The sequence below is a fragment of the Cibotium barometz genome, chromosome 20 (genome assembly GCF_041138505.1).
Source record: "Cibotium barometz isolate CiBa-2024 chromosome 20, ASM4113850v1, whole genome shotgun sequence".
NCBI lineage: Eukaryota > Viridiplantae > Streptophyta > Polypodiopsida > Cyatheales > Cibotiaceae > Cibotium > Cibotium barometz.
In genome coordinates, this window is record NC_141065.1 from 56,828,157 (window position 1) to 56,972,335 (window position 144,179).

Sequence of the window (144,179 nt, forward strand, 5' to 3'; positions counted from 1 at the left end):
CGGGCTTCTCATCTTCTGGGCAACGATTAATGTACTGCTTCATTCTATTTACACAGTCTCTAACACTCTCATTCTCGCCTTGCTTGAAAGAGTAGATGTGTGCTACCGTGTCATGTTGAATTCCCATCAAGGAAAAAGCAGCAATGAATCTCTCTTCCAAAACTCGTAAAGAAGATTTGTCTGAAGCCTCTAATGACTGAAACCAAGCCAAGGCTTTTCCCTCAAGAGTGAGTCCAAATCCTTCAATTTGAGTATGCTTATCAGCCACTTGCTCAGCTCGAACTGCTTGCCTAAATGCTGCTACATGGTCGTATGGATCTCCCGACCCTTCATACTTCTTTACCAGTTTCTGAAGAGTTGATGGCCTTACTTGTCTTGAATACTCATCATAGGGCCTACGGCCTCTCACTCTCAGTGGGAATTGTTCCTCTCTTTGGAAAGATGGTCCACATGTTTCCAAAATTGGTGTGGGTACCCTATTACCAGCCTCACCAAACCCCTCCAAAGATCTTGTCACCCGCATTTCAGGAGGTGCATTAATGGGAGGCCGAGTTGGCTCCCCTACCCTCCGATTGTTATAGTGAGAAAGATGGTGTGGTGTGACCTGTGGTCGCACATTTGGTGTAGGATGATATCTTGGTGCTAGAGTTGGGCTACTAGCAGTGGTCCACTTGGATGTTGAGGGTCCCTCTCTAATGGACTCTCGTAGGAGAGGAGCAACAGTTTCTCCAAGAAAGACTGTCTCTCCTGGTTTGGCTGTATTTGTTGAGAACACTTCTATGAATAATGGTTGTCCTTTCCACGTGAGTTCCCGAATCTCTTTCCAATCTAAGGTTCGGTATTCATTGGCCCATTTATCAATTATTCTGTTCATGTGTCCTGCAAGCTTCTCAACTACCACCACATGAGCTAGAGGAAGATCCAACTCTGGCAATTTAGTTGTGGCATAATATCCCTCTAACGAGTCCTTATAGACCACTTGAAGTGGGTCATCCTGTAAGACCTTTGTCACTGGAATTTGTCGTACAAACTCCCATTGGCTTTCAGCCCCCTGATCCATTTTACTCTTGCCTTTCCTATCCCTTTCCAAATTTAGATCTACAAGAAGTAAATCATCTATGGATGGCTTTGAGGACTGGGCATTGGATGGTCCAGGCATGTCCGGCTCAATGAGCCAGTCATCTCTAGACTCCCTTGCTCTGGAAAGTTCTGATAAGTCTAAGAACTCGGTTTAGAGAGCTCCCCTAATTTGTCTACCTTTTCTGGATGGTAGGTGACTTCGTAGCGAACACCATCTCCACCCATGTACATGTTACCCTGGTCATTGACTAGAGGTGTTCTATCAAGTTCTGAGAAAATGTCTGCGATCTTAACAAGATACCGTTGTTGTGGGTCCCTAAAGATCTCAGCTCCTTGAGCATTTGTGTAGACATATTGGAGTCTCACATTGAGTGTTAACCCCATGGTGTCGGCTTCAAATGGATTAAAGGATCTTGTGGGTGTTCTATTTGGGGCTACGGACTGACTATTTGATGGCCCAAGATTGTCCATGGACAATGAACTAGTTGTTCTGGAGGAAAGGGTATCGGATTGGGATTCAGAAAGGGTTTCAGCAATATCTGCCAAATTGCCTACCGATTGGGTCCCACTTTCCTGCGTAGGTGCTCTAGAAGGTGCCCTAGGCCCTATGGCAGAATCTACAAGACGTCCCGACCGCAAGTGCATAAGGTCAAATTTTTTTTGATTTTTTATGTGTTTTTGTTTTGTTTTGTTTTTTTTAAAATAAAATATATATATATATATATATGTGTGTATATATATATATATATATATTTTTAACCTACCTAATCACTAAATGCAACTAAAGGAGTATGTGTGGCGTAACTATCTATCCTATTTTTTTATTATTATTTTTTTTTAAATGATTTAATGATTTTATGATTTTTACTCTTTTGTTTTTTTTAAACACAAAAATTATGAATCACACTAAAAAAATACTAATTATGCACAAAGTTACAAAAATTAAAAAATGCAAGAAAATACTAATTATGCAAAAAATTAAAAAAATGAAGAATTACAAAATATGCAAAAAAATAGACTCCTAAAAAACACTTAATTTATCAATTTTTTTTAATTTTCTTTTGTTTTCTTCTCCTTTTGTTGTTTTTTTTTGTTTGTTTGTTTTTGTTTTTTTTTGTTTGTTTTTAAAACTAATAAATTTCGTGCCAAATAATTATGCAATAATTACAAAAATTCTTAAAAAAAAATGCAAGCTACTTTAATTATGCAAAACTTTAAACAATGAACAATGAAAAAAAATAAAAAAAATAAAAATAAAAATTGTTTTTTTTCTCTCTTTTAAAAAAAATAAATTTATTGTTTTATGGTTTTTTTCTCTCTTTCTTTTTCTTTTTTCTTCTTTTTTCTTTTCTTTTTTTAAAAAAAATCTCTTTTTCTCTTTTTTTTTTAAAAAATATTATTATTTTTTTGTTTTTTATATTTATTATTATTATTTTTATTTAAAAATACAAAAAAACATGAAAAATTAAAAAAAATTAAAAAATTAAAATTTGCACCTACCTTATCCTCCACGCTCCACCGCTCGGATTCTGCGCCTCACCGCTCGGATTCTTCAATGCACCAGCTCACCATCGCTTGCGCTCCTTAGTAGCCACCTGGGCTGCCAATCGCCTCACAGCTGGGCTTAGCAGCTGTCAGCCTTCCTTGCCTTTTGGCCTTCTCACTCTCTTCGGCCGCCTTCACCTGCGCTCTTGCCGACAACCAGTGCTGCTACCCTCCTTCTCTTCCTTCGCCTACTGCAGGCGACTCTTGCTGCGCTTCAATTGCAGACGTTCGCTTCAGTTGTGCAGACGTTTGCTTCAGTTGCAGAGATTCCCACTTCCAGCCGCCTACTTCCACGTTAATATCGATGCAGCGCTCGATGCCGACTGCCCCCTCCAAGATGCATTCCACGTTAATCTCGATGCAGTGCCGACTGCCCCCTCCACGATATAGCGCTCGGCGCCACTGTAAAAAATATAAATATAAATATATATATATATATATATAGATTTATATTTCTTTCTTAAGGCCGCCTTCTACGCTTCTTGAGCTGCTGCCTTACAGCTGCAACACCTCCGGCCAACGCTGCTCGCCGCCTACGCCTCTCAGTCTCTACTGTCGTCTGCAGGCTACGCCCACTGCTGCAGGCGTCCCCCAGTGCAGCACACGATGCAGACGTAAAAAATTATATATATATTTATATATATATATAATTTTTTTTAAAAACCGCCTTGGTCATCTACATGCATTAAAGCCACTTTTATTACTATACACACATATATGTATATATTTATAAGAAGCATTACATTCATATATACCTAGCAAGATCATATCAATTACATTATAAGTATGTGTGTGTGTGTGTGTGTGTCTACATACATACATACATACATACATACATATACATACATACATATATATATATATATATCATGAATCTAGTTGTAAACAACCCATCCCACTTACCATACCTAGCACTTTCAAACCATGTATTATTCATGATTCATTCCCTCCCTCTATAATTGTGACATTCAAGAGCTTCCAAAGCTCTAACATCACCTAGCCTCACTTCACCCCCCATTGACCTTCATCATAACCCAATAATGTCACCCAAAGCCACATGATAAGGGCCATCCTTCTCCACCCCTACCCCTTCAAGTTGTATAAATCATTCGGGGAATTGGGTATGTTTTAAAGGGCCCTTTAAGGATTTGGGAAAATAAGCTCTCCACCAATGAGTATGAGGCTACTATTACAGTCAACCTAATAAAAAAGTTCAAAGTTTTATGTGAAAAAAATATAAAATGACTATTAAAAAAATATTTTTGGAGGAAAAATATTTGAGAAATTAAAGAACTAACATTTTGAAAGATACTATGAGATATTTTCAGCTTGAAGAAGGGATGGAATAAAAAGAGAGATTGGGACGTCTGAATAAGACTACATTGAAAGATAAAGAAAAATGACTAAATCTTCTTATTGGTGATCTCTCACCTTTGCTTTCCCTCCAAAGCTATTTTCTTTCCCTCCAAAAACCATATCCATTTGAGCTCTCTCTCTCTCTCTCTCTCTCACACACACACACACACACACACACACACACACACACACACACACACACTAAACCTCTCTACTGATAATGGGCACACTAGAGAGGTCTGGGGAGGGTCTAGGAGACCCTCTTCCTAGATAGAGGCCATTAGAATTTCAAATACACTAGTTGACCATAATCAATGGATCCCATTGATTATAAGCAAGGGTAGTGGGTTCTATTGTAGACTAGATAGAGGAAAAAAACAAGCTTCAATGAGTTTTTGGACCATTGGAAAGCTAGGGTAAAAGATTTTATGTTAATGGGTAGCCAGAGGACCATCAAAGAGGTTCTAGTCCAGTATGTTTACATGCATAAAGAGCTCATAGTGTCTCAAAGGCCTCAAGGCTTACCCCTACATAGGCCAAATTGTGTGCATCATTTTTCTTGGTTTTTTTAACATATTTGTAGAATCTAGCACTTGTCTTTTGTTTTTTCAAACTTTTACCCTTCATCTTATGAAGAGTAGAAACCGGGTTAAGAGTAGTGTGGGAGTCATAAATGTATTTTTGGACTTCATAGGTGAGCAACAATACACTGGTAGGTTACATAGTGAGTTGAGTGAAAAGATGCAGGGGGGAAGAGAGCTTGAGCTCTTGCAAGCACACACACACACTCACAAAACCCTAATAGAGAACACACAAGGTGAGAGGCTGAAATCTTCTTCTTCTCTACTCAACACTCAACACACCATATCTAAGAGTACACACAATATGAAAGGTACTCAACCAAATACATACACGGGTTCTCTATAGTGTGAACCCCCGACTAAATGAGCTGGCGCTATAACTATGCCAGTCTCTAGAGTGGCTGTCACACAGCCTGTCATCCCACTGGCCGCATATCACCCAAGATCTCACCAACCATGCCAGTGGTGTAAGTGCGGGGCCTATCCCCCAGGCGGGTCATCAGTGTCCACCGTCTCACTAGAGCTCGATATCTCAACACTGCCCCTCGAGCTCAACTCCATCTCATGTACACCAAGCGAAGCCCTGAATCTGCGAAGCTTCTCTGTACCCAATGCTTTGGTGAAGATGTCAGCTACCTGATCCTCTGTGCTGACATAAACAAGGTCAAGGTCTCCTGCCAAGACCTTCTCTCTGACGAAGTGGTAGTGGACCTCTATGTGCTTCGTACGAGCATGAAAGACTGGGTTCCTGGCCAACTGTATACTGCTAATGTTGTCACAGAAAATGACAACTTGTCTATCCACTGATAGACCCAAATCTGCAAGTAGCTTTCTCAACCAAGCTACCTCACATGCTGCCATAGCAGCTCCTCTATACTCGGCCTCTGTACTCGATAGAGCAACCGTAGGCTGCTTCTTGCTGCTCCAAGTCACAGCAGCACTCCCCAAAGAAAACATGAATCCACTGGTAGATCTTCTGTCTGAGATACTACCAGCCCAATCAGCATCTGTGTACCCATGTACACATATCTCTGTCCCAGTCTCATAGAATAGTCCACAATGCAAAGTAGACTTCACATACCTCAGTATGCGTCTCACTGCATCCAAATGCGGTTTCCGTGGAACCTGCATAAACTGACTCACCAACCCAACAGCATAGCTCAAATCTGGTCTGGTGATCGTCATGTAGATCAAACTTCCTACTATGCGCCTATACATAGTAGGATCCTCCAAGATCTCTCCTGAATCTGCACTCAACTTGCCATTCTGATCCAATGGCATAGAAATAGGCTTACAGCCTGTCATACCATACTTGGACAACATGTCCAAGCCATACTGTCTCTGCAGTAATCCAATACCATGTGGTGACCTAATCACCTCAATGCCCAAGAAATATCTGAGCTCCCCCAGATCCTTCATCTCAAACTTCTGTCTAAGCAAGATCTTTACATCAAAGATCTCTGCATCATGGTCCCCTGTAATGATCAAGTCATCTACATAGATGACAACGAGCACAACTCCTCTATCACCATGTCTCACATACAATGAGAAATCTGCATTGGCTACATGAAAGCCAATAGTGACAAGATATTCAAAAATCTTGTCAGACCATGCTCTTGGTGCTTGCTTTAAGCCATACAAGGCTTTCTTCAACCTGCAAACATGCTCGGGGTGACCCACATCCTCATATCCAGGTGGCTGTAACATATACACCTCTTCTTGCAAATCCCCATGCAAGAATGCATTCTTTACATCCATCTGATGTAAAGACCATTTCTTTGACGCAGCCACTGCTATCACAACTCTCACCGTTGCCATCTTGGCAACTGGGCTGAAAGTTTCCTCATAATCAATCCCATATGTCTGCGCATATCCTTTGGCTACCAATCTAGCCTTGTACCTGTTTATGCTTCCATCACTGTTATGTTTAACTTTGTACACCCACTTGCATCCAATGGCCACTTGCATCCAATGGCTTTCTTGCCTTCAGGCAATTGCACTAAATCCCAAGTTTCATTTCCATATAGTGCATCCATCTCCTCATCCATAGCTTTCTCCCAACACACATTTCCAATAGCCTCATCAATGCATGTGGGCTCAACAACCTGCACAACCTTTGCCATATATGCATAGTGATGTGCCACATAACCATCATAGGTAAATCTCTGCACAGGATTTCTCACTCTCCCAGATCTTCGCAGCTCCTCATTCATGGCTTCCATAGCCTTCTTTACACCAGGTGTTCTCATAGCTGGGATCCCAAGCTCCTCATCAAGGCTCATGTCTGAGCCACTAGACTCTCCATCAACATGAGAATGCCCTGCAGAAATGTCAGGCATACCAAGGGGCTCAACCACTTTCTCTTTTCCTTTACGTGATGTACTAATCACATTTGCAGGGCTGGTATTATGACGTAGCCTGCCACTCCATGGTCTATCAACAGACCCACTAGATGAGGACTCTCCTGGTCCACTCAAAGACTGTGATTGCTAACCTGCATTCTGTGCAACCACACTTCCACTCACATCAGCCCCAACAGCTTCTTTTTCAGCAGCATACCAGCTGCTCATCTCATCAAAGACAACATCCCTGCTTACCCTCAACTCACGTGTAGTAGGGTTATAACACCTGTATCCCTTTTGCTCATCTCATCAAAGACAACATCCCTGCTTACCCACAACTCACGTGTAGCAGGGTTATAACACCTGTATCCCTTTTGCTCAAGGGAGTATCCAATAAACACACATTTTTCAGCTTTTGGATCCAGCTTAGTTCTCAGCTCATCTGGCACATGCACATATGCAATGCATCCAAAGACTTTCAGATGAGACAAATCTGGTTTCCTGCCAGTAAACCTCTCCTCTGGAGTTACATCATGTATGGCTGCAGTTGGAGTCCTGTTCATGATGTATACTGCTGTAGAAACAGCCTCAGCCCAATAGCAATGCGGCATATTCTTCTCTTCCATCAATGCTCGCGCAATCTCAGCAATGTGCCTGTTTTTCCGCTCAGCAACTCCATTTTGCTGCGGAGTGTATCTGCATGTGAACTGTCTCCGAATACCATTCTTCTTCAAAAATTCAGAGAACTCATTGGAGAAGTATTCTCCCCCTCCATCTGACCTTAGGCACTTAACATATTTCCCTGTTTGCTTTTCAACCAAAACTCTGAAATTCTGAAAGTGAGTGAACACCTCACTCTTCTCCTTCATGAAATATACCCACACTTTCCTTGTGTGGTCATCAATGAAAGTGACATAGTACCTGCAGCCTCCCATAGACACGGTCTTCGTAGGACCCCATACATCTGAATGCACAACATCTAGTGCATTTCTGCTCACATATCTGTTACGTGGAAACACATGCTTTGTTTGCTTCCCAAATTGGCATGCTTCACATATTTTCTGCATACCTTCCACTTTAAATTTTGGCAGCCCGGTCACAATTCCTTTTATCTGCATAGACTTCAATCTCTGCACATTTACATGTCCAATTCTTTTATGCCATATGTTTGTGTCTGCAACAACTCCTGAACCATTTGCAAACATTGCAGCACTCATTTCAGGAATGTCTACATTCAACGTAAACATTCTGCCCACTCTGTTGCCTTTTGCAACCAACCTGCACTTGTCTTTAAAATCTTCAACATAACACCCATCAGGGTTAAACCGAACCTGCAAACCCTGCTCAATCATCTGGCCAACTGAAACCAGATTCTTTGTTATGTTCGGTACATGAAGTACATCTGCAAGGTACTTCACTTTGCCATCCTGCATAGATAATGGCACATCTCCAACGTAGGCAATTGGATGAGCAGTGTCATCCCCTGTTTCCACAAAACCTGGTCTTTCCGGGTTCTTCATCTCCTTGAACCACTCCCCATGACTCGTCATGTGGTTCGAAGCGCCTGAATCCACATACCATACATTATCTTTTTGTGCTGCATCAACATTTTCAGACATGGCATTCACAACATGCTGCATAACAAACAACCTTTCATTGTCCTCATTATTTCTGCTTGAGGATGCATAGTTGTTTTGCTGCACTTTCCCATTTTGCATGTTAGCCTGCTTCTTATAACATTCTGACTGCACATGTCCTGGCTTACCACAATAGTAGCATTCACGTGCATCATTATATTGCCTTTGCCAATTTCCACGGCCTCTTTGACTCCCCCTGCCTCTGAATTTGCCTCTTCCACTTGCGTGTTGTTGTTGTTGTTGATTCTGGGACTGTTGTTGTTGCTGCTGCTGCTGGCCATAATTCTGATTACCTGTTCGGCCACCTCCTTGACCGCGTCCACGGCCTCCTCTACCTCGTCCTCTTCCTGAACTCGTGTAGAAGGCCTGTTGCTCTGAACTGTTTTTGCTTTGTGAAGACTGTTGGTCTTCACCCAAGTTCTTCTCTTCGATAATCAGCATAGACACCAAATCTGTAAAGTTGGGAATGTTTTCTCGAGTCTGAATAGACGTCTTAAACGCCTTGTATTGTGGCCCGAGACCACGTAGACAGACTTCCACCTTGTCATCATCATCTACTGACACACCAATAGATGCAAGGGATTCCACAATACCCTTTATCTTCAACGCATAGTCATTCACAGACATGCTCTTTTTTTCTACAGTATGAAGTTCATTCTTCAACTGTATCTTACGTGCCTTGGTATTTGTTTCATAAAGCTTTACCAAGGTGTCCCACGCCTCCTTGGGGGACTTGGCATCCTGAATGTGCCCAATCATGGTGTCCTATATACTAATGGAAAGCCAATACATAACCTTCCTGGCTCCTTGGTTCCAGTCTTTAAACTCTTTCACATCTGCAGCAGTCGGATTTATATCCGGTATCTCCGATGCCTCTTCATGCTCACCTTCTATGTAGTCCCAATAGCCTTTTCCCATCAGGAAATTCGTCAACCTGAACCTCCAAGCATGGAAGTTATTCTTATCCAACTTCTCAGCCACAATCTGTGTTATGCCATCATTAGACATCTTGCTAAACACACAATTTTACCAGAAACTGCACTCTGGTTTTTCCTGCACAAATGCTGTATTTTCTGCACAGCGGTACTGTAGTACTCTCAAATGTCACAACCAGTGACTTCAATGCACATACATACACCCAATGGCAACTGTAGACCTCTTTGCAGCACCCACAGTGTCTGCACAATCAATCTGTCTTCCTGCAGTTCTTAAAACAGAGTTCTGCAGAGAACTGATGACTTACCTGCAGTGCTCGAAATCGCCTGCTTTCTGAAAAACGGAGGTCCAGACGCGCCCGAAACGCGTTTTCAGCTCGAAAATTATAGTCCGTAGGACTGTATAGTTGCCCTGTAGCTTCACTCCCGCGAAGAAAGCTCCTCAATCGGAGATCGTTTGCCGGTGCCTCCCGTAGAGCTCCCGACAAGGGTGTAGTCACCAACACAAATAAGGAAGAGTAGTTGAAGCTCTTACCCTCGTACCGCTTCCTGTGGTTCTCTTGCTTGCAGCTCAGCCCTTAGCACGAACCAGGCTCTGATACCATGAAAAGATGCAGGGGGGAAGAGAGCTTGAGCTCTTGCAAGCACACACACACACTCACAAAACCCTAATAGAGAACACACAAGGTGAGAGGCTGAAATCTTCTTCTTCTCTACTCAACACTCAACACACCATATCTAAGAGTACACACAATATGAAAGGTACTCAACCAAATACATACACGGGTTCTCTATAGTGTGAACCCCCGACTAAATGAGCTGGCGCTATAACTATGCCAGTCTCTAGAGTGGCTGTCACACAGCCTGTCATCCCACTGGCCGCATATCACCCAAGATCTCACCAACCATGCCAGTGGTGTAAGTGCGGGGCCTATCCCCCAGGCGGGTCATCAGTGTCCACCGCCTCACTAGAGCTCGATATCTCAACATTGAGTAGGTCGAGGAAAAATATTGTCTTATTATAAATGATCACATTTTGTTGATGAAAAAATAGTTTCATTAGATAGTGATGGAGGTGACATATAGAACAACCCAATAGTAAAGATAGATATTTTGGTAGATGATCAAGTGCAAATAGTTATCTCCCTAGGTAGAGAGTGTACACTTCATCAGCTTTCACAAGATCTCATCAATGAAGATGAAGTGGAACTACCCTAAGAATTTGCTTTCAGAATAGACATAATGAAGGTGAGAATCGCATTAATTCTATCAAGTACAAAAAATAATAATCATGATGACAATATGTTTTTTTGGTTAAATTGCAGGTGTGCAAAAGAAGAGAGCATATGCTTCTGTGCAAAGAACTACAAAACAAAGTAGTTTCTATTGCACCATAGTAAGGGACTTTAGGATGTAATATTCTAAGTTCTAGGGCTTGAAGTTCTCCCACACATTGACTTTCATAGATCTTTGTAGGTTTCCATCTCCTTTGGCATGCTTGATGGGTGAGTGGTGTCGCCTTCTTTGTAGAATCATTATCATTATTAGGCTTCAGAGGTTGAGAGTTGGGGTCATCAAACTATCTCTTTGGCTTCCTTTGACCTAGTATCCCCAATTTCTAGTGAAGATTACAAGAAGAAAAAGGCATGTTAAATAACCCTCCAATCACATGTACTTCTATCATTTTGAATCTATACCTTTAATAATAAAAAAATTCATGTTAGGCACAAGGAATATTTCTATGTACAATAGATATTTTATTGGTCCTTCAACGATCACCTTAAAATAAAAAATGCTACAAGAGAGGAGATCTTCAAAATGTTCTCAATAACCACTAACAACCATTTTAAATGGTTATAATTATACATAAGAACCATTACTTCCCTCCTTAAACCAAACATCTAGAGAACCATATTACTTACACTCTTATGCTAGATGAGTGGATGGTAAAGAGTTTGCCATGAAAACTATCTTTTTCAAAATGTTGATGACAACAAAACTCCAATGGAAGATGTGAGCAAAAGACAATGTGTTAGGATAAGAAATGAGGGTGGGTGAATAATAAATATGTAACATTTAAAACAAAGAAAAACTCTTACAATGAAAAATATGGGAGAATTATGAGCTTCACATGACAATCACAATATGTAAACCATGTCTCAAGGTTCTTTGTTCGAGGGAGACACAAACATGACTTTTAAGTATAAGAACCTCATTTTGTTGTGGTTTGGGTACTATTCATTCTTTCATCACACTTTTGCAAAAAGTAAAAAAATGCAATCCATTAACAAGGAATGTTAATATCTATATTCCAAACATGTTAATAGCTATAGTTTTTACCTTAGAGCACCAAACATAATTGGGTCTATTACCTTGTATGCTGGACTCTTGAACACTTTGATCTCATTAGGCCTTAGATACATTGAATGCAAGGTTTTTTCATCAAAGATTATTAACCTTACCTCCTCTCAAAGATTATTAACCTTACCTCCTCTCAAAGAAGAGATATTTGCTTCCTCATGTATTCTTGCTTTGATCTATTTCTTGAAGCGCTTCTCTTGAAAAGACTCTCTTAACTTTTTCCAACCCCTTGTTGTGATGTTATAGGAGGTTCTTTAGTCTACACTTGGACTCTACTTTGCTACTCCATCATGGAGCCTCTCCTTTATCTCCTCATTTTCCCTTGTTACCCTACCATGGATGTCATCCTCTCTTATCTCTTCAATTATGATATCTTTAGGTTGCCTTTTTGAAGGAACAAGAAGAATATCCCTCATCCGTTGGTCAACAAAATCAACATGGTGGACCATTTTATCAAACCAAAGCCTTAAAATGACATTCATATCTCTTGAGAGGATGGTAACATGACATACATGAGCCGCCAACATGAATGCATCTATAAACCACTCAATGAGATAGTCCTCTACAATCCAAAGCATTGTTGTACCATCTAAGATTTGATGAGTATGAGTCGCTTACAACATGCCCACATTTTCTAAATGGAGCCTTAGGTATGCATGTCTTAGCTACCTTTTGTGCCCTGAGAATCTCTCTAAGATCAAGAATCTTCTTCTCTTTTCTATGTGTATAGGCATCCCTTTCCTTGGGAGCTTTGGAAGGTTTTGAAGTTGCCTTTGTTACAAGCCCTATCCCTTGCCCTAATTTCCTTAATTTATTTAGAACCTTTTGATCCCCCTAGGTTTTGAAGTTGCCTTTGTTACAAGCCCTATCCCTTGCCTTTGTGTACTTTGAGGAAGAAAGTATATGTATAAACCCCCCTTCCCCTCCCTTTTTTTATGTTACCCCTTTTCCCTTATGGGGCAATTCATTTACTCTATCTCTTTGAAAAAAGAAAATTTCATCTTGAACTTACATATAGGGATATTATTCTTGTCGAGATTTTTATTGACAATCTTTTTGAATTTGTCAAACATCTTTGCTTGTGTAGTAACCACAAACATGCAACTAGACAATTTTTAACTACATGTAACACACACAAAAATTTGTATATCTCTTCGCGATACTCGCTTATACTCAAACACTCCCAAGTTATGATCACAAGTTATAATCACAATTGTAAGATTCCTCCCTCCAACTTTTGAGGAGTAAAGGTATCATAACCTCCCCTTCTGTTCTTATAATTATTCCCCCCTCTGAAATAGGAGAAAGATCTTGTTTTAACATGTTTTTAGCCTAGAGAGAGAAAATATCTAGAGAGAGATAATCTAAAATTTAGATATCTTTGGATATAAAAATGGATTCCCCTGAAACAAAAGTTCAAACTGAACTTTCCAATGTGCATTAGGAATTAATTGAAAATGTGTATAAGGGACCTTAGCCTAAGGGTCTACATTTTCAGAAATTTTTTTATTATGGTCCAATTAAGGTTCCAATGGGCCAATTGGATTAATCCAAGTGTTGGGATGATATAAATCCAAAAGAATAAAATAAAATACCCAAAAATGAGTAAATTCTCACATAAGATGAAGAGTTGACTGAGTACAAGGTTTATTAGTTAAAAATTATGAGATATTACTAAATAAATGAGATATTTTGGAATAATGATGCATTTTTGACACTTTGGTAAGGAGAGGGGGACTCTTGAGGTAGGCAAATTTTTCACATGTGTGGAAGGGTTTTCAATTCAAAAAAAATTGTGATATTTTTATCTCTCCTCTCTCTTGGATCAAACCAAATAAAAAAGGGAGCCAAACTGGTCCAAATCTTGTCCAAATTGAGTCAAACTGTACCTGGAAAATTCTAGAACCCAATTGGACTTGGTTAGTGGCCTCCCTCACCTATAAATAGACCCTTAGTCTTTTGTAAAAAAATATTGGAGCTATACCATGCCAGTATTATATTAAAATAATCATATTTTTTATTATCCCTTAAATTTTTCTCTCTCTAGGGAGCTTGGAGCTCTCTCTCTCTACAAAAACTCTTGGAGTTGCTCTTCTCCTCTTGGTGGACCAATTGATTGGTCAAGGGGATTTACTGCTAATAGAGAATCAAGCTAAACGTGGAGGTAAAATTAATTTTTATGGTTTTTTTCAATTTATCTCAATGACTTTCTTCTTCTCAATCCCTCTCAAGCTTGAGAAGCTTTCTAAATAATTGTTTTAATTCAAATCAAGCTTTTTCTTAAAGACTTAATGTTTAATTAAGAGAAAGTTAATCTTTATGCTTATTTGTAATGCTTTCTGTAAGTAAATCTCTCTCTCTAAAAGAATAGCCATCTTTATGGCTAAATCCTTTAAAAAAGGATGCTTCTCAATTATAGTCTCTTAATTCAAAGCTAAACTCTAGGCTTGATAAGTTAGAGATTAAGAAAATGGTATTTTTATGATTTTGTGTTAACAAAATAATGGTTATTTCTTTTAGATTATTTATAAGTAGTTAAAAACTACTTGATTGATTCTAAATGAGAAATAGATTATCCTATCAATTTGGAAAAAGAGAAATAATGGAATTAGCTTAATCTAGTGAGATAATCATAATTAAGTTTATGATTATGGTTAAAATTATGATTTAAATTCATAATTTGATTTTCAGGAACTACTATCATATTTCCATTACAAGTTTTTATTCTTTAAAAAAAATTATTAATTATGAGTAATAACAGTGAAGCTATGGTTAAATTTTTATATCTTAATTTTATGCATAATGCTAAAAGAGGACTTCCCACCATATTCTAAGATTCGACGTGCTATGCAAAAAGAATGATTTTCATCATATTCATAAGAAATATTTTTTTATAATTATGCATAATTAATTGATTGAGAAAAGAGTAAATTTTGGTAAATTTATTTTTATGCAAAAAGAGGAATTCCCATGATATTTGAGATCCAAGTAATTAAATGGTAAAAGAGAAATTCTTGGTAAATTTATGCAAAAAGAGAAATTTCCATGATATTTGAGATCCAAGTAATTAAATGGTAAAAGAGGAATTTTTGGTAAATTTATTTTTATGCAAAAAGAGGAATTACCATGATATTTGATATCCAAGTAATTAAATGGTAAAAGAATAATTTTTGGCATAATTCAAACTATGAGTATTTATCAAAAGTAGAATTTTGAGCATTATTAATTTTATTGGAAAATATGGGTAGAATTGATTTTTGTAAATCCCATGAATCTTTTACTCAAAAGAAGAATAGTGAATATATTTCACTAGAGAAATTTGAGAAAGAATATGAAAATATCCATTGAGGCCAAGCGATTGATAGAATCTTAGAAAAGTCCCATCGGTATCGAAAGTAAAAAACAGTACTAAAAATGGATGTGAGTGTGATGAGATGTGATGATATGTGAATGGGTGTGATGTGAGTGTGATGAGATGTGATGATATGTGAATGGGTGTGATGTGATGTAAATGGATGAGAATGAGATGTGAAGTGATAAATGTGCATATGTGAATGAATGGATGGATGTGGATAGATGTGAATGTGAATGAATGGATGGATGTGGATAGATGTGCATGTGAATGGATGGATGGATGTGGATAGATGTGCATGTGAATGGATGAATGAATGGGGATAGATATGCATGGATAGATGTGAATGTGAAGGAATGGATGGATGTGGATGAATGTGATGAGATGTGAATGGATGTGATGAGATATGTATAGATGTGGATGTGATGTAATGGGGATGGAATAAATGAGATGTGATGTGGATAGCTGTGGACGTGATGTAATGTGGATGGAATGAATGAGATGTGTTGTGGATAGATGTGGACGTAATGTAATGTGTGGATGGAATGAATGTGATGTGGATAGATGTGGACGTAATGTAATGTGGATGGAATGAATGTGATGTGATATGGATGGAATGAATGTGATGTGATAAGGATAGATGTGGATGAAATGTATGTGATGTGATGTGATGCAATGAATGTGATGGATGTGAATGGGTGTGATGGGATGGATGTGAATGGGTGTGATGAGATGTGAATGGGTGTGATGAGATATAAATGGATGTGATGAGATGTGAATGGGTGTGATGAGATATAAATGGGTGTGATGAGATGTGAATGGATGTGAATGGGTGTGATGAGATATAAATGGATGTGATGAGATGTGAGTGGATGTGATGAGATATGGATGGATGCGATGAGATGTGAATGTGATATGATAATATCTGAATGGATGTGATGTGATGTGGATCGGGGTAGATGTGAATGGATGAGATGTGATGTGAACGGATGTGATGAGATGTGATGTGAATGGATGTGATGTGGATCGGGGTAGATGTGAAGGGATGAGATGTGATGTGAATGGATGTCATGTGATGTGGATATGGGTAGATATGAATGGATGAGATGTGATGAGGATGGATGTGATGTGATGTGATGAGGATTTGAAAAGATGTAATTGGATGTGATGAGATGTGATGTGGATGAATGTGATGTGATGTGGATAGATGTGATGAGATGTAATATGATATGATTGGATGAGAATGGATGAAGACGATGGGAATACATATGACTGGATGTGGAATAAGTAATGTGAATTGATATAGAAGAATGTGGAATAACGAGAAATAATGTGGAACAATGTGGAAAGATGAGAGTTCGTTAGAAACTGTATTTATGACCTGTTTTTAAATGACCGTTTTATGTCAAGAATGCTGGGAAAGTATTTTGACCATCTTGTGAATGAGGCCGTGGAGACCTAAGTAATGAAGTTGTAATAGCTGACAGAGAGTCAACGGAGGATGTCTCGCGTAGCAAGGTCGGCCGAGGTCTTGACCAGCCTCGGTTCGATTTAAATGGTGAGCTTCTGGTACGCTGGATAAGGGACCAAGGAAGCGGCCTATGAGTGAAGTGCTAAGTGACCTGCGAAGGAACCTAGAGGGTACTGACTATACGGTGCTCGAGCTCTGGGTCGCCGAAGATACCCATGTGTGCGTCCCGAGGAAGAAAATGGAAAAGGAGTTAGAGTTGTTTTCTGAATTTGGGCATGGATCTAGTTGATTGGCTTTGCTGGTCCTTAACGGATGAGTCCATGGCTCTTTTATATGGATCTGTTGGTTGATCTTGCTGATCTTCAAAGGAGAGTCCATATGGATTTTCTTAAGTGAATATATTTTCGAGTATTATAAGCTAGGAACTATTGAAAAGGCCCCTGAGTGGACAGGTGGTGAGCATTCTGGTTACCAATGATGCCATAGGTACACCGATGAAGGAACGATTGCAAATTGGAACTCAAGCTAGATATTTTGGAGGATTATGATCAATGATACTATGGTTTCATTAAAGGATTGTTTTAAAGATAGTTGAATATGTGAAACATGCAATTTCATATTGGGTGTGTAAGTGGTGTGACTATCTTGAAGTTTGCTTGAAGCGTTGGCTAGGGGGCCTGGGAACTCTTTTCCCTGGTACCCGGGGCAAAACATAACAAAATTTCTAAATGGATCCTATCACTACAGTGGTTGAATCTGTGAAACATGCAATTTCATATTGGGTGTGTAAGTGGTGTGACTATCTTGAAGTTTGCTTGAAGCGCTGGCTAGGGGGCTTGGGAACTCTTTTCCCTGGTACTCGGGGCAAAACATAACAAAATTTCTAAATGGATCCTATCACTACAGTGGTTGGGCAGTTGGCTAACCCATGGGATTGGATGGGGTTAGGCTGGACTGATGGATCCCTAAAATGAGACTCAATTCTGTTATGTTACGATAAATGAAGTAAATCCTGGATAGTCTTTGTTCTATGGAAAAGAATCAACGGATGCGCCTCTTGATGAGGAAAAAAGCGTTGGTCTCTATGATCCAAGTGCAAGTCTATTCCTTGATCTGACCATGTGACTTACGGGTTCGGTTGGATCAGTTTGGTTAGTTAAGGCTCTTGACTACTTTAGAATAAAAATATCCTAGAGGAATCGCCTGTGTCTGCTGGGCAAGGGAAGTAATTTCGGGTTCTGTTTTGGAAGAACCGAGGGATTAGTCTCTTGTCCGGATTACGTGGAGGGGGCAGGGATCTTTCAACAATGCATATACTTATAGTCACAAGCAAGTTTATAAGTGCCAACACTACCTGCACACTAAAATGTGTATGCTGCATTTCCAAACCTAAACATCTTGACTACCTATAGCCTTGTGAAGATGGCTTCTCAATCAAAGCTCTTTGTTCAATGCAAATACTTATAGTCACAAGCATGTGTATATGTGCCAACACTTCTTGCATACCAAAACGTGTATTCTGTATTTCCAAACCTAAACATCTCAACTACCTATAACCTTGTGAAGATGGCTTCTCAATCAAATCTTGTTGTTCTAAGTATCGCTATCAAAGCTCTCAACCCTAGTGTTACACACCAAGAGAAGGGGAAGGAGATGGCGATTCTCTTACCAATGTACCACTTTTTGTGGCCCCATATATTATTTTCTAGCCTTTGAGCTTGCATTAAGCACTATAACCATGAAAATTTTAAGGAATGGAGGAAGCTAGAGTGTGCATAAGTGTGTGTGTGTGTGTGTGCGCACACACACACACACACAAATGGAGAAGATACACATAGCTTAATGAAAGGCTAAAATCTTCTTCTTCTCCAAAAAAGGTATATAAGATAAACTCAAAACAAAGTGTACAATACTTTGTACATAGTGTAAGTGGCCCATAATGTAAGCATGCTAACAAGGCAAGCAGGCAAGATAAGTATGCCATAACTCGAGGAGGACTAAAGTAGGTGTATTCAAGTTGTGATAGTGTGACATGAAAAATTGATATCTTTCATTTTCAATTTTGTACATATTTTGATGGTTTTTCAATGGTAATAAGATGGAAGCTTGTCCAAGAAGATTGCGACGCCCACAATGGAATAACGGCGTGGTGATGCGACAGCTTGGCGGCTACCCTGATAACAGCATTCTATCTTCAAATATAATGGTTTTACTTGATTTAGGGTGCACACATTGTAAATGCCACAAGTATGCTTGATAAATACGTTGGTATGGTAGATAGACTAGTGATGTGGAAAATAAAAGTGGGCCTTCATGCTCACATGGATTTTAATTGTATTATTAATATAGTATTCACCATAAGGCTACAAGTTGGGGAGTGTGGAAGGGATGTGGAGGAGTGTGTATAGGTACATAATTGGGAAAGATTCTTCTAGAATGCCTACATGGAAGAAGAGAATTCTGCCATATGTGTAAGTGGGATCTCCATCTACATGCCACTTAAACTTGGCTATTATCTCATCACACTTTTAAAGTCAAAAAGTCTTCAATTTAATAATCAATAGAAGACTTAGCCTAAGAGAACAATTGATGTGACATCTACCCTTATGTCACTGAAGGGTTGAAGATTTTTATGTTGTAATTTGTAACAATGGAAGAGAGGGTGATTCTCCACTTATAAAAGGAGCCCTCCTCTCCCTTTCAAATCAATGAATGAAGCCTCCTCAATTGAGCATTTTGTGTCATCTCTTATCTTCAAACCCTTATTCAAACACTCTCTTTACATGTAAATGTCACATTTAGCATTAGCTCCTCATGTTTAACCCAATTTTGGACCTCTTTGATGATTCATGAGTGATAAGTGGGATAAGGAGTTATTATCTTGGTGGGCCTATGACTTCTCAAGGTGGCCCTTGCCTTATTGCCACCCTCCTTTGGAGGTACCAATGGTTTTAGCGGTAATGAGCATGTGGAAAGACTTTGGGGACCATAGGTAAATCTTTACGATTGTTCGCTCAGCAATGTTAACCCTTACCCTCTAGCTTGAATCATGAAGGAGATGAAAGGTAAGAGGCTATGTGAAAATTGAGGTTTCATGAAAAGAGAGGGAAGTGCAGTTTTTGTGGTCTAATACCCAAGTTTCAATCGGTAATTACTCATCACTCGGGTATTAGTTTCTAAAATTGATCATATTTCTAGGAAGCTCTTTATATGCTCTTTCCCCTCATGTAACTAATTTCTTAATCGTTTACTTCATTGATGATCAGAATTTCTCCCAAAGTTGCTAACTTTTAAGCAAATTTTGGCAGTTTTATAGTCTTGTAAGTGCTCATAACTTTTCACTTGGTTGCCCTTTTCGAAAGTTTTTATATAGACGCAAAGCTCTCTTCAAGCTCTACGTACCTATGTAATCCTCCTTTATACAATCTATATGGATTTAAAACTGTAATTCTCTGTGTATCTCTATTTTTATAGACTTTTGACCATTATTTTTATAGACTTTTGACCATTATTTCTTCTTAATAATGATTAATTCCTCTTAATCTCTTATCAAAAAGAAAATCCCATGTATCTTATCCTCTTGTAAGTGATTTCTATATTCTTTTACTTTAAGATATTCTGTCCAAATTGCCCAATTCGAACGGATGAACCTTACCAACATGCCCTGTATGTTTCCGTTCACAATCCTGAGTCGGAAGATTTTCTTCCAACAAAGAATTGCCCTCTTGTTTGGAGCTGCAAGACTGGTAGAAATTCTTGCTTCTCTCCTGAGCCTTTCATCTTTCCTTCTATGAATTATGATCTCACCTTTGATGTGTTTATCTTTATATTAACCTAGGGAGAAAAAGGGAGGTGAGGAGGCTGTGAGGTTTCATACAAGTGTGTTCTGATTCTGAGAAGTGACCGAAGTCAAAACCCCAAGTTTGTGTCACATCTTTTTGGTGGAGTTGACAGGCAGGTTTTACTTAGAATTATTCTATTTTAACCTCAAGGTCCCGCATGATTAAAGAAAAGTTATTTTGAAATAAGTAAATTTTTCTTGTTGCTACTCATCTTTTGGTGCAAGATGTTCAACATTCCGGTGTTCCAAGGATCGAAAAGAGAAGCCCCGTGGAGTTATCTCCGAGAGTTTAACTGAGCATATCGCTTGACGAGTTGGTCTATGAAGGAGAGGGCAAAAATACTTCCAGACTTCTTGGAGGGTGTGGCCTTAACTTGGCATGAGGCTTTGCCACAGGAGTCCAAGAATGATTGGAAAAGGTTGACCAAAGCAATGAAGGAGAGATTTGGGATAGTGGAGTCACCAAATGCTTTACTATTGCAATTGGATCAGATTTTCCAAAAGGAAGGAGAGTCAGTTTCTGTCTTTTCAGTGAGGTATGAAGCCTTGTAATATCAATAAGATGCTTTACATGTTGTTGCTTCTTCTTTTTCACCTTCTATGGGAGATTCAAAGAGTTCTTTAGCAATGGAGCACCTTAAGATGAGCAAGTTTATCATGGTTTTGGATCCCTGCTTGCATGAAAAAGTTCTTAGCAAAGATCTCACTAATTTTAAAGAGGCTCTTCGTATTGCTTTGAAGAAGGAGGCCACTCTTCATATTGAGTCCACATTCCAATCTTCTCCGAGTGTGCCGACCCCACCACGAGTAGAGATAGCCTCAACATCTCAGGTACAAGCTCCATCCTTGGATCATAACATTGCCCAACTTATGGCAGAATTTGCTGATTTGAAGCTGCACTCAGTCAATGCAAGGCCACCTAGGGTTCCACGAGTTGAGGATAAACCTAGGGATAGAAGTAGTGTCGCATGCTGTGAATGTCAAGAGAAGGGGCACTATCGCACTGAGTGTCCAAAATTGAGGAAAAGAGAGGATAAAAGTTTATCACTTTTAGAGGAAACATGCTCAGAAGAAGAAGAGGAAACATTGATGCCATTAATGGGGGGTCGTAAAACAAGGAGCCAAGAAGAAGAAGAATAAGAAGATAAATCTGAAGAAGAGGAGAAAAATAAGAAGAAGAAGAAGTCGTCTAGGAGAAAAATTGGACAATCTGACTTTCCTCTTGGACAAGGATCTCTTAATACCTCTTAATAGATCTCAGGGAGAAAACAACACAAATCACATTTAGGAAGCTTTTGGCACTCTCTCCAAAGCTTAGAAAAGGAATGGGGTAAGCTGACTAGCACAAGGGAATCTAAGAGAAAGAAGAAGAGGGATAATGGGACTCCTATGGCTCAAAAGGTGGATATTGATGTAGGAGATGATGTGCTTGTGATTGATGTCATCATTGAGGGGCAAACCATTCTAATGCATACATTGATGGAGGTGCGTCAATCAATGTCATGAGTGAAAAAACAATGAAAGATGCCAATTTAAAGTTGTCTTCTACTAACTCTCCCTATCGCATCAAACTTGCTGATAATACTAGGGTGAAAACCTTAGGAAATATCGCATCAAACTTGCTGATAATACTAGGGTGAAAACCTTAGGAATTGTCAGGAATTTGGGAGTGGATGTATGTGGTATTTTTGTGCCTACAACTTTCCAGGTCATTCCTACAAAGCCTGATGCTAGGGCTTACCCATTGATATTGGGTAGGCCATGGCTTTGCCAAGTGAAGGAAATTCAAAAGTGGGAGATAGGTGATCTTATTCTACAAGGTGAGAATAAGAAGGTCCACTACAACATCAAGAGTCATCTCACAAGAAAGTGGTAAGAGGTGAATCTTCAACTTCCGAGTCAGAGTCATCCGATGAAGAGGAGACAAGTGGTAGCTCCAAGGATTCCATCTCAGAAGGGGAAGTGGAGGGAGTTGCATTTGGTTTTTCCCTAGGAAGGGATCGAGGGGATGCTGAAGATAATGGAGCCTTGGAAGGGGCAGCTTCTTCAACCATGTTCAAGAAAGGAGATGTGGACCTCACTAGTTCTCACCAAAAGATTGAACTTCTTCTTGATGAGTCCATAGCAGGTATTGAAAGGGAGAATTACTTAAAAATGTTGGATGGATTTCCTAACCTTTTTGCAAATAGCTACTCACAAGTACGCCAAGTGACCCTAGTAGAGCACAAGATTGATCTCAAGTCCCAAAGTAAGCTAGTGGTACAGTGGCTATGACGTTTGGGAGTAGTGCAAGCGGAGCTGCTTAAGAATGAGGTAACTAATTTTCTTGAAGCTGGATTTATTTTTCCAGTAGAAAATTCAGAGTGGATTTTCCCAGTTGTAGTCACTCCCAAAAAGGGTGGAAAATGGCGTGTGTGTGTGGACTTTCACCCTCTAAATGCATGCACAAAGAGTGATTATTATCCTCTACCCTTTCAGGATGAGATTTTGGATCAAGTTGCAGGTCATGAGTTGTATTCAGTGTGTGAACTCTGGATACTTTCAAATATGGATTTGTGAAGAAGATCAAAGGAAAACCTCATTTATCACCCCTTGGGGAGTGTATGCCTATAGGGTGATGCCATTTGGCTTGACCAATGCACCAGCAACTTTTCAACACTTCATGAGTTAGGTATTTGCACCTTACTTGGGAAAGTTTATAAGGGTCTTTTTGGATTATTTTTGCATTTATTCAAGCCACATGGATCATTTGGAAAAGTTGAGGTTGGCCTTGCAAAGTGTTGATGATGCAAAAGGGTGTCTTGATCTTGGAAAATGCCGCTTGGCATGAAGGAAGGTGGTTCTCTTGGGACATGTTATCTCAGAAGAAGGCATAGAGATGGATCCTGAGAAGGTGCAGGCAATTGTGGCCCTCCCACCACCTACCAATGTAAGGGGACCTTTTTTCTTCCTCACATCTCAACCTTCTTTACAATTCTTGGTCCGCAAACCCGATCCTGCAGGAAGGAAGTTTGCAAAGTGGATTTCTGAGCTTTAAGAATTCTTTTTCACTTTTATTATAGAAAACACCACTAGGGCCTCTCTTGTAGAAGAAGGAAGAGGAAGAAGGAACATGAACAAAGGAAGAAGTATATGAAGATTTGGAGACACCACCAACTGCTTTCACTATGCATTTTGATGGAGCCTTTAGCCCTTCCAGGCAATGTGGGGCTAGGGGGATAGTTTTATTTGATCCAGAAGGAAAAGAGGTATGGGCCAAGGGTAGGGAATTTCCAAAGGCTATATCAAATAATGTGGCTGAGTATAATGCATTAATTTGGGGATTAGAAGATTGCATAAAAGATGGATTTAAAGAGGTAGAGGTTAAAGGGGATTCGCAATTAATTTGGGGATTAGAAGATTGCATAAAATATGGATTTAAAGAGGTAGAGGTTAAAGGGGATTCGCAATTGGTCATCCGACAAATGAAAGGAGAATATAAGACAAGAAGTCCTAATCTCCAAGAATTGTATAAAAGGGCAATGGAGTTAAAATAAGCTTTTGAGTTTTGTAAATTTGTGCATGTTAACAGGAAGGATATTCAAAAGGCTGATGAATTGGCTACTAAAACTTTGGCTTCTTTCAAAGTAGCTATTCTTGCATTAATGGATACAGGTTGGCCTGAGCTCCAAGATGTTCAACACTATTTAGATACAGGATACTTCCCTCCTAGATTGAATCCTCATCAACAGAAGCAAAGGCTTACAAGGAAAGCTCATCCTTACACAATTCTAGGGGATGTTCTTTACAAGCAAGGTCGCTTTGTCTCAGCCAGCACAACTCGGAGGATCCTTAACATAGGTTATTATCAGCCTCGACTCATCAAAGATGTCTATGAGTGGTGCAGAAACTATGAAGTATACTTGGGATATGGGCATAAGCAATTGGTTCTCGGACCCTTAAACCCTATCCCAGTATATGGTCCATTTGAAAGGTGGGGATTAGATTTTTTGGGCCCACTTCCTCGTTCCTCACATGGGAAGTATTACATATTGGTGGCCACAGATTATGCAACAAGGTGGGAGAAGCAAAGACCATGGTCAATAATAAAGCAGTAGGCTGTGGCATCCTTTCTCAGGGAATACATATGTGGCCGATTTGGGTGTCCATTAGAAATCCTTATTACGGATGGGGAGAGGTCTTTTAGGAATGACTTGATTGAAGCTTTGGTGCAAAAATTAAAAATAAATCATCCCCAATGTAATGGTTTAGTAGAAAAAACTAATGGACTGCTTTGTGGATCTTTGTCTAAGCTAGTAGATACAATGAAGAGAAAGTGGGATGTGCATTTTCCAGAGGTCCTATGGGCCTATAGGACAACTCATAAACTCTCTCTTGGTTTCACACCTTTTTAGTTAGTTTATGGAATGGAGGCTATTTTGCCAATAGAATTGAAAATCACAAGCCTTTGCACATCTTTTGCACGCTTGAATAATGAAGAAGAAACACATGTCCAACCAACGCCTAGTACAACTGGAGACCTTGGATGAGAGGCGACTTCAGGCACTTCAAAATCTGGAGGCTACACAACAACGGCGCAAGGCAAGGCATGACACTCTCAGAAAGAAGAAGAAGAAGCATGAACTCAAGCAAGGAAGCTTAGTCATCATCATGAGGTGTGATGGCCATGTGGAGAAACGGCTAGATAAGTAGCTTCTTCGATGCTGGGAAGGCCCCTTCAGGATAAAGCAAAAGTTCAACAATAACACCTATCTTCTAGAGGATGCAAGTGGCTAGGAGGTTCTCGGATATGCCAATGAGTACCGGGCTAAAGATATTTTACTCTCGAGCACCATGGCCAGTAGACCCCCAAGACAAGCATGGAGGATCTGCTGGGGGGGAGGGGGGGAAAAAGATGTGACATGAAAAATTGATATCTTTCATTTTTAATTTTGTACATATTTTGATGGTTTCTCAATGGTAATAAGGTAGAAGCTTGTCCAAGAAGATTGCGACGCCCACAATGGAATAATGGCATGGTGATGCGATGGCTTAGCGGTTACCCTGATAACAGCATTCTATCTTCAAATATAATGGTTTTACTTGATTTAGGATGCACACATTGTAAATGCCACAAGTATGCTTGATATATGCTTGATAAATAATTTGGTATGGTAGATAGGCTAGTGATATGGAAGATAAAAGTGGGCCTTCATGCTCACATAGATTTTAATTGTATTATTAATATAGTATTCACCATAAGGCTACAAGTTGGGGAGTGTGGAAGGCATATGGAGGAGTGTGTGTAGGTGCATAATTGGGAAAGATTCTTCCAGAATGCCTACATGGAAGAAGAGAATTTTGCCATGCGTAAGTGGGATCTCCGCCTACATGCCACTTAGACTTGGCTATTATCTCATCAAACTTTCAAAGTCAAAAAGTCTTCAATTTAATAATCAATAGAAGACTTAGCCTAAGAGAACAATTGATGTGAAATCTACCCTTATGTCACTGAAGGGTTGAAGATTTTTATGTTGTAATTTGTAACAATGGAAGAGAGGGTGATTCTCCACCTATAAAAGGAGCCCTTCTCTCCCTTTCAAATCAATGAATGAAGCCTCCTCAATTGAGCATTTTGTGTCATTGCCATTCTCTTATCTTCAAACACTCTCTTTACATGTAAATATCTCATTTAGCATTAGCTCCTCATGCTTAACCTAGTTTTGGACCTCTTTGATGATTCATGATAAGTGGGATAAGGAGTTATTATCTTGGTGGGCCTGTGACTTCTCAAGGTAGCCCTTGCCTTATTGCCGCCCTCCTTTGGAGGTACCAATGGTTTTAGCGGTAACGAGCATGTGGAAAGACTTTGGGGACCATAGGTAAATCTTTACCATTGTCCACTCAGCAATGTTAACCCTTACCCTCTAGCTTGAATCATGAAGGAGATGAAAGGTAAGAGGCTATGTGAAAATTGAGGTTTCATGCAAAGAAAGGGAAGTGCAGTTTTTGTGGTCTAATACCCAAGTTTCAAGTTTCAACCGCATCACTCGGGTATTGGTTTCTAAAATTGATCATATGGCTAGGAAGCTATTTATATGATCTTTCGACTCATGTAACTAATTTCTTAATCCTTTACTTCATTGATGATCATAATTTCTCCCAAAGTTGCTAACTTTTAGGTGAATTTTGGCAGTTTTATAGTCTTGTAGTAAAATGCTCATAACTTTTCGCTCGGTTACCCATTTTGTAAAGTTTTTATATAGACACAAAGCTCTCTTCAAGCTCTACGTACCTATTTAATCCTCTTTCATATAATCTATATGGATTTAAAACTGCAATTCTCGGTGTATCTTTGTTTTTATAGACTTTTGGCCATTATTTCTTCTTAATAATGATTAATTCCTCTTAATCTCTTATCAAAAAGCAAATCCCATGTATCTTATCCTCTTTTAAGTGATTGCTATATTCTTTTACTTTAATATGTTCCGTCCAAATCACCCAATTCAAAAACGGATGAACCTTACTAACATTCCCCATATGTTTATGTTCATATAATCTTGAGTCGGAAGATTTTCTTCCAACAAAAAATAGCCCTCTTGTTTGGAGCTACAAGACTGGCAGAAATTCTTGCTTCTCCCGAGCCTTTCATCTTTCCTTGCATGAATTATGATCTCACCTTTGATGTGTTTATCTTAATCTTAACCTAGGGAGAGAAAGGGAGGTGAGGAGGCTGTGAGGTTTCATACAAGTGTGTTTTGATTCTAAGAAGTGACCGAAGTCAAAACCCCAACTTTGTGTCACAGTAGCACTTACAAGGATCTACCATGTCATCTACCAAATGTGCAAATGTAGTAAATTCTCAATGTTTAGTGTTAGCTCATAATGAGCTTGATATTTCAGCACTAATCTGTAAAGTATGTTTAAGCATTATGGTGCTAGAATTGGTTTAGGTGTATATTGGGGTGTTGGTTTTATCTTCACTGCATAGTCAAAGTACTCAATAGGATTTTCATAGCCTATTTGATTGAGTAATGTAACTCTAGGAGGAGGTGGTTGTGGCCCCAAGGCTAGTGAAGATTTTGGTTAGTTTTGTGCCTTGTAACTGCCTATAGGCACAAGCAAATGTGAAGATTACTCCAATATGGGTAGTGTTTGGGTGGCAAGTTTGAGAACTTAAGAATATGGTGTAGCTAGCAAAGTAGTCTCTAATATAACTCGTTGGCACACAACAAGATAAAATCTAGTCTCATGTTGCAAAAGCTATAATTCCCATCGAATTTAACTATACAAGTAGGACATTCGCTAACTACTATGTTAAAAATATTTTTAGCACCATTTTTATCTCATTATGGGTTATTAAAAAGTCTTAAAAATGTAAAGGATATTTCATAAATCTATAGAGCTCATTAAGAGATCGATTTTGGTTCCGCTATTTGTCATGTAACGGCCAAGTATATCATGTCATGTCATGTATACTCATAGAGTCTCTTGTAACTTATGCTCTTGTCTTTCTTGGATTCTACCACCATCTTGGTGAACATTTTTTGTTGAGGTTTTGTTAGTACTATGTGCTTGCTCCATTAGTCTAAGCATGGTAAGGGGATGACTTCTGATATGTAACCATAAGCTCTACCAATTTGGTTATGACATTCTCATAAATAAACTTGGTGTTTGTTCTAGTTTAGCTTCTCCCTATTCTATGCCATAATCCATGCACACTAATCGATCCCATATGGCATATAATCAAGCTTCCATTTTCTAACGGCTTCCTAGCAGTACCAGTGAACACACACACACATTTACCTCGCTTTTGCTAAAGTTTTTTTTAAAATCCATCATTGTTTCATTTTAATATATTTACGTATATGTTTATGTTTATATTTAAAGGAAAGCATCTTTAAAAATGATAGCTTAGAGATTTCAAAAATAAGCATCACAGTTTTCTCTATCTCGATATAGTCTCTCTCTCTCTCTCTCTCTGTCTCTCTCTCTCTCTGTGGATAAATTTATGAAATGATAGATAATTACTCAAGCTTTTGTTGATATTGCATCATTATTAATTATCTCAAACTCACAATATAATATTCATGTAACTCCTTTTGTCATTATACCTAGGGAGGCCTTAGCTCATTATATCTAAGCTTTACACGCCATGACTAGATTTTGCAAAAAAACATGAATGAGGGTATAAGGTTGTCCATGACCATGGCCACAGGGTGAAATCAAGCGTGAATCACATTTATTGAGTATTGATCCCTAGTGCTCACGGCCCCACTGCAACGTCTTACCACTAAGCCAATCATGTGCTTATGAAAGGGCCCATTCAAAATTTATATATAATATGGTTGGGCAAGCACCAATGTAACAATTGACTGCTAGGGTAGGTCTCTTTCGTTGAATAGTCAGGTAGCCTGTGTGACACCAACCTAGGAAAGAAAATAGTTTGTGAAAGGTTGAAAAAAATAAAGTATAAGGAAGACAAGGTCACCAGGGGGTTCACTATATGTAAACCCTCTATATCAGGTGCCTATTTAAAAACCCCTTATCTATTATTTTTGTGTGAATAAATCACATCCTTTCTCCATTCAACCTATGAATATCCCCTTTAAATGGTACCCTTTTATATGTAAAAAATGTGTAAAAAAGGATTTAAAAAACCCTTCTATTGAACCCACATGCTACGCTACATGTTTATGGGTGACCCCCAAGGACAAGGTTAACTTAAAATTAAAGATGGTTCGTAGAAGAGAGAGAGAGAGAGAGAGAGAGATTCAGATTATCATCCTTGGAAGCCAAAGTGTATAAAGTGTCTGCTTCTCGTCGTTAGAAGGAAATGGTTATACAAAATTTAATATGGTTTAAAGGTCCAATGAAAGTAGTGCATGGATCGCGCCTAGTAACAACACCTTAGAAATATTGGGGGGTTTTAGTAGAATGGATATCACTTTCAAAGTTTGAAACTCTTGATTGATTGCTCAATAGACAGTACACTTAAATGTGCTTCGTGTCAGTTCTTCGCCCTTGTGCTTGAGTCGCCTCTTAATAAGCAATCCAAGAAGATGTGACTATTACATAAGCTTGACGCACTCCTCCTTAGACTTGAAGGCAAGGGCAAAGTGGCCACAGGAGACATGCTTGTCCTTGCCATGTTCGATGTGGTAACTCTTTGACTCCACAGCCTCGTATAGAAATGTATTGGTGAGAGTGCCTAATTCAAGGAGGCGATGGTCTAATCAAAATTGGCATGGTCGGTCCACATCAATGTGTGCCCACCAATGTGGACTTTGAGAGAAATCTTTAGGCTTGAAGTTGTGTTTGTGCATTGCCAAGTCCACTTTGGTGTTAACTTTCTTTGAGATGTTGGTGGCCGTGACCTTAACTTACATAACCACCATGCTAGTGAGGGTGTTTTCTAGTTCTTTTTCTTTGACAAAAATATATGCATTGTCATTGTTGAGGTGCTCCTCAAGCTTGGAGAGGCGGGTGTGTAGTTCAAGTATCTCCCCGCGGGAGTTTGTCTACACCGATTGGAGAAGGGCTAACCTATCTCGCTTTGGGGTAGCAAGGGCAATGCCAACAAGGCAATGGAGGGCAATGACACACACACACAGAGGAGCCACGAAATTCAGCTATTAAAATTATCCATTCAAACAATTGCTTGACTTAGCCTCTCTCATGGTTTCATGTCTTCTTGATTAAAACCCCAATTTAAAGTGATTGAACTCCTAAAGAAAACCTATCAATTGAAAGAAAATTTCAAAGTAACAAGGGGGTAGCCTAATGGAGAGTTCATGATGGTTTGATCATTGAGGATGTCCACATGTACATCCCCTTTCTATTTTCAACAGCCTGTTGCATTTTCCTTTTCCTTTTTTTCCTCTCTCTCTCCTCTTTCCTTTTTCCTTTCTCTGTTATTGTCCATTGTTTTCCTCTCCTACCTGCCTACTTGTTGTAAAAAAATATGATAGAAGCACATTATTCTAACTCCCTTAGCATAAAAAATCCATCCATCACTAGTGTAAATGGCCCAAAAAAAGAACAATGTCATCATAAAGAAGCACAATAAAGTACTTGCAAAATAGCAATTTTGTTTTTGCACTGTGTGGCAAGCTTATTTTTTATATCACCTTCATCTAGCATGTGGAGCTACCTATTCACAATGAGTCAATGGTACTTCAAACATGCTCTCAAATTTTGTGGTCCTATGGAAAGAGACACATCCTCATTTTCTTTTGAAAACATAATTGGAGCACTTTTGAAATTGGATTGAGGTAGATGTAGCCTTTTCCTAAGTTCTTGCCTATGGAGGCCAAAAATAGAGGTCATGAAAGGTGAGGAAAGGAAAAGAAAGGCCTTAATGGGTGAGAGATTGCACATAAGATCAAGGAAAATGCATCATGAGATACTTTCATAGCTCACTATAAACCTAATGATGTTTCAATTTTAACAAAGCAAAAGATGATCTTCCAATGGGCATGCAAAAAATTTGTGAAGGAAGCAATTTGGAAGGGCCTTCATAATTCAAGTCATGCTGTTAAAAATATTTCTTCATGAAACTAAAATGTGCACCTCCTACATCACAAGAAGTTTTGGTCATTTTTCCTTGTGTGAAAGGGACCCATTTCCCTTTGTTTTTCCTTATAGTATTCAACATCATGAGCTTCTGCAAGGGAGGGACCTTGTACCTAGCTAGGTGCGGTTGGGGGGATAGGGATTATCGGTGCCCTGCAACTGCACCTATCTAGGTATAGGGTCCCTCCCCTACAGAAGCTCATGATGTTTTCGTAATCCGCAAAGGGGGAACTATAGTGGGAATTTGTCAAAAACTTATTGTGGAATCTCACACACCTAGGCGTATCTTCACACTTTCCTCTATGTCCTCCATTGTAGCTCCTCACCTCCTTGAGCATCACAGAGTAGGGAACGGTTATCTTGAAGCTGGGTCTTGGAGACGATGACCAACGGACCAGCACTAGCTGAAGGCCCTTTCAAGAAAACCAAGCGAGAGGCAACTATATGTGAATTCATATGTGCCACCTAGATTTTACATTATTTTCCCAGTCTTCTAAGTGAGCAACAAGGGCATCTGCAACCATCATGGCCAATGATAGTGGGGAAGCAAAACCAAACCCTTGAATGGGGTAACCTTGATATTAAGAATGTGATCCTTTCACTCTGTGTGAGTGTAGGTGATATGGTGGGCTTGTTCCCTTCTCCCAATACACATATATTTTTTCTAGAACTCTTCTCCTCCTTTGCTTGAGAGGACTTCCCCTTGTCCTTGTTACTGTTGTGGTTATGGTTACACCTTGATCGTTGACACATTGAGACACCATTGAAAACATGCAACATCAATAGCTGAAATTTTAAATTATAACAGCTAGTCCACTCCCTTGGCCAATGATGGCCAAGAATGGTCATGATGAGTATTCCTCTCAAAAAATGAAGAATCACTAGTGGTCATGGGTTTTCTTGCCATTCCTTCTTGTGGGTGGTAACATGTGCGAATCATTTCATCATGGACATCCTCCGCATCAAACATGACCCAAGAAATGATGCATGTGTATGAAAGGAAGCATATTAGAACGGTTCACCATGTGTTTTGATGACTGCACTACAAAATATGATATACCCTCAAGCATAGAATAAACAAATTGAAATTAGAAACCTCTCTTGAGCGCAATGGGGATTCCAAGATGTAAATCTTTATCAAGAAGGTCCCCTAAAATGGTATGCTAATTTTCTATATTTGTGTACTCTAAAACACAAACAAGAAAGTCTAAGTTACCATCAACCAAAATGTGTTGGCAGGTAAGAGTCAAGAGTTGGGCATCCATGTGTTGGCAGGTAAGAGTCAAGAGTTGTGCTCAGTTATTAGACCTAGTGCTTCATGTCCATATTAACTTTTTGATTGTGAGTCATAGCTACTAGGCTATTACTAGAGATTTGAGCTAATAAGTGTGTCACTCATGCTGGATGAGATGAGTATAAGAGTCAAAGTGTAAGTTACTTAAGTGTCAGTGGAGTGGCCCCGGGGGATTAACCATGGGTAGCGTATAGAATCATGTAAGTGCAGAGGAGGGGGTTTTTTCCTAGGAGGTACATGAGTGTATACATTAGGGGGTAGGCCCCCATTAAATTACCTCCCCATGTTAAAAATAAGGGAGGGGTAGGGTAAAAAGGGCGGAAGGAGGGCGAAAGGGGGAGGGGAGGGAGAGTGAGCACCTACTATAATACTTACTTCTATACATGCCTCCATTGTATACCTTTGGAGCAAGAATTTAATTTTTTTTTTCTCCCTCTTGCTATCTCAATGCTTTATCATCACAATGCTACTAAAATAAGATAGCTGATAACAAAATTCCTAAGGCCTTAGAAAAATGTTAAATCTGGATAATCTAATGATTGACTACAATCTCACTCTTCCTAGTCACATCGGGAAGCTTTAAGCTACAAATTTATTGAACCTTACAGATTCTACATACCAACCATAACTAACTATCATTCATTTTCTTCTATAATCCCTATGTCACTTCATAACAATCTTAAGCAACCAAATTGTGAACGGAATCTTCTATGACTACCATTTCATACTAGTGTCATGCTATACAAAAAACCAAGAAGCTTATTGCCAACAAAAAGCAAGAACACTATATTCCCTCAACCCAACAACAACCACCACAAGTGTAACCAATTCTCTTCACCACAATGCACCTGAGGAAAATTGCCAAATTAGGAAGGGAAGAGTGTTAACCAGAGAGTTAACGACAAAGTCACCAAATGGCGGTCATGGCAAGTCAGGTCAAGCGTCATATTATTTTTTCAACTAGACCTCGTAATATAAATCTTTCCCACGTGTAATTTCGTGCTATTGTAAGTGGTAATTGGCTCTGTGAGAGTTCTAAGCTATAAGGCATAGTGCCACAATGACTAGTAATCTCTTAGTTTATGCCTAGGTGTGTATTTTAGAGCAATGAGAACCCTAGTTATGAAATGGACAATGCCATTAAACCCTAGATATACAAGACAACTTGTCAAGAGTGAATCTCATTCTTTGAATGCATTCTTTGGAGTGCCTAGTGAAGAGGATAGTGGAGTCCCTTGATCTTTTCATAGCTTGAGATCTTTTGTTCTAATATAAGGGTATACTTCTCTTCTATATTTGCTCTCCTATTCCATGATTACTATTACCTATGTGTTGCTTGTGTTGATGAATGCTTGTTTCTTTCCTATGCATGTGTATGCCATTACAATTTTGAGTATGCATGATTGTTGATAGGATTAGAGGTATGTGTGCTTAGATTACCTATGACTTGATTAGTGTCTACTAATCTCATCTAATCCAAAAGTGTGTGCTCATTGATGGGAGTGTGTGTGTGGTTGAGAGAAGCTTGTGGATGTCTGCATTGCTCTCATGTATGAGTGGTTGAGAGTAGTAGATTGAGGAGTAGGAGGGATTGCTGATCAATGGCATTTACACTCTATTAGCTTCTTTGCTTACATAATAGAGTTCTCTCTTCTATTCTTCTATCATTGAGCTCTCTCACACTTGTGAGATGTTGCCATGCCTGATAGCCGGGTTATGCAATTCTTGGATGATATGTTGTTTGAGGTGTAGCATCTTCCCTATGTTGCAAGATGCCCCAAAGAAATCCATTGGCCATGATGATAGGGCTCAAGACAAAGAAAAGAAAGATAAACCAGCTAAAAAGTTAAAAGAAAAAGAAGACAAAGCAAGGTTGGATCCAATGGATGTGGACGTAAAGGAAAGAGACCCTATGATGGCCACAATGAAGATCACCCACCCACCAAGGGCTTCAAAGAAGAAATTAATTTAAGCAATGAGATGACAAAGAAGACAATTCACCTAAGAAAGTCCTCAATATGATCACATTTGCAAAAACCAAGGCCGCCAAGTGTGAGACTAGTATGATCAACGCTTGACATTGATCTAAGCCTTGAAGAATGAGAAGAAATTAACAAGAGATGCAAGAAGATGGAGACAATAATCCAAGATGTGGCCATGTAAGAAGTAACCATAGAGATTTTAGAAGAACAAATAAAAGCTAGCAAGGTAACAAAGAAAGTCATTCACACAATGGCCATTGCTGTCGATAAACAAGTAGTAGACACCAAAGAAAATACTTTACACAAGATGATTTTGCAAGACTTAGTCCAAATCCAATAGATGCCAAAGAAAATACTTCACACAAGATGTTATGCACAACCACTATAAGAAGATTTTGCAAGGTCTAGTCCAACTTCAACAGATGAAAATAGTGCATGAGGAGGCTCAAATTAATTTGTTCTTTCTCACAAGGGAACGTTGTGAAGCAGCCTTCACCTCCAACAAAGAATTGGCACAAGAGATTGATGACTTGAGGTGAGCAAAAAAGACCATGATGCTAAAAGAATTTGAGCATAAAGACAAGGTTGAAAAGCTTAGGGATGAATTGAAGACATCCATCAACAACCAGGTGGCTTCCTTTGAAGGTGCCACATCATAATATAAGAGAGGGATTTCATTTCTCTAGATTTTAAGATTGCCAAGAAGGATCTTGAGTCAATACATGAAGGTTTGGAGACATCCACAAAGACATGCAAGGAAGTTCTTGGAAGGAACAAAGAGCTCCACAATGAGAATGATGAGCTAATAAGCATTGTTTGTAGAAGAGCTTACTAAAGCCTAGGAAGCACAAAAAAAAACCAATCAAAGAACAAGATTCAAGGCTAGATAGAAGGTTTCCAAGGGACTATCTAATCCCACAAACATTTCTTCTTGAGTGTCATCATTTTCTAATGAAGACCATCAAAAGTAAAAGTACCAAGTATACCACTTGAGAAGTTCCAACCAAAGGCTAAAGAACGATGCTGAGGATCATTTCGTACTCATAGAGAGCCAAACTGACAAAATTGGAGCTCTTGAGACGAATAGATAAAATGGACTAAAGGTCATCTCATAACCTCAACTTCTACCAACCCCAACTCCTACATCCACAACCATCAGCATCCCACCTAAACCAAGCCCTAGGCCACTTGACATCCCATCATCATCCAACAACCCTCTCCCATCACCAAACCATTCACCCAAGGTGCTGGAGGAAGAGATTTTGTTTCCTTATATCAAAGATGAGCAGTTAAGGAACTCCATGATTGAGTAAGTCAAAGCTCATAAAGAGCCAACTCAAAAGCTTACAAGATGAATTGCACATTCTTTAGTACAAGGCAGTATGTCCCTCTCTTGTCAACACAATGTTTAATGCTTGAAGTATTTAGGAATTTAAAAAACTAGGCAATGCGCAACTCAACACTCAAAGGAAACACGAGGAGGCTACATTAATGTAGATCTAACTAACCATAGGTAGAGAGAAATTTTGGAAGTGCATCCAAAATGGAGGATAAATTTCTTCAAAGCTTGCCCAAACACTCTCATGGATATATGCTCAAGTGCCAAGGGAATTGTGTGTAAATCCAAATTATCTCCCACTACCGCAAAGATATCCACCATGAGGTTTCTATGAAAAAAACGATCACAAAATAAATTAGCACTCAAGTATTCGTTTCTACTAGGTCTTACAACAAGAAAAGTATTATCCAAAGAATTGTCTGTCTTGACATGCCAACAACAAGTAGAAATACTAAAGAAGAAGTTCCAATCTTAAATTTATACTAGGTTATTAAGCTTCTTCTTTTCCTCTGTTGATTCACATAATCTTCGCACTCCATGTGGTGAAATCAAATTAATTGACTTTTTGTGCTGGGTCATGTGTTATATAGAGATTATAACGTTGTTTGTACAATACTTTATACACATCTCATGTGGTGAACATTGTCTTGAGTTGTGCATGACAAAAAGCGTCTAATCCATTGCTTTGTACTGCCAAGCTCTTTCTTTAGGTATTGTAGATTTAAATCAGAATTAATAATTGGCTTTCTTCTCATTCCTTTGTAAACGTTCGTTGTGCCCTGCGCTATCCTTATTTCTTTTTTGAAACCTCTTACACATCAACTGCTTTCCTTGGGGAGTCCACCCCTCATATGTAAACATACCACATGCGTTCATCTGGAGGTGGCTTTTATTACTAGAAATTTACATTATTTTTTTTATAGGAGGGATGTGTATCTTCTCTTTTTCTCTGATCCTACCACAGGAAATTAAGATGCAAGCATAGGTTGCAACATAGATTCATGTATCATGCATCTTCATGGTATATATCGGGCTCACTGCCAAGACTGAGCATGGATATTGCACCGTGGCACTCCAATTTTACACATATTCATCTTGGTTGCAAATCTAAATGAGTAGACGGACTCAGTTACAGATTTAGCGCTTTTGATATATGCTGACAAACATAAAGGTATTTGAGTCCCCACTAAGGCATTGTTTAAGTCCTTCTTAATAATTTAGAAGGATTAATTATGTTGCTTGCAATTGAGAATGGAGAAAGTGGTTTTGCCAAGCTAAACTACACAAAAGATGACAAATCACAAAAAGGTGGGTTTTCTTGCAATGGAGGGTCAATTGAATAGAGGCGCCCATCAACCCAAAGATCTACATTCTTCTTCCTATCTATTCTAAGAGCATGGACAGTTTGTGCATCAGGAGGTTGGGTTTTTCTAGAGCTGCCATACTCCTCAGGAACACGAATGTGTAGATCAAACTTGCATTTTCTAGCCTCAGAAGGGCCTATAGGCCTAGCTTTTGTAAGGGTTCAGTAGCTTGCTATATAGAGGAGCTAAATAGTAAGAGAGAGAGAGATAGACAGAGATAGAGTGAGAAAGATTGAAATACATCTAAGAGTGTTAAAACTTAGTTGTTGTTGCAAACCTAGGATTTTTCTTTGTGCTTCCTTTGTTTTTTGGAGAGAAATAGAGTAAAAATGAGTTTTTTTATATACAAATGCATTAAAATGGAGTTTTTCATTAAGAGAATGTATTTTTGAGAAAAATTTAAAAAACTCATTTTTTTGGGTCCTGAAAATTTCGGGATCTTATGGATGTGGTGGATGTTAATAGTTAGTTATGGTTATGGGGATGTGGGGACAATCTTTAGATGTGACCCTTGAATTGCAAGCTTTTTGGAGGGAAATAAGGGGTTAAAAATGTGTTTTTAACATATATATTATTTGGATAGTGTTTTTTAAAGCTCAAAGTATAAAAAAATGAAAACCAAAAATTTTCATTTTTTGGGGCCCACCTTTACACGAGAATGTTTTGTTGATGTGAAAGAGAGAATGGGTAGGAGTTAATGAGGAAGAAGATTTTATACTGACAAGAAAGATAGCAATCTTTAGAGAGTGAAGATAAAAAATTCAAAAAGTAAGAGAGAGAGTATGAGAAAAGTAATGAAGAGAGGGATGGAAGAGAGTAGTTGTCCTGAAAAGTAGAGCCCCATTTTATTGAAACTAGGGAGGTATGGGTGATGTGGCAATGTAAAAAATAGGTGTCATCATAGCCTTTGTCTCCCTTAAGCCCAACTTTTAAAGCTCTAATCCCTTAAAATTATGAATTCTTGGGAGGCCCCTTTTGGGTCCAAAAAAATCCTCATAAGAGATGAGAGGAGCTTGAGAGAGAGAGAGAGAGAGAGAGAGAGAGAGAGAGAGAGAGAGAGGAGAAATCTTTGCACAGAGAATTGAGAGAGGGGGAGAGAGAGAGAGACATGAACTACTACATAGTTGTTGGAGATTCTTTGCACTCATGCTCGCACACACACAACACACACACACACACAACAATCACTCTTGAGAGTTGTGGAGTTGTGAGCCATTTTTTTATTTTTTAAAAGATATATGCTACTTTAGAATACGTGACTTTGAAATTTTAGCTATCATGCTAGCAATAGCGTATTACTTGGTGTCCATCACTACAACAGAATAAGGGTCTAGCAGAAAATAGTAGGGTTTTTATAACATTGCTATTTTTATAACTTTTTATAAAATAGGTAGATGTTGGCGCCTGCTAGAAACATTGCTATTCTCACTGCAACTGCTCAGCAACAAAAATAGCAGCGAAATGTCATTGAAGTAGTAATATTTCGCTGCTATTTTGCGGCTTCTATTTTCGCTTGCTAATGAAGCTGTGAATGCTCTGCACAGTAAAAAAAGAGCTGGGGCAGACTGGGGAGTCTGCCCAGGACTCCCTAGTCCCAGCCCTTTTTTTAAATTAAAACAGAGTCACAGTTTCAGATTTATAACACAAACACAAATATAAGAAACACATACATTGTGGTGGAGAAAGCCCAAATATTATTATATTTCACAGAAATTGTTGGGCCTTTGGCCATATATACATAAAATATTTATAATGAAGAGGTATGAAAAGGTGTCTAACTAGAATCCTCGTTGGATTTTGAGTGATCTTTATCATCCGATTTCTCATCCTCTTCACTTGCTTCACGTTGATAATCTAGATTCTCCTCTTCTTCTTTCCCTTCATCCTACATACATGTCATCAAGCGTAAGGTAATCAAGAGCATTAAAATACAATTAGACATAGAAAAGAGAATGGTTTAGGCTCACTTACCTCATCTTCTTGAGTCCCCAAAATGGACTCATCCAAGTGTACACCTTGCATACGCATCCATGCCTACAATTACGGATGGGGGGCTCTATACCCATAGTCATACTCCTCCTTTGTTGGGTCATGCCGACAACCTCCCTCTACAAAAAACAATTAAGAAACTATACAATTATTTCAAGAAAATAATATAGTATAAAATGAAATGAAAGAAGAGAAGAAATGATTACTTATACGAAATGAGTAAGAAAGGAGGATTTCCCACCGGAGCCGAAGTGCAAAGCCCCTTGCTTCTGTAGTCAGGAAGCACTCGCTGCCGCTTGTTGAAAAGCACGTGGGTGCTTTCTCATGAATCTGCGTGCGTGCCTCCACTACTCGACCGTACATACGCTAGGCTTCTCCAAATTATTCTTTGCTGCTCTTTTGATATTTCCTTTCCTATTCGAGAGCAAAAGCCTGATCCGCCTCTTCATCCACTCCTCGGAGAAGCAAAGACCCGCATGTGGCACGGGGAACTCTCACTCAAGCACATCGATAACATATTGCTTAGAAATTTCTTCTTGTGCTTTTCAATTTTTGAAGGAGTTCACGAACTCTAGGTTCGCAAGGACATGCATCTGGTTCATGACTTGCTTTCCTCTTGCATCCATCACACGAGGGCACCATCCACATCCATGTTGTATGGTAGGAAGCGTGGATCGAATGATGGTGGAATGGGTCTCGTCATGAGGGCTGGCTCATAATGTGTAGATGAAGAGCCCCCCTATTGGGGAGACGCATCGGGAGACCTAGTGCTGCTTTTGCCAAAGCAAAAGCAGCCTGCACCCCCCCCTCTAGCATGTCTAGTAACCCCCCTAGAGTCCCTACTATGTCGTCGTCATGTGGTGAAGACGGATGTGAGGGAGAGGGGGTGGGTCTAGTAGAGGAAGGTGGTGTAGGCTCATCATAACCATATCATGATGGGCCTGCACCACTCAGCCCCACACCTATCAAAGGCATCGTCTACCCCCGAACGACTGAGCAAGTGGGGTAGATTGCCCCCACCACAGTGTTGGCTGGCTAAGTGGGGTAGTCTGCCCCCATTGCGTCGACTAGCCCTGACTATAAGCCTGCCTGCATATAAGATTAAAATACAATACTTATAAAATGCATAAATATTAACTTTGTGTATGTGAAAAGGTTTTGATGGAACCATACTTGTGTCTGTGTAAACTGAGACCAAGCTTGCTGCCCATATCGTTCATTTTTAATGGATAGTAGATTGGCCACATCGGGGTCTTGTGAACGGGTCGATCGACATTGCTGTTGCTACATACATGCATAGGCAATAAAACATGATTGCTCTAACCCAAGCCATACTTAAATCTTAGAAAAAGAATACAACATGTGATATTAGAACATTGTTAAGACCTCCTACAATACTGCTTAGACAAGCAAGGTGGACAGTGCCCCTTTTAGATGATAACTTCTGAGGACTTTCCACACGCTCCCTTAAGGCCAAAAGGAAACTCCTCTTTTACAAGAGAAGGATAGTTAGAAGATCGAGGGCTCCCCCTCCACTGTAACCACCTACTCGCGGAAAACCACTCCTAGCTTGACATAAGAAGCATTTTAGATGGCATATAACAATGCCCCATATCTCTATGCATAAGTCCATTTCCTAAACCCGGCACCCAAGGGTGCAATAAACATGAGGTTGAATAAATAAGGCCACTTACCTTGATAATGTCAAGCCTGAATATTAGACAAAAAAATACAAGTTGTGATATTAGGACATTGTTTTCCGACCTCCTATAATACTGCATAAACAAGCAGGGAGGGCAGTGCCCCTTTTGGATGATAGCTTCTTCGGACTTTCCACATGCTCCCCATTATTAAAGCCAAAGGCACCTCCTCTTTTACAAGAGAAGTATAGTGAGAAGATCGAGGGCTCCCCCTCCACTATAACCACCTACTCTCACGGATAACCACTCCTAACCTGACATAAGCAGCAAATGTTCTAGATGGCATATAACAATACCCTATACCTCTTGGCCTAAACCATAGCGTATGCATAGTCTAAACCATACACCATACATAGCCTATGCACAAAGTATGCATAGCCTATGCATAGGGCCTATGTATATGGCCTATGCATACGGCCCATGCATACGGCCTATGCATACGGCCTATGCATAAGCCTATGCATACGGCCTATGCATAAGGCCTATGCATACGGTATGCGCATAAGGCCTATAGGATCTTGACCTAAACCTAATCCTCGGCACCCAAGGGTGCAAAAACACAAAGAGAAGAAGCATAAACAAAGAGGGCTTACCTCTACTAGCCGAATCCGTATGAACCGCTACGTGGCCTATGCCCTTGGTGGTTGTTCGCTTGAATAGACCTACAAAACATTATTATAATAAATCAACACATTAGTTAATTAGTTCATAAGCACTATTCATAAGCCGTATGCATGCACTATGCATAAGCCCTATGCATACATCCTATGCATAAGCCCTATGCATAAGTCTATGCATACGGTTTATGCATAGCCCTATTACTACATAAGAGGGCTATGCATAGGGCCTATGCATACCCTATACATAATCCCTATGCATAAGGGTATGCATAAGCCCTATTGCATAAGGCCTATGCATAGCTCTATTGCATAAGAGGGCTATGCATAGGGCTTATGCATACCCTATGCATAAGGCTATGCATAACCCTATTGCACAAGAGGGCTATGCATAGAGCCTATTCATAAGGCCCTATTGCATAAGAGGGCTATGCATAAAGGCCCTATTGCATAAGAGGGCTATGCATAAAGCCTATTTCCTATTAACCTAATCCTAATCCCCGGCACCCAAGGGTGCAAAAACACAAAGACAAGAAGCATAAAACAAAATGAAGAAAGAGAGCTTACCGGAGAGGCTATGCCCAAAACCTTGCTCACTTGAATAATCCTACAAAAAAGAAAAATAATAAATAAAAAACTTAGTCCTCATTAACACATTATTAAGCAAGAATAGCAAGAGAAAAAAGAGGTGAGTACCCTAAACCCTACTCTTAATGAGTGAATGGAAAAACTAGTTTATGTTAAGCCTAAACCCTAGCTCTATGCATAGAATGCTTAATAGAAATCTTTGATGAAGAGCTCTCCATCAAAGCTCTCTATTAGAGCTCTATGCATTAGGCTAGGGTTAGGGAAAGGGAGAGGAAAGAGAGGGGAAGGGAGAAAAGCTCACATAAAGCTATGTCCAAGAAAGCTTGGAAGAAGACATGAAACCATGAAACCATGAAGAAAGCAAGAAAGTGCTTACCTTGGAGAGGGAGACTTGATTGATGCAAAACCCTTGAAGGATGAGTTGTGATGGGAGGAATACTCGGGCTGCAAGCATAGGCTATGCATGTGCAGGATAGGGGAAGTAGGTAGGTATTGACATCCATTCGGTGGCGTTCTAGGTGGGAGTCACAGTTCGCAGGTATTGACATCCATTCGGAGGCGTTCTAGGTAGGTATTGACATCCATTCGGCGGCGTTCTAGGTAGGTATTGACATCCATTCGGCGGCGTTCTAGGTGGGAGTCACAGTTTGCAGGTCAATGTTGAGCAACGAAATTTTGTTGCTAGCTTCGTTGCCGAGCAGCGAATTTTTGCTATTGTGCAACAAAAAAACGCTGCTATGGTCACTGTTTAGCAGCAGAGCAAAAAATTGGGTAATTTTTTGTTTGTAGTACTAGATTTTGTTGTGTGTTTTGTATGAACCCTAAATCAATTTTGGCTAGGTTAAAGATGTCTGACAGCGATCATCAAGGACCGAAAGTTGGATCCAAGACATGGTTGAGAGAAAAAATTTGATGTGTGTGTGATTGATGCAAGGGCCAGTATATACAACAACGTCGTATAACAATTGAGCATGTTCGGACATATGGTCTTCATGAGGCAGTGGCACAACCAAGTGCGGATGATAACATGGAGGAGAACCATAGGAGAGTTCTAGGTAACATGCCACACTATTTGGTGACATCGGGTAGAGTGCGGAAGCTGGCAAGGCTCCATATGGAAAGCATGGCTGAGACTCATCTTCCCCAACCAATGAATAAGGTTTCTCCACCATTGCCACATGAGGAAGGAAGAGAATCTCATCATGGACGACATGGTGAATGACTTCTTTGGAACAAGAGGTCATAGATGATAGTGAGCAAGCTCCAATGTCACAAGAGGAGGAAACCTTGCATGGAGAGGCAAGCACCCCTTTGTATGAGGGACTTTTGTACTCTACATTGCGAGCAAACTTGGAGCTATTGAACTTGCCAAACAACTTATGGATGGAGTGATGCAAGTGTCACAAGTCTCATTCTATTCTCTCAAATAGAAAATACTTCATGTTCTATATAATCTCCTTGCTAATATTTTGACATATGATTTCTTACCCTATGTTGTAGGCTTCTCAAGAAGATTCTTCTCCCTCAAAATCTATTACTGAACTCACGAGATGGGTTCCATAAAATACTCTCTATGCTATTACAAAAAAATACATGCATGTCCCAATGATTGCATGCTATTTAGAGGGGTTAATAAAGATGCAACACAATGTCTACAATGTGGGGAAAGCCACTATAGGGATGATTTGCAAGGAGATAAAGTTCCCCGAAAGGTTTTGAGACACTTCCCTATCATTCCTTGCATCCAACACATGTTTAAATGTAAGTGGATTGCAAAAATCATGATGTGGCTCGACTGATGGCATCATGATGAGGATCTTTAGCTAATTCATTGGCATGGCAACATGTAGAGCATCAATGGTGGCCAGAGTTTAGAAAGGAGCCTCGTTACTTATGTCTTGTCTCTCTTGGGCATGGATGGTGTTAACCAATTTGGCTTCAAGTCCACATCATGGTCTACTTGGCCTATTGTATTGGTGAATTACAACCTCCCTTAATGGGTGGCAATCAAGAAAGGTCATATCATGCTTACTCTCCTTGTACTAGGCAAGTATAAGGTGGAAAACATGGATGTGTACCTCGAGCCTTTGATTGAGAAGCTTGAGACACTATCGCGAGGTATCAAAGTACATGACGTTTCAAGGCCAATAAATAGGCGTGAGGCGGAGCTGAAAGGAGTTTTGCTTTGAACGATGCATGACTATCACGGGTTCTTGAAGTGCTCAGGTACCTACTTGAAATTTATACGCATAAGGCTTTATCCTTTAAACTTTAAGTTTATATCTCTATCTCAATTTTAAAATAGGTTTGGCAACCTCCGGACATCATGCATGTCCGATTTGTGGACCATCACTTGTTTTGGAAAGACCCTCTACACTTAATAAGGTGGTGTATGACAAACATCATCGACTTATCCCTCCTTCACATCCCAAGTATGTGCCACATGATGTCTCACCACTTGTGATGAGAGGTAGAGGGGGTCAGGACTACAACTCACTCATGGAAAGGTACCTTAACCATAAACAAGGAATCCCTGGAAGAAGAAGCAAGGCATGACACTCCAAATAGTACACACACACCAAACTATTGGTGACTTTCCATACAAGGAGGAGCCTCAACCAAGACATCACTAGCCAAAAGCTCAATCACATGTCTCTCTCACACACAAGAGAACTCTAACTAGCATGCCTTCTAGAAAGAAATAAAAGAAGAAGGCCCAACTATGTACACACCCAAGACACTAAAAGAGTACACATGCTAACTTCCATTTTTTTCTATGCATAGTTTATTCTTTCAATTGCTATAGTTGGTTGTGGAGACAAGAAGGTGAGAGGGGCTATTTACAAAATGGGAAGCTTGGTGAGGTATGAATCTTCTCATCAATTCACTAATTTATATTACTTATTTGAAATTCTTATGCGCTCACACAAGTTTTGTAAATTTGGTAAATAGTACACATAATTGCTATGTATGTAGGTACATATCCTTAAAGGAGATAGATCCTACATCCATTGAGATGGCTCGTCTCAATGCTATTAAGGCAGTGTGTATGATTGAGGACAACTTTCCTAGAACAATTCTCACTAGCCAATTGCATCTTGTGGTGCATTTGGTTGATGAAGTGGCATTGTGTGGTGTTGTTCATGCTCAATGGATGTTTTTTCTTAAAAGGTTCATGAAAATATTAAAGAACTTTGTGAAACAAAGAGCAATGCCAGAAGTAAGCATGGCAGAGGGATGGTTGATGCAAGAGTCTCTTGTGTATATCTCAAAACATCTATCTCGCATAGATCCTTACATGCCACGATTGTGGAGCAATGAGAAGGATGACCGACTAATCACTAATGTGCCTCAGGGAAAGGGAAGGCAACAAAGACTGGATGAAGCATTACGCCACAAGGTGAATACATTCTGCATTATAAATAGTCCCATCATGGACAAGTGGACTGTGAGATACAAGGATGCAATCTATAGATGAAAGGATGAGAGAAGGGCTTTCAGAAGAGCAAATAAACGCTTGCCATTCCAGCCTAGCTTGGAACCTCTACCAAATGTGATCAATATAGAATGGTTTCGTATGGCAATATCGATGGCATCGTAAAATGGAGAGATGATCACAAGAGAAGAGCATGAGTATGCAAGAGGATGTGACCCTCAAGTATTCTTCATCTCTATCTCACGTATATACCTTACTTAATGCACTATACTAAATGTCATGCTTTTGTTTAATGTTAGTACAACCTATATAATGCAATATGGTCAGAGGGAGGGCAATTTCACATGGAGCATTCAGATTCTAAAAGAAACACATTTCATTGTGGTGTGATGGTAACTTTTGAGCAAGAAAGTTGAACCAGTCACATTAGGCAAAATATGGACTTTCATTTTTGCCCCTTAAGGATTTCCACACCTCCTCTCTCTAGAGAAATGGGCTCATAGTGAAATTTTTGCAAATCAACTCAAAAGTGAGCGGAGTTCGCACAATTGGAATCTACTCTTGAGACCTTTCCAATGATATATAGCATGATAAGCAGTTTGGAATATTTAAGAAGTCCCCAAATTGGTGATGATGAGGCATGTCCAAACACTGCCCACTTTTGAGTTGATTTACAAAAATTTCACCATGAGCCCATTTCTCTAGAGAGAGGAGGTGTGGAAATCCTTAAGGGTTGTGTTTCATGCCAATCGAATTGATCCAAAGTGGTGGTATGTCAATAATGCAGAACACATTGCCCTTATCAATTGATTGCTCCAAGAGCATATCATAGGAAGCTTTGAATTGCTATAAGGACACGTGAATCCGATGAAGAGGAGTCACAAAGTGTGTACTCAACCTTTCGTTTTCCTCTTTCTTCCCCTTTTCAACATTTTTAAGGCTTGTAGTAGTAGTGAAGGACTCTCTTCTTGATGATTCTCCTTGTCCATGTCACTATCTATAGGACTTTCTACACCCAAGTCCACAAGTTCTCTCTCAGTGTCATCCTTTTGATCAGGTTCCTTGTTTTTTCCAAGGAAATCTGCCACGGTCTCAAGTTCCGTGTCCAACTGTAAATTTTCTACATTACAACCTGGTGTTGAAAAAACTTCATCCATTGGCTGAATGTTTTTGGCATCCTCATTATCTGCAATAAATTCAATCATTAGAAAATATTTTCCCACCTTAGTAGACAATAAACCATACCAAATTGAAAGTAAGCCCTCACAACTTAACACAAGCTCTACCGGTTCCAGCTACAAAAGTTACATACTAGAAGCTATCATACTTACCTTCAAACCTCCCAGCTTGACTTGGAGTACTTGGTAGCTTTCAGCATGCCTTAACATCTTGGTATCCCTTGGTAGCTTTTAGCATGGAAGACTCAAGCATATCTTGGTAGCTTTTAGGCATCCCTTGGTAGCTACCAGGCTTCCAAGGGTAGCTTTTAGGCATCCCTTGGTAGCTGTTAGGCTTCCAAAGGTAGCTAGCAGGCTTCAAAGGTAGCTATCAAGCTTTTAAGGATAGTTGAGAGGCTTCAAGGATAGTTACCAGGTACCTACCAAGCTTCCATGGGGAAGCTCTCAGGCTTTTAAGGGTAGCTGAAAAGATGGAAGGTAGCTACCAGGTAACTACCACAATTCCAAATGTAACTTTTAGGCTATTAAGGGTAGCTGACAGGAAGGTAGCTACCAAGCGTTAACACCAGTCTTCAAAGAGTAGTCAAAGAGTAGCTATCAGGCTTCAAAGGGTGGCTATCAGGCTATTAAGGGTAGCTGATAGCCTTTCCAGGTAGCTACCAGGTAGCTACCAGGAATCTAAGGTTAATATCAGTCTTCAAAGGGTACTTACCTATCAGGCATCAAAGGGTACCTACCTATCAGGCATCAAAGTGTAAATTCCTAACTAACTACACTACTAGCTACCAGGACTATAGTGGTGGCTACCATGACTCTATTAGCAGCTACTAGATTCCCTTGGTAGCTTCCATGCTATCCTTGAAAGCTTTCAGGCTTGCCTTGTTACTTTCAGGCTTGCCTTGGTAGCTTACAGGCCTTACTTGGTCATTTCCATGCTTTCATTCAATGCTTTCAAGCTCATCTTGGTAGTCAATATCTTGGTAGTTACAAGGTTCATAGGCAGCTACTAGGTTTCCAAGGGTAGCTATCAGGCTTTTAAGGGTTGATACCAGGTAGCCACCAGGCTTCAATGGAGTAGCTCTCAAGATTTTATAGGTAGCTACCAAGTAACTACCAGGATTTCAAGCTTATAAGGGTAGCTGATAGGCTTACCAGATAGCCACCAGGCTTCCAAGGGTTAGTAGCAATCTTTAAAGTGTAGCTACTAGGCATCAAAGGGTAATTTCCATGACTACACTGGGAGCTACCATGACCAGGACTCTATTGGTGGCTACCATGACTCTATTGTTGGCAGCTACCAAGATTCCCTTGGTAGCTTCCATGCTGTACTTGAAAGCTTTCAGGCTTGCCTTGGTAGCTTCTAGGCTCTACTTGGTAGTTTCCATGCTTTCATTCAAAGCTTGTAGCCTTGCCTTAGTAGCTGGCAGCAAAGTCTTGGTAGCTACCAGGATTTTAAGGGTAGATACCAGGTACCTACCAGGCTTCAATGGGGTAGCTCTCAGGCTATTAAGGATAGCTGACAAGCTTCAAGGGTAGGTAGCAAGAAAATACCAAGCTTCCCAGGGTAGCTATTAGGCTCTTAAAGGTGGCTGACAGGCTTCAAAACTAGCTATCAGGTTTCCAAGGGTTAATACCAGTCTTCAAAGTAAAAGCGCTACCAGCCACACTGGTATCTACCAGTCTAGGTGGGCACTCACAACTACCAAATAAGCAGTTACAGTCACTAAGGAATAGACCTATACATGTACTCTTATTTGTGGTAGCTTCTAGGCTCACAATCTAGCTACCAGCCCATCAATGTAGCTCCCAAGCAGCATAAGATAGCTACCTTGCTACCAGAATCAGCTGCCATGCTACAGATGACAACTCTAGGTGGTACCATTTATCCACATGCATCTTACTCCCCCATTATCCCTTAATTTTCCTTTTCTCTTGGGAGCTTGGAGCTTATCGCTCTCTACAACAACTCTTGAAGTTTATTCTTCTCCTCTTGTTGGATCAATTGATTGGTTGGGGGCTTCACTGCTGTGATAAAGAATTAAGCCAAACTTGGAGGTAAATTTGATTTATATGGTTTTTTCAAATTACCTCAATGACTTTCTTCTTCTCAACCCCTCTCAAGCTTGAGAAGCTTTCAAAATGCTAGTTTTTATTCAAATCAAGCTTTCCCTAAGTTTCTTAATGTTGATTAGCATTAAGTAAATTTATATGCTTATTTGTAATGCTTTCTTTAGTAAATCTGTCTCTCTAAAAGAGTAGCCATCTTTATGGCTAAATCTCTTGGAAAAGGATGCTTCTCAATGGTAGTCTCTTAATTCAAATCTAAACTCTAGGCTTGATGAGCTAGAGGATAAGAATTGATATTTTCATGATTTTGGATTAAGTGAAAATAATGGGTATTTCTTTTTAGAATGTTTATGAGTAGATAAGAATCACTTTATCTCATTCTAAATGAGAAAAGGATTATCCTAGTAAATTGGGAAAAGAGGAATGTCTAAATTAGCTTAATCTAGTGGAATAATCATAATTATGGTTAAAATTATGATTTGAATAATTATGGTTAAAATTATGATTTGAATACATAGTTTGATTTTAAGCACAAAAGAAGAACTTCTATCATATTTTCATTACAAGCTTTTATTCTTTTAGGAAAATTTGAGAATTCTCAATAATAACAGCGAAGCTATGTGGCAAATTTTTTAGAAAGAAAATACATATCTTATTTTTTTGCATAATGCTAAAAGAGGACTTCCTACCATATTCTAGGATTAGACATCTTATGCAAAAATAATGATTTTCATCATATTCATGGAAAATAATTTTTTAGTATTTATGCATACATATTTAATTAAGAGAAAAGAGTAATTTGTTATAAATTCATTTTTATGCAAAAGAGAAATTCCTATGGTATTCGAGATCCCAATAATTAAATGTTAAAATAGAAATTTTTGGCATAATTCAAAATATGAGTATTTATCAAAAGTGAAATTTTGAGTATTATCATTTTTTATTAAGAAATATGCGTAGAATTGATTTTTGTAAATCCCATGAATCTTTATTCAAAAGAAGAATATTGAATAAATCGTATTTGAGAAAATTGAGAACGAATGGGAAAATATCCATCGAGAAAACTTGGATAATGCTTAATTCAGAAAAGAGAATCTAGAATCCTTGGGAGGATCAAGGATCCAATGAGTAAACGAAAGTTTAGAATTAGTTCTCATTAATGAAGCTTAAAAAAATAAAATACAATACATAAATGCTCTTTCTGAGTTTTAACTATTCAAATTTGATAAGTTTTAACTATTCAAATCTGATAAGTTTTATTTTCTTTTTTAACAACACTCTGATACTTAGATTTAATGGGATCGAGTAAAAGTATCTTTAAACTAGACCAAGCAATTGGCAAAAACTTAGAAAAGTCCTATCAATATCGAAAGTAGAGAAACTGTACTAAAAGTGAATGTGAATGAATGGATGGATGTGGAAAGATGTGAATGTGAATGAATGGATGGATGTGGATAGATGTGAATGTGAATGAATGGATGGATGGATCTAGATAGATGTGAATGTGAATGAATGGATGGATCTGGATAGATGTGAAAGTGAATGAATGGATGGATGTGGATAGATGTGAAAGTGAATGAATGAATGGATGGATGTGGATAGATGTGAATGTGAATGAATGGATGGACGTGGATAGATGTGAATGCGAATGAATGGACGGATGTGAAAGTGAATGAATGGATGGCATTAGAAATTTTTTGGACCCAAAGAGGGCCTCTTGGATTAACTTTTGATTAGGAATGGACCAATAGGAAGAGGGCTGGGTGCACATTTTTGACTTCTTTGACCCTAGGGGACCTAGGCTTTGGTTTGCTAATGGGGCCTAATTACTACGCTTGTCCCCCTACCTCTTGGGCCCAAACTTAGAGGTCCCCCCACCTAGAATAGCGCAGATGAAAAACCCTAAAAATTAAAAATTTTTAATTTTTTCCCCAAAAGTGTGTTTTCCCTCTCAAACTTCCCCCCAACATACTCTAGGTTTGGAAAGCTCATTTTGAACTCTTTCTTCCTCTTCTAAGCTCTCCATTGCTGCAGAAACTCCATACCTCTCAAGATCTCCCTCCTTGTCAAGCTCCCTCTCAGTCTCAAGCTCCCTCTCCCTCTTTCTTCCTTTTCTAAGCTCTCCATTGCTGCAGAAACTCCATCCCTCTCAAGCTCTCCCTCCTTCTCAAGCTCCTTCCCTCTCAAGCTCTCCCTCCTTCTCAAGCTCCTTCCCTCTCAATCTCCCTCCCTCTCTCTCTCTCTCTCAAGCTTCCTCCCTCTCCATTGCTATAGAAACTCTATCCCTCTTTAGTCTACTCTAGGTTGAGGAAGCCTATTCTCAAACTCTAACCCTCTTTTAAGCTTTCCATTGCTGCACTGAAAACCCTGAACTTTCTCTCCTCTCCACTCTTCTATTGTAAAACAAGCTTTTCTTTTCCCTTCTTCTCTTTTCTTACCACCATGGCCTCTTCCAATAATGTGAGAGGGAGAAGGTGTAAGAGCTTGTGCTGCATAACACAAGAGATGAGAATGGAGTTTGGGCTCCAACAAGATTCAGGGTTGGGGCTTGGGTCTACATGCAGCCAAGCTCTAAGGGACCATATCGAGTGCGTCAACTGGGGAATATGCTACATCATTGGAAGGGGCGGCTATACAAGGCTTCAAGCATACTAAGAAGGAAGGACTGGTTGCCATAGTGCAACATGTGTATACCGTTGGAGACCTGTACATTCAAGGCCAACGACGACCAAGGTTTCCTTCAAATTGTCAATGTAACATAAACACAGCTTCAACAACATGCTAATATTGGATTTTTTGTTTCAAATTTTCTTATGATTCTCCATTTTCTTATGTCTCTCTGTAGATATTTCCCCCTCTAATTATGTTGAGGAACAACCACTCCAAAGCCTCATTGGAGTTTTCTATGCATGCATCCATTGGAGAGGCAATGTTTGTATCTCAAAGCCTAAGTGATCTTGTACAGAACAATATCTTTTGCTTTTCTCACTCATATTTTGTAGATAAAAAACCAAGTTTATTTGGCAAGCTAGAAGAGATCCCCAACCCCCCTCTTAACAACCCCGAATGGCCCAAACCTGATGCTTGGACCATCTTATGCTTAAAGTTTAAGATGGTAAGTGATATCAAGACATCACTCAAGTTTTCAAAGGCATCTAGGTCAGTAGGGTTAAATTGGTTTTGTCCTTTACATGTTTTTGTGCACATGTTCAATTCCATGCCAATGCACCAAACAAAAATAATGTATATTTGTAAGGAGGTACGGTTTGACCTCATTCAAGGATTACTAGGAGAGGGTTGGGAGGTTAATGAGGGGTCACATCAAGGTGATGTGTACAAGTGCAATGTAGTAGATTCTATAGTGTCTTTCAGGTTCTTGAAGGCACGCCCTATTTTGTACATGCGTCTGCACTACCAAAGATGGATGCAAAAGCACGGGACATGGATCCCACTTCAAGCCTCAGAAGAAGAAATTATGCCTACTGAGGTAGCTGTGATGATGCAAAATGGATGGATTGAGCGAGTGGCAGCAAGCAAGCATTGGAGCCTAACCAGACCTACGTCAACACTTTAGCATCATGGGCTTTGACAATGTGGAAGAGTCAAGTTTCAAGTTGATGAGAAGAAAGGTATACCTAAAAGGTTTTCCTGATTCCACTGCATGTCTAGAGTTAACCCTTACACTTTTTGGTTATTGTGCCACTTTCTATATTTTTACAGATTGGGAAGCGTAAGGAGGGGACAACCATGGTCTCAGAATCATGGCAAATGGGAGACCTTGAATTTTCAGCACAGCAAGGTGCATAGCCCTACCAACACATAGTAGGCATGTGGAAGAGCTTGAAGATGAACTGAGTATATGGTAAAATAGCCTCTCATTTTGATGCACGTGAGGGGCAAGAGTTTCAGGATCGAGGTGAAGGCAATGACAAGATTTCAAATCAATAAGAAGATGGAGATCAACATGAAGTAAATGTCACAAGAGAGGCAAAAAATGAAGACATTATAACAATTTTAGATTAGATGACATGCTTGTAATTTTGTAGCAAGATCCTTTTTAACCAATCTTTATTTAATTAGAATCTTAATATTTTTGCAAACAGTAATTTTTTAGTCTAGCGGTCTAGTGTGAAAAGGCCAAACTTTAAATTTTAACTATAAATAGCCAAAGGTGCCTTCTTTCTCATTTTCACGCGATAGAAACCAAGCACGACCTCACACTATCTCTTTGCATTCACATGGCTACCCACTTTGACAACTTCTGTGAGTTCCTCTCCACCACTCCGTGGGCGGGCAAGAGCGAGCTTTTTGTCATGTTCTCTTGTGAAGTCGACTTTGAAAAGTCGCTTGCCCTTGCATCCCAACATTATGAGACGCAGATTGCATACATGGAGCAATACTTGGCTCCCCACTCCATCTCCTTTCCCCATTGCCCCAATGATCGATGGGTGCCTGTTGAGCTGCTTAAGTACATTCAACAATATGCCCGCCCCTACATCCAGTGCCTTGAACGCTTCATCGACATCTACATCCTCGCAGGAGCTTACTGTACCTTCAATAAGCAGGAGGTGAAGAGGTTGGGGAAGGGTAATTTAGGAACTAGGTTCCTCTTGTGGCTCGCCACTTTTGCGTTCCTCATTAGCAAGTGAGGATTCGGATGAGGAGGTAGAGATGCCTGCATTGCAATTGGCAGGGTATTTGAGGGATGACAAGGAAGTGAAGGCAGTAGGAACGACTGCTGGTGTAGAAGAGCAGCTTTCATTCGAGCACTTTCCAGAGGGTGCACAATCTGCAGAGCTGAACAGCCCACTGTAGTAGAAGATGCGGGGCCATCTTCCCCACACGAGGAGAGCAAGGTGCTGCCAGAGGTGCTGCCAGAGCTTGAGATCAATCTCTTGAGCACCATTGTGGTGGAACGTGAAGAATACTTATTTCTTCATGACCTTGAAAAGACAGGTGGCTTGAGAATGGATGAATGCTTGGGCATTATATGCACGCGATGTGAGGTGGACCTTGATACGTCCAACCTGAGTCCTCACCTAGATAGTGCTATATTACCCCTTGGAGAATCTATCGCAGAGACAATTGCTTTGGTCAAGGAAACTGTGGTTGAGACCGCGGAGCAAGCCCTAGTTCCAGAGGAGGAATTCACAACCTTACAAGATAAGCTAGAAGATATGGTAATCCTCTTTGCATGTATTGCAAGGAGGTTGGTGTCTTCAAAAAGCCCAACAATGTAAGCCTCGGAGGCTTCTTGCAATGCTTCAAGGGCAATCCCCTGCACACGGAACTTTGTTCTATATCGTTGGAGAATCTCCTTCACTGTGTAAGCAAAAGGGGCTCTTCTTATCAGCAACTCGGTGTTTCTCTGATAAAACTTGATTTCTTGTAGAGCCCTATGCCCTTGGCGTATCCTTCTCCTTGGAGCTCTCTGTGTTGTGTTAGTGCGTTGGCGAGGTTGGGACTTCCTTGGCTTGAAGAGCTTGACCTTTCTACGCTTGTGCGCACTTGCAGGAACCTCCTCTTGGTCTCTCTCATAGTCTGAATCCTCCTCCTCCTGTTGCTGTGGTACCTGTGTATCAAGTTCCTCCCGGGTAGGTAGGGCACCCTGTCCTGGTAGTAGGGTCTTGCCACCTATGGTGCTGCACAATGTAAGAATGTTTTCACCAACCCAGTCGAACTGCTCATCATTGGCCTCTCTCTCTTGATATCTGGGGTGGCTGCATTGTGGGGTCTTCTTCACACGCTTGCTCCCACTAGAAGGGCCTACATGTGTGTACGTTTGTGTTGCTATGGGAGGAGTGTTGGACTCTGGTGATCCCATTGGGCCTATCCTAGAATCCAAGGGGTCACTCTCTTCCATGGTGTCGCTAGTATGTGGTCGTTGGGTGCCTTGCACTGTGTTTTGTGAAGTTCTGGTAACACGTGCAGTGTTCTTGGTGCGTGCCATATCCATGTACGACTATGCTAACGTGGTGATGTGCTGGTGTCCTTACGTGGGTGTCTACGTAGATCTTGAGCTCAAGCTCTCTAAAAAAGCGAAATAAAAATGAACTGAGAGAAGGAACTATTAATAGTTTTTTTTAGGGAAAAAAACCTAACTAAACTTATTTTCTTGGCCTTATTACATCTAGATTTATACTGGTGCGTGCACAACCCAACGCCTCCCTTGTCTCCTCATTCGTGCACGCCAAGCACCATGCCTATGGGGAGCATTGGTCTGCAACCATTCAAGCCGAGCATGACTTTTTGCAGGCTTGCATGCCTCTTGTGCAAGCTTAGATTGTTGGGCCCGCTCCCTAACCAATACCCTTCCAAAGGTTGTGTGATAAAACCAATTGAACATCTCTTGTAGATAGTTTGTACGTGTTCCTCCTACAGAAGCTCCACCTCCATGTCTTGTATTTTTGAAATAAACCCCTCTTGCTTTATAATGTGATTTCTCCATCCCTTGGGTACTCCACATGTCGAGCGATCCATACTTGTTCATGAAATACGCACCATGCGCATAAACTATGTGCTGTATACATGACAATAGAATTTAATTAGAAAAAGTCAAGGTTAAAACACAAGTTTATTTTTTCACTATACAACTTACCATACAGTGTGTTATTTTATTCTCTCCCCAAGCACCTAGCACACTTTTGGTGAATTCTATGATATGTTGTTGGAATGATGCTCGTTCTTGGGCAGTTGTGTTACTTTGATTCATAATGCGAACCATGTTATTGAAGCTGTTTGCGCATATTTACAAGAGCTGGCATTGGACAATCTACATTTGTGGTGATTGCACACAGGTCTCTCCAGAGTCCCCAAGTCTTCTTTGAATTCTCTATGTTTGCTGTCTTCTCCAAAAATCTCCTTGCCTTTGATCCAGTCATGGAGACCTTTTGAGCAACCTCATATGACATACCAGAGGCCTGCTTATTCACTTCAATTTTCACGTTTCTGCCATGGCAGCCCAGAGAATTCAAAAGATGCTCTAATTTACCAAGGGCTGCAACTTTCCTCTCTTGTGTAGGCATTGTGAATGCATAATCGATATGGCACTTAAGCAATCGATCAAAGATTCTCATGAATGCATGAAGTGTGCAAAAGTGAATATTCTTTTAGTGGAAAATTAATGATGGGGCTCCAATTTGAATTCCTGTTTGGTTCTCCTAGCATATCACGAGACATGACACCTTCCACCCATCTTGCATTTGGTTGTTCCTCATCTTCATCCATCAGTTGACTCGGTTGGATCTACTGCATCTTCTTGTTGCTTCTTTCCTTTCTTGGGACCTTTCGAGGCAGCCTTCCCAACAGAACCAACCTTCTGTATACCTTTTCCATTTGTCTTTTTCTGCCTAGGAATATCAATCTGAGCATTGAAGTATGGACAAGGCCATCTTGATGTTGCACCTTGAGCACAACCCATCATGCATTTAATTGTCTTCAAATCTTCCTCAAGATGCCAATCCACCTTGAACTTTCCTATGTTTTCTACATCTAAAAGTTGACCATCAATTTACTTTTTGATTACATCTGTTATCCAGGGAGTCCTTTCAAACATCCATGTCAATACCTCATGTGTCTCCTTCGGTACCTCGAATGCACCAAGCCACCAGACCTCTTTCTCAGATTGCACACTAAAACTTGGTTTGGTAGTCTTTTCCCATGCACAAATCATAGCCTCATTCATGAGCGTAATGCTCATACGTTCTAGCTTCCGACCTTTCACAATTTGGCACTCATCTAGCTTGAGCACAAATGAAAGTGTGCTCGCCAAAACTGCAAATAAATGGTAATTTACAATATTCAAAACAAAATAATCGTCTTCATTTTCTACTGAAAAACATGAATAGTCGTAGCAATTGCAAGTTCTCACCTTCTGGTGGTGAAAGACCATAGAACTTCACCATAGCTTGTTGTAGTCTCTCAATATGAACAAAGATGTTATTGTAAACATTATAGTGAAATTATATACTTGTTGTCTTGATTTTCTTTCTGCTTGACCCTGTGTCTAATGTTAGTGTGCCCTCAACGTGATAAAACTATCCTATAGGTCGCTGCACATCATCATTATTGATACGCTTGACATTGTGAATCACCTTAAGTGTAGGAAATAAAGTGCCAGTGATTCCTTGTCTTAGAAATGCATCTTTTACAACCTGACAGATTTCTTGGTACCCTTTCATGCACAAGCATGTTGAATTAATGAAGAATCGATGGAGGTGGTAATCTCGCTCTCACTACATTGCTGACAACAGCTTGGCGTATTTTAGGATGATGAGGGTCAGTAATAATTGAGAGAATATCCTTGGTATTCAGAATGGCTTTGACCAAATCCTTCCATCCCTCTTCATTAGAAACACACACCTCTTGCAGAAAATTCCTGGTAGAACACAAATCATGACTATTTTGTTTAAATCACTGAGTGCATATAATAAAAGTTTATGTTACTTACTTTGTTGTACGAATCCTTTTCTTCCATGCTCCACCTTTAAATGCAAGAGATTCTATTCCAGCCAATGTCTTTTTGCATGCTCCACCTTTAAACGCAAGAGATTCTATTCCAGCCAATGTCTTTTTGCATTCACGACTGAGTACCATTTGGCGTTTCTTATTGTGCATCAGTAAGGATGGGTTTTTTTAGAGCTGCATACTCTTTAGGAATACGAATGTGTAAATCAACCTTCCGTTTTCTAGCTTCACAAGGGGCTATACACACAGCTTGCAAAGGCTCCATAGCTAAGCAGAGGAAGAAGCTAAAGCAGAGAGAGGGAGGGAGAGAGAAAGAGAGAGAGAGAGAGAGAGAGAGAGAGAGAGAGAGAGAGAGGGAGTGAGTGAGAGAGACTGTTAAAACTTTGCTGTTGTGCAGGTTTAACACAAATCCGTTTTTCTAAGTAGAAAATGATATTTTGGATATACAAATATACTAACATGGAGTTTTTCATCAATAAATTATATTTATAAGAAAAATTAAAAAATAATAATTTTTAGGGTCCCCACAATTTCGGGATCTGAGAGTTAGTTATGTTTATGGGGTTGTGGGGACCTGACATTTAGTTATGGATGTATTGGCTCCTGACAGGCTTCTGACGTGATCCTTGAATTACAAGCTTTTTGGAGGAAAAAAATTATTTTCATCATACATATTGGTTGGGTGGTGTTTTTTCCACCTCAAAATGTAAAAAAATAAAAAATAAAAAATTTTCACTTTTTGGGGCCCACCTAAATACGAGAATGTTTTGTGCTGATGTGTGGAAGGGAGATATGGTGGGAGTTAATGAGAAAGGAGATTTCAAACTGACAAGAAAGATTCAATTTATAGAGAGTGAAGATAAAAAATTCAAAAAGTAAGAGAGAAAGTATGAGAAAAGTCAAAAAGTAAGAGAGAGAGTATGAGAATATTCCCTTTAAAAAGTGAAACTAGGGGGGTATGGCTGATGTGGCAAGGCAAAAAATAGGGGTCATCATAGCCTTTGTCTCCCTTAAGCCCAGCTTTTTAAGCTCTAATCCCTTAAAATTAGGAATCCTTAGGAGGCCCTTTTTGGGTCCAAAAAATTCCTAATGGATGTGGATAGATGTGAATGTGAATGAAAGGATGGATGTGGATAGATGTGAATGTGGATGAATGTGATGAGATGTGAATGGATGAGATGTGATGTGGATGAGATGTAATGTGGATGGAATTAATGTGATGTGATGTGAATGGATGAGATGTGATGTGATGTGAATGGATGAGATGTGATGTGATGTGATGTTATGTGAATGGATGAGATGTGATATGGATAGATGTGGATGAGATGTAATGTGGATGGAATGAATGTGATGTGATGTGGATAGATGTGGATGTGATGTAATGTGAATGTGATATGATGATATCTGAATGGATGTGAATGTGATGTGATGAGATGTGAATGGATGTGATGTGATGTGGATAGATGTGGATGTGATGTAATGTGAATGTGATATGATGATATCTGAATGGATGTGATGATATCTGAATGGATGTGAATGTGATGTGATGAGATGTGAATGGATGTGATGTGATATGGATTTGGTTAGATATGAATGGATGAGACATGATGTGGATGGATGGATGGATGGATGTGATGTGATGTGGATAGATGAGATGTGATGCCATTATGTAGTATTGAAGAGTTGAGACCTGATAACATAAATCAATAGAGTAAGTGTTCTAGAACAAGGATGAAATCTTCTAGAATTAATCCATGCAATATTCATATATTCTCTCTGTTCGTTGTTCTACTCAGCATAACATACACTAATCTTGGTGCGAGAACTTTCCTGATGAGATCAGTAATATTTTTCCAGTTATAGTAGCGCCTTGGGATTTGTGGCCTATCATTGCATATGCTAGTTGCAATGGGAATGTTGACCTATAATAAGTGACACCTTTGTGCATAAGGCGATTATATTTAGAGAGTATTTAAAATGTTTGACACATAGATGTTGTCCAATAAGAGTTATTTAAATATGATTTTTTGCTATTTTGTTTGATTTGGATTTAGTCTCATACGAGAGAATTGTGCCTATTGCATGCTCCATCTATGTTTTCAGCCAAATAGTACTTGTGCTCCTATAGTGAATTTTTGCAAAGTATGGAACTCTATCCTATGCATCCAATCATGTAGTTCTGGCATGGATAATGTCAACTGTCTATGTTCGATCTATTTTACTCTATCCTATGCATCCAATCATGTAGTTCTGGCATGGATAATGTCAACTGTCTATGTTTGATCTATTTTACTTCATAATTAGGAAAATTATTGATGAGAATCCATGTATTGTACGTATTGATGATAATGTGCTATTTTTGTAAATCTGCTTATGCGTGCTCTGCTGCTACAGCACCGGTTAAGACAATGGAATTTTCATTGTGAGTAGTTCATTGTAACTATATATTCAATCAAAAATGTTTTCGCTGCTCTCCAGGTGCACCTGTAACAACATGAAGTCCTACAAGGCTTGTTTGTAATTTGTCATACATAGTTTTTGTTCTGGGGTCAATGTACTGTGTGTTGAATCTCTTGAAACTCTTATACAATTTGTAGCATTGCATGGAGCTCATTTTAACACACTGTGTTATGATAAGAATGTATCATCTTCAAATAAATCCATAGTTTCCAATCACACGTTGAGCTGGATTTTGTTGAAGTATCATGTTTTTTAGTTGATGCTTTGTTTCATCAACCAAAAAGTGTCCTCTATTACAGTAGTCACTGACTAACTCTTCTATATCTTGTTTGGTGTTTATTATCTCTCATGCGCAACATTCAACGAAGTATGATTTGTGCATGTTATTAGAAGATATCAATTCACTTTCATTTCTAAAAGGATTGTTTTATAACAAAATGTTGTAAAAGAAATCCTCAAAGTGTGCATGGTGGAACTCAGTGAATCTAACAAGTTTATTTGATAACTGTACAAAATTCCCGAATAAGTCTGTATAAAATAGTTTGTTTTAAATAAAACCAGTTAAAGAGTATAGATTGATACCTTTCTTTTCAAGCATGGCATGACCAAGTGGCTTCCTTACCCCACGATTTGTTTTGCTTCTTTGGGTATGGCCTAACTACAACCAACTGCAATGCACTTGCACTTGGTTATGGGTATGGCCTAACTACAACCAACTGCAATGCACTTGCCTTGACACATACATAAGAGTAGCAAAACTCATGGTATGCATGCTTGCAAGGTAATATAGACAAACCAACAACAGTCTGGCTCGCTCAAAACCCGAGGCCACACCCTGGGCAACTTTCTGTCATAATCAGCATACTATCCTCATGCCGAAGAATCTTTGGCGGTTGTGGAATGATCATCGTGCTAGATTTCTCTAACTTCACACCCATCATGAAAGCTCTACTAGCACCTACTTTCTCCACAGCCTCATTCTTGTGGTCTAAATTAGCCTATAAACATACACAAGAGGAAATGAACATGGCATGGAATTTCTTCATATGTAGAAAACACATATACATACCTTTGCTTTTTCTAGAACTTCTCTAGTGATGCAAAGTTTATCTTGAAGCTGTCACTCTTCTTGTTCTTGTGCATCAGGGGGCATGTTATTTGATGGACACATCATGGTGTGGTATTCAATTACACCTTCAATGCAATGCAAGCTGCACTTTGCCTCCTCTACCTTCATTGTTGTTGTACGAACAGCCAGCAATGAAGTTTCTTTGTTGCACTCGGTATTCAATAGAATGTCATCCACCAATGTCTGCACCTGACCTAAGACCTGCACCTTTTCCTCATATATGCTACCGTGTGCCACCTTTTCCTCATATATGCTACCGTGTGCCAACAGTACATGCGTCCTAAGATAGTGGTACACCACGACTCATAGATGTTAAAAGATAGGTAGAGGGAGAGGAGACACACACACAGGAGCAAACCCTAATGTATATTGCAAACCCTAACCATAGAGGGAAGCCATCTCCCTTCACACACAATGCACAAAGCCATAATCCATAATACACACAACACACTATGAGTTGTGTCCACACACATCTAACCCTAGCTAATGTCCACACACTATAACCAGCTGGACACGCGGTCATTTATGTCTCACACATGTTCCTACCTAACATGCCAGCACATAGCATAGCTGGCTCACATTGACATCAAGCTTGAATCTCAACAGCCCCTCTCAAGCTCATGATGTACTGCCGATGAAGATGTAGATGAGCTTGGGATATCAAAGCTCTCAACACTCCCCCTCAAGCTCATCCCATGTACTCCCAACATAGTACGGAAGTACTCAAACTTCTCCCTACTAAGTGGCTTTGTAAAGATGTCTGCCACCTGCTAAGTGGCTTTGTAAAGATGTCTCATCAGTCTTCACATACTGTAGATCAACTGTACCATCCAGCACCTTCTCTCTGACAAAGTGATAATGGACCTCTATGTGTTTGGTCCTCGCATGAAATACTGGATTCTTGGCCAACTATATACTTCTCATGTTGTCACAATGAATGACAACTTTGCCATCAATAGGGTCACCCAAATCTGCCAAGAGATTCTTTAACCATACTGCCTCACAAGTAGCAATGGCTGCACCCCTGTATTCAGCCTCTGTACTGGATAAAGCAACTGTAGGTTGCTTCTTGCTACTCCAACTCACCACGGCACTTCCAAGTGTAAAGGAATAACCACTAGTAGACCTCCTGTCATATGAACTACCTGCCCAATCAGCATCTGTGTAGCCATGTATATCCAAGCCTTTACCACTCTCATAAAGTAGACCATAATGTGCAGTGGTCTTAACATATCGCATGATGCGTCTCACTACATCCAAATGAGGTTTCCTGGGGCTCTGCATAAACTGGCTGACTAGCCCCATAGCATAACTCAAATCCGGGCGTGTGATAGTCATGTAAATGAGACTACCAACCATCTTTCTGTACATAGATGAATCATCCAACTCCTCACCATAATCAGCCCACAACTTCACATTCTTCTCCAAAGGTGTACTCATAGGTTTACACCCTGTCATGCCATATTTTGCCAACATATCGAATGCATATTGGCGTTGCACTAACCATGTACCAGCATGATCTTTGATCACTTCAATTCCAAGAAAGTATCTCAACTCACCAAGGTCTTGAAAAGATGCAGGGGGGAAGAGAGCTTGAGCTCTTGCAAGCACACACACACACTCACAAAACCCTAATAGAGAACACACAAGGTGAGAGGCTGAAAATCTTCTTCTTCTCTACTCAACACTCAACACACCATATACAAGAATAAGAGTACACAATAATATGGAAGGTACTCAACCAATACATACACGGGTTCTCTATAGTGTGAACCCGACTAAATGAGCTGGCGCTATAACTATGCCAGTCTCTAGAATGGCTGTCACACAGCCTGTCATCCCACTGGCCGCATATCTCCCAGGATCTCACCAACCATGCCAGTGGTGTAAATATGGGGCCTATCCCCCAGGCGGGTCATCAGTGGCCACCGCCTCACTAGACGAGCTCGATATCTCAACACTCCCCCTCGAGCTCAACTCCATCTCATGTACACCAAGCGAAGCCCTGAATCTGCGGAGCTTCTCTGTACCCAATGCTTTGGTGAAGATGTCAGCTACCTGATCCTCTGTGCTGACATAAACAAGGTCAAGGTCTCCTGCCAAGACCTTCTCTCTGACGAAATGGTAGTGAACCTCTATGTGCTTCATACGAGCATGAAAGACTGGGTTCCTGGCCAACTGTATACTGCTAATGTTGTCACAGAAAATGACAACTTGTCTATCCAGTGATAGACCCAAATCTGCAAGTAGCTTTCTCAACCAAGCTACCTCACATGCTGCCATAGCAGCTCCTCTATACTCGGCCTCTGTACTCGATAGAGCAACCGTAGGCTGCTTCTTGCTGCTCCAAGTCACAGCAGCACTCCCCAAAGAAAACATGAATCCACTGGTAGATCTTCTGTCTGAGATACTACCAGCCCAATCAGCATCTGTGTACCCATGTACACATATCTCTGTCCCAGTCTCATAGAATAGTCCATAATGCAAAGTAGACTTCACATACCTCAGTATGCGTCTCACAGCATCCAAATGCGGTTTCCGTGGAACCTGCATAAACTGACTCACCAACCCAATAGCATAGCTCAAATCTGGTCTGGTGATCGTCATGTAGATCAAACTTCCTACTATGCGTCTGTACATAGTAGGATCCTCCAAGATCTCTCCTGAGTCTGCACTCAACTTGCCATTCTGATCCAATGGCACAGAAATAGGCTTACAGCCTGTCATACCATACTTGGACAACATGTCCAAGCCATACTGTCTCTGCAGTAATCCAATACCATGTGGTGACCTAATCACCTCAATGCCCAAGAAATATCTGAGCTCCCCCAGATCCTTCATCTCAAACTTCTGTCTTAGCAAGATCTTTACATCAAAGATCTCTGCATCATGGTCCCCTGTAATGATTAAGTCATCTACATAGATGACAACAAGCACAACTCCTCTATCACCATGTCTCACATACAATGAGAAATCTGCATTGGCTACATGAAAGCCAATAGTGACAAGATATTTAGAAATCTTGTCAGACCATGCTCTTGGTGCTTGCTTTAAGCCATACAAGGCTTTCTTCAACCTGCAAACATGCTCGGGGTGACCCACATCCTCATAACCAGGTGGCTGCAACATATACACCTCTTCTTGCAAATCCCCATGCAAGAATGCATTCTTTACATCCATCTGCTGTAAAGACCATTGCTTTGACGCAGCCACTGCTATCACAACTCTCACCGTTGCCATCTTGGCAACTGGGCTAAAAGTTTCCTCATAATCAATCCCATATGTCTGCGCATATCCTTTGGCTACCAATCTAGCCTTGTACCTGTTTATGCTTCCATCACTGTTATGTTTAACTTTGTACACCCACTTGCATCCAATGGCTTTCTTGCCTTCTGGCAATTGCACTAAATCCCAAGTTTCATTTCCATATAGTGCATCCATCTCCTCATCCATGGCTTTCTCCCAACACACATTTCCAACAGCCTCATCAATGCATGTGGGCTCAACAACCTGCACAACCTTTGCCATATATGCATAGTGATGTGCCACATAACCATCATATGTAAATCTCTGCACAGGGTTCTTCACTCTCCCTGATCTTCGCAGCTTTTCATTCATGGCTTCCATAGCCTTCTTTACACCAGGTGTTCTCATAGCTGGGATCCCAAGCTCCTCATCAAGGCTCATATCTGAGCCACTAGACTCTCCATCAACATGAGAATGCCCTGCAGAAATGTCAGGCATACCAAGGGGCTCAACCACTTTCTCTTTTCCTTTACGTGATGTACTAATCACATTTGCAGGGCTGGTATTATGACGCAGCCTGCCACTCCATGGTCTATCAACAGACCCACTAGATGAGGACTCTCCTGGTCCACTCAAAGACTGTGATTGCTGACCTGCATTCTGTGCAACCACACTTCCACTCACATCAGCCCCAACAGCTTCTTTTTCAGCAGCATACCAGCTGCTCATCTCATCAAAGACAACATCCCTGCTTACCCTCAACTCACGTGTAGCAGGGTTATAACACCTGTATCCCTTTTGCTCAAGGGAATATCCAATAAACACACATTTTTCAGCTTTCGGATCCAGCTTAGTTCTCAGCTCATCTGGCACATGCACATATGCAATGCATCCAAAGACTTTCAGATGAGACAAATCTGGTTTTCTGCCAGTAAACCTCTCCTCTAGAGTTACATCATGTATGGCTGCAGTTGGAGTCCTGTTCATGATGTATACTGCTGTAGAAACAGCCTCAGCCCAATAGCAATGCGGCATATTCTTCTCTTCCATCAATGCTCGCGCAATCTCAGCAATGTGCCTGTTTTTCCGCTCAGCAACTCCATTTTGCTGCGGAGTGTATCTGCATGTGAACTGTCTCCGAATACCATTCTTCTTCAAAAATTCAGAGAACTCATTGGAGAAGTATTCTCCCCCTCCATCTGACCTTAGGCACTTAACATATTTCCCTGTTTGCTTTTCAACCAAAACTCTGAAATTCTGAAAGTGAGTGAACACCTCACTCTTCTCCTTCATGAAATATACCCACACTTTTCTTGTGTGGTCATCAATGAAAGTGACATAGTACCTGCAGCCTCCCATAGACACGGTCTTCGTAGGACCCCATACATCTGAATGCACAACATCTAGTGCATTTCTGCTCACATATCTGTTACGTGGAAACACATGCTTTGTTTGCTTCCCAAATTGGCATGCTTCACATATTTTCTGCATACCTTCCACTTTAAATTTTGGCAGCCCTGTCACAATTCCTTTTGTCTGCATAGACTTCAATCTCTGCACATTTACATGTCCAATTCTTTTATGCCATATGTCTGTGTCTGCAACAACTCCTGAACCATTTGCAAACATCGCAGCACTCATTTCAGGCATGTCTACATCCAACGTAAACATTCTGCCCACTCTGTTGCCTTTTGCAACCAACCTGCACTTGTCTTTGAAATCTTCAACATAACACCCATCAGGGTTAAACCGAACCTGCAACCCCTGCTCAATCATCTGGCCAACTGAAACCAGATTCTTTGTTATGTTCGGTACATGAAGTACATCTGCAAGGTACTTCACTTTGCCATCCTGCATAGACAATGGCACATCTCCAATGTGGGCAATTGGATGAGCAGTGTCATCCCCTGTTTCCACAAAACCTGGTCTTTCCGGGTTTTTCATCTCCTTGAACCACTCCCCATGACTCGTCATGTGGTTCGAAGCGCCTGAATCCACATACCATACATTATCTTTTTGTGCTGCATCAACATTTTCAGACATGGCATTTACAACATGCTGCATAACAAACAACCTTTCATTGTCCTCATTATTTCTGCTTGAGGATGCATAGTTGTTTTGCTGCACTTTCCCATTTTGCATGTCAGCCTGCTTCTTATAACATTCTGACTGCACATGTCCTGGCTTACCACAATAGTAGCATTCACGTGCATCATTATATTGCCTTTGCCAATTTCCACGGCCTCTTTGACTCCCCCTGCCTCTGAATTTGCCTCTTCCACCTGCGTGTTGTTGTTGTTGATTCTGGGACTGTTGTTGCTGCTGCTGCTGCTGTCCAAAATTCTGATTACCTGTTCGGCCACCTCCTTGACCACGTCCACGGCCTCCTCTACCTCGTCCTCTTCCTGAACTCGTGTAGAAGGCCTGTTGCTCTGAACTGTTTTTGCTTTGTGAAGACTGTTGGTCTTCACCCAAGCTCTTCTCTTCAATAATCAGCATAGACACCAAATCTGTAAAGTTGGGAATGTTTTACCGAGTCTGAATAGACGTCTTAAACGCCTTGTATTGTGGCCCGAGACCACGTAGACAGACTTCCACCTTGTCATCATCATCTACTGACACACCAATAGATGCAAGGGATTCCACAATACCCTTTATCTTCAACGCATAGTCATTCACAGACATGCTCTTTTTCTCCACAGTATGAAGTTCATTCTTCAACTGTATCTTACGTGCCTTGGTATTTGTTTCATACAGCTTTACCAAGGTGTCCCACGCCTCCTTGGGGGACTTGGCATCCTGAATGTGCCCAATCATGGTGTCCTGTATACTAATGGAAAGCCAATACATAACCTTCCTGGCTCCTTGGTTCCAGTCTTTGAACTCTTTCACATCTGCAGCAGTCGGATTTATATCCGGTATCTCCGGTGCCTCTTCATGCTCGCTTTCTATGTAGTCCCAATAGCCTTTTCCCATCAGGAAATTAGTCAACCTGAACCTCCAAGCATGGAAGTTATTCTTATCCAGCTTCTCAGCCACAATCTGTGTTATGCCATCATTAGACATCTTACCAAACACACAATTTTACCAGAAACTGCACTCTGGTTTTTCTGCACAACCTGCAGTATTTTCTGCACAACGGTACTGTAGTACTCAAATGTCACAACCAGTGACTTCAATGTGCATACATACACCCAATGGCAACTGTAGACCTCTTTGCAGCACCCACAGTGTCTGCACAGTCAATCTGTCTTCCTGCAGTTCTTAAAACAGAGTTCTGTAGAGAATCGATGACTTACCCGCAGTGCTCGAAATCGCCTGCTTTCTGAAAAACGGAGGTCCAGACGCGCCCGAAACGCGTTTTCGGCCCGAAAAATGTAGTCCGTAGGACTGTATAGTTGCCCTGTAGCTTCACTCCCGCGAAGAAAGCTCCTCAATCGGAGATCGTTTGCCGGTGCCTCCCGTAGAGCTCCCGACAAGGGTGTAGTCACCAACACAATAGGGAAGAGTAGTTGAAGCTCTTACCCTTGTACCGCTTCCTGTGGTTCTCTTGCTTGCAGCTCAGCCCTTAGCATGAACCAGGCTCTGATACTATGAAAAGATGCAGGGGGGAAGAGAGCTTGAGCTCTTGCAAGCACACACACACACTCACAAAACCCTAATAGAGAACACACAAGGTGAGAGGCTGAAAATCTTCTTCTTCTCTACTCAACACTCAACACACCATATACAAGAATAAGAGTACACAATAATATGGAAGGTACTCAACCAATACATACACGGGTTCTCTATAGTGTGAACCCGACTAAACGAGCTGGCGCTATAACTATGCCAGTCTCTAGAATGGCTGTCACACAGCCTGTCATCCCACTGGCCGCATATCTCCCAGGATCTCACCAACCATGCCAGTGGTGTAAATGTGGGGCCTATCCCCCAGGCGGGTCATCAGTGGCCACCGCCTCACTAGACGAGCTCGATATCTCAACAGGTCTTTCATGTCAAATTGCCCACTCAAAGCTTTCTTGACATGCATCACATCTATACCATGATCACCTGTGATAATCAAGTCATCCACATAGATGACAAGTAAAACAATCCCATGTTCGGTTTTCTTCACATAGAGTGAAGAATCTGCTGCAGAAACCTGAAAACCAAGAGAGATAAAATATCTGCTCATCTTATCACTCCAAGCACGAGGTGCTTGCTTCAAACCATATAATGCCTTTTTCAATCTGCATACATGAGTGGGATATCTTGGGTGTACATAACCTTCTGGCTGTGCCATATATACTTCTTCTTGTAGATCACCATTTAGAAATGCATTTTTGACATCCATTTGATGCATTTCCCAACCATTAGCTGCAGCCATAGCAATGACTGCTCTCACTGTGCCCATCTTTGCCACTGGACTAAATGTTTCATCATAGTCCAAACCTTGGGTTTGTGCATAACCCTTTGCTACCAATCTTGCTTTATGTCTTTCAATGGAACCATCAGACTTGCACTTCACTTTGTAAACCCATTTACAACCAATGACATTTTTGTCCTGTGGTAGTGCAACCAAGTCCCATGTATCATTATGAACCAATGCGTCCATCTCAACATCCATTGCTTTCTCCCATACATGCTTTCCAACAGCTTCTGTATAGCATGTAGGCTCCACATGCTTCACCATAGATGTCATATATGCATAGTGCATAGCAAAATCTCAATATGTCAACCTGTCAATAGGATATCTGACCCTCTGGGATGTCCGCAATGCATGCGGATCACTCTGAACACCTGTCACTCTAGCATGTGGTGGCACATATCTATCCTGTCTAGCACCAGGTGTGCATAAAACAGGTATGCCAAGCTCCTCATCCAAACTCTCTGAACTCGATGACTCATAACCTGTAATTCCATTGCCTTCAACCTTCTTCTTTCCTTTATCCACAGCACTACTCCCAGTGCTCACACTCTCATGCCTCAAACGTCCTGACCATGGACGTACAGTGCTACTCTCAGCCTCTGCTGCTGCTGGCCCAGACATAGTAGTAGAACTAGAACTTGCTTGTGGCAAGTTCACAGGCACATCTACTTCAAGTGACTCAATGACACCCTCATCCTTTGCTTTGTACCAACTAGCAAGCTCATCAAACACCACATCTCGTGAGATGACCACTTGTCTAGTTTGTGGATTATAACACTTGTATGCCTTTCGATCCTGTGCATATCCAACAAATACACATTTTTTTGCCTTAGGATCCAGCTTCCTTCTTCTTTCATCAGGCACATGTACATAAGCTATGCATCCAAAAACTTTGAGGTGTCCAATGTGTGGCCTATAACCTGTAAGCCGCATCTCTGGCGTACTTCCATGAATGGCTATTGTAGGTGTTTTATTTAGTATATACACTGCAGTAGCACATGCTTCTGCCCAATAGTAATTTGGAATGCTCTTTTCATTGAGCATCGCCCTAGCCACTTCACATATGACTCTATTCTTTCTCTCAGCCACACCATTTTGCTGAGGTGTATACCTGCAAGTCAATTGTCTTCTTATTCCATGCTTTCTCAAGAAATGCTCAAAAGCTTTTGAGGTGTATTCACCAACTCCATCTGTCCTCAAACATTTAATCCAACAGCCATATTGCTTTTCAGCAAAAGCTTTGAAGTCCATAAACTTTTCCAACACTTCACTCTTCTCTCTGAGGAAGTATATCCATGTTATCCTGCTGAAATCATCTATGAATGTCACATTGTATAAACTACCTTTGATAGATGGGTTTTGTGCAGGACCCCATACATCACTGTGTACTATCTCAAGTGGCCTGCTACTCATATTTCCTTCTCTAGGAAACCGCAACCTTGCCTGCTTTCCAAACTGACAGGCTTCACAAACATGCATATGCCCATCATACTTGAATCTAGGCAGCCCACTGACAATGCCTCTTGTCTGCATGTTCTTTAACCTTTGTATATTGACATGTCCAATCCTCTTATGCCACATATCAATGTCCTGTACCACATTCCTGCTTTTAGAGAACATGGTTGATTTTAACTCAGGAATTCCAGCATCCAGCTTAAACAATCTACCTTCTTTCTTGCCTTTAGCAATGACTCTACATCCATGTTTGAAATCCTCAACGAAGCAACCATGCTCGTTGAAACGAACCTGTAATCCCTGTTCCACCATTTGACCAACTGAGGCCAAGCTTTTTGTGATCGAAGGCACATACAACACATCTGACATAGACTTTGTTTGTTGACCATTGTGCAGCATGACCAATGGTACACTTCCAACATGTATAATGGCATGCTGAGTATCATCTCCTGTTTCCACATAGCCTTTCCCATCCATAGGCTTCATATGCTCAAACCATTCACCATGACAAGTCATATGGTTTGATGCTCCAGAATCCATATACCATGTGTCATCATTCTCAGCATTTGTCATCATTGAACCAACAACATGTTTCATGGTGGCGAACAAATGATTTGCAGTTTCATCATTACAGCTTGATGCATAATTTCCACCACCATGTGCATAATTTCCACCATAATGACCACCACGTTGTGCTCTACCCCCTCTCAAATCATTCTGTTTGCGGAAACAATCTCTTGCCATATGACCATATTTCCCACAGTAATGGCATTCCACATCTTGCATAGATGCTTGTTGGCCTTGCCAACTACCACGAGGATTACCTCTGCCTCTCTGAGGTGTATATCCACGACCACCTCTAGCACCATATGAAGGCTGAAAATTCTATTGTGGAGACCTGTCCTACCATCCACGACCATTACCACCACGTCCACGTGAGGCGAATCTCCCCCTGCCTCTAAAACCTCTCTGCGAATAGAAAGCCTGATTTTTGCCATTATCATCATGGCTAGTAGATGCATCCAGAAAGGAATCACTGAGTTTGATTTCCTCAACAAGCAAGAGTGAAACCAACTCATCAAAGTCTGGTAAACCTGTACTCCGAACCGAGGTGGATGTATCAAAAGATTTATATTCCTTGCCAAGACCACGCAAGGTAATATCTACCAAATCATCATCAGGCATGGGGGAATTAATTGTTGCCAATGCATCTGCAAACTTCTTTATTTCTTGCACATAATCATGTATGCTCCTTTTATTCCGCTTCACATTATGTATCTGTTGTCGCAATTGAGACTTGCGAGCACTCATGTCTGTATCAATTATCTTTACCAAAGTATCCCATGCATCTTTGGGATTCTCAGCATCCTGTATGTGTATAAGCATAGCATCAGAAATACATATAGACAGATAGTGCAACACTTTGAATGCTCTTTCTGACCATGCTTAATTGAGCTGGGAATGAGCTGATTAAAAAGCTTGTCCACTGGTTGCAGAGAAACAGAGTGATTTTAATTGAGCAATTAATCCTTGGTCTTAAACAATTGGACAAATTCCTCTTACATGGAGTTAGTGGACATCATTGCTAAGCTAATGAATGCCTGGTTGCTCAATTTGGACAAATATTGAAGAAATTAGAGCAAATTTGCTACTGGTTTTTCTGGTTTTTCCCAAAACAGAGAAAGGGGTTTTCAAAAATTGATATGTACACATGTCAGATGGTGTTGATACTCTACATTGAGGTTGTTTAGGTGTCAATGCAAGTTGTCCATACTTGATTGAACCACTACATTGTGATTTGGAGCCTTGGAAAGCGTATCAAAGCAGGGTATCTCGGACTGCGTGAGCCAGTTCATTTTGGATGCATACAGGTTGATTTTCTACATCAAATTTGAAGATTGTTGGCTACTTTGGAGTATCTAGAACATTCATTGGAGTGTGGTTGAGCTGAGAAAGGCTCGGTTTTACAGATTTCGAGTGCGGAAGGTGCACATTAAGCAAACATGTCGGATAATCCAGTACAGATTGTTGGTGAAAAGCTGGATAGGAAGAACTTCCAGGCATGGAAGTACAGGATCAAAAGTTTCTTGAAGGGAAAAGGCAATTGTGGAAGTAATCAAGCAACCAAGTGGAAATCGATCTCCTCACTTCAAAATGATCTCCTCGCTTCAAAATGATCAAAATTCTGCTCTGTTTTTCTGTCCAGAATGCGCCGCCTGCATTTGAGGGATTTGGGAGTAATTTAAGTGTTAATTGGTGAGGTATACAAGTGCCCAACACACTTGGGTATGTGTGCAACCAATCAATGGTTTGATTTTAGCCAAAAACATGCTCCAAATGCATCAAATCTTGAGTTGCTTTTCTCTGTTTTGTGAGAGCTCAAAAACCAGAATTTTTCACACATTCAAATGCTTCCAACTTGCTCCAAAATCACAATAGGGCTTGCATATGCGTTTCCAATACATTTCTCCTTGTCAGATACATGTGTCTTTTGCCAGATTTACATGTATTTCCACCATACATCAGTGCTTCCAAGCTTTAATGGAAAGCTTCCAAAAAACCAGAATTTTTCTTTGCTTTGATTTGCTCTAATTTGCTTTGCTTTTGCCTGAATCACCTGCAATCCACTCAAAGATGTTTAGAAGACCTTACCCGGTAGGCCAAGCTCTCACATCTGATAAGAATTGGTGTACTCCAAGCTTCACAGGTCCAATGGCTAGCTTCACAGCTTCTTCTCCCTCTTTTCTCACTCACTCATAAACCCTAATAGACAGCACAAGGCTCTGATACCATGTTAAAAGATAGGTAGAGGGAGAGGAGACACACACACAGGAGCAAACCCTAATGTATATTACAAACCCTAACCATAGAGAGAAGCCATCTCCCTTCACACACAATGCACAAAGCCATAATCCATAATACACACAACACACTATGAGTTGTGTCCACACACATCTAACCCTAGCTAATGTCCACACACTATGACCAGCTGGACACGCGGTCATTTATGTCTCACACATGTTCCTACCTAACATGCCAGCACATAGCATAGCTGGCTCACACTGACATCGAGCTTGAATCTCAACAATAGATGACATTGACTATACACCTGCCTCGCACATCCCGGGCTGAGTTCTTTTTTTTGTGTAATTACCATCGACACTTGTCTTCTTAACAACCTGCTCAGCAAATACGACCCACTTCACAGGACCGGTGTAGACCTGGTAAATGTAGCCTCAGGCAAATTGAAGTCCCATAGAATAGTTTGAGGGTGTAGTTTGGTAAATCTGTTTATATAATGTATACAAGGGTAGTAGGTAGTTCTCTTGCTTTGCCATTGGCAACATCACCTTCTTGTCTTTCTAGGGGAGCTTTGAAAACACTTTTAGCCAATGCTTTGGTGGCACCATATTGGGAGTCAAACACCTTGCATGTTATATGCACATTATGTGTGCATATACTAGGAGGCTAACCCACATTAGGCTTGTTAGCATGGGAGCATGGGAACAAGCTCTAGTGGAGCATGGGTTAGGGGACTAACCTTAAGGATTAAGGTTAGGGTCAGGCACCCAACGGTCACACATGGGAAATGGAGAGTCAAGAGTCACTTGAGGGCCCTCCTATATAATAATAGGGGCATGGGAAATGGAGAGTCAAGAGTCACTTGAGGGCCCTCCTATATAATAATAGGGGCATGGGGCACCCTCAATTGGGGCTTGTGAGGCCAAGGCTATGTTATTCTCTCTTGTGTAGAGGATCATATCTACTCACCTACCATTTCACACTATAGCTACATGCTATTGGATTGGAGTTATACCTCTTGATAGTATGGGACATCAAGGTAGAGGTATGATGTATTTCATTGTATTTCATGTGTGCATCCCTTGGGCTCAGGGATGGTTGGGTGGATGAGTTTATGCCTGATTTATGCATGTTTATGCATAACAATTACCTAGAGAGATCTTAGGGTTTTAACAGTGGTATCAGAGCAATCTCTAGTTAATTGTTGTTGATTTTTCTTTCTTATTGTAATTTTTGGAAGGTAAATTTTAATATTTACTAATAAAAATATGATTTTTTAATTTATGTTGATGATTTGCATATGGATCATCAATATGGCGATTGGAATGCGTGTTACTACTATTCAATGGACGAATCAACATTGTGGGGGAATTTCGTTAGTTTAATGCTATTTTTTTCTATTTTTTGTGGTTTGAAATGAGCATTAATGGAAATTTTTACAAAAATACCACATATTTTACTGTGGATATTTTTTGTAGAATGGATTCCCTAAATTTTTAGAATTTTAAAGAATTTTTACCTAATTTTTTAGAATTTTTTTGATCATTTTTATGGTTAAAAATATATTTTTATACATTTTTACGGGTTTTTTCGTGGGTATGCAAACAAATTTCCACCAATTTTCTACTGAAATGCAGTAGGGGGAAGCATGTTGATGCATGAAATGCTCTCCCGTGTGTGTGGGACCCTCTCCGCCTCTCAAATCTGATTTTTCTCCTCTATTTTCCTCCCGCCCGTGTAAATTTCTCTTAAAAGGGATTTTTTTAATTAAATATCAATCATAAATTAATATTTAATCATGATTAGGCTTAGTTTAATTAAAAAGATTAATTAGAGCTTAATCAGCCTCCTCTCTAACAGAGAAGGAGAGGGTGGAGAGAGAAGGGAGTGGAGAAGATGGAGAGGAGAGAAGAGTGAGGAGAGATAATCTCTCCCTCTCATTTTTCTACGCACCGGGGGTGGGGGGGCTGTGATGCAGCCCGCTGGCAGAAAAACGATCCCCCCCCCAAAAAAATTCATAAGCTTTGAATAAAGCTTATTAAAGTTGGTTTTTTTATGAGTTTTTTTTATTTACAAAAAAGCTTTTGAATTTTTTTCAAAAAAAAGCTTGGAAAAAAGCCTTAAAAATAGAGAAAATTTAACATTTAAGAAAACAATCTCTGCAAATTTCTGAAATTCTTTCTCTTAAAACCTTTTGGCTTTTCATGTTCTAGGAAACCTTTTGGCTTTTCATCTTCCGAGAAACCTTTTGGCTTTCCGCTTTCCTGAAACCTTTTGGCTTTTCGAATTCCGAAAAATCTTTTGACCGTTCGGATTCCGGAAACTTTTGCCCTTTCACATTCTGATTTTTTTTTGTCTTTTCATTTTCCCGAAACTTTTGGCTTTCCGTATTCCAGGAAAACCATTGGGATTCCGAAATTTTTTGACGGTTCGTATTCTAAATGCGTTCGAGGTAAATTAAAAAATTTTAAAAATTCTTCAAAATTAGTGAAAAATTAGACAAAGGTTATTTTAAATTTCTAGAAAATGTGGGGTTGGTGTTTGGCATATGGTGTGTCCGTTCGAGTGCCCGTGACCATTCAAATTCCTTTAAAATATATTTTTTGACCCAAAAATTTTAAAAATCCATTAAAATTGTAAATTTTCATTGGATTTGAGAATTGTCGGGCGAAATTGAAAATTTCGTGAACGATGGGATTCTCATGAAAAATTAGGAATATTTTAGAAATTATTTTTAAAAATCCTAGAAATTTATATTTTTAAAATATCAATGGTATTTTGGTAAATTTAATTGCTAAAAAATTTCTTGAAAAATATAAGTTTGGAATGCCATAAGATATGTTTGGTGGAATTCAAAATTATCGTATTTTGAGGCCCTAAAAAATTAGAAAAAATTAGAAAAAAATCATGATAATTTTTTTTCTCAAGAATTTAATATTTTTGAGAGTTATTTAATGTTGAAGTATGTTTTCTCGTGCTGACATTAGATATATGCGGGTTATTCGCATATTATTAATACGATTATACCTCATATTAGTAGATATTTCTGTTTGGATTAATTCAAAATGACGTTTTCATGATTTTTTTTCATTATTTAGGCATTCTTTTTGGACATGTTCCTTAATTTCTTTTAATGGCTATAATTTGCATTCAAAGTGTGTTTCACCTTTGACATTTTTCCATGATAATTTATTTTGCACTTGTTTAAGTGTGGTCTATGCTTAATTTTCTAAGCCTAAGATAAATTCTATCATGGGTGAGTTGATCGGTTTGTTTTGGTGGATTTTATTGGATGTTTTCCAAGTTTTATATGGACTCATCAAGTTCTGCCTAGATCACTTGTGTCTAGGGGTTTTTTATTGAGTGTTACACACATGTGTTTCACTTGCTTACTTTGGAGTTTTGCTTGAACAATACCACGTTCATATACTCCGGATTGATGAGTTGGCCACCAATTTTAATGCTTCTTTTGGGATGATTAATGTCCATTAGATGGTATGCATTGATTTTTATGAATCGACTATGGTTTTCATGGATTCAAGAAGCTTCTATGCTTTTATCCATGGTTTTACAAGGATCTTTTGATCTTTTGGATAATTTCATGTGCTTTGAAGGTAGCATTTGCCTTCGTTTTTTGCACGTAATTTTGGACTATGTTCCTTGTACTCTTGTACATATTCCAACTCGTATACCTAGTTGCTTATGTATCTAGGTGAGTTATTTTTCTACCCTAGCTTTATCGTGTTATTGGGTAGTTATCATTAGAAAGGTGCCAATAATTCAATTTCTTTTCTAATGATGCACTCGGAAAGAGTTATTCCTTGATATAGTCTCAGATATATAGAGACAGGTTTTAGTATGTGAAAGTTTGGGATAAGGCCATTTTATTCCTTTTATACAGGATTTTATTCATATTTCCTAGATGGCATACTAGGGAGTTTTAAATTAATAAGGTATGTATGGGTGGTATCATGGTGGTATGGGACGCTAGTGATCCCTCACATATATTATCTTATGGGATAATTTGGGCTCAAGATTGTTGCTTTGCTTACATCACTTAGTATGTTGACCTCAACATTCAAAGACAATCTCATTTTCTAAATTCACTAGAAGTTATAGTGTGGGAATTCTCTAGATAAACTTCTTTTATCTATAGCTTGCATGTATAGATGAGTGTAATCTCGTCGACATTTTCACTTGTTAAAATCTCTTTCTTTAGAGTTCAACAAGTTTATCTTGTTGTGTTCGGATTAAGGAAATTTGGATTTTTCCTTTGTTGGCATTTCTTTCTCTAGTTCCGTACTTTAGGTGATTTATACTGTCAACCTGATGGTTTTACGGATGGACATATGTGACTCATTGAGATGCTGATGACTCTCTATGTTGATACGGGTAACTCGGGACGTCAATTATTTCATGTGCAGATGTGGGTATGTCGAGGCGCCGATGAATCCCTGGTTCGTGTTGTTATAATGCCATGTTTTCCTACTTTATTCCGAATGGTTTACAACGAGGAAATTACTTTGAGTATGAATTCCTCTGATTATCCGCACTCTGATGGTGGGCAAACATAGTGTATGAATCAGATTGTAGAGGATATGTTTCGTGCATATGTCTCTGGAAAAGCATCAAATTGGAAAAAATATCTTCCAATGATGGAATTCGCCTATAACAGTTTTAAACATACGGCTATTAGTTTTAGTCTGTTCATGCTTATGTATGGGTATCAACCCAGGAGGGCACCTATTGATGTCGGGCAGTCTTAAGGACATCGAGCTTGATGCATCGAGGCATTTCTTGCATGATATGCAAGAAATGCTGATCGAAGCTCGGGATTCTATCAGGAGTGCTCAGGATAGGGCACAGTTCTATGGTGATAGAGGACGCTCAATTTGGTATTTTGAACCTGGAGTGTTGGTTTATTTTAATGTTCCTTAAGATTCTCAGACTTTGTCAATAGAAAAATGCTCGAATTTATCTCCTAGATATTGTGGTCTATTTCAATTTATACATCGGATTAGCACAGTTGCATATCCAATTGTTAGAGTTCATCTAGTCTTTCATATCAATAGATTGAAAGGGAAACTGGGAGGTGAGGATAACATAGTTACTTCTCAAGAACTCGTTGAAGTCAAAGAATTATCCTATGTTCCACATGAACCTGATAAGGTACTTGAATTCAGGGAAAGGAAACTTTGTAGTTGACTAATCCCTGGGGTTAAAATTAGGTGGAAAGATAGGAAAATAGAGGATTCGACTTGGGAGTCAGTTGAGATTGTTCAGCGCAGTTCTCCTTCTTTTCATTTTGCAAGAGTGCAATGTTTTGAGAGAGGGGAAGTATGCTATATGCAAATTATGTGTGCATATACTAGGAGGCTAACCCACATTAGGCTTGTGAGCATGGGAGCATGGGAACAAGCTCTAGTGGAGCATAGGTTAGGACTAACCTTAAGGGTTAAGGTTAGGGTCAAGCATCCAAGGGTCACACAATAGGGGCATGGGGTACACTCAAGGGAGGCTTGGGGCTTGGGAGGCCAAGGCTATGTTATGCTCTGTTGTGTAGAGGATCATATCTACTCACCTACCATTTCACACTATAGCTACATGCTCCAAGGCTATGTTATGCTCTGTTGTGTAGAGGATCATATCTACTCACCTACCATTTCACACTATAGCTACATGCTATTGGATTGGAGTTATACCTCTTGATGGTATGGGACATCAAGGTAGATGTATGATGTATTTCATTATATTTCATGTGTGCATCCCTTGGGCTTGGGGGTGGTTGGGTGGATGAGTTTATGCCTGATTTATGCATAACAATTATCTAGAGAGATCTTAGGGTTTTAACATTGTATCCTCCCCCTCAAGATTGAGACCATACACTCTCGAAAAATCCTCTAAAGTCCTACAAAATTCTTTCAATAGCTCTGTCTCTAACTTCAGGTGGTAAAAATTGGTGGGTGCCCACTTCTGGCACATGCAGAAAACATTGGTTAGACAAGCAAACACACTCTTCTTGTCTCTCATATATTGAACTCAAGACCACCAGCATCTGTGGAGCTCAATTTAGCAGGTTAATGAGCAATGAGAGAGAGAGAGAGAGAGAGAGAAGGGCCACCTTTGTGTCTTTGCCCCACTGCCATTCTAGTTAGCCATCGCCAAAGATGTAGACATGTTCTCAAGTAGCTATTAGTGGGGGGGAGAGGAAGTGGGGGAGAGGAAGAGAGAAGAGATCTGCTGACTCTGAGTTTTCTGAAATGAGATAGTGCACATAGAGAATGCATACAAAAATAATTACCCTGCCACTTTCAGTTATCCTCCTCCCCACTATCTTTTTAGTTATGTACATTTTCTTTTCTTAGTTTTCAAAATATTTTTATTTTTTTTGAATTTAAAGTTCATTTCCAAGCTGCAAACCACAACCCAAAAACCACTATTTCTATTGGTCCAAAGTGTACCACCTTACCATGCATCCACCCCCCATGATGTTTGATGTAAAGCTCCCCATTCTATGATGAAAGCAGTCTAGGTTGCCGATCTTCCGGGGCCATTTGAACTTGATTATATCTAGGAATGAGTACATATCATGGCTTGCTCAGCATCAAGCAAAGAATCCATGAATGGCAAGGGAAAAGGATCTGAGATGGGAGCAGCATTTAGCTTCTGGTAATCTACATAGACTTGTAACTTTTGGTTTTATTGGGCACAATCACAATTGGGGACCACCTTGTCGCTCGATAAATTGGGTATATGAACCCAACTTGGAGAAGCTTGTCTATTTCTTCCTTCACCCTTTTGGCATAGTTTGGGTTCTTCCGGTATCTTTGTCGCCGCATAGGGATGGCATCTTCTTTTAGGTTGATCCAATGTTGGTAGAAGCTGGGATCAATCCCTTTCATGTCGATGTAGCTCCATGCAAAGACATCCTTAAAGGAAGTGAGCAACACCCGGACTTTTTCGCGGAACTCAGTGTCGCACTGACCTTGACCATCTTGGGGTCATCATCATTAGTGTCGAGGTTTATCTCTGTCAATTCATTTTCTTTGACTCTTTTTGGAGTGCTTGAGATATTTGTGAAAAGCTTTTTCTACTGCAATTAGCTCCTGGAGGATCAGAGTACTGCCTTCTTCGGCCATAGCCTCATAAAATTCTTTTGGTTTCTCTGAAATGTCTCCTTCCGTTCTTGAAGCGGACTTATCTTTGAGATCCTCATTTGTGTGCAGACTATTGGGTCGATACCTGTCCATTATCTGGACTACATCCACATTAAAAATACTGATCAAATTAGCATTCTACCAAAGATACTCCTCCTCCTCATTGAGGTCTAGGACTTCTTGCATGTTGACCCCTTCAGCTATGTTCGGTCGGGCTGGTTTTTCCACCTTTCGCCTACTGGTGTGACAGAGATCTTTATCTTCTTTTTTCCACCATGGATAGTGATTACATCCACGTCCCAATCTTGCTTCATCCATGCTTAGTGGAGCCAAGGTCTGTGCCGAGCAACATTGGATAAGCACCTTTGATATCTTCCATCCGAAGCACTACGACTGCTATCTAGAAACTATATCTGAATACCTCCAGTGTGAGCTCATGGATTAATCCATGGCTGCACTCACCATTGATGTGCCATTTTGATAAGAAAATGGTGTGAGCTCCCATCTCCTTAACCACCCGAGCATGTGGCATGTTGTATCTGATAGGATATTCACTCCGGAACTTCCATCCAGAACTTCTGCTATATCCATTCCGACCAACTTGACTTGGATCATTGGAATGGCTTCATCCTATATAAGGGGTTTTGTTGTAGTTTGTGCTCTCTTCCAGATTCAAAGCTTCTGGTGGCTGCAAGGTTGGTATCTCCTCTTCTTAATGTTTTAAGCTACCGATTAGTTGTTCCCTAAAACTTGGCACCAGTGTGAGTAATTGTTCCATAGACATGTGTATTGGCTGCCGCTTCAAATCTTCCCATAGATCATACGGCTTCTGGTTGACTTTTGTGAGCCTACTCGGGCAATTTACCTGCTTTTGTGCTTTTGCACCTTCTTCCGGCCATGGTGTCTCTGCACGCGACATTGGCCATTGCATCTTCACTGCCAAGGACACTTTGCCCTCTACTTTTGAGTTCATTTCTGAAACATTGTACTGGGATTCCGATTGACAGATTGGCCTAAGCTTTTCCAGGTCCTTTCTCTGCAGTGCCTCTTTGGCCTGCTACTCCTCCACCCAAGCAGACACTTCTGTCCAAACTTTGTGTTGTTCCTGCCAGGTGACCTCTTTCTACTTTCCCCTCTTATCCATGGTCGGTTTTTGTGCCGCCTCCAGAGTCTTGGGCTACATGGATCTGGTCACTGCCATGGCTGATGATTCGGCCGCTTCTATGGTCATCTGGTTTTCTACTGGCTCATGTAGAGCTTGGATTTCCACCGCATTTACTGTGAGTGGACCAAATGCAGAAGCCTAGGCTCCCTCTAGTTATGCTTTATGCTTTTTCCATAGTTCACATTCTAACCTCCGGTGGCCTTGGCCATGGCAATAAAATCATGTACAAATAGATCTTGGGGAACCAATCACATCTCTGGGCAAAAAATTTCCACATTGGCGGAACTGAGGTCTGTGGAATAGGTCTGGCATAGCCCCATTGGCTGGGCTGGTTGGACTATAGCTACTACTTGAGGTTGGATCATCGGTTGCGGAGGGGCTCTCTTGCCATTGTAGTGGTAGGCTTTAGCTGCATGTGTGGAAGTTCTACAAATGGCACACCAGAGGTCATTTAAGCTGCAATCTTTGGCTCCATGTCCTGGATTATGACACTTCGTACACTAGATATCTGACCGAATGGTAGGAGTGGGACTCGCGCTTCACTGGCCAACTGAGCCATGGCTATAGCCAATTCTTTGGCTATCTTCCCTACCTTCTTGCTCTTGGACCTGGTCTTGTGAGAATCCTCCTCCTCCTCTAATTCTTCACAGTGGAATCATCGGAATCATTCTCCTCGTCCGAAGATCTGAATGAGGACTTCTTGGACTTCCTTTTACTCTTGGATTTCTCCTTGCTTTTGACCAAACCTACCAACACCCGCTCTCTGCTCTGAGAGCTGAGTCTACCAGCTGTTCCATGGTAATTGTAATCAGGTCCACTTTGGCCATGGAGCGTTTGAGTTGATTGTTGAGGCCCTTCACAAAATAGGAATTAAGAATTTCCTCCACGGGCCGATTAGCTGCATCTAATCTGCGAAGAAGTTTGCAGAACCTTGCAACATAATCGTTCACTGTTATTTTGTTTTGGTTCATTCTGGACAGATGTCTTATCCAGGACATGCACAGATGTCTTATCCAGGACATGCACAGATGTCTTATCCTCTCTGAAGTGTTGAAGGAATGCATCTCGGATGGCATCATAGGTGGGGAAGTGGGCATACTCATATTGAGGAATCCAGAGAGCGGCACTTTTGTGAAGTGTGAGAATGAAAGCAGCCTTTTTGAGATTTTGGTCCGGGGTGGTCAGGAACATTGACACGCCAAGCTATGTCAAACATTAGGATGTGGGCATCTACATCATCTGAGAATTTGTCAGAGAATTTGGATGCTTTATATTGATAGTTGGTTTCTACACATGATGTTGTGGTAGGTGAAGGACTGAGGCTGTGGGGGTGGTAGTGAGGTTTGGGTGGGAGAGGTGGGTGGTTCTATCTATAAGTGAGATGCAGATTGTTCTAGGTCAGATTCTTGGGGATAAGGGGTGAGTGGTTCTTCCTCTAAGTGGGAGGTAGGTTCTTCTCGTTCTGATTCGGCGGGCTCGTTGTTGTCAGGGTTGGCACGAAGAAGATTTGCCGAGCTTGGTTGCGCTCCAAGTAGCATCGTTCACATACGAACTCACATACGAACATGAGGGATAGGATTAAAAACAAGGGGGAGAGCTTCAAACACAACAACAATCAGACAACAAGCAAAATGGCAGCAATAGGAAGCAGCAAAAAGCGTCATGGTCCCTTGCCAAAGTGTTAGCGAGGGAAAAAATAACTGCTTATTCTCCCGGCAACCTACTGTGAGGATCACTGGTTATGCCCACAACATACACCAGAATAATGTAGCATCAAATGCAAACAAACACAGCTTATGGATCACTGAAATGACTACTAGATTGCCTGATCCACAACGGAAGAACACGATATGTAACGGATAACTCTACTGATAATAATAGCCAACAATAGACATAAAGACTCAAAAATATAACAGGACAAGGCATGTACAACGAAGTTAAACAGAAGAACAATCATGCCTATATTAAAGGGGAACTATGATACAAAATTGGCAATAGAATATAGTGATGACAAGGAAGCCGACTGCCTCCACAAGAGGATCAATGGATGTTTCAAAGCCATAGTGCCAAGGATAAAAGTGTGCCCAAGTTGTGCTCCATGGTAGCATCCATCTCTAAAGTCTTGAAATCGATCTGATAATACCCCTTCCCTAAGGTGTGCGCATCCACAATCCATGTTGTGTTAGCTAAAAGGTGACCCTGCAAAAGGTTATGGATATCTCCTTTACTAGGATGGCTCCCTGTGACCTTGCAGACCAAAGAAGCTTTCTGCAAGCAGGCCATCTTTACTTTGAAGCACACTCTCTCCTCAATTGATAAGGAGAGGCATATGGTTTTGTCAGTGAGGCCAGGCAAGGATGTTGCCATGGAGAACCTTGGTAAATAGGCTGACAATCACCCTCGCTCTGCTGCTCTTGAGGCAGGGAAGAAGAAGAGTGAACACTCAGGGGGTTCTGTATATTAAAACCTTGTATATCATGTGTATTCAAGAGGTACTTTAGAAATCCCTTAATTGTGAATATTGCATGATTAAAATATACCTTTTTTATTCAATTTGTAAATTTTTCCAAATTTTGTTTAATGGTACCCTTCTGTTAATATTTTTTCTATTAGAGAAAAATATCCCTTCTATTGAACCCACGTGCTACATTTACATCTTGAGGGGGGGAGGTGCATTCAAGAGAATATTTAAAATACTCCTAATTTTAAATTTTCACTTTTGTTCCAAACTTTATTAGCCCCCTCCATATGTGTACTTTTTCAATATTTCGACTTGTGTCACCCCTCTCTCAATCCATGTGTATCAATTGAACTAGGTTGCTAATCTTAAAAACCCCTCCCACTTGTATACAACATGTGACTAGCCCTATTAAATAAATATCCCTCCATGCACACACCTGACCCCCTCAATATTCACATATTTATGAGTGAACCCCCCGAGTATGAATGGGGGGAGGGGACAAGGAGAAAGAAGCCACCTACACAACCATACATGGAAGCTCAAGTACTCACACACACACATCGGAGGTCAAGTACTCACACACATGTGCATGCTTGAGAATGGATGGATGCACGCACATACATGCACCTGGGACCACCCTTATTGTTTGTTGTTTTGCTGGAAAAACACAAGGCTACCTTAAGCACAAGAATGTAGGGGGAGGGAGGGCTGCAGTGGTGGTGGGCAACTCACAATGAGTGCACCACCACTTGACGCCCACAAAGGAAGGGCAGAGGAAGTAAGGGGAAGTGGCACAATGGGGGGAGCAAGGTTAGAGGAAGCGGGGGGGGAGAAACACGAGGAAGCGACATGATGGAGGGAGAAGGGGGAGGCGGCATGGCACGATAGAAGGGGGAGAAAAGGATGGGGGGTAGGCATGATGAAGCAACAACAAGCAGAGAGCATAATGTTTTTATATAAAAAAACTTTTGCTTTAATAAAAAATAGGAGCAAATAATTTGACCAAGTATCAAGTATCAAGCAAAAGTGTTTAAGAAAGATCTTAAATGTCAAGCCTATATCAAATCAAGAAGGGAGGGAGCCTGAATTCTCAAACATGATATTAGGTGGGGTGAAGTCTTATTCATTTAGAGAACATCTGCTACAATCTAGACAAAGGGTGAGTGACTTTGAAGGGATGCCTTGTTGTGAAAATAGATTGTTTCATTTATACAACCTTTTTCTTACAAGAGAAATTGAATTTGAAACACATCAAGAAGCACAACTAGCCAATCAAATTAAGATGCCTTTGTATATGTCTCAACAAGTAAAATATTTATATGGTGAAAGTGAAAAATAAAATTTCCTTGATGGAAGAATAAGAAGACCAAGAAAAACCTTTCTTTAATCCTTGATTGCATGGAGATGGAGAATTTTCTTTTGCGTGTGCCTTTTTTAGAATATCAGCTTTACTACTATTGACAAATCAAACCAATACACGTATATATTACGTGCAATATCATGGTGAATACATAAGTCAAAAGCTCCAAATTTTGGTGGAATTTCTAATTTTTTGAGGGGATTTATGGTAGGCTTTACCAAGGAATAAAAAATTACATTATAAATGCCACTCATGTTCAAGGATTTAAGATTTTTTCAAAGGTTTAAAATTAATTAAAAAATGAGAGTTCATCAAATAAATATCAATAAAGGAGATCAAGAAGACATTTAATGTATTCTAAACATTAAAACGAACACAATATGAAATCGAACATATATTATGTAGCTATACTGCCCAATGTCCTTCTACAACATACTGCCCTTGAAGCAATGCATGGAGAAATAAACAAGTACCAAGAAAGTTTTTGAGGAAAGAATCATAATTGACATGACTTTAATTCTTTAAATATTTCATCTCAGATGAAGCAATTTGTTTTTAATACAATTGGGAGTTTCTATCTTTTTAGCAATTGCACATAGTCATGGGATCATTTAAACATGTTGAATTGTGCATCACTTTAGTCTTGATATTTTGTTAAAGCACTATGTGTTACATAATGAAAAGAACTAATATAGTCCCATAACAACCACCACCACTTGGGCCGTAAAGAGTAAAGATAGTTACAATGTGTAATCACCACTTGTTTATGTTGCAAACTGACACTCCAAGAGAATCAACCTTTACCTGCATCTATTCGTTCCGGTGCAAAATGAATTAACAAAGAAATTGCTAAAGTGCCAATAACACCATTGGAAAGAGCACCAAAATTTATGCCAGAAAACGCCCTGTAAATAGGCCAAATTTGTTTTTTAAAGAGGGGGGTGAAAGGGGGCCAAACATAATGTTTATCCCACACCCCCACCCCCCAAAACTTACCTTTAACAGCAGAGCAGGTAGTTTTGTGACCTTTAGCAAGTAGTTTTGTGCTTGCATTTGCACGTTCATACAAGTGTGAGAGAAATAATCCTAAAAACATGACATTACGCAATTGAAATTAAAATAACATCAACACAGGTAAAAATGGAACATTTATATCGAAACTAAAAAAGTGATACAAGAATTTTCAATCTATGTCTGAGATCTTTGAATCTCGAAGCGAGGAAGGTGGTTTGTCCTGTTCATTAATAAAAACAAAAATTAGCATAGTATTAAAGAACAATTTTTCAAAGAGCACACTAACCTATACATACTTATAGAGTTTTCAATATGTGTCATTATCGAGCTTTACCTCCATCTTTGCTATCAAGTTCATGAACCCTTCGCTCAATGCGTAACTATTTTCCTTACGCGTGGGGTTGCGATGTGTTGAGATGTCAAGCTCAACATGAGCTAACAGCCCCACAAGGCGCTAGCATGACGATACAACATTTACATCACTAGCAGGTTTGGTAGTTGGCACCAACATATCTTCGCTAGAGATTCTACAGCTAGACTACATGACTAGTCCACATCTACCCACTCCACTTAGTGTGTTCACACTATGGACCACTTGTATATACTCTATTATGCGTGTTAGTCATTTTATCATCTTTGTAGACCTCTTTTGTTATGTGAAGAAGAAGAAGAAAAATTTTCAATCTCTCACCGTGTGTGTTCTCTTCTAGGGTTTGTGTGAGTGTGTGTGTGCTTGCAAGAGCTCAAGCTCTCTTCTCCCCATAGCATCTTTTCATGGTATCAAATCTTGGTTCATGCTAAAGGCTGAGCAGCAAGCAAGAGAAGCACAAGAAGTGGTACGAGGGTAAGAGCTTCATCTACTCTTTCCCCTTTGTGTTAGCTACTACACCTTTGTCGGGAGCTCTTTCGGAGGCACTAGCAACAAACGAACTCAGATTGAGGAGCTTTCTTTGTGGGAGCAAAACTATAGGAAAATTATACTGTTTGTTGTCCATTGGACAAAATTTTATAAGCCAAAATTGTGTTTTCGACGCATCTGGACCTCTGTTTTTCAATTTGCAGGTGTTCACCGGGCACTACGGGTAAGTTTCGATTCTTTGTAGAACTTTGTTTTTGGAACTTCAAGAAGGGCGATTGGTTGTGCAAACACTGTGTGTGCTACAAAGAGGTCTTAAATTTTCCATTGGGTGTATGTATGCAAATTGAGGTCATGGTTGTGATGACAGTTTGGGTGCAGTATAGTACCACTGTAGAGAATATAGCAGTTTGTGCAGGTCAAACAAGAGTACTATTTTTGGTTAATTTGTGTTGCAGACAAGATGTCGAATGATGGAATAAACCAGATTGTTGCAGAGAAGCTTACAAGAACAACTTCCATGCTTGATTAACCAATTCCCTGATGGAAAAAGTTTACTGGGACTATATTGAAGGTGAACGTGAGGAGGCACCAGAGATACCAGAGATTAATCCAACTGTTGCAGATGTAAAAGAATTCAAGGATTGGAATCAAGGATCAAGGAAAGTCATGTATTGGCTTTCTATCAGCATACATGGCACTATGATTGGGCATATACAGGATGCCAAGTCACCTAAGGAGGCATGTGATACCTTGGTGAAGCTGTATGAAACTAACACCAAGGCACGAAAGATTCAGTGTTGAAGAATGAGCTTCATACTGTGGAGAAGAAAAATATATCTATGAATGATTAGGCCTTGAAGATCAAGGGCATTGTGGAATCCCTTGCATCAATTGGTGTTTCTGTTGATGATGAGAGGAAGTGTGTCTACGTGATCTCGGGCCACAATACAAGGTGTTCAAGAGGTCAATTTCAGACTCGGGAGAACATTCCCAAATTCATAGATTTGGTGTCTATTGTTGAAGAGAAGAATTTGGGTGAAGATCATAAGTCTTCACAAAACAAAAACAGTTCAGAGCAACAGGCCTTCTATACAAGTGCAGATAGAGGATGAGATAGAGGTCGTGGATGTGGCCAAGGTGGTGGCCAAACAGGTAATCAGAATTATGGTCAGCAATAGCAATAGTCCCAGGATTCGCACACAGGTGGAAGAGGCCAGTTTAGAGGTAGGGGGAGCAAATGAGGTTGTGGTGAATTGCAAAGGCAACATAATGATACACGAGGTTGTTTTTATTGTGGTAAGCCTAAACATGTACAATAAGATTTCTATAAGAAACAAAGTGACATGCGAAATGGAAAAGTGGCAAAACAACTATGCATCCTCTAGCAAAAATAATGAGGACAATGAGACGTTGTTTGTTATGAAACATGTGGTTAATGTTGTGTCTAGAAATGATGTAACAGAATATAAGGATGATGTATGGTATGGTTATCTAGGTGCTTCGAATCACATGACAAGTCATGGGTTGGTGAGTGGTTCAAGGAAATGAAGAGTCTTGAAAGACCAGGTTTTGTTGAAATAGGGGTGACACTGCTCATCCAATTGCCCATGTTGGAGATGTGCAATTGTCTATGCAGGATGGTAAGGTGAAGTACCTTGCAGATGTACTTCATGTTCCGAACATAACAAAGAATCTAGTTTCTGTTGGCTAGATGATTGAGCACGGTTTGCAGGTCCGGTTTAACCCTAATGGGCTGTTATGTAGAAGACTTTAAAGATAAGTGCAGGTTGGTTGCAAAAGGAAATAGAGTGGGCAGAATGTTTACATTAAATGTAAATATGCCTGAAGTTAGTGCTACAATGTTTACAAATGGTTCAGGAGTTGTTGCAGATACATACATTTGGCATAAGAGAATTGGGCATGTAAATGTGCAAAGAATGAAGTCTATGCAGACTAAAGAAATTGTGACAAGGCTGCCTACGTTTAAGGTTGAAGGTATGCAGAAAGTATGTGAAGCATGTCAATTTGGAAAGTAAACAAAGCATGTATTTCCACATGACAAAAATGTGAGCAGGAATGTACTAGATGTTGTGCATTCAGATGTATGATATCCTATGAATACTATGTCTATGGGTGGCTGCGGCGGGTACTACGTAACATTCGTTGATGACCACACGAGGAAAGTGTGGGTGTATTTCATGAAGGAGAAGAGTGAAGTGTTCACTCATTTTCAGAATATCAGAGTGATGGGGCTGAAAAACAGATAGGAAAGCATGTGAAGTGCCTAAGGTCTACTAGAGAGGGGGAGAATACTTCTCCAATGAGTTCTCTGAATTCTTGTGAAAGAATGGCATTTAGAGACAATTTACATGTAGATACACTCTGTAGCAAAATGGAGTTGCTGAGCAGAAAAATAGGTACATTATAGAGATAGCATAGGCATTGATGGCAGAGAAGAATATGCCGCATAGTTATTCGGCTAAGGCTGTATCTACAACAGTTTATATCATGAACAGGACTCCTACTGCAGCCATACATGATGTAATGTCGGCAGAGGAGAAGTTTACTACTAGTAGGAAACCTGATTTGTCTCACTTGAAAGTTTTTGTATGTATTGCATATGTGCATGTGACAGATGAGTTGCATACCAAGCTAGATCCAAAGGTAGAAAAATGTGTGTTTATTGGGTATTCCCTTGAGCAAAAGGGATATAGATGCTATAATCTTGCTACACATAAATTGAGGGGGTAATTAGGGATGTTGTATTTGATGAGAAGAGTAGCTGGTATGCTTATGAAAAAGATGTTGTAGGGGCTGATGTAAGTGGAAACGTGGTTGCATAGAATGCAAGTCAGCAATCACAGTCATTGAGTGGACCAGGAGAGTCCTCATCCAGTGGTTTTGTTGATAGACCATGGAGTGGCAAGCTGCATCATAATACCAGTCTTGGAAATGTTGTTGGTACATCACATAAAGGCAAAGAGAAAGTGGTTTAGTCCCTTGGTATGCTTGATATTTTTGTAGGGCATTCTCTTGTTGATGGACAGTCTAGTGGCTCGGAGATGAGCCTTGATGAGGAGCTTGGGATTCCAGCAATGAGGACACCTGGTGTGAAGAAGGCTATGGAAGCCATGAATGCAAAATTACAAAGATCTTGAAGAAAGGTATTGCCTATAAGTGGGTGTATAAGGTGAAACATAATAGTGATGGTAGCATAAGCAAGTACAAGGCGAGATCGGTCGCCAAAGGATATGCGCAATGCGCAGACACATGGGATTGATTATGAGGAGACATTTGTCCCAATTGCAAACATGGCAACTATGAGAGTTGTGATTGCGGTGGCTACAGCTAAAGGCTGGTTTTTACATTAGATGGATGTAAAAAATGTGTTCTTGCATGGTGACTTGCAAGAAGAGGTGTATATGGATCAACCACCAGGTTTTGAGGATACAGGTCACCCAGAGTATATATGTAAGCTTCTTAAGGCCTTGTATGGACTTAAGTAAGCTCCACGAGCATGGCATGACAAGATTGATGAGTATATTGTCACTATTGGTTTTCATATGGCATATGCAGATCACTCTTTGTATGTACGCAAGAGTGATAAGGATATTGTGATCATCACCATTTGGTTTTCATATGGCATATGGCATATGTAGATCACTCTTTGTATGTACGCAAGAGTGATAAGGGTATTGTGATCATCACCATTTATGTAGATGATCTTATTGTTGAGATATCGAGCCGCCTGGGGGATAGGCCCTACACTTACACCCCCCACTGGCATGGTTGGTGAGATCATGGGTGATATACCGCCAGTGGGATGACAGGCTGTGTGACAGCCATTCTAGAGACAGGCATAGTTATAGCGCCAACTCATTTAGTTGGGTTCACACTATAGAGAACCCAGCTCATTTAGTTGGGTTCACACTATAGAGAACCCTAGTATGTATTTGGTTGAGTACCTTTTCATATTGTGTGTACTCTTATCTTTATATATGGTGTGTTGATGAGTGTTGTGTGAAGAAGAAGAAGATTTTCAACCTTTTCATATTGTGTGTACTCTTATCTTTATATATGGTGTGTTGATGAGTGTTGTGTGAAGAAGAAGAAGATTTTCAACCTTTCACCTTGTGTGTTTTCTTTTAGGGTTTTGTGAGTGTGTGTGTGCTTGCAAGAGCTCAAGCTCTCTTCTCCCATGCATCTTTTCATGGTATCAGATCAGCCTGGTTCATGCTAAGGGCTGAGCTACAAGAAAGAGAAGCACAGGAAGCGGTATGAGGGTAAGAGCTTTATCTACTCTTCCCTATTTATGTTGGTGACTACACCCTTATCGGGAGCTCTACGGGAGGCACCGGCAACGATCTCTGATTGAGGAGCTTTCTTTGCGGGAGTAAAGCTATAGGGCAACTATATTGTCCTATTGGACAAATCAGATAGAATTTTTCAGGCCAAAAACACGTTTCGGGCGCGTTAGGACCTCCGTTTTCTAGAAAGCAGGCAACTTCGAGCATTGCGGGTAAGTCATCGATTCTCTGCAGAACTCTGTTTTAAGAACTGCAGGAAGACAGATTTGTTGTGTAGATATTGTGTGTGTTGCAAGGAGGTCAACAGTTGCCATTGGGTGTATGTATGCACATTGAGGTCACTGGTTGTGACATTTGAGTGTAGTACAGTACTGCTGTACAAAAAATACAGCAGTTTGTGCAAGACAAACCAGAGTGCTGTTTCTAGTAAATTTGTGTGTCTAGCAAGATGTCAAATGATGGCATAAACCAGATTGTTTGCTGAGAAGCTTGATAAGAACAACTTCCATGCTTGGAGGTTCAGGTTGACAAATATCCTGATCGGAAGAAAGGGTTATTGGGACTACATAGAAGGTGAGCATGAGACACCGGAGATACCGGAGATCAATCTGACTGCTGTTAACAAGACTTCAAGGATTGGAACCAAGGAGCCAGAAAAGCTATGTATTGACTCTCTATCAGTATACAGGACACCATGATTGGGCACATACAGGATGCCAAGTCCCCCAAGGAGGCATGGGACACCTTGGTAAAACTCTATGAAACGAATACCAAGGCACGAAAGATACAGTTGAAGAATGAACTTCATACTGTGGAACCAAGGAGCCAGAAAAGTTATGTATTGGCTCTCTATCAGTATACAGGACACCATGATTGGGCACATACAGGATGCCAAGTCCCCCAAGGAGGCATGGGACACCTTGGTAAAACTCTATGAAACGAATACCAAGGCATGAAAGATACAGTTGACGAATGAACTTCATACTGTGGAAAAAAAGAGTATGTCTGTGAATGAATATGCATTGAAGATCAAGGGTATTGTGGAATCCCTTGCATCTATTGGTGTTTCAGTAGATGATGATAATAAGGTGGAAGTCTATCTACGTGGTCTCAGGCCACAATACAAGGCGTTCAAGACGTCTATTCAAACTCGAGAAAACATTTCCAATTTCACAGATTTGGTCTATGTTGATTATAGAAGAGAAGAGCTTGGGTGAAGAGACCAACAGCCTTCACAAAACAAAAACAGTTCAGAGCAACACGCCTTCTACACAAGTTCAGGAAGAGGACGAGGTAGAGGAGGCCGTGGACGCGACGGCCAAGGAGGTGGCCGAACAAGTAATCAGAATTATGGCCACTAGAATCTGGTTTCAGTTAGCCAGATGACTGAGCAGGGTTTGTAGGTTCGGTTTAACCCTGATGGTTGTTATGTTGAAGACTTTAAAGACAAGTGCAGGTTCGGTTTAACCCTGATGGTTGTTATGTTGAAAACTTTAAAGACAAGTGCAGGTTGGTTTCAAAAGGCAACAGAGTGGGCAGATTGTTCACATTGAATGTAAACATGCCTGAAGTGAGTACTGCGATGTTTGCAAATGGTTCAGCCAAAGGAGAGGTTTACTGGCAGAAAACCTGATTTGTCTCATCTGAAAGTCTTTGGATGCATTGCATATGTGCATGTGCCAGATGAGCTGAGAACTAAGCTGGATCCAAAAGCTAAAAAATGTGTGTTTATTGGGTATTCCCTTGAGCAAAAGGGATACAGGTGTTATAACCCTGCTACATGTGAGTTGAGGGTAAGCAAGGATGTTGTTTTTTATGAGATGAGCAGCTGGTATGCTGCTAAAAAAGAAGCTATTTTGGGGCTGATGTGAGTGGAAATGTGGTTGCACAGAATATAAGTCAGCAACAACAATCACAGTCTTTGAGTGGACCAGGAGAGTCCTCATCTAGTGGTTCAGTTAATAGACCATGGAGTGGCAGGCTGCATCATAATACCAGTCCTACAAATGTGATTAGTACATCACATAAAGGCAAAGAGAAAGTGGTTGAGCCCCTTAGTATGCCTGACATTTCTACGGGGCATTCTCATGTTGATGGAGAGTCTAGTGGCTCAGAGATGAACCTTGATGAGGAGCTTGGGATACCAGCTATGTGAGAACACCTGGTGTAAAGAAGGCTATGGAAGCCATGAATGCAAAGCTGCGAAGATCTAGGAGAGTGAAGAATCCTGTGCAGATGTTTACCTATGATGGTTATGTGGCACATCACTACGCATACATGGAAAAAGTTGTACATGTTGTAGAGCCCACATGCATTGATGAGGCTATTGGAAATGTGTGTTGGGAGAAAGCTATGGATGAGGAGATGGATGCACTATATGGAAATGAGACTTGGGATTTATTGCAATTGCCTGAAGGCAAGAAAGCCATTGGATGCAAGTGGGTGTACAAAGTAAAATATAATAGTGATGGAAGCATAAGTAGGTACAAGGCTAGATTGGTAGCCAAAGGATATGCACAGACATGTGGCATTGATTATGAGGAAACTTTCAGCCCAGTTGCCAAGATGGCAATAGTGAGAGTTGTGATAGCAGTTGGCTGTGTCAAAGAAATGGTCTTTACATCAGATGGATGTAAAGAATGCATTCTTGGATGGGGATTTACAGGAAGAGGTGTATATGTTGCAGCCACCTGGTTATGAGGATGTGAGTCACCGAGCATGTTTGCAGGTTGAAGAAAGCCTTGTATGGCTTAAAACAAGCACCAAGAGCATGGTCTGACAAGATTTCTGAATATCTTGTCACTATTAGCTTTCATGTAGCCAATGCAGATTTCTCACTGTATGTGAGACACACTGATAGAGGGGGTTGTGCTTGTTGTCATCTATGTAGATGACCTGATCATTACGGGGGACCATGATGCAGAGATCTTTGATGTAAAGATCTTGCTTAGACAAAAGTTTGAGATGAAGGATCTGGGGGAGCTCGGATCTGGGGGAGCTCAGATATTTCTTGGGCATTGAGGTGATTAGGTCACCACATGGTATTGGATTACTGCAGAGACAGTATGGCTTGGACATGTTGTCCAAGTATGGTATGACAGGCTGTAAGCCTATCTCAGTGCCATTGGATCAGAATGGCAAGTTGAGTGCAGATTCAGGAGGATCCTACTATGTATAGGCACATAGTAGGAAGCTTGATCTACATGACGATCACCAGGCCAGATTTGAGCTATGCTATTGGGTTGGTGAGTCAGTTTATGCAAGTTCCTCGAAAGCCACATTTGGATACATTGAGACGCATACTGAGGTATGTGAGGTCTACTTTTTGCATTGTGGACTATTTTATGAAACTGGGACAGAGATATGTGTACATGGATACACAGATGTTGATTGGGCTGATAGTATCTCAGCAGATAGAAGATCTACTAGTGGCTTCATGTTTTCTTTAGGGAGTGTTGTTGTGACTTGGAGCAGCAAGAAGTAGCCTACGGTTGCTCTATCCACCAGTACTACAGAGGTGCTGCTATGGCAGCATGTGAGGTAGCTTGGTTGAGAAAGCTACTTGCAGATTTGGGTCTATCAGTGGGATAGACAAGTTGTCATTTTCTGTGACAACATTAGCAGTATACAGTTGGCTAGGAACCTAGTTTTTCATGCTCGCACACGAAGCATATAGAGGTCCACTACCATTTTGTCAGAGAGAAGGTTTTGGCAGGAGATGTTGACCTTGTTTATGTCAGCACACAGGATCAGGTCACTGACATCTTCACTAAAGCATTGGGTACAGAGAAGCTCCGTAGATTCAGGGCTTCGCTTGGTGTACATGAGATGGAGTTGAGCTCGAGGGGGAGTGTTGAGATATCAAGCTCATCTAGTGAGGCAGTGGACACTGATGACCCGCCTGGGGGATAGGCCCCACACTTACACCACTGGCATGGCTGGTGAGATCATGGGTGATATGTGGCCAGTGGGATGACAGGCTGTGTGACAGCCATACATAGTTATAGCGCCAGCTCATTTAGTTGGGTTCATACTATAGAGAACCCTAGTATGTATTTGGTTAAGTACCTTTTCATATTGTGTGTACTCTTATCTTTATATATGGTGTGTTGAGTGTTGTGTGAAGAAGAAGAACATTTTCAGCCTCTCACCTTGTGTGTTCTCTTTTAGGGTGTTGTGAGTGTGTGTGTGCTTGCAAGATCTCAAGCTCTCTTCTCCCCTGCATCTTTTCACTTATTGTTAGGGGTGACAACTTGGATAAGATTGAGCATGTGTGAAAAGTCTTCTTAAAAGGAAATTTTAGATGAAGGATTTGGGAGATCTGCGCTACCTTTTGGGACTTGAGGTCATTCGCACACCTGAGGGTATTTGGCTGTCACACAGAGACGGTATGTATTGCACATGTTGCCCAAGTATGGGATGGCTAATTATAAGTCAATCTCGGTGCCATTAGATCAAAATGGCAAGCTTAGTGTGGATGCAGGTCATGTGTTGAGGATCCCACTATGTACAGGAAGATTGTGGGGAGTTTGATCTATGTCACGATTAGCAGGCTAGATTTGAGTTACACTGTTGGCTTAGAGAGCCAATTTATGCACGTTCCGCATAAACCTTATCTTGACAATGTGTGACGCACACTTCGGTATTTGAGGGCCATTATTGATTATGCATTGTTTTATGCAGCAGGTGTACCATTGGAGCTATATGGGTACACAGCTGCAAATTGGGCACGTAGCATCTCAAACAGAAGATCTACCAGTGGATTTATGTTTTCATTGGAGAGTGCTGCTGTGACATGGAGCAGCAAGAAGTAGCCCACATTTTCCTTATTAAGTATAGAGGCAGAGTACAGAGGAGTTGCGGTGGCAGCATATGAGGTAGCTTGGTTACGCAAGCTACCTGATTTGGGGTTGCATGTGGAGAGAAAGGTTGTCATATATTGTGACAATCTTAGTAGTATATAGTTGGCTAGGAACCCAGTTTTCCATGCGTGGATGAAACACATTGAGGTACATTACCACTTCATCGGGGAGAGAGTCTTGGTAGGCTACATCGACTTGGCCTACATCAGTACACATGATCAAGTTGTTGACATCTTCATGAAGGCCTTGGAATTTGAGAAGCTCTGCAGATTTTGAGATATGCTTGGAGTTCATGAGCTGGAGTGTTGAGATGTCAAGCTCAACATGAGCTTCAACATGAGCTGATACTCATGAGGCGCTTGCATGACCGTTCGACATTTACATCATTGGCACGTTTGGTATAGCTGGCACCGACATATCTTCACCAAAGATTCTTTAGCTAGACTACACCCACTAGTCCACATCTACCCACTTCACTTAGCATGTTCACACTATGGAGGACTTCTTATATATACTCTATTATGTGTATTAGTAACTTTATCTTCTTTGTAGACCTCTTTTGTTGTGTGAAGAAGAAGAAGAAGAATATTCAGCCTCTCACCTTGTGTGTTCTCTTCTAGGGTTTGTGTGAGTATGTGTGTGCTTGCAAGAGCTCAAGATCTCTTCTCAACTACTGTATCTTTTCACGATAAGGTACCTCGCTACATCATCAGGCCAAATATGAGTAAGTGGTTGGGGTGGTTCTTAGATCCATCATTGAACGACAAACTCGGCCAATCGTGGAGATCCTTGATCTTTGGTATATAGGTGAGCCCATTGGGCACTCTCTTGGAACACATTGGGGAGATGCATTTGTGGACCCCCTCCCACAACAACAACCACCAGCACCACCAGCACTACTACTTCCTCCTTGTTGCTATGATCGCTATGCATTTTGCATTATGGCTATGAGTTCTATGCCTATACCCATGCGGTATGTATTATGCATTATGTGTATTCATTTTTTGTTATGGCAATGTGTCCTATGCATATGCCTATGTAGTCTAGCATCTAAGTTATGGTGCTATGCCTAATACACAATGCCTACTATGCTATGCCTAATCCATTATGCGCTATGGCTGTGCGTTATGCACTTTGCAAAAAGCAATATGGATTATGCACTTTGTGTATGCCTAATGCGTAAGGAAATATGGCTTCTGTGTTAAATGTTATGTGCTATGCCTAATATGCTATGCACAATGCGTTATGCGCTATGCTTTATACGCTATGAATAATGTGTTATGTTCTATGACTTTGTGTTTACCTAATGCCTAATGTGTTAAACGATATGGATAATGTGTTAAACAATATGGCTAATGTGTTATGTCTTTGCATTTTCCATGGCCTGCTAGTCGAAATATAAACGTTTTAGGGCACTATGGTCATTTGGTTGTCACTATTGAGTGCATCACATAGACCAAATTAGTGTTGAAAAAAGAAAAGAAGAAGAGAAACGTGAATACACAAGAGACCAAATTAGTGTTGAAAAAAGAAAAGAAGAAGAGAAACGTGAATACACAAGAGACTCTTAAAATAGTAACTGTATCAACTCTCTAAAAGTGATTATACAGCTTGATATATATAGACCTCTATGCATATCATGCAACTTTTCTAATGAGACATGGGATGACTGAGCTTAGGGCTTCTATAATGCCGGTCATACAGAATTGATGTACATAGAGCTAGATAAACTAGGAAGACTAGTTTTGGGCCCCCAGGGTGGCTGGACATTGTAAATATGAGCTCATGTATATAAGACATTTTTTGAAATATAAAAAGGGACAATCCCATTCGTCTCAATTGAGTTTTGCCTTCTCTCTCTCTCTCTCTCTCTCTCTCTCTCTCTCTCTCTCTCTCTCTCTCTCTCACTTATGGTGGCTTGCTTGCTTGTGATGCTTGCTGGCTTGTGATTATTGGTGTGTGTGAATAGGAATGGTGTTGCTCTCCCTTCTCTCCTTCACTCTCTTCTCATTTATCTCCACCTTGTCTTGTTTGCATACGATTGGAATGAGGTAGAGGTTGAGCTCTCCATAGCTCCTTCCCTCTTGCTCCTACCTAGCTTTCTTGGATCTCTCTTTGGGTGACACAAGAGAGTGTAGAGTAAGCCCCTAGCAGCCTCACATCAAGGAGTTAACCCTTATGGGTTGGCCAAGTTCAAATCACCATATTCTACCCTTGCATGCACTCTCTTCTTCTTCTTTCTTGTGCTTGTGAGGTAGCATGTTAAACCATTAACATCTTTGGCACCATTGCCAGGGAGTGGCATTTGTCTTAGCGTCCTCTACTTGATTCATTAGCTAGAGCTTGATTTTGCCCGATGGGGATACAAATCCACCGGTTGGTTGATTAATATTGTTTATTTTGTGTTTTGTTGGAGATTACCTCAAGGTTGGATCATTGATTGAGAATCGGAGCATTTGAGTCTTCACCCGAGAGAGCAGGGGGAAGAAGCAAGTGAGTGTCCCTATTTGCCCTTAACATTCAAGAAATTTTTAATTTATGTGTTTTCTTCATGTTTGCATTTTTATTTAATCATTTAATTAATCTCAATCCATTATCTTAAACCATGCATTGTAGAGTTATCAAAATAAGTAGCTAGAGAGTAGCTCTAGCTTGTTGGTAAAAACAAAAACATCAAAAGACCTTGGGAAGGTGCTTGAATCAGTTGTGCTGATTGGAGAGGTTCCCAAGAGAAATTGCATTCTTCCAAGCTTCTTTGAGAGTCGAACATTTGTGGCAAGTTCAGGGAATGCCTGTTCCAACTCTGCCATGTTCCTTCTGCCTACAACCCAAATCTGGTAGATTTGCTGCCTAAATTTCATAGGAGCATTCTCAGCAGAGCCTTGCATCAAGGCTCTGCAATTTTATCTTGGGAAACACGCAGTCCATGGAACCGCAACCCAGAGTGAGAGATATGGATCAACCTCAAGAAAGTGGGCCCCTCTCCTTCTCTGGACCCTAGAGTGGAAGTCGGCCAAAGGCAAGAGCCATAAATCGAGACCTAGCTACCAGACTGGAGAGTCATACCCATTTCAAGGGCAGTATACTCATTTAGAGCTCTGAAAACCTTGTTAAACCAAGAACCATGTCCATCTTCCCAAAGGCCTAAGACATCATACCAAAGAGAATGGGTCTACCCACGTCCATCACCACAACATGGCCCGCCGGTCTCAGTACACCCACCTCAAGGAGCACACCCAGGGTACCAAATGGGACCATGTGGGCCACAACAACCTGGTCCTCCCACAGGGCTAAGACCCCCGCTGGTCTACTATCTGCCCGGTTTCGCTCCTCAACCTATTTCTCAACCTACACCACCTGCTCCTGCCACCATGACATGTTAACATCTGAAATGTTTAGGATTGCCATGAAAATAGGGAGGGGGTAGCCGCCACCACTGGTATAACTCCCCTTGTACCAGTTCAACCTAGGCAGGAATGAACCAAACCAGCAAACATCTCGAAGCTGATCACAAAGTTCGATGGAACAGGTGACCCCATTACTCACCTGGAGATGTTTAATTAGATCTGCGAAGCCTTTGGCCATATAGATGATTAGACTAAGATAAGTGCCTTTGGCCTTACCCTTGGATAACAAAGCTGGTCAACGCTTCGGATCTCTGAAAGTGGAAGATAAAGCTTCCTTCGAGGCTCTAAAAGAAGCTTTCAAAGTGGGGTATTCTCATCAAGGTACCTGATGGATCCCTATTGAACAACTCAACAATGTCGAACAAAATGAGGGTGAAACCATCAGAGAGATTACATAAACAAAATCAGATATCTCCACTCATGCTGTGGTATTGCAGACAAGTTCTCTAATGAGAGACTAATTGAAGGGAGAATTCTGGAGGGACTTGAAGACATTCCCCTGCACAACTCCTTGGGACACACCTCTTTTGAACAGTGCTGCTGCAGGAGTGCTCTAAAATTTGAACAGTGCTGCAGGAGTGCTCTAAAATTTGAGGATAACTTCAAGGGAGCACATTCCTGACATCTCCACGAAAGCCTCCTTCAAGACCACTAGCACAAAGCGTAATGAAAAGGGTAAGGAGTCCATGTCTCGACAAAGTGTGGAGCAACTGGTCGCCATCCTAATGCAACAAATGACCTAGCAATGGAGAATTAACCAAGGCCAAGATCGAGGGGGCCATCCACATCTTTATCCTAGAAGGGAACTTGTATGGTGCCTGATTTGTCGAGAAAACCATACTGGCACCAAATGTCCTCATCTAATACCCCTCCCAAGTCTCTATTATACCTAATGTGTGAAGTGGAGCAACCACGAGATCTCTAACTGCTACCATCACAAGGATGCCTTAGCTTGAGCTATGCCTCAAACACTGCTTACCAACCCCAGGCAACCGCTAGCTTTGCTGGCTCCTACACATCACAACGCTCCTCAACCTGGCTAAGAAGTGGCCCAAAGAGGAATCCTTAGGGTACCAGAAATACCCTTACCACCCCCAGTTCTCCCACCACAGCCCTCGTCACCCAGAGTCGCACACCAGTTTGACAAATAACCCTAACAGAACTCTTCATCAAGGATGGGAATGAGGGAGAAATCTTGGAGACTCCTACTTATGAAACTCAAGAGCCCATGAGCCCACCCTCACAAATTCTCAGTCACTATGTCATGGAGGGTGATCAAATGTACCATGTGTACTTAGTAGCCCCGATATTGCGAGCAACAAGAAGACCACCCATACAATGTTATGATTGTGGTGGACCTCACACGAGTGGCTGAGTGTCCCTTCAGGTGCTCCTACATGACTCCACTGTGCATTGGATGTGGTATCGATCATATGTATAAAGACTGCCCTCTAAGACCAGGAACAACTGGAAAGGGTCACGAAGCTAATCCGAGCACCAGCCTTAACCTGCTTAGTGTTAGAAATGGTTTCGTTCGAGTAGTTCCCCTCAATGCAGTAACCAGGCTACAGAATCGCATATGCTGTTGTAGAGGCATCAACCTCTCAAAACCAGGACCAAGCAAGAGCCCCTAAACACGCCCGAGTAACTCACCACTCATGAAAGAAATCCACCAAGGTTGGAAAGGGTGAAAGCCGAGTGATTATCAGAAGCAATTATGACTCTAGCACAACAACTCATCCTTCGACTTCTTCATTTAAAGAAGAAGATATGCTACGTGCTATAGCCCATGCCGAAGAACCCATTGACTCCCGTTAGCTACCCAAAAAGCTTATGAAGTATCTGAATCCTATTGAGAAAAAAGAAAGGCTGCAAGCCGCCCCCAAGAGTTAGTTCATGAGTGCCAAGCTCACTTGGAAGCTGATCCTCCTACTGTCTACCTTGAACCATGCCTGTCTATCTTAAACCAAAGACCTGTGCATGATGCTCATGTTTATCCTTGCAAATTTCCAGACCAACCACTCCCACAAGAGTTGACAGAAGAAGAAGCTACTCCCCAATAGGAAGATAGGATGGCGGAATATCTTAAAGACCTAGGAGATGAACATCAGCAGGGGAACCAATGTAGAAATCCATGTTCCCATCCCATACACTTAAAAAATCTTAAGACAAAGTAGACCTGACCTTCCTCAAGGGACAGCCTCCGTTCCAAGAGACATTGCAGGTCTCTCTTCTTTCCTCTCTTATCAGGTCCAAATTCCTATCGGCACCTTGGTCCAAGGTAGCCCAAGCCAATAGAACGATCTGAAAGACTGGATGGAGGGACGTCTCATAGGCATGCACAAAACCATGGAGCCTGACAGCTCTGATGATTCTAAGGAAGAATAATTCCACATACCTCTTAAGGTAAAAGGGACTCCTACTGTTCAAGTGAACAAGCTCGGACAATACTTTGAAGGCGATGAACTTAATACAACCTCGGCGATAACTTTCGAGACGATGGCCACCAATTTTCTACAATCTTGGATGGAGGAGCGAGAGGGAGCATTGTGACCTAACAATGCTGAGAAAAATGGAGAGCACTTGCCCTGGATAACACTCAATTGTTAGTGAAACTCGTTGATGGAGCCACCACTAGACCCATTGGTCTACTAAGGGATCTTAAAATTAAGATTCTAGGAACCACCTACCGCCACACTTTTGTGGTAATGAACTTTGGATGTTAGCCAGTTTCATATGACTGCATCCTTGGTAGACCCTTTATGTGAGAGTCCAAGATGATCCATGATTGGGATACTGACTACATCTACATTCGGAGAAAAGATCTTACCTTCAAGATTAATCTACACACGTGGAAAGTACACCCCATGAGGCAAACCATTTGCAAAGGACTCAGTTGGGTTGACCAATGCCCCCAAAACCTTGCAACACTTAATGTGTATGGCTTACAAGGAATATCTCTAGAAATTCCCGGAAGTCTTCATGGATGACCTATGTGTCAATTCTTCCTGGAGTGAGCACCTCGGATGTTTGCGTAAGGTGCTAGATCGATGCAGACTATACCGCATCGCGTTGAACCCTCTTAAATGCAAATTCTGGGTTTGACATAGAGTGAGCCTAGGACACATTGTCTCTAGATAAGAAATATCAATGACAGCAAGGTGCGGCTCATTCTCGAGCTACCCGCACCTATCAACTTCAAGGGTTTCTAGTGCTTCATGGGACACGTCGGCTATTATCAACGATTCATTTTTATGTATGCTGATATTTCTAGATCCCTTTACGTACTCCTTGGGATTTCATCTTCCATGTCCATATTGATGCCTCAGCATTTTCCATAGGATGCGTGCTGGCCCAACCAAGTGAACACAATATGGACTTCCCCATCAGTTTTTCCAGCCACCAACTCAATGAAGCTGAGAGAAATTACACCACAACTGAGAGAGAAGGATTAGCAATGGTTTACACAATTAAGAAATTTTACCATTATCTTTGGTGACCAAGTTTGTCTTCTTTGTAGACCATCAAGCCCTCTCGTACCTAGTCAATAAGCCATGTATGACAGGAAGAATCACCAGCAGGTGGTTGCTTATCTTACTCAAGTTCGATTTCACCATTTTACGGTGAGGAAAGGCTCACAGCATGTTCTTGTAGACCACATGTCAAGGATCCCCAATGGTGAACAACTAATAAGAGTAGATGATGATTTACCAAATGCCGCCATGTTTCAACTTTGCTTAATTCCTGAATGGGGCAAAGAAGTGGCTCACTTCTTAGCTAATGGCTTACCAGTTAATCCTCTCCTCAACAAGGATCGTGCCCATCGTTTAATAACAAAAGACGCCCCTTACCAGCTTATTGTGGATCAACTTTACAAGCAAGGTAAGGAAAAAATCCTAAGACATTATGTTAGAGAAGACGAGTATGGCTTCCTTCTTGAACAGGCTCACTTTGCCTTTGCTGGTGGACACTTTGCAGCAGACATCACTGCTTGTAAGGTTCTCACAGTTGGGTTATGGTGGCCCACCTTAATGGCTGAGACTGCTGAGTATGTCAAACGACAATGTGATGAATGCCAGCACATAAGCAATCCCTCGTCGTTTCAAGGATCATATGCCCCTGAACCCCATTGTGTCCTTACAACCAGTTGAAAAATGGGGCATAGACTTTATAGGACCCATCAGTTCGGCAGCCAAATACACTCAAGCCAGATATATAATTGATGCCATGGACTATTGCACCAAGTTGGTAGAAGCTCATGTAACCCATAAGGTTGATGCTCCATCAATGGCCGAATTTCTCTATGAGTCAGTAATCACACGCTTCGGTTGTCCTCTCAAGCTTGTCAGTGATAATGGAATGCATTTCATCACCGAGGTAATCAAATTCTTCTTGCAACAAGAGTTCCTTATCACCCACAGGAGTTCCTCACCTTACTATCCTCAACTGAATGGCCAAGCAGAAAGTATAAACAAAATCCTGTGTGCCATTTTGACCAAAACAACGGAAGCCATCCGCCAACAATTGGGAACAAAAATTTTTGGGTGCACTTTGGACTTATAGAACTTCATATAAGGCAGCAACTAACGCTACCCCCTCCAGTTTAACATATGGCACTGAAGCAGTCATGCCTATGGAGTTCTTAGTCCCAAGTCTATGTGTTGCAGTGCACAAAAAACTTACCGAAAATGCCTTAAGATGTCACCTATTCTAACTTGAAAAGCTTGATGAAACCCACCTCTTTGCAGTCTACAGCATGATTATAGAGAAGCTCAGTCTCGTAAACAATGGTTTGATGATCAAATCAAGGAAAAATAGATGAATGAGGGTGACATGGTCCTCTTATTCAACACCCAAATGCACAAGAAAAAGCTCAAGCTGAGGGGCTTAGGACCTTTCCTAGTCTCTAAGATCACACCACAAGGAGTTGTGATCATTGAAACACTCGATGGTGTTGAGATGGCTGGTTACTTCAATGGTAGCAAACTTAAACCACGCTATCCCTACTCCTATCTCCCCCTCCTCCTCCTCGATCCAGGCATTTCAGTACCTCCACACTACTAGGCTGGCATGTCGTCCTTGACTCCTACCTCTCCCTCCTCAATGATCCTCTACCACCACCCTAATCGACACCCAGCCTCCTTATTCTCTACCACCGTTGCTTCACCCAGATCAAGGTCATGGAGGCCACTAGCATATGCCAATTTGATGACACCCACATTGCCTTTACATGGGAGTTCAGCGAAGTCGAGGCTGCCACTGGTCAATTTCTTCTACGCCCACGGTCATCAGGCTCGGTCCTCAGGCTGCAGTTGCTCCAGCGGCCCTGCTCCAGATGACAACAATGATTGCACAGATGGGTAGGGCAGTTTGCCACCTCCAAACCCACAAGCTTCTTCGCCGGCACTCCCTCCTCCACCATCAGGCCCCTCGTCTACATCTTCTCACACACAACCTCCACCCGCACCACTCCCCTCAAAAACCTCCACTCTTCCACTTTTGGGTGTCCCAACTTCTTCTCCCCCCCTTCACTTTCCCACTCCACCCCCATCACCCACACCCCCCCTGCCACCTTCACTATCCCTCAACTTAGGAATGGACACAGCATTCAAGGATATCCCCTCCACCTCTGTGAGACCCCCACCTTTTCTCGATGCAAGCCTCGCCACCCGACCTTCATCATTGACACCCTCCACCCTCGTCTCATCAGCTCCACCACCCACCAATCCACCCCTTGAAGAAGGGTAGATCCTGCCACCACCACCACCATCTGAGCGGCGCAAGGAAGTCGAACCTCCACCATAAACCCTTTTAATTGGTGCGTGTTAATTGTTTAACATGCTACCTCACAAACATAAGAGAGAAGAAGAAGAGAGTGCTTGGAAGGGTTGAATCTGGTGATTTGCACTTGGCCACCCCTATGAGTGCCAACTCCCCGATGTGAGGCTACTAGGGGCTCACTCTACACTCTCCTTGTGTCATCCAAAGAGAGATCCAAGTAAGCTAGGTAGGAGCAAGAGGGAAGGAGCTATGGAGAGCTCAACCTCTACCTCATGCCAATTGTACGCAAACAAGACAAGGTGGAGAGCAATGAGAAGGGAGAGCAACACCATTCCTATTCACATACACCAACAATCATATGCATACAAGCATCACAAGCAAGCAAACTACCATAAGATCAAGAGAGTGAGAGAGAGAGAAGAAAAAACTCAATTGGGACAAATGGGATTGTCCCTTTTCATATTCTATAAAATGTCTTATATACATAAGCTCACTTTTTACAATGGCCGACCGTTTACAAATGGGGCCTCAAAACTAGTCTTCCTAGTTTAACTAGCTCTATGTACATCAATTCCTTATGAGACCGGCATTAGAGAAGTTCGGTCATAACTTGTCTCATTTACAATTGGTGCATAGCGCAGTTACAAAAAATATGGATTACAAAGCTAGAGTGGTAGCCACGCAAAAGGTCATGTTAACCAGAGTGGTTAGCATACCTCCCTCCTCCCAATTGCAGGTCTGTTCTTGGAACTAGTCAAAAAAAGCTATCTATAGTAGATAGAGTATACGCAGACAAAGTCCCGTCTCGAGGTAGGTGCACGAGGGGCATGATGGAAGACACAAAAACTCATCCAAAACATCATCTCCATCATGTCTTCGTCGAAATTATCGAGCCGCCAAGCAGGCATCCACATGATACGTTTCTTTTGTTGTTCGGCGTGGAAGGTTTTCCAAGCCCACCATCTAAGGATCAAGAGGTAATCCAATCCAATCCTCAATGCGCAGGGTGCGTTGCAATAAACCTCCCAAATAAAGGGCCTACTGAGGAAGGGTTGTTGCCAGGCTGGTTTCTCTCCCATGAGATCAAAGGTGATGGGACGAGCAACGGCGGGTGGCCGGTGGTAGCTGCCGTGGGTTTCGGGTGGGGGTGATCCGACTCCATGTTGTGTGCTTGGTGTCAGGCTAAAATCTGAGAGGGTTTTTTGGTCAGTGTACATATGGTGCGTGTGGCGTGTAAATAAATTTTGCCCTGAATGCCCTGGCAAGTGTACAGGCCGAGTGGTTTGCAGTGAGCTGGAATATGCACGTGTTTTTTTCGGAGCAGATGCTGGTGATCTAGGAGTTTTATGGCAACGGTGTGATGTGCGGGTGGTTGCTAAATATAGGGCACCGACTGGAAATTAATGGCTTGGTAAGTTAATGATGTTGATCATGAGGCCGTGCGCAGCTCTTGTCCATTTTGGAAGGTAGTGGTGCTGCACATGAATTTGAAAAGCAAGGTAATAGTAGTAGTGGGTGGCCATTACTTTGTGGCTTGGAGACTTTTAAAAAAAATAAAATAAAATATAATCCACATGGCCAATTTGTAAATGGCCACATGGAAGCTTGTGGAGCCACCAGCGCAACATCTCGAATGCTTTGGAAGCTGGCGAAGGTGGCTCACGTAGGATTGCAGAAAAAAGGCCGTTGGTGTGTTGTTCAAAAGGGGGCTTCTTGAGGTCGCTGCTGGAGGGCCGACGTGAGAAAAGACCTCCCATGTGGAGAAGTGTTGGTGCAGCCGCTCTGAAGGCAGTGGCTGGCGACGTGGGAAGTAAGAGTAGTCAGCGCAGAGTTGTGTTGGTGAGCTGCTACAGTGGCAGACAGGCTGACAGTGTAGGAGAGTCGCCTGGGCTCCCTCTGGCGCAATGGTTTCGAAAGCAGAGGGTAGGCTGGTGGGCTGATGTGTGTGAAGTGCCGGCGTCAAAGTGCAAGGGCTGGAGCAGCCACAGGTCTTTAAAAAGGGAGCCGGGTGGGGAACGAAGATGCAGCTGCTGGCCTTGGCGACAAGAAGAGAGGCGATGGCTGGACATGTGGCGGGTGAGTCTGAGAAGCAGCTGCGGAAGGTGTAAAGAAAGCCGCTTTGGGCAGAGCCGGCTGTTGCTGGGAATTGTGAGGGATTGGAGGTGATCGAAGAGAAGGAAATGGCCGCCTGGTAACTGAAAGCTGGGGGCGCTTGTGTGTTGGTTATAGAAGGCTGGAGTACAGCCGAGTGAATAAGAGAAAGAGGCTGCAAGTCTCTTGGGTGATGGTCTAGTATGGGCTGGTGATTGGAGCAGCAGAGAGGGCTGCTGTTTGGAAGGGATTGAGTGATGTGGCTTGGGCTAGATATCTGAGGATGCTGCGATGAGCAGTGGTTCGTGGTGCTGAGGATTGTGCGAGGCTCTGGTGGTTGGTGAAGCTGCTGGTCACGCCATACAGAGAGTGGGAGCTGCTGAGTGAAGGTTAGCTGGTGTGGGCGCCTTCTGGAGAGAGTAGCTGGTCTTGTGTGGGCGATGATTGCAGGCAGTGCGTGGATGCTGACCAGAGAGGGAGCCTTGGGTTTTTGTGTGTGTTGAATGCAGAAGAAGTGCTGATGTGTGGGCTGGAGACAGTGGGGCTCGCCTATGACAATCAGGTAGCAGCTGGAGACAGAGAGTAGCCAGGCTACAGAGGAAGTGAAGAAGGGTTGCTGGTGTGGGCGCCCTCTGGAGATTACAGGTACCGGGAGACAGAGGCTTGGTCGTCAGACGCAAGGGTGTATTCCCTTGGCAGTAAATCCTAGCCAGAGTCCTGGTCTTTGGTGTATTTGCTGAGTTTGTACATGGTTGATGCTGTATATGTTTTTTGCTGAATGATTATCTGTTCATTGTGGTTCTGAGCTGTCTTATGGTGTGGGTGGGTGGCGAATGTTGAGAGAGTGTTCCAGCCGGCGGCTGGTGGTGCCCCGTTCATGGTAGTTTTTCCAAGTTTGGGAGGTGGAAGAGCTATAGAGGCAGGTATTTCTTTCTTTTTTTCACCTCACATCCTTCTGGTGCCCCCACTGAGGAGTGGCTCTTTCTGGTATTGTTTGACTGAGGATAGCTCAGGGATTTCTCTTACGAGGGTGTATGCCCCAGAGTGAGAGATTGAAGGAAGGTGTTTTTGGGTTTTTGCTTGGGATTGGAAGTGAAGTTTTGGGATCAAGATGATGTCTTATCCAGAGTTTTATGGTGGTCCGAATGAGGATGTGGCAGACTTCTTGGAAAGGATGGAGGTTGCATGTATAAGCAACCATATCAGTGAGCAGGTACAGGTATTGCGGCTTCTGAGCATCTGTTTGAAGGGAGATGCAAGGACCTGGTACAGGGCTTATGAGGAGTCATTGAGGGATGCTGTTCCACGCATTGAGATGACTGAGGATGGATTGAAGACAGCACTCAGCAACAGGTTCAAGAAAGTGGAAGACCCCGACAAGGTTTGGCATGAGGTGCAAGCTCTGACACAAGGTGAGTTTGAATCAATAGATGATTATATGAAGAAATTTTCTTTGCTATGGGAAACTCTATGCAGGGCTTTAGGGGAAGACCAGGTGCCGCCTGACATGATGAAGAAGAACAAGTTTGTAGCCAGGCTTAAGAGGAGTATTCGCTGGAAAGTGGAATTGAAGAAGCCTAGGTCTTTTGAGGATGCGGTAGAAATTGCTAAGTCAAAAGATTGGAAACTGCAGCGGATGAATCAGCTGGGGATGATTCCAGTTGTAGCACAGCCGGAGATTCGTAGAGTGGAAGCTACACCCATGAGTGCAGTGATTGAGAGGATGAAGCCCACTGAAGCCCAAGCTATGCAGATGATGCCTCAAGCTAGTCAGGGAGTACCTATGGTTCCTGCAGGTTCTGATGAGGGATTGCGGCAGGATATGAAGTAGATGGTTGATCTTATGAAGAATTTGAGCTTAAATTTAATGGGAAGTACAGGTGCTGGACGTGGTAGAGGCCATGGCAATAATCATGAGGGGGGAGATGGACAAGTAGGATATGGACGTGGTCGCGGTAGGGGTCGTCATTTCATTCCTACATGCTGGAACTGTGGTGAGCTTGGTCATCTGAGTACAGATTGTGATAAGCCTCAACGAATGGGTGGTGATATGTACCCACTACCTTCACAGTTACCGGATAGGTCAAATGATTATGGTATTGATATCAGGGATCAAGCAGGTCCGAGTGGAATTACAGCTGAGGAGAAGGGAAAAACTAAGGTGATAGATGTGGTCACCCTTGAGAAGACGAAGGAAGCAGAAGCTGATGTGATGCCTTTGGGGAAACGGATGCCACAGGAAAGAGAAAGCAAGGATGCTGCAGGGCCCAGCAAGAAGAAAGGAAAAGTGAAGGAAGGAGAGGATGTGAAGGTCAAGCAGAAGCGAAGGTCTCGTAGGAAGTTTCAGGTAACTGATTTTCCACTAGGGGGTGGGCAGGATAGCTACAGTTTGCAGGAGGACATGGCTGGAAGGAAGGCTAACATTACCTTTGGGCAATTGATAGAGTTAGCTCCCAATTTGAAGCGTCAGTGGAAAAGGCTTGTGAACCCGAGAGAGAAGGAGCCTGTTAGGGGGATAGTGACTGTTCTATCTGTTCAGGAGTTACCTGATATATGTCCTGTGGTGAATGTGTGGTATAAAGGGAAGAATCTGGGAGAGGCATACATAGATGGTGGAGCACAGATTTGTGTGATCACATTGGCAGCTGTGGAGAGGCTAGGTCTTGATTTTACTGAAGCGTCTGGATTTCGTATTCGGCTAGCAAATCATCAGAAAGTGAAATGCTTAGGTATGATTAAGGAATTAGAATTGGAAGCTTTTGATGTGAAGGTGCTTGTGGATTGTCATGTTATGCCTGCAGGAATGGGTGCATTCCCCATCATTTTGGGAAGACCATGGCTGAGAGCAGTGAAGGCTGTTCAGGATTGGAGGAAAGGGGTCATTACTCTGTATGACAGGAGAGGGGATAAGAAGCAGTTTAATATGGATAACCAGAAGCCTGTTCGTAATGAAGATGAAAGTGAAGCTGATTCTAGTGATGACACGACCAGTAGTACCACTACTAGTGAAGAAACAGATGATACTTCATCGAGTGAGGAGGATGCAGAGATGGATGCCGTGGTTATTGATGAGGAAGTGCTTGGTGATGAGGTTGCTGAACAAGAAGAAGCCATACATGAAGAATGCGAGAAGGTACAAGTGGATCATGAGCAAAGGTATGCATGTGATGTGAAAGAGCTTGCTTTTAAGCCTTTGGATGATGAACCTGTGTGGGATGAGTGGGAAATAGACAGTCTACAGGATGAAGAGCCGGAGTTGGAGCTGGATGACCAGATGTGCATAAATGTTAAAAAAGCCATGACCAGAATTGAGGCTATGAAGGAAGAGAAACACCAGAAGACTTTGAATGATGTTGATGCTACGGATGAGAGGGATGCTGTAATGGATGAATTTCTTGGTGGCCTTGATGAAGATGAGGATACAGGAACTGAGGTGGATGCTTTGGCAATAGTGTCGGTTGAAGAGGAGTTTGTTTTGCCTGTGGTGGCTGGTTTTGATGGTGAGGCTTCTTATGTGGATGAACAGGAAAATGTTATGGCACAGCAGGTTTTTCTTGATGAAGCTTTCATCAATTTTTACCCTCAGCAGGAGTTGCTACACTGGTTCTCCGATATTGGTGTTGATCGTATCAGGGATTTTGGGTTTGAGATGAGACGGGATGGTGTGTATGTCAGAAGCTTTGTCTCCAGAGGTTCTGGTGATATGTTGTGGGAAGTGGGATGGCAAGATATGCCTTGGGAGGATGACAGAGTTTCTTGGATCATTTGGAATAGAGATGTGTTGGTTACACTGTATGATGCTCAGAGGATAGACAGAGGGAAACGTGGTCATATGCTTTCTGCTGATCATAAATGATTCAGCAGGCTAGGGGTTGGGCAAAGTATGTCAGGCTAAAATCTGAGAGGGTTTTTTGGTCAGTGTACATATGGTGCGTGTGGCGTGTAAATAAATTTTGCCCTGAATGCCCTGGCAAGTGTACAGGCCGAGTGGTTTGCAGTGAGCTGGAATATGCACGTGTTTTTTTCGGAGCAGATGCTGGTGAGCTGGGAGTTTTATGGCAACGGTGTGATGTGCGGGTGGTTGCTAAATATAGGGCACCGACTGGAAATTAATGGCTTGGTAAGTTAATGATGTTGATCATGAGGCCGTGCGCAGCTCTTGTCCGTTTTGGAAGGTAGTGGTGCTGCACATGAATTTGAAAAGCAAGGTAATAGTAGTAGTGGGTGGCCATTACTTTGTGGCTTGGAGACTTTAAAAAAAAATATAATATAATATAATCCACATGGCCAATTTGTAAATGGCCACATGGAAGCTTGTGGAGCCACCAGCGCAACATCTTGAATGCTTTGGAAGCTGGCGAAGGTGGCTCACGTAGGATTGCAGAAAAAAGGCCGTCGGTGTGTTGTTCAAAAGGGAGCTTCTTGAGGTCGCTGCTGGAGGGCCGACGTGAGAAAATACCTCCCGTGTGGAGAAGTGTTGGTGCAGCCGCTCTGAAGGCAGTGGTGGCTAGCGACGTGGGAAGTAAGAATAGTCAGCGCAGAGTTGTGTTGGTGAGCTGCTACAGTGGCAGACAGGCTGACAGTGTAGGAGAGTCGCCTGGGCTCCCTCTGGCGCAATGGTTTCAAAAGCAGAGGGTAGGCTGGTGGTGGGCTGATGTGTGTGAAGTGCCGGCGTCAAAGTGCAAGGGCTGGAGTAGCCGCAGGTCTTTAAAAAGGGAGCCGGGTGGGGAACGAAGATGCAGCTGCTGGCCTTGGCGACAAGAAGAGAGGCGATGGCTGGTGTGGCGGGTGAGTCTGAGAAGCAGCTGCGGAAGGTGTAAAGAAAGCCGCTTTGGGCAGAGCCGGCTGTTGCTGGGAATTGTGAGGGATTGGAGGTGATCGAAGAGAAGGAAATGGCCGCCTGGTAACTGAAAGCTGGGGGCGCTTGTGTGTTGGTTATAGAAGGCTGGAGTACAGCCGAGTGAACAAGAGAAAGAGGCTACAGGTCTCTTGGGTGATGGTCTAGTATGGGCTGGTGATTGGAGCAGCAGAGAGGGCTGCTGTTTGGAAGGGATTGAGTGATGTGGCTTGGGCTAGATATCTGAGGATGCTGCGGTGAGCAGTGGTTCGTGGTGCTGAGGATTGTGCGAGGCTCTGGTGGTTGGTGAAGCTGCTGGTCACAACATACAGAGAGTGGGAGCTGCTGAGTGAAGGTTAGCTGGTGTGGGCGCCTTCTGGAGAGAGTAGCTGGTCTTGTGTGGGCGATGATTGCAGGCAGTGCGTGGATGCTGACCAGAGAGGGAGCCTTGGGTTTTTGTGTGTGTTGAATGCAGAAGAAGTGCTGATGTGTGGGCTGGAGACAGTGGGGCTCGCCTACGACAATCAGGTAGCAGCTGGAGACAGAGAGTAGCCAGGCTACAGAGGAAGTGAAGAAGGGTTGCTGGTGTGGGCGCCCTCTGGAGATTACAGGTACCGGGAGACAGAGGCTTGGTCGTCAGACGCAAGGGTGTATTCCCTTGGCAGTAAATCCTGGCCAGAGTCCTGAGTTTGTACATGGTTGATGCTGTATATGTTTTTTGCTGAATGATTATCTGTTCATTGTGGTTCTGAGCTGTCTTATGGTGTGGGTGGGTGGCGAATGTTGAGAGAGTGTTCCAGCCGGCGGCTAGTGGTGCCCCGTTTGTGGTAGTTTTTCCAAGTTTGGGAGGTGGAAGAGCTATAGAGGCAGGTATTTCTTTCTTTTTTTCACCTCACACTTGGCATCAAGGTACGGGTGGAGGACATGGAGGTCAAGGCAGTCGGTGATGCAGGTGATGAGGGTGGAGTGGTAAAGTGAAGGGAGGGAGAAGAAGTTGAGGCACCAAAAAGTGAAAGTGTGGAGGTGCTTGAGGGGGGTGGTGGGAGTGGAGGTTGTGTGTGAGGAGATGCAGATGAGGGTCCTGACAGTGGAGGAGGGATTGGTGATGAAGAGGCTTGTGGGTTCAGAGGTGGCAAGCTACCCTGCTGCCATCTGTGCCATCATCGTTGTCATCGAACTGAGCGGCATCCTGAGGATCATGGGCATAGAAGAAAGTGATTGTAAGGGCAGCCTTGGCTTCGTTGAAATCCCATGGAAAATCAATGTGCGTGTCATTAAACTAGCATATGCCAATGACCTCCATGACTTCAATTTGGGTGAAGCAACGGTGGTAGAGAATGAGGAGGTCGGGGGTGGTGCTGAGTAGGGTGGTAGAGTACCGTTGAGGACAGAGATGTAGGAGTCATGGATGAGATGCCAGCCACAGCGGTGCGGAGGTACTTTAGCACCTAGATCGAGAGGAGGGGGAGATAAGGGTAGGGGCAGACACCGTCTGGTAAGGATAACTCAATGAGGTCAGATGGGGCTAAGGGAGGGAAACCATATCGAAGTAATAGGCTCCAGGCTGTTAGGTTTGCTTGAAGGGGGTAGAAGGGGAGTTCAAAGAAGTCATGAGGGTGTTGGAAAGTGATCAGCCCTTGGAAGAAAAAATGGGGAACAAGGCTTAGGCTATCAAGGGGGAGCTTGGAGAGAGCATAAGTGAACTATTGGCGGGAGAGGGACTCCTCTATATAAATATCGTGTTGGAGGAGGTTGACGTGGATGGCTCGATACTGCAAGTCAAGTAGCTGACCAGAGGTTTGAGGGGGGAATGCCAAAATAGGGAGCTCAGTTGCAGTCTCCATAAGTGCATCCACCTTATGATCGACTGAGCTACATGAAGGGGCTAATGGGGTGGTTGGCGGTTGAGTGGCTCGAGCCTCTGCCTCTCCAAGCTACTCGTGTAAGTAATGGAGGGTGGTCTCTGTTAAGTTTTGGTACCTTGGAAAATCCACGATAGTGTGGGTGAGAGCTTCCTCTATAGCTCATGGCCTCCTGATACAGTCCTTTGATGACTGTAAGCTCTTTGTGGTCTGTCGCCCACTCCATGGCTTGGTTAGCTTGTTGTTGCTGGAGCTCCATAATCCTAGAAATGGTCATGCCCAGCTACTCTGTCTGTTGATTGAATTTTTTTGCAGCTCCATGAACTGGACGTTTGTCTAGTATAACTCCTCAGACACTGCTCTCTCCTCAGCTTTGGCTAATAATATTTCTCTTTGTGAAATTTGTGCCACTTCCCGCTGGTCGAGAGATGCAGTCTGTCATCTGTTGGATGAGCTCTTGGGCCATATTAGAAAAACCTTAGGCAAAATTGGGCATGTCTCTGAAAAGATGCAGGGGAGAAAAGAGCTTGAGCTATTGCAAGCACACACACACTCACAAAACCCTAAAAGAGAACACACAAGGTGAGAGGCTGAAAATCTTCTTCTTCACTTAACACTCAACACACCATATACAAAGATAAGAGTACACACTATATGAAAACGTACTCAACCAAATACATACTAGGGTTCTCTATAGTGTGAACCCAACTAAATGAGCTGGCGCTATAACTATGCCAGTCTCTAGAATGGCTGTCACACAGCCTGTCATCCCACTGGCCGCATATCACCCATGATCTCACCAACCATACCATACCGTGCCAGAGGTGTAAGTGTGGGGCCTATCCCCCAGGCGGGTCATCTCAGTGTCCACCGCCTCACTAGATGAGCTCGATATCTCAACACTCCCCCTCAAGCTCAACTCCATCTCATGTACACCAAGCGAAGCCCTGAATCTGCGGAGCTTCGCTGTACCCAATGCTTTGGTGAAGATGTCAGTGACCTGATCTTGTGTGCTGACATAAACAAGGTCAACGTCTCCTGCCAAAACCTTCTCTTTGACAAAATAATAGTGGACCTCTATATGCTTCGTGCAAGCATGAAAAATTGGGTTCCTGGCCAACTGTATACTGCTAATGTTGTCACAGAAAATCATAACTTGTCTATTCACTGATAGACCCAAATCTGCAAGTAGCTTTCTCAACCAAGCTACCTCACATGCTGCCATAGCAACACCTCTGTACTCGGCCTCTGTACTCGTGGATAGAGCAACCGTAGGCTGCTTCTTACTGCTCCAAGTCACAGCAGCACTCCCCAAAGAAAACATGAAGCCACTAGTAGATCTTCTATCTGAGATACTACCAGCCTAATCAGCATCTGTGTACCCATGTACACATATCTCTGTCCCAGTTTCATAAAATAGTCCACAATGCAAAGTAGACCTCACATACCTCAGTATGTCTCAATGAATCCGAATGCGGCTTCCGAGGAACCTGCATAAATTGACTCACCAACCCAACAGCATAGCTCAAATCTAGCCTGGTGATCATCATGTAGATCAAGCTTCCTACTATACGTCTATACATAGTAGGATCCTCCAAAATCTCTGCTGAATCTGCACTCAACTTGCCATTCTCATCCAATGGCACTAAGATTGGCTTACAGCCTGTCATACCATACTTGGACAACATGTCCAAGCCATACTGTCTCTGCAATAATCCAATACCATGTGGTGACCTAATCACCTCAATGCCCAAGAAATATCTGAGCTCCCCCATATCCTTCATCTCAAACTTCTATCTAAGCAAGATCTTTACATTAAAAAGATCTCTACATCATGGTCCCCCGTAATGATCAAGGTCATCTACATAGATGACAACAAGCACAACCCCTCTATCACTGTGTCTCACATACAGCGAGAAATCTGCATTGGCTACATGAAAGCCAATAGTGACAAGATATTCAAAAATCTTGTCAGACCATGCTCTTGGTGCTTGTTTTAAGCCATACAAGGTTTTCTTCAACCTGCAAACATGCTCGGGGTGACTCACATCCTCATAACCAGGTGGCTGCAACATATACACCTCTTCCTACAAATCCCCATGCAAGAATGCATTCTTTACATCCATCTGATGTAAAGACCATTGCTTTGATGCAGCCATTGCTATCACAACTCTCACTATTACCATCTTGGCAACTGGGCTGACAGTTTCCTCATAATCAATGCCATATGTCTGCGCATATCCTTTGGCTACCAATCTAGCCTTGTACCTACTTATGCTTCCATCACTGTTATGTTTTACTTTGTACACCCACTTGCATCCAATGGCTTTCTTGCCTTCAGGCAATTGCAATAAATCCCAAGTCTCATTTCCATATAGTGCATCCATCTCCTCATCCATAGCTTTCTCCCAACACACATTTCCAACAGCCTCATCAATGCATGTGGGCTCTACAACCTGTACAACTTTTGCCATGTATGCATAGTGATGTGCCACATAACCATCATAGGTAAACCTCTGCACATGATTCTTCACTCTCCCAGATCTTCACAGCTTTGCATTCATGGCTTCCATAGCCTTCTTTACACCAGGTGTTCTCATAAGCTAGTATCCCAAGATCCTCATCAAGGCTCATCTCTGAGCCACTAGACCATTAGAAATTTTTTGGACCCAAAAAGGGCCTCCTAAGGATTCCTAATTTTAAGGGATTAGAGCTTAAAAAGCTAGGCTTAAGGGAGACAAAGGCTATGATGACCCCTATTTTTTTCCTTGCCACATCAGCCATAACCCCCTAGTTTCACTTTTTAAAGGGAATATTCTCATACTCTCTCTCTTACTTTTTGACTTTTCTCATACTTTCTCTCTTACTTTTCTCATACTTTCTCTCTTACTTTTTGAATTTTTTATCTTCACTCTCTACAAATTGAATCTTTCTTGTCAGTTTGAAATCTCCTTTCTCATTAACTCCCACCATATCTCCCTTCCACATCAGCAAAACATTCTCGTATTTAGGTGGGTCCCAAAAAGTAAAAAATTTTTATTTTTTATTTTTTTACATTTTGAGGTGGAAAAAACACCACCCAACCAATATGTATGATGAAAATAATTTTTCCCTCCAAAAAGCTTGTAATTCAAGGGTCACGTCAGAAGCCTGTCAGGAGCCAGTACATCTATAACTAACAGTCCCCACAACCCCATAAACATAACTAACTCTCAAGAATCACTACATCCATGAGATCGCGAAATTGTGGGGACCCCAAAAATTATTATTTTTTAATTTTTCTCATAAATGTAGCTTATGAAAAAATCCATGTTAGCATATTTGTATATCAAAAATATCATTTTCTACTTAGAAAAACGGATTTGTGTTAAACCTGTAAGTTAAACCTGCAAACAGCAAAGTTTTAACAGTCTCTCTCACTCACTCCCTCTCTTTCTCTCTCTCTCTCTCTCTCTCTCTCTCTCTCTCTCTCTCTCTCTCTCTCTCTCTCTCCCTCCCTCCCTATGAGGATCTCTCTGCTTTAGCTTCTTCCTTTGCTTAGCTATGGAGCCTTTGCAACCCCTTGTGAAGCTAGAAAATGGAAGGTTGATTTACACATTCGTATTCCTGAAGAGTATGGCAGCTCTAAAAAAACCCATCCTACTGATGCACAATCTATCCAAACTAAGGATAGCTAAGGAGAAAAATGTAAATCTTTGGGTTGATGGGTGTGAGGTGAAGAAAAGAAGGAAAAGCCTGCCTCTATAGCCCTTCCACCTCGCAAACTTGGAAACACTACCACAAACGGGGCACCACCAGCCACCGGCTGGAACACTCTCTCACCATTCGCCACCCACCCACACCATAAAGACAGCTCAGAACCACAATGAACAGATGATTATTCAACAAAACACACAGCACCATACACACTGTATAAACACAGCAAATACACCAAAGACCAGGACTCTGGCCAGGATTTACTGCCAAGGGAATACACCCTTATGTCTGACAACCGAGCCTCTGTCTCCCGGTCCCTGTAATCTCCAGAGGGCGCCCACACCAGCAACCCTTCTTCACTTTCTCTATAGCCCGGCTACTCTCTATCCCTAGCTGTTACCTGCCAATTGTTGTAGGCGAGCTCCACTATCTCCAGCCCACACATCAGCACCTCTTCTGCATCCCCAACCCACACAAAAACCCAAGGCTCCCTCTCTGGTCAGCATCCACGCACTGCCTGCAATCATCGCCCACACAAGACCAGCTACTCTAGGTGCCCACACCAGCTAACATTCATCTCAGCAGCTCCCACTCTCTGTATGTCGTTGACCAGCAGCTTCACCAACCACCAGAGCCTTGCACAATCACTTCAGCACCACGAACCACTGCTCAACGTAGCATCACCATCTCTTGCTCTTGTATCTAGCCTAAGCCACATCACTTCAGTTCCTACCAGTAGCCCTCTATACTGCTCCAATCACCAGCCCACACTAAACCATCACCCAAGGCCCACACCAGCCTGATTCTCTTGCTCACCTGGCTGTGCTCCAGCCCTACTGTCTCCCTCTGTAGCTATCACCAGGGTGCTCTCCACAACGAGGCAGTCACCACCTTGTCTCTCTCTCTCTCCAGAGTCATCCCTTGTGCAGTCTGCAGTTACGCCCGAGAACCTTTGACGCCAGCCAACTCTTTGGCTACTTAACACGAACTCCTGGCCTCCCTCTGGCTGCGGCGGCTGTGCCCAAGAGCCCTCAGCAGCTCTTCCACTGTCACCAGGCCGCCAGCACCTTCAGCTCCTTTCGCTTTTCACAAGGTGGCTATTGTCCTTTTTCATCTACGACTGCACTCCAAGCGGTCACCAGTCGGCTACTCTCACATCGTTGGCGGCCACCTCCTTTTCTAACACTGCGCCTCACGCACCCACTCTACATCTCTTTGCCGCACCTCAGCAAGCCCTCCCTTTAACTCGGCGGCTTGTCCACTTGGCTCTCTTCGTACCCGTCTGTTCCAGCACTCCAGCGCAACTGCACGCTCTCCTCTGGTCTCCTACTTGCAGCGCCTCACGCACCCATGCACCCACTCTACAAGGCCCCCGGCTCTTCCTTTTTGCCTGCCGAACTGGGCTTGCTGGCGTAAACGGTGACCCCCTTCTCCTACCTTTTTTTGCGCCCGCCTACCTTCCTTCACGCCTTCTCACCTCTCCACCACCTTCTAGATGGTGAGTTGGCAACCCAAAAGGTCTTCCATGTGGCCTCCTACAAATTGGCCATGTGCATCATATAATTTATTTATTTATTACTTCAAAATAATGGCCACCACTTACAACAAACTCTCCTTCTCCTTATGCTTCGGGTCATCGTGCCGCGGCCACAACTTTCCAATACCAGAGCTGCTCCCGGCCACCCTCATCAGCATCATAACAACCAAGCCCATCAATTTCCAGTCGGTGCCCTCTTTTTAGTAACCACCCGCACATCACACCATTGCCATAAAACTCCAGATCTCCAGCGTCTTTTCGAAAAACAAAACACGTGCATAAACCAGCTCACAACCAAACCACTCGGCCTGTAAACTTGCCAGGGCATTCAGGGCAAATTTTATTCACACACCACATGCACCATATGTACACAGACCCAAAATACCTTTCAGATTTTAACCGGACATACTTTGCCCAACCCCTAGCCTGCTGAATCATTTATGATCAGCAGAAAACATATGACCACGTTTCCCTCCATCAATCCTCTGAGCATCATACAGTGTAACCAACACATTTCTGTTCCAGGTGATCCAAGAAACTCCGTCATCCTCCACAGGCATAATTTTCCATCCCATATCCCACAACACAATACCAGAGCTTCTGGAAACAAAGCTCCTGACATACACACCATCCTGCCTCATCTCAAGCCCAAAATCCCTGATACGATCAGCACCAATATCGGAGAACCATTGCAGCAACTCCTGCTGGGGGTAAAAATTGATGAAAGCTTCATCAAGAAAAACCTGCTGTAGCATAACACTTTCCTGTCCATCAGCATAAGAAACATTACCATCAAAACCAGCCACCCACAGGCAAAACAAACTCCTCTTCAACCGACACTATTCCCAAAGCATCCACCTCAATTCCTGTATGCTCATCTTCATCAAAACCACCAAGAAATTCATCCATTACAACATCCATAGTCTCATCTATAGCAGCAGCATCATTCAAAGTCTTCTGGTGTTTCTCTTCCTTCATAGCCTCAATTTTGGTCATGGCTTTTTTAACATTTATGCACATCTGGTCATCCAGCTCCAACTCAGGCTCATCATCCTGTAGACTGTCTATTTCCCACTCATCCCACACAGGTTCATTATCCAAAGACTTAAAAGCAAGCTCTTTCACATCACATGCATACCTTTGCTCATGATCCACTTGTACCTCCTCGCATTCCTCATGTATGGCTTCTTCTTGTTCAGCAACCTTATCAGCAAGCACTTCCATCAATAACCAGGGCATCCATCTCTGCATCCTCCTCACTAGATGAAGTATCCTCTGTTCCCTCACTAGTAGTGGTGCTACTGGTCATGTCATCACTCGAATCAGCTTCACTTTCCTCTTCATCATTAACAGGCTTCTGGTTATCCATATTAAACTGCTTCTTATCCCCTCTCCTGTCATACAGAGTAATGACCCCTTTCCTCCAATCCTGCACAGCCTTCACCGCTCTCAGCCATGGTCTTCCCAAAATAATGGAGAATGCACCCATTCCTGCAGGCATAACATGACAATCCACAAGCACCTTTACATCAAAAGCTTGCAATTCCAATTCCTTGATCATACCTAAGCATTTGACCTTCTGATGATTGGCCAACCGAATACGGAATCCAGACGCTTCAGTAAAATCAAGACCAAGCCTCTCCACAGCTGCTAATGTGATCACACAAATCTGTGCTCCACCATCTATGTATGCCTCTCCTAGATTCTTCCCTTTATACCAAACATTCACCACAGGACATATGTCAGGCAACTCCTGAAGAGATAGAACAGTCACTATCCCCCTGGCAGGCTCCTTCTCTCTCGGGTTCACAAGTCTTTTCCACTGATGCTTCAAATTGGGAGCTAACTCTATCAATTGCCCAAAAGTAATGTTAGCCTTCCTTTCAGTCATGTCCTCCTGCAAACTGTAGCTATCCTGCCCACCCCCTAGTGGAAAGTCATCAGTTACCTGAAACTTCCTACGAGACCTCCGCTTCTGCTTGACCTTCACATCTTCTCCTTCCTTCACTTTTCCTTTCTTCTTGCTGGGCCCTGCAGCATCCTTGCTTTCCCTTTCCTGTGGCATCCGTTTCCCCAAAGGCATCACATCTGCTTCTGCCTCCTTCGTCTTCTCAAGGGTGACCAGATCTATCACCTTAGTTTTTCCCTTCTCTTCAGCTGTAATTCCACTGGGGCCTGCTTGATCCCTGATATCAATACCATAATCATTTGACCTGTCAGGTAGCTGTGAAGGTAGTGGGTACATGTCACCACCCATACGCTCAGGCTTATCACAATCTGTACTCAGATGACCAAGTTCACCACAGTTCCAGCATGTAGGGATGAAATGACGGCCCCTGCCGCCACGACCACGTCCATACCCTGCTTGTCCATCTCCCCCTTCATGATTATTACCTCGGCCTCTACCACGTCCACCACCTGTACTTCCCATTAAATTTAAGCTCAAATTCTTCATAAGATCAACCATCTGCTGTTTCATATCCTGTCGCAATCCCTCATCAGAACCTGCAGGAACCATAGGTACTCCTTGACTAGCTTGTGGCACCATCTGCATAGCTTGGGCTTCAGTGGGCTTCATCCTCTCAATCACTGCATTCATGGGTGTAGCCTCCACTCTACGAATCTCCGACTGTGCTACAACTGGAATTATCCCCAGCTGATTCATTCGTTGCAGCTTCTAATCTTTTGACTTAGCAATTTCTACCGCATCCTCAAAAGACCTGGGCTTCTTCAATTCCACTTTCCAGCGAATACTCCTCTTAAGCCCGGCTACAAACTTGTTTTTCTTCATCATATCAGGCGGCACCTGGTCTTCCCCTAAAGCCCGGCATAAAGTCTCCCATAGCAAAGAAAAATTCTTCATATAATCATCTATTGATTCAAACTCACCTTGTGTCAGAGCTTGCACCTCATGCCAAACCTTGTCAGGGTCTTCCACCTTCTTGAACCTGTTGTTGAGTGCTGTCTTTAATCCATTTTCAGTCATATCAATGCGTGGAACAGCATCCCTTAATGACTCCTCATAAGCTCTGTACCAGATCCTTGCATCCCTTAATGACTCCTCATAAGCTCTGTACCAGATCCTTGCATCCCCTTTCAAACAGATGCTCAGTAGCCGCAACACCTATACCGACTCATTAATATGGTTGCTTATACATGCAACCTCTATCCTTTCCAAGAAATCTACCACATCCTCATTCGGACCACCATAAAACTCTGGATAAGACATCATTTTAACCCCCAAACTTCACCTTCAGTCCCAAGAAAGCACTTTCTCTGAAACTCTCAACACCTAGGGCACACACCCTGATAACTGAAGGAAATAACAGAGCAATCCTCAGTCAAACTATACCAGAAAGAGCAACTCCTCAGTGGGGGCACCAGAAGGATGTGAGGTGAAAAAAAGAAAGAAAAGCCTGCCTCTATAGCCCTTCCACCTCGCAAACTTGGAAACACTACCACAAACGGGGCACCACCAGCCACCGGCTGGAACACTCTCTCACCATTCGCCACCCACCCACACCATAAAGACAGCTCAGAACCATAATGAACAGATGATTATTCAACAAAACACACAGCACCATACACACTGTATAAACACAGCAAATACACCAAAGACCAGGACTCTGGCCAGGATTTACTGCCAAGGGAATACACCCTTGTGTCTGACAACCGAGCCTCTGTCTCCCGGTCCCTGTAATCTCTAGAGGGCGCCCACACCAGCAACCCTTCTTCACTTTCTCTGTAGCCCGGCTACTCTCTATCCCCAGCTGTTACCTGCCAATTGTTGTAGGCGAGCTCCACTATCTCCAGCCCACACATCAGCACCTCTTCTGCATCCAACCCACACAAAAACCCAAGGCTCCCTCTCTGGTCAGCATCCACGCACTGCCTACAATCATCGCCCACACAAGACCAGCTACTCTCACCAGAAGGTGCCCACACCAGCTAACCTTCATCTCAGCAGCTCCCACTCTCTGTATGTCGTTGACCAGCAGCTTCACCAACCACCAGAGCCTTGCACAATCACTTCAGCACCACGAACCACTGCTCAACGCAGCATCACCATCTCTTGCTCTTGTATCTAGCCTAAGCCACATCACTTCAGTTCCTGCCAGCAGCCCTCTATACTGCTCCAATCACTAGCCCGCACTAAACCATCACCCAAGGCCCACACCAGCCTGATTCTCTTGCTCACCTGGCTGTGCTCCAGCCCTACTGTCTCCCTCTGCAGCTATCACCAGGGTGCTCTCCACAACGAGGCAGTCACCACCTTGTCTCTCTCTCTCTTCCAGAGTCATCCCTTGTGCAGTCTACAGTTACGCCCGAGAACCTTTGACACCAGCCAACTCTTTGGCTACTTAACACAAACTCCTGGCCTCCCTCTGGCTGCAGCGGCTACGCCCAAGAGCCCTCAGCAGCTCTTCCACTGTCACCAGGCCGCCAGCAGCTTCAGCTCCTTTCGCTTTTCACAAGGTGGCTATTGTCCTTTTTCATCTACGGCTGCACTCCAAGCGGTCACCAGTCGGCTACTCTCACATCGTTGGCGGCCACCTCCTTTTCTAGCATTGCGCCTCACGCACCCACTCTACATCTCTTTGCCGTGCCTCAGCAAGCCCTCCCTTTAACTCGGCGGCCTGTCCACTTGGCTCTCTTTGCACCCGTCTGTTCCAACACTCTAGCGCAACTGCACGCTCTCCTCTGGTCTCCTACTTGCAGCGCCTCACGCACCCACTCTACAAGGCCCCCGGCTCTTCCTTTTTGCCTGCCGAACACCAACTGGGCTTGCTCTTTCGAGGCGTAAACGGCGACCCCCTTCTCCTACCTTTTTTTGCGCCCGTCTACCTTCATTCACGCCTTCTCACCTCTCCACCACCTTCTAGATGGTGAGTTGGCAACCCAAAAGGTCTTCCATGCCCAATAGCTATGCGGCATATTCTTCTCTCCCATCAATGCTCGCGCAATCTCAGCCCAATAGCTATGCGGCATATTCTTCTCTCCCATCAATGCTCGCGCAATCTCAGCAATGTGCCTGTTTTTTCGCTCAGCAACTCCATTTTTCTCCGGAGTGTATCTGCATGTAAACTGTCTCCGAATACCATTCTTCTTCAAAAATTCAAAGAACTCATTGGAGAAGTACTCTCCCCCTCCATCTGACCTTAGGCACTTTACATATTTCCCTGTTTGCTTTTTAACCATAACTCTGAAATTCTAAAAATGAGTGAAAACCTCACCCTTCTTCTTCATGAAGTATACCCACACTTTCCTTGTGTGGTCGTCAATAAATGTCACATAATACCTGCAGCCTCCCATAGACATGGTCTTCGTAGAACCCCATACATCTGAATGCACAACATCTAGTGCATTTCTGCTCACAATTCTGTCACGTGGAAATACATGCTTTGTTTGCTTTCCAAATTGGCATGCTTCACATATTTTCTGCATACCTTCAACTTTAAACTTTGGCAGCCCTGTCACAATTCCTTTAGTCTGCAAACATAGACTTCATTCTCTGCACATTCACATGTCTAGTTCTTTTATGCCAAATGTCTGTGCCTGTAACAATTCCTGAACCATTTGCAAACATCATAGCACTCACTTCAGGCATGTTTACATTCAATGTAAACATTCTGCCTACTCTGTTGCCTTTTGCAACCAACCTGCACTTGTCTTTAAAGTCTTCAACATAACAACCATCAGGGTTAAACCGAACCTACAAACCCTGCTCAATCATTTGACCAACTGAAACCAGATTCTTTGTTATGTTCGGAACATGAAGTACATCTGCAAGGTACTTCACTTTGCCATCCCGCATAGACAATGGCACATCTCCAACATGGGCAATTGGATGAGCAGCGTCATCCCTTGTTTCCACAAAACCTGGTCTTTCAAGGTTTTTCATCTCCTTGAACCACTCCCCACCATGACTTGTCATGTGGTTCGAAGCACCTGAATCAACGTACCATACATCATCTTTATGTGCTGCTTTAACATTTTCAGACATGGCATTAACAACATGCTGCATAACAAACAACCTTTCATTATCCTCATTGTTTTTGCTCGAGGATGCATAGTTGTTTTGCTGCAATTTTCCATTTTTTATATCAGACTGCTTCTTATAGCAGCCTACTTCTTATAGCAATCTACCTGCACATGTCCAGGCTTACCACAATAAAAGTATCCATGTGTATCATTATACTACTTTGCCAATTTCCATGACCTCTTTGTTGTTGTTGTGAATTCTGGGACTGTTGTTGCTACTGCTGCTGGCCATAATTCTGATTACCTGTTTGGCCACCTCCTTGGCCGCGTCCACGGCCTCCTCTACCTCGTCCTCTTCCTGAACTTATGTAGAAGGCCTGTTGCTCTGAACTATTTTTGTTTTATGAAGACTGTCGGTCTTCACCCAACGGTCTTCACCCAAGCTCTTCTCTTCCATAATCAACATAGACACCAAATCTGTGAAATTGGAAATGTTTTCCCAAGTCTGAATAGACATCTTGAACGCCTTGTATTGTGGCCCGAGACCACGTAGACAGACTTCCACCTTATCATCATCATCTACTGAAACGCCAATAGATGCAAGGGATTCCACAATACCCTTGATCTTCAATGCATAGTCATTCACAGACATATTCTTTTTCTCCACAGTATGAAGTTCATTCTTCAACTGTATCTTTCGTGCCCTGGTATTCATTTCATAGAGTTTTACCAAGGTGTCCCACGCCTCCTTGGGGGACTTGGCATCCTGTATGTGCCCAATCATGGTGTCTTGTATATGATAGAGAGCCAATACATAACTTTTCTAGCTCCTTGGTTCCAATCCTTGAACTCTTTCACATCTACAGCAATCGGATTGATCTCCGGTATCTCTGATGCCTCTTCGTGTGCTCACTTTCTATGTAGTCCCAGTAACCCTTTCACATCAGGAAATTTATAAACCTGAACCTCCAAGCATGGAAGTTATTCTTATCAAGCTTCTCAGCAACAATCTGGTTTATGCCATCATTTGACATGTTGCCAGACACACAAATTTACCAGAAACAGCACTTTGGTTTGTCCTGCACAAACTGCTGTATTTTCTGCATGTATTTTCTGCAGCGATACTGTAGTACACTCAAATGTCATAACCAGTGACCTCAATGTGCATATGTATACCCAATGGCAACTGTTGACCTCCTTTTGCAGCACACACAATGTCTACACAACTAATCTGTCTTCTTGCAGTTCTTAAAATAGAGTTCTGCAGAGAATCGATGACTTACCCGCAGTGCTCGAAATCGTCTGCTTTCCAAAAAACGAAGATCCTAACGCACCCGAAACAGTATAGTTGCCCTATAGCTTTACTTCCGCGAAGAAAGCTCCTCAATCAGAGATCGTTTTCCTGTGCCTCCCGTAGAGCTCCCGACAAGGGTGTAGTCGCCAACACAAATAGGGAAGAGTAGATGAAGCTCTTACCCTCGTACTGCTTCCTGTGCTTCTCTTGCTTGCAACTCAGCCCTTAGCATGAACCAGGCTCTGATACCATGAAAAGATGCAGGGGAGAAAGCTTGAGCTCTTGCAAGCACACACACACTCACAAAACCCTAAAAGAGAACACACAAGGTGAGAGGCTGAATATCTTCTTCTTCTTCACACAACACTCAACACACCATATACAAAGATAAGAGTACACACTATATGAAAAGGTACTCAACCAAATACATACTAGGGTTCTCTATAGTGTGAACCCAACTAAATGAGCTGACGCTATAACTATGCCAGTCTCTAGAATGGCTGTCACACAGCCTGTCATCTCATTGGCCGCATATCACCCATGATCTCACCAACCATGCCAGTGGTGTAAGTGTGGGGCCTATCCCCCCCAGGCGGGTCATTAGTTTCCACCGCCTCACTAGATGAGCTCGATATCTCAATAGTCTCCTCAGGCCACATGGATGTTTTCTATGTAATTTTAGCTACATCCAATTGCCTTCTTTTCCTTAGGCAAAGGCACTAACTCCCATGCTGCATTTGCATCCAATGCTGCCATCTCCTCATCCATGGCATCTTCCCATTTCTTATTTCCAATTTCCTGCTCAAAGCAAGTGGGCTCAACCTCCTGTATTGCTATTACCATGTTAGCATAATGATGAGCTGTATATTCATCATATCTCAACTTGGCAATAGGGTATCTAACCCTCCTAGACCTGCGTACACCTGGATCACTACCAGGTGTCCTCAAAACAACTCTGGTTCTCCTTACACCAGGAGTAACCACAGACGGAATGCCAAGCTCCTCATCAAGGCTCTGCTCAGAGCCACTAGAGTCACCATCTACATACGAGTGACCTGCTAGCAGATCAGGCACAAAAGGTTGATCTATCTTTTCCTTCCCTTTCCGTGATACACGTGTATCTACATCATTCCTCAACCTGCCTAACCATGGGCTAGCGTTGGTGGATCCACTGCTCGAGGACTCCCCAGGTCCACTCAGCACCTGTGATTGCTGCTCTACATGTGCTGCAACATCAGCACTTCTTACATATGCATCTTCTATTGCCTTCACTACTGGTGCATTCCAGCTACTCATCTCATCAAAGACAACATCTCTGCTTACGCGCATCTCACGAGTGGTAGGGTTATAACATCTATAACCTTTTTGCTCCATAGCATAACCGACGAAGATGCATTTCTCTACCTTTGGATCCAACTTTATTCTCACTTCATCATCAGGAACATGTACATATGCAATACACCCAAACACTTTCAGGTGAGACACATCCGGTCTTATGCCTGTAAACTTCTGTTCAGGAGTCATACCATGAATAGCTGCACAGTGAGTGTCCTGTTCATAATGTACACAGCAATTGCTATTGCTTCTACCCAAAAGTAATGTGGCATATTCTTTTTAGCCCCATCAAGACACGTGCCACTTTCGCAATGTGCTTGTTTTTCCTTTCTACAACAAAATTCTGTTGTTTGCAGAGTTTACCTGCACGTAAACTGTCTCTTGATTCCTTGCTTTATCAAGAAATCATTGAACTCATTGGAGAAATATTCTCCCCTACCATCTGATCTTAGGCATTTTATTTGCATGCCTTTTTCCTTCTTGATTCCTTGCTTTCTCAGGAAATCATTGAACTCATTGGAGAAATATTCTCCCCTACCATTTGATCTTAGGCATTTTATTTGCATGCCTTTTTCCTTCTCGACCAAGGCTTTAAATCTCTGAAAGTGAGCAAACACCTCACTTTTCTCCTTCATGAAATAAACCCACACTTTCCTAGTGTGGTCATCAATGAATGTAACATAGTACTTACAACCTGCAATCGTTGCAGTCTTGGTCGGTCCCCATACATCTGAATGTATGACATTCAATGGCCTTGCCTGACATGCTTTTCATGTGGGAAAGCATGTTTGGCCTACTTACCAAGTTGGCATGCTTCACATACCTTATGCATACCGTCAACCTTAAACTTTGGCAAACTTGCAACAATATTGTGGTCCTACATAGACTTTAGTCACTATACATTCACATGACCAATGCACTTGTGCCATATGTCAATATTTACAATGACACCTGTTTCATGCGGAAACATGGTTGCCTTTATCTCAGGCGTGTTCTTTCTTTCGTGAATGCCGAGTTATTCAGGCTTGTTTAGAGGCTCTTGCTTGGTCCTGGTTTTGAGAGGTTTATTCCTCTGCAGCAGCAGCATGCGCCGCGGCCCTTTACCTGTTCTTCAGCCTGGTTACTACGTTGAGGGGGAATACTCAAATGAAACCATCTCTAACGCTCAGTAGGTTAAGGCTCATGCTAGGATTAGCTTCATAAGCCTTTCTAGTTGTTCCTGGTCTTAGCGGGCAGTCTTTGTACATATGGTCAATACCACATCCAATACATAGTGGTGTCAAGGCTGGAGCACCTGCTGGGGCGCTTGTTGCCGTATTCCTATTGGGACACTCAGCCACTCGGTGAGGTCCACCACAATCATAACACTATATGGGTGGTCTTTTTGTTGTTCGATTCATATTCCTAGCTTGCGATATCCTCACACTTCATAGCACTCCTGTGGCATTGTTCAAAGGAGGTGTGACCCAAAGAAAATAAGGAGTTGTGCAAGGGAATGTCTTTGAGTCCCTCCAAAAATCTCCCAATTAGTCTCTCATCAAAGAACTTGTCTGCAATATTACAGCTAAGTGGATATATCTAATTATGTTTATGTAATCTCTGATGGTTTCACCCTCATTATGTTTGACATTATTGAGATGTTCAATAGGGATCTATTGGGTACCTTGACGAGACTACCCTACCTTGAAAGCTTCTTTTAGAGCCTCAAAGGAAGCTTTATCTTTCACTTTCAGAGATCTGAACCATTGGCTAGCTTTGCTATCCAAGGTGAGGCCAAAGGCGCTTATCATGGTCTGATCATCTACATGGCCAAATGCTTCGCAAATCTGATTAAACATATCCAGGTGAGTAATGGGATCAACTGTCCCATCAAACTTCATGATCATCTTCAAGATGTTTACTGGTTTGGTTCGTTCCTGCCTAGGTTAAACTGGTGTAAGAGGGGATTAATGCCAGCGGCTACCCCCCTCCCGATTTCCATGGTAATCCTTAACATTTCAGGTGTTAGCCCTATCATGGAAGGTGCAGGTGGTGCAGGTTGGGTAATAGGTCGTGGAGGAGCGAGCCTAGGCAAATAGTAGACAAGTGGGGGTCCTTGCCCCCTGGGAGGACCAGGTTGTGGCCCACGGGGTCCTACTGGTGGTGGGTACACTGGGTGTACCCCTTGAGGTGGGTGTTGTTGATAGGCTAGAGGGCCCTATTGTGGTGATGGGCCTGGGTAGACATGTTCTCTCCAGTATGATGTCTCAGGCCTTTGGGAAGATGGACCTGGTTCTTGGTTCAACAGGGTTTCCGGAGCTTTGAATGAGTCTGTCACCCCCGAGATGATTATAGCTCTCATATTGGGTAGCTAGATCTGGGTTTGATTGCTCTCGCCTTGGCCGTCTTACAGTCTAGGGTCTAGAGGTGGCGTGGGCCCACTTTCTTGAGATTGATCCATATTTCTGACCCTAGGTTGCGGTTCTATGAACTGCATGTTTCCCAAGATAAAATTGCGAAAAGCCTTGATGCAAGGCTTTGCTGAGAATGAGTTGGAGAGATAGGAGCAGGTTCCTAAACAGATAGTCTATCCATGCACTGTGGTTTGGGCTCTCTCCCCTCTGGGTCTATGGTCCCTTGTCCACTACTGTGTTAAGAATGTGGATCTAAGGAGGCTCAAAGCAAGTGATCAAGACCATAATGGAAGATTAACAAAATACTAACACAAGATAAAGGTTAATCAATGACACAATGATTAAGATACAAACTCAATAATCTCATTGCAATAATCAAGGTTCATACACCCATATTTATAGCCTTGGGAAGGGCTCCAATCCATGCTTTTTGTGCACCCTAGTGCCAACCATGTGTTCATTAATGCTTACACTACATGTGCAACCTTGTGCTTTCCATGTGTCACCTTTTGACCATTGACTTCACTTTTTACAAGTGACCATGTGCAAATCAACCTTTGATATTAGACCCTTAGTCTATTCTTTTTTTCTATTGTGCATGCTTCTTCTCTTATTCATGTGACTCACTCCCTACCTCTTCCTTGTCCTCTTTGGCACCACATATCTCAACACCCCCCCTTGGCGCCAAATCGTTGGGCTACTCAAGGTGGTTGGGTGTGAGGTTTACAAATTTCACTTCCCCCCCTTAATTCTAACTTGGCTGGGTGACTCAGAGGCTCTTGTTTTGCTTGGACACTCTCTAGCTCAGAGGTTACTTGGAGGTGGTTTGTTTTCCACTCCCCTTGGGTGCATCTTTGGCTACTCTCAGGTGGTCAAGTGTTACAACATTTCAAATGATTTTTGGCCTACTCATTTGATGGCCTTTACAATGTTGGCTTGGGTTGTGAGGGAATTTTTGGATACTCATTTGGCCGCGTTTCATCAAGAGTTACATTCTTTTTCAATTCTTAGTCATGAAATTGCCTGCTCATATAGGCCGCATGTACAAAGGTTACTATTTTTTTATGAAGGCATTTTGTCGATGATGGTGGCCCGATGATGAAGTTTTTCTTGGGCAATTGTTTGAGCCATAGGTTATGTTTTCATTGAGATGCACTAGTTTTAAACACATGTTGGAAAGTGCCTTTTATACTATAAGGCATTACAAGTGTGGGCATAGAAAGTGTCCCTTACATAAGACTCTGTACACCAAATTTAATCTAAGGTGCTAAACCCTAGAGTTCCAAAATCACAACCACAAATGCAGGTGACACGTTGCCGGTGTGGCCTCCACACTCCCGCCTGTGCAGGTTGATGCTAACAATATACGGCTTGCTGCTTCCTTCCCCCTTCAGCTCGCACTTTGTGGACTCAAATTAGCATAGGCTCATAGGCTTCTATTTCTACTGCTTCAGCGCCTCTCCCAGCCTCGTTCTTTCCTTGCCTTTGGCTGGCGTGAGCTCTGCTCTTGCTTGGCAGCTGGCTGTCCCACAACCTTCTCTTTTCTTAGCAACTATCTGACGTGCGTGCCGCCTCTCTTCTTCTTGTGGCGATTGGGCTACCGTGCGCTTCGATGGCTTGTCAACGACTGGCTTGTCAACAACTGGCTACCATTTCCTTATGTCATTGCTTTGGGCCTGGCTTCCTTGTGTCTCTGACTGTGCTTCTCTCTTTACGTTTGTTGCGTGTAGTGCATAGGTGCTTCTCTCTTTGTTCTATGTTGCAGTGGGTACCGATTGTGAATGGCTCGGCTTTTTAGATGTTAACTACCAGATGGTCGCCCAAAAGAGCTGACTTGTTGAAGGATGTTGCCCGCGCTGATTGCTTTACCCCTCTCTCTTTCTGTTGCTCAATATGCAACCAGCCGGCTATTGTGAGCTATTGCCAAGCTTTTATGATATAGCTTGGGTCTGATTTGACTTCTTGGGCAACTATTCCACCAAGCACAAGCCTCCTTTTATAGCCAAAGTGATGAGATGAAAGGAATGGAATGAAGAGACCTAAGACTAACGCAAAGGTGAAAATAAAATTTTATTTCTAATCACTCCCTAATGCATTTGCTAAGAGCCACCCCAACCTAGCTGTGATACCATGTTAAGAATGTGGATCTAAGGAGGCTCAAAGCAAGTGATCAAGACCATAATGTAAGACTAACAAAATACTAACACAAGATAAAGGTTAATCAATGACACAATGATTAAGACACAAACTCAATAATCTCATTGCAATAATCAAGGTTCATATACCCATATTTATAGCTTTGGGAAGGGTTCCAATCCATGCTTTTTGTGCACCCTAGTGCCAACCATGTGTTCATTAATGCTCACACTACATGTGCAACCTGGTGCTTTCCATGTGTCACCTTTTGACCATTGACTTCACTTTTTACAAGGGACCATGCAAATCAACCTTTGATATTAGACCCTTAGTCTTTCTTTTTTTCTATTGTGCATGCTTCTTCTCTTATTCATGTGACTCACTCCCTACCTCTTCCTTGTGCTCTTTGGCACCACATATCTCAACATACTGGGGAGGTCCTCACTCTCACTTGTACTGTCAAAGACAAGCACTGTTTAACTCCACGTGGTATTTATCAATGGGTCCGATCTGATTTGCGAAGGGGTGTCTAAAGAGCTCACTTCGTCGAAGAGAGGGTCATTTCTCACCAACCTACCCGAGTGTAGGTGCATGGGAATATAGACTTACTGCTCTAAATCCCCTCAAAAAAGATGCTTTTTTTAAAGGAATGGCCCTACGCTTGTGAGAAGCAACAGACGTTCGCTTCTCAACTGGCACGGCACGCGCTTCGAGGACTTCAAAATGGAACGGGCATTCGCTTCTCATCATGAGAGAAGGAACGGGCGTTCGGGAGGATGATATTGCAAACGGGAACGGGCATGGGTCAGGAAGGAACGGGCCTTCGGGATGAAATCGATTGGAACGAGTGTGGCAAGCTAGTGCCGTGGGCATTCACTTCAAGGTTGGCACGGGCGTTTGCTTCCGGCTCAGGAAAAGGAACAAGCGTGCGAGTTTATGAGCTGATTAGAACGGACATGGCAAGGTGAAAAAGGGAACTCAAATGGGCGTTTGCTTCTAGTGAGAGAAGGAACAGGCGTCTCGGGAGGCTTAGAACGAACGTGCAAAAGTTAGAACGGACGTGCACTTGTGGGCGAACAACCGTGGCACTGTCAAACAAAGCTTTTTCAAATTTGACTGGCCTGCTATACAGGTGTGAAAACCAGTCTAACAATAAAAAATTCTCCTTATTTAATTGCACTTCAATGCACATGAGGCCTAATTAAATGCAATTAAACTAATTTTAATGCTCCTGCCAAATTTAGGCAGCAAATATACTCAAGCAGTTGTTCGGCTACTACAAATGAGTCATGTGGATGCCTGCTTAGAGGCTCCAAACTTTTGAAGACATGATGGAGATGACCTTCTGGATGAGCTACCGCGTCTTCCATCGTGCCCCTCCTGCTCCTACCTTGCGATGGGACTTTGTCCACACTTACTCTATCTACTACAGATAACGTTTTCTACTAGTTCCGAGGACAGATCAATCGGGAGGGGGGTATGTTAACCACTCTGGTTAACATGACCTTTCAATACTTCCCTTGTAATTTATCTTTTTGTAATCGCGCTAAGTGCCAATTGTAAATGGGATGACCGAGCTTACGACTTGTGTAATGCCGGTCATACGGAATTGATGTACATAGAGCTAGATAAACTAGGAAGACTAGTTTTGGGTCTCCATACATTTTATGAAATATGAAAAGCAACAATCCCATTTGTCTCAATTGAGTTTTTCCTTCTCTCTCTCTCTCTCTCTCTCTCTCTCTCTCTCTCTCTCTTATGGTGGCTTGCTTGCTTATTATGATGCTTGCTTGCTTATGATTGTTGGTATATGTGAATAGGAATGGTCTTTCTCTCCCTTCTCTCTTTCACTCCCTTCTCATTGCTCTCCACCTTGTCTTGTTTGTATACGATTGGCATGAGGTAGAGGTTGAGCTCTCCATAGTTCCTTCCCTCTTGCTCCTACTACCTAGCTTGCTTGGATCTCTCTTTGGGTGACACAAAGAGAGTGTAGAGTAAGCCTCTAGCAGCCTCACATCGGGGAGTTAACCCTAATAGGGTTGGCCAAGTGTAAATCACCGAATTTAACCCTTGCATGCACTCTCTTCTTCTTCTTTCTTGTGCTTGTGAGGTAGCATGTTAAACCATTGACAACTACTTTGTTATGTGAATGTAAACTAGTCTAGATGCATTGTATTCTTAAGAGCTTGTGTATGTGCATGGTGGGATTGTAAACATTCCAACAATCCCTCCTTAATCGAGATTCGAAACATGCGGAGTCCATCATAACACAAAGTATCCCAGTCAAATCGGCCACATAGGCTATGGCACAAAGCCATCATGATAGGGTTGACCAATATGATCATGCTAGACACACTAGCATCATACCCTATGGGTATAATCTTTAACAGATGTGACTTCCATGATTGATAATTGAGATTATAATGTGAAAATTTGTGTAATCCATACAAGGGTGTTCTTACCAAACAACTGATAGTGTCTAGAACCCTTTATTACAAAACTACATAAGATGAACTACATGCATGCAACATCTAAACAAAAATTGATAGAGAATTTACTCTAGAATGCCCAAGGAGATTCATCTCCCATTAAGAAGAAAATTGCAATCTTCATTGTTGCTATTTGCATGATCAACTTCATTAATATCTCCTGCTTCTTCCTACACGAAGTGTGCTTTTGATTTCTGATCAAACTTCTTCTTATAGTAGCAAGCACATTCTACAATAGTTATAACTCTTGCTAAAAATTGCACAGGCTTGAATTTGGTACAACTCTTGTTGCCTACGTTGTTCCTCGCATCTAGTAGTGTAGTCACTAGAGTATCAAAGTCCATAGAAATTGAAGGGGAGTATAGAAGATGAAAGGCAAGGAAGATTGGGTATGGGCTATGAGATTTTAGTGTAAGATGTAGATAAATATGCTAAATACTATAAGAATAGTTGTTGTTTTTGTTGCAAAAAAAATTCGCTCTGTAGAATTTGGAAAATCTGATGTTACCAGCAGCTTCAGAAGGTGCCAAAACCTTGAAAACAATTCTTCAAGTACTCGAATCTGCCGAGAACCGTAAATTTTTACGAACGGCGAGTGCGCGATGCTGCGAACCTACTCTAATACCACTATTGGAAAAAGAGGGAAAGAGAGAAACGTCAATACACAAGAGACTCTCAAAATAGCAATTGTATTAACTCTCTAAAAGTGATTACAAAGCTTGATATATATAGACCTCTGTGCATATCATGCAACTTTTCTAAAGTGACTCCTAAAAGTATGCTTGATATATATAGACCTCTGTGCATATCATGCAACTTTTCTAAAGTGACTCCTAAAAGTATGCATCTTTTTTTGATAACCATTACTTGCATCTGTTGTGAGTCTCAATAATAAGACTAGGGTAGAATACAAATAACTAGTAAAATATCCACTCTTTAAATGTTGCAAGTTGCTATATATATCATGTAGAGTCAAATCACTATGATATATACTCTCTTAAATGCTCATTGCTTTTAATTAGTTATTTATGCATGGATGTGCTTGTCTTTAGCAAGCTTGGCTCAATGGCCATTGTTGTGAGAGATTCAAATGCACAAATGTAAAGTGTATGGCTCATTTTTCTAGATCTCATGCCCCTTGAAAAAGTGAAAGTGATGTCAATGTAAGAATTTTGGGAACCTTTGAGGATACTATAGTTACACACTATGGAAAATTCTTCTTCACATATAGATGGTCATACTGAATGGATCTTTCTATAAACTAAAAAATACACATGTTTATCACCTGTCTAGGGGGGGAAGCATGATTGGCTACACTTTGGTAATTGAAAATTCCTAAATTTTAGTATCATGATCTCAAGTGGGGGCATTAACACTAGGCTTAGAGCATCAGTGCCTTCACTCAGATGTTGCTCTCCTAATGCCCAAAAAGAGTGCTAAGATGAAAATGTTGTGTATTAAAAGATTTTTTAGGCTGACTCAGCAAAGGCAAATGTATTCATGTGAATTAAAAAAGCTAAGTTGTTAGCCTAACATAATTATTTAATGACACATGTGGCTTTAAGAATGTGTTGCTTGTTTTGTAACCAATCAACACTTTGGTGTGGAGTTGTAAGGCATAAAACAAACATCAAACCTCTCATGTAAATCTTGCTTTTGACAAGAAATGCAAATACATTTTGCAATCTATTCAAAGTATAAATACGAAGGTGCAAACACAAGATGCTCAATGTAGAAGACTTACACAAAGAAAGAGAAGGCAACATAACAAGATGGAAGAAGCAAAGAATACTTATATATTCATGAGGGCACCTAGGAAAGGAGAGAGCTCAAAGGATAAAGGCCAAATGTAAATGGTAATTTCTACAAAAGGACATGCCTGGAAATATGTACAAAAGCCATAGGCTCATGAGGAGGTTACATCTATGACAAATTATACGCGGGTTTTCTTGACCATGGAAAAAATGTGTAGTACTATGGTAGAATTAAAATTGAACTTTTTGTCACAAAATCACAAGAAAAGATCCCTTGGAGAAAGATTCAAACTTGCACATAATAGTGTAGATCATCTATTTTTACTACTAGTTCTTATTGAGGAGAAAAGTCTCAAGGAATATACATTCTATTGGTACTTTACAGATTTTAGAAAGCTATTTTAGATGGTGCCTTGCATATGATTATGGGAAAGAATGAAAAATTTGATGATACCTCAAGAATGCAAGAGGAATGCAAGGTAGGAGTGGATCATTTGGTACATGAGAGTCCCTTTCACTCTCCCACCCTCCCTCTCTCTCTTCTCCCTCCGTCCCTCCGTCCCTCCCTCTCCTTTCCCTCCCTCAATTTCACTCTCCCACCCTCCCTCTCTCTCCTTCTCCCACCCTCTACCCTCCCCCTCTCTCTTCCCTCCCTTTGACTCTCCCACCCTCCCTCTCTCACTCTCTCTATCCCTGTCTCTCTTTGCTAACTCTCTCTATCCTCCCTCTGTCACTTTGTCTATCCTTCTCTTTTCTCACTCTCTGTACATCCTTCCTATCTCACTCTCTATATCCTTCGCTCTCTTTGGTATCTCTCTCTGTCCTCTATCCTCTGCCTCTCTCTCTCTCTCTCTCTCTCTCTCTCTCTCCTTCATTTCCCTCTCCCTCCCACCCTTCCTCTCTCTCCTTCTCCCATGATCCCTTTCACTCTCCCACCCTCCCTCTCTCCGTCCTTGTCCCACCCTCCCTCTCTCCGTCCTTGTCCCACCCTCCCTATGCATAATGTCTTCTTCCCTCACTTTGGCCCATGTCTCTCTTTCACCTTGTTTCTCTCTCTCTCTCCCTCATCTTCACAATTTGCATAGCATTGCATTTGAGTTTACTTTCTAAATTTATATTTTTACATTTGCATGTCATTACATGCCTTTATTATTCAATTACATGTCAATGCATGTATGTGCCATTACATTGCATTGCATAGCATGGCAGGCATGTCATTTCATCTGGATGTTATATTTATATTTATGTGCATGTCATTGCATGGTACTCCATGACCTTTGCATAGTGTTTCTTGTCATTGTATGCCTTTATTATTATCTAATTGCATGTCAATCCATGTATGTGCCATTACAATACATTTCATTGCATAGCATGGCATGGCATGGCATTGTATCTAAATGTTATTACATGTGCATGTCATTGCATGGTACTCCATTCTCTTTGCATAATGTTGCATGTCATTATATACCTTTATTATCCAATTGCATATCAATGTATGTATATGCCATAACTATACATTGCATTGCGCATGGCATGACATGGCATTACATCTGGATGTTATTACATGTGCATGTCATTGCATGGTACTCCATACCCTTTGCATAGTGTTTCATGTCATTAGATGCTGCATGTTAATGCATGTATGTGCCATTACTATACATTACATTGCATGGCATGGCATTGCATTTGGATGTTATTACATGTGCATGTCATTGCATGGTACTCCATGCCCTTTGCATAGTGTTGCATGTCACTGCATGCCTTTTCATGTGATTGTATGTCATTTTAAGCCTTTGCATGTGACGGCATATCATTGCATGTGAGTATAATTAACAAGGTAAAGTGTAAAGAATTATATATACAAGATAATTTCATTCTAGTCAAGATATCTACTATGCCTTGCATACTAGATATTAAGAAGCAATGAAAAATGCAAATTTATTAAAGTCAATAATTTTTCAATTATGATTGAGATCATGGCCTAATTATTTGAGAGGAAGAGGGAGAGAGGGAGCGAGAGGGAGTGAGAGGGATAAGAACATGATGACATTACATCCTTAGGATCAAAAATACCACTTTCAATCACAGATAAAACCAAGTTCATTCACATACACCTCCCAAATATAACTCTTGTATCATAACTGTTATTCAAAACATACAGCAAACATAATTAATCAAAATAACAACAAACCAAAAATTTACCAAGGCAATTAATACAAAAGACAAGGCAATCTATAGTTAAGACCACTTTATTCCAAAAAAAGGTAGTTACATATTAAACTACGTACTTATAAAAGGACTAGTGCAATCAAACATTGTTTAAAATTGATAACATACCATAACTACCTATGGTTCCTACACCTATATGCTTTTTGGGCTACTCTATTCTTTAACTCCTCTCTTAGGGGCTCCTTCATCTCTTCGACAGTATACCCGTAACTTTGCTAAGTCCGATAGCGCTTCCAATCTTCATGTTCCACATATACAAATCTCCAAAATAAATAGGCTCATCTGCTAGCATCTTCATCCAAATATTGTGGGCCTCTGTCGTGATTCTGAGATGTTATGTAGCATCTCCGCCCGTTTTCTTGTATAAATCTTTACAAACCCTATCCAGGGTTTCCTTCAGAGTATAGCTGGGACCATTGGAAGAAGCCATTAGAGAGCAACGAAGGTTACTTAATGATGGTGAGGGTTGTAAGGAAGAGAAAAATAGTGAGGGAGAGAAATACAATGAGAGGGAGAGGGAGGCAACACAGATTATGCATCAGTAGGATGGGTTTTTTTAGAGCTGCCATACTCTTCAGGAATACGAATGTGTAAATCAACCTTCTATTTTCTAGCTTCACAAGGGGCTACACACAGCTTGCAAAAGATCCATAGCTAAGTAGAGGAAGAAACTAAAGCAGAGAGGTCCTCAAAGGGAGAGAGAGAGAGAGAGAGAGAGAGTAAGTGAGTGAGTGAGTGAGTGAGTGAGAGAGACTGTTAAAACTTTGCTATTGGCGGTTTGCTGTTGGAGGTTTAACACAAATCCATTTTTCTGAGTAGAAAATGATATTTTTGATATACAAATATACTAACATGGAGTTTTTCATCAATAAATTGCATTTATGAGAAAAATTTCAAAAAAAATTTGGGGTCCCCATAATTTCGGGATCTCATGGATGTAGTGGTTCCTGATAGTTATGTTTATGGGGTTGTGGGGACCTAACAGTTAGTTAATTATGGATGTACTGGCTCCTGATAGGCTTCTGATGTGACCCTTGAATTACAAGCTTTTTGGAGGGAAAAAAATATTTTCATCATACATATTGGTTGGGTGGTGTTTTTCCACCTCAAAATGTAAAAAATTGCAAAATTAAAAATTTTCACTTTTTGGGGCCCACCTAAATACGAGAATGTTTTGCTAATATGGAAGGGAGATATGGTGGGAGTTAATGAGGAAAGAGATTTCAAACTGACAAGAAAGATTCAATTTGTAGAGAGTGAAGATAAAAAATTCAAAAAGTAAGAAAGTATGAGAAAAGTCAACAAAAAGTAAGAGAGAGTATGAGAATATTCCCTTTAAAAAGTGAAACTAGGGGGGTATGGCTGATGTGGCAAGGAAAAAAATAGGGGTCATCATAGTCTTTGTCTCCCTTAAGCCCAGCTTTTTAAGCTCTAATCCCTTAAAATTAGGAATCCTTAGGAGGCCCTTTTTGGGTCCAAAAAATTCCTAATGGGAGCTGAGAAGCTCCATAGATTTTGAGATATGCTTGGAGTTCATGAGCTAGAGTTGAGCTTGAGGGGCAGTGTTGAGCTATCAAGCTCAACATGAGCTGGCACTCACAAGGCGCCTGCATGAGTGTTCGACATTTACATCACTGGCGGGTTTGGTAGATGGCACCGACATATCTTTGCCAAAGATTCTACAGCTAGACTACACCGACTAGTCCACATCTACCCACTCCTCTTAGCGTGTTCACATTATGGACAAGCTCAAGCTCTCTTCTCCCCTACATCTTTTTAGTAGTTTGCAGGTAAATCTATTGTAATAAACTAAAGTGAACATGAAGAATTCATTACTAGGGCCAAGGAGGAGGTATCATCGGGTGGTGCAAGAGGGTCGACAAAACACTATGACGATGATATTGTAGGGTAGAATGTGGAGTAAGTTGTGGTAATGTTGGTCAAGTATCTTGAAAGCAATCACTAAGGGAGGGTCAAAAAGATTCTATACATTTACTAAAGCAATGGTGAGGGTCAGAGGTTTTGAAGTTGGTCAAACTGCTATGTTTGCTTAAAGCAAGGTACTCAAGTGATGCAGAGTAGTCGTCAAGGGGCTCTCAGGGTCCCTCCAATGATGCATGTTTCTCACGTCCCTTGAGAGATCTTTGGTGGGAACAAAGGGAACAACCCCTTAAGATGGGGGGTCGTTGGAAGAAAGAAGGGATTGGCAACACCCCTTACATGTATCAGAAGGGGGCCGCTAGAAGAAAGGCCATGCCGGCCATCCAACCAATAGCCAACCAACATACCATCATCACACCGAGCAAGGTCAAGGGGCTCTGAGAAACGCACATAAAAGTTTTTGAATTTGGTCACTCTAACGATGCGCATTTCTTGGGTCCCTCGAGCAACCTTTGGCCAGAACAACCCCTTAAGGAGGGGTCGTTGAAAAACCAAGGGAATCACCCCTTAACAAGGGGCCCGCTTTGGTAGGGCCATTGGAATAAATGTTGTGCACCGGCGAGCAACAAGGTGAGGCCATCCAACTAGCAAGACAAGAGCATTCAACATTAGCCAAGTATTGTAGCGATGACAAGGCATAGGGAGTAGAGTCACATACAGAAACAACATCAACAAGCCATGGGCAAGTACAAAAATGGCCAGATGTACGCAATGCTTCCCAATAGCCCACACTCACGTTCGAAAGATGAATGTGCTCAAAGCTACATATATAGGTTGTAATTTATGATAAAACCTTTATTGTGCTCCCTCCCAAGCTTGATATTTGGAAGGTACACTATTCTTCCTTACAATTGGCTGCCTAAAACTTAGCCTTTTGTGGATCTCAATAATTTAGTAACATACTAACCTAGTTCTTCTTCCAACACTTATATTTTTCCATGAGAATGAAGCTAACATAGTACATAGTGGATGTACAATTATAAAAATGGACCATTAAATGATTTCTATTAGGCCTTCTATTGACAAGTAACAGACTGCTTAATTAAAGAGAGTAGTACTTCCTACAATAGAATCATAAAAAATAAAAATATTCACATGAAGGGCTCAAAACCTTTGGAAGGGAAGATGGGAATCCTAACCAAGGTACCTATAGGATACCCAAATCAGTGCTCACAAAAAACATTTTTCCAACCAATGGAAAAAAGGTTGTAAATCTCTCATTTGTTTTGCTAAAATTTGAAGGATTTGCTAGTTTTGAGACCAAAATGTCTAAATATTTGCCAGTTTTCTCCAAGCCAAGCTTGAAATCTAGCTAGGATTTTGGAATTCCAGCTGATGACAAATACACTAAAGGCCACTTTTTCATGAGCACTCACCTAAATAGTATTGTGATTTTTCAAGAGGATATTTTACACTGGATAAATATGGAAGATTTTTTCATTGTTTTAAAAGGCACGTGGATTTAATGCAAACATCTCTCTCTCTCTCTCTCTCTCTCTCTCTCTCTCTCTCTCTCTCTCTCTCTCTCTCTCTCTCTCTCTCTCTCTCTCTCTCTCTCTCTCTCTCTCTCGGGGGTGGGTGCTGAAGTGAATAGGGGATACTCGAGAGGAACGTGTGTGCAAGAAGAGACACCTTAGCTAACACCTTGTGCCACATGAGTTGCATTTTTTAAATGCCCATGAATAGTTTTAGTCTACAGTCTCAATAGAGTCCACGAACATTTGAAGGTGAGGCTCTCTAAAGGTTTCTTGTTTAAGTGTATTAAGGTATATATGTTTTACAAGCAACTTAAAAACCTAGGTTTAGTGTAATCCCACCTTCCAATTTTGCAATTTACCTTTTAAAAAATAAATTGATAGTGAGAAAACCTTCAAACTTGGCCAATTTACCTTTGGAATTATTAATGGGAAGCTCTTCAAATGTTTGGAACTTTTTTTTCTAGCATGTTTAGAAGTCACAAAAGATATTTGTGCAATTTACATTCAAAGTGCTTAGAAATGTGCATCATGGTCTTCTTAAATTAAGTACACACACATAAGAGAGAGAGAGAGAGAGAGAGAGAGAGAGAGAGTGAGATGCCACAATGTAAATAGTGTAGGTTATAATGCTTCAAAAAAAAATTTAGTCTTCCCCTAGACTTCAACACGTGTGCATCCATGTGTGTGTGTGTGTGTTGAGAGAGAGAGAGAGAGCTTTGTGTGTGTGTAATATTCATATATATTAAAATAAGAGAGAGAGAGAGAGAGAGAGAGAGAGAGAGAGAGAGAGAGAGAGACAGAGGTCTTTGTGTGTGTATGTATATGTGAAAGAGAGGTAATCATGAGAGAGAGGGAAAATACTCTCTTTCCTCACTATGCTTTTCTTCTAGGCAGTAAAATGTCTTGTAAAAGAAATTTAAAATGAAAATCTTTTGCATCTCCTCCTCTTGATCTAATATTTTACACAAAAAATTACGTTCTTTGAATCTATTTATTAGCAATTGGTTAATCCATAAGCAAAACTTTATGCCATAAAAAGCATTGCATTCTCATGAAACTAGTGGTCTTCAAGCATGTTTTAACCTTTTTTTGATGCTTTGCCTTATGTTGGTTACACTAATGTTGCTTAAATGGAAGGCCCCGTGTTGGATTATAGCTTGTTCTTATAAAATAATCCAAGGTCTTCATGGTGGGCGTACACACACATACATAAAGAAAGAGAGAGGCAGAGGGACAAAGATACAACTAGATATATATATATATATATGTCTATATATATATATGTATGTATGTATGTATATGTATGTATGTATACATGTATGTATATATGTATTATGTATATATATATATATATATATATATATATATATATACATACATATATATATACATACATATATACATACATACATATATACATACATATATATATACATACATATATACATACATGTATACATACACATGTATATATATATGTATGTATATATGTATGTATATATATATGTATGTATATATATATATATATATATATACATAATACATATATACATACATACATATATACATACATGTATACATACATACATATATATATATATATGTATGTATATATATATACATATATACATACATACATATATATATATAATAGAGAGAGAGAGAGAGAGAGAGAGAGAGAGAGAGAGAGAGAGAGAGAGAGAGTGTGTTTATCCTTAGTGCCTTTGGAGGAAAAAAAGCTAGTGGGGTCTAACATAACTTGTTGATAAAAACTATACACACCGCTTCAAATCAAAGTTACCTAATATTTTAGTAGAAGAAATGTTAAATTCTAATGGTTAGGATGTGTTGAAATTAATTTTGCATAAGATGTATAAAAACAATTGTGTAATACTTGTTAATTTCTTTGAAAATGGAAACAGGAAAAACTATAAGTTTAAAATAAGTACAACATCAAAATGATATAAACTTAGGCACATGGTAATTGCAAAGAAAATTCAAATGAATGATGGTGATAAAGGATTTCAAAATGTATATAGCAAGAAGGGTCTTCAAAAGGGAGACCAAGAAAAGATATATGTCTTGATCCCTTTTTGTTGTTCTAATATTATTCTTTAGAGATGATCCATATATATTACAATATTTTAGAGCAGTTTGATCTCATATCCAACTAA